Here is a 144,179-nt window from a genome sequence, read left to right as displayed (position 1 = left end):
CTTCAATCTATAGCTGATCCTGCAAATGAGCTGACCATACCACCCTCTCAGGCATTCTCACATTGGTAACTCCACCATTCATTTTACTCTCTAATTACCTCTGTTATCAATATTTGAAAAAGTTGAGTTTTCCCTCTTACTTGTGAAGCTTGACAGTTGAAATGAGCACTTTTAACTCTCCATAAGTCAGTATGGTGTTTTGCAATACAGATAACTGAGCTACAAGTATAAGCCTTGCAAGTTCAAACAAATCACATGATTCAGATAACTATTGAAGTATTATTTAAAGTAACTTATTAGTATTCAAAGATACTGCAGTGATACAGGCCATGCATATTACAAGTTCTGAGCAGCAAAGTTCCTTTTCTTTACTTGTTTTCCTCCTCTATTCTCGTTTTGCCCACTGTGTTACAAGGTAAAGGCAAGCACATATAGTGTGTTATACAAGCAGCTTTTGTGCATTTTTTCTATTCCATAAAACTAATGCATATATTGAAAGTAACATTGTGAGAACACTATAAACATAATCAGGAAAAAACCTACACATATTATTTATAGGAAGGTATAGAAAACTATGTGACTCCACTCAGATTCCAGAAAGAACATTTTTTAAAAAATGATTCTAAGAAGTGGTTCATAGACTGTGTCAATTGTGAAAGGGTCCAAGCATTTTAAAAAAACAGCCCTGGCTGGTGTAGCTCAGTGGATTGAGCACCAGCCTGTGAAGCAAAGTGTTGCCGGTTTGATTCCCAGTCAGGGCACATGCCTGGGTTGCAGACCAGGTCCCCAGTGGGGGACACATGAGAGGCAACCACACACTGGTGTTTCTCTCCCTCTCTTTCTCCTTCTTTTCCCCTGTGTCTAAAGATAAATAAATAAAATATTTTAAAAAACCAGTAAAGAATTCCTAATCTAGATCAAGTAGACGTTTTCTAAAGTAAAAATTACCAAAACCAACTCAGGAAATGAAAGAATAGAATAGATCAGTAATTATAAGAAAAACGGAAAGGTCATGGGAGATTTACACACACATATGCATACTTCATCACCTTTACCACTATCAAAGACCTGTGCTGAAAATTCTGCTACCAAACAAACTTTTAAGGAACAAGTTGTGTCTTTATTTAAATCCTTGAACATTTACAAAAAGGAAGAAAATATAAACAAAAGAAACGTCCCCAATTCATTCTACAAATCAAGTGAAATAACCCTGATGTAAAAACAAAGGAAAATATGTATACACAAGAAAACCACCAAAGCAATATTCATTATAAATATGTAGAGAATTCCTAAATGAAATAATAACAAAGCAAATTTCCTCTAGTATATAGCAAGAAGGAAGGAGAGAAGAAATATGCATTTGAGAAGGTTTGCAAATTGACACACAGAAGTTGAAGCTTTAATTTTTTCAAAGTTGGAAGGCACCTTCAACCTTCAAGAAGGAGGCCTGAGATTGGGGGAACATGCCATTTGAAGGTCATGGAGGCAGTTTAAAATAATTGTGGCAAAGAGTGGGATTATTAGGATTGCTAGGTAATGTTGAGCGTCTGTTTCAAATGGGATATTGCTGCCCTCCAGCAAAATTTTCCTCAGCAGAGTTTTTCTGCTTGATTACAGGACGTTGACAGTTGTGATTTTGCAGATGGGGCAAAGAGAGAAAGAGTCTAATAAAATAATAACTCTTTAAGTTAAAAAAGATGAAAAGGGAAGAGCAGAGGAATTCAGTCAATCTAGAGATCCTGCTGATGGAACAGAATGGTCTCATTTAGAGAAAGTAATAAAAAGGATGATTGCACATTTTATTATGGAATACTATGCAACAATTAAAAATAATGAAACAGATATTCATGCAATGAAATGTAAAGCTCCACAACACAGACTGTTGAATATTTTGAATAAAACCAAGATGTGTGTGTATATGTGTGTTCTACCAAATGATGCACAGACAGGAAGGTTTACCATCATTTACTTATGTTTGTTCTATATTTTTATAATTTGAATTGTCTACATTTAGTATACATTTAATTTCTAAAATATTTTTAAAAATAAGGTTATTTTCACGTTGGACAGAAGGGTGTACATATCTCTTCTTCATGTAGAGATACTGCCATACACTTTCCTGTTTGCTCTCATCCAATTTTTTTAATGGTAGTATCTTTTTTTTTTTTACAAAAGGGAATTACATTGTGCATACTGTTTTTAATCAGCTTTTTTTAACCTTTTCTACCGCATTAAATATTCCCCTAGTATCATTTTTAGTGGCTAAATAAAGCCTTGTTGTTAAATATTTATGTTTTGTTCACCTCTTGTTTCTACCAAAACACTTCCATAAAAATCTTGTAGCTATAATTTTGCAAACATATATGACTTTTTCTTAGCGTGAATCCCCTGAAGTAAAAATGCTGGTTTAAAGACGTTATGCAAAATTATGAGGCATTCAGTAGAAATGGCCATACTGCCTTCCAGAAAGATTTTTAAAATTTACACCCTCACCTACAGCATATCCCAGTGCCTCCTTTCATGCCATTTTCCAGCCCCGAGATTATGATTTTTTAATCTAGTTTTTAATAACATGTCCTCAAATCTAGATTTATCATGAAACGAAAGATTTTTCTATCCTAACTCTATATTAAATTATTTTCAAAATCAAATAGCATGGTAATAATGACCTGAAAGCAGTTTGATTCTGTAGGATGTAGAAATCAGGACAATATTTATGTACCTCCTACAGACCTTTTCCCTAAGCTTCCCTTCTTTACCGATCAGTTACATGAAAGGATTGAGAATTAGGTTTTGAGGGTCTGATTCTAACTGCCTCCAATGAGTAAATTAAAATTTAAATATAACTTAAAAAACTGTGCACTGGACCTTTGTGCCACGAAAGAAGGTCAAGTTCAAGCCCCTTATTTGAAAAGACCTCTCCCTGAGAGATTACAAAAGAAAGCCTATTAACATTACAACTTTCTCTTCCCTTTTTCTCATCGTTCATTTTAAAGCAAAACCAATACTGAGTGAAGGCTTAAACTGCAGAAAACAGTCATGGCTTACGCTGTATTGATATGGCATCAAAGTTGAATATGCTTCCACTGAAATCACTGGGCACAATTACTAATGGAAAATCTTGACCAGTTATTTATCCAACAAAGCCTAGCTATCTTATTTTCTAAACAATACTGGAAAAGACCTATTACCTATTGCTACTTAGGCATTTTGTGTTTTTATTTTCAAACAAGAAGTTCAGAGTTTGGTACGCCTGAAGTTTGGTTACTAAACATTCTGTTATTCCTATAAAAAGACAGTGGTAAGTTTTCAAACAGGAATGCTGCTTGAAATGCTTCAACACTTGACTTCAAGACTGCGACGTGGTCCAAAATTTAAAAATGATTTCTTGTGGAAAGGAAAGCAGATACGTGCTTGCTGTTTCTACCGTTGCTATATACATGCAAATAAAATAATAATTGACTGAGATAAAGATGAAGATGATAGTTGCAAATGATTTTATTGTGTAGACAAAGCCATATTCAAATTAATTATAATGACAGTAACTTTTATTGTTCATTCTCATATAAAAATTGCAAAAATGCTACAATGCTGAAAAAAGAGTAGTAGAGGGAGATCAAAGAAGATCAAAAACAATTGGTGTCTTAACAGTTATCAAAGGAAATCACACAGCTCTGAAGACATCCAATACTTATTTACTTCACTAAAACGCATACAGATGAAGTCAGAAGACAGAAAAAATAAAAGATACCACAGTGAAACACTCTTTTTCTCTGTAGTTTCACCCAGGATCTTTTCAAGCACGTGAAGGCCTGCATATATTATTTACAAAATAATTACAAACCTTAAAACTAACCTTTGGATGTATCTACTACTTACTTAGCCACTGACCTATTCCTTTTTTTCATTGCCAAGCTCTGATTCTAAAAGGTCCATATTAACCATGTCTACTGCATTCACCCTCAGCCCAGCTTTTTTGTAATATATCAGCTCTATCAAAATATTAACTTGGTAGTTTCAGCCGAGTTACCACATTAGAGTAATGATGCCCTTTGAGAAAAGAGGTGTTAGACCATGGGAAAATTCACAAAAGATGGGTGCTGAAACCTGGTTACAAATTTCTTGGAACGCCTTACATGCCTCAAGGTTGTAAAGGGTTCACATTTGGGAGATGAAAGAGGAATTCATGAAGGGGATAACTTGAAAGAGGATTGTTCTTGAGTCCAGGTCACACAGGAGATGGAGAGACCCCACAGCTACCCCCTTCCCCAAACCTAATAAGGGAAAGGAGCTTCAGTGAGACCCCTTAGGCTGCTACTTGACACACGTTCCATGCAGAGGATCTTTGCTTAATTCCAATATGAGAAGCTACAGGAGCCTGGGCAGCACCATGGGCGAAGGCATTGCTGTTCTGGGAGGTAATTGCACTTCTTCCCGACAACAGGTAAAAGGTGCATGAATCCCAGAAGAGGTGAATCAAACTGGAATAAATATTCTGCTGAAGAGGACCCCAGAGAGTCTGCAGGGAGCCAGGGAAGCGGACTGGCAGAAAACCAGAGGCTGCAGGGGGTGTGGCTGCCAAAAGAGACAGGACCACATCAAGGGAGTTTCAGCCAGAGAGGCCCAGCAGAGGAAACTCTAAAAAACCTAACAAAGAGGCTGTGAGAGAAAGTGTCAGTTGTAAATAAGTGCCTGCCTGGCACAGAGAGAGTATCAACATCTTAAAATGGTACCTGTTCAGGGGGTCTTCTGCCTCTCTTTCTCCCTCTGCCTCTCTTCACCAGCCCCACGTGGGTCCCGCACTGCAATTACCAAGCTGGAGGAAGAGGAATGAGGAAAGGAATCAGGTTGGATCTACATCACAACTGCATACTCTGATTTCTGATAGGAAATTGCAGCTGAAAGTGACCAGAAGGTGTCTGCATATATGAGACAAACCAGAAGGGTCAATGAGCCTCTCCAGGTTTTCAGCCAGGAGCGAGGGGAAGCTACTGCCTGAGCAGGTTGAAAGGGCATGTGGGAAACAAACAAATTGTTTATTGTAATTTCATCCCATGAGTCCCAAATGCTCCATTGCTCTTTGAGATCATTTGCTCATAAATTGTCAATGATCTCAAAAAGGTAACAGAATACAGTAAGAAAATGAATGGATTTGTACCATTCATTTGAATGATCCAAAATGAATGGAAATGAGACCTGAAATTGAATTCTGAATTCACAGTTTAAGAGATCAGTGGTCTTGGCTAAGTCATCTAACCTCTTTGAACCTCATTTTTTAATCTATAAATTTAACATGTAAAATTTTTTTTCCTGTTCTTAATGCTCTTTGTCTCATTTGGGTTCTCTAGAAATAGATCATGAGACAAGGACTCTAGTGCAACTGGGAGGTAATCCCAGGAAACTTGGTAGAGAAACAAGAAAGTGAGACAGAAGAGGAAGCCAATCAATTGTGTGTTAACAAGCTGGGGACCACTGCGGCAACAGGAGTTCAATCCCTCTGCAGAACCAGGGAGACTGTGTAGCCCAACACTTTCCAGTAGAAAATGCAATGAAAGGCAAACGAGTAGCTTTAAGTTTTCTAGTAGCCACATTAAAAAAGGTAAAAAGAAACGGGTGATGTTAATTTCAACAATTTTTCAACCCACTAAATCCAAAATGTTACATTTCAATGTGTAAACATTTCTTAAGAAATATTTACATTTTTTGACAAAGTCTTCAAAATCAGGTGTTTTTTAAAAATATGTATAGGACAATTCAATTTGGGAACTCAACTGTCATCATTAAATGTTCATTCAGATTATGTAAAATTTACAGTTGGAAAAGTAGATTTGTAGAGTCAAGTTTTTCCAAATATGATGAAAGGTTTTCCAATAACGGAAGAGCATCATTTTTAAGTCAATGAAAATAAAATCAAATTGATGATCCCATTCCTCAGTCACACCAGCTACCTTGTATATGCTCAATGGCCAACACACGATGGCTGCAGTACTGGACAGCACGGATATTGAACATGCCTCCGAGTTGTCCCACCTGAGAGACAAAGAAGCTGAGGCCTTTACCCACCTCATGGGCTCTCATTGGTTAACGGCTGCTCCTGGGGCTGTTGACAGCTGTGCTCACGACTGTGCTTGCTTACCACCAGAACAAAGCTTCTTGCAGAGAGGTGCAGGTGTTCACAGAAAGAAGCCTTCTGCATGTAGAGGTGAGCACCAAGGGGATGTGGGCAGAGCCCTGACGGTGTCTGCTGCACTATAAAACCTCCATTTTGTCATATATTGTCATTTTAATCAAGTCTCCTCTTGATTTCTTGGAAGAATGTGACAAATCAATGATTCGTGTCAAGTATTTCTCACAGTCAACTCTCCCCTTCCGTTGCCATTGATGGTGCTCCCTGTGCCAGAGGCCCTGCCTGGTCTAGCGTTGTTTGCCACATTCTCAGCAGTTCCCGTGCAGCGCGTGTGCAGCAATTCAGGCATGAAGGTGGACCCTGCGTGTTTTGGGAGCTACAGTATGTGTTATGTGGCCATCCCCATCCTCGTTTCTAGAGCCAAATCTGATTTTAGGTAGCAATAACTTAAGATCTAATTTAATATATTAGAACTTGACATTTAAATATTGCTACACCTAGTTCTGCTAAAAGCTTGATCCTGAGACGCTCGTTCCCATGAGACTCATTCAAACTTGATGGTTTGAATGTTTGATTCTCAGGTTTCTTCCCAGGAGCCCCAGCTTGGCTACTGTCTCTATTTCCTAACCTCAGGCAGAATGCAGTCCAGCCAGCTGACTTCCTGGTGCCGTACCTGCCTGCCCTGGGGACCTGTACATGCCTTAAGTTTTTGTCTTCTTGCCCTTTACTCCTCAGTGCTCTTGGGCCTCTGTTGCCCAATGCATTCTGGGTGGCGTAAGGCTAAACCCTCTGGAAACTATGTTATGCGTGCCATACTGACTGTCCTCCCTTCTTCTTCCTCCTGGCCTACGCCACCTAACTGGCAGGATCTTATTCCAGGTTCCTGCTTCTATCACCCTATCCCATAATACTGCTCTTAACCAGGTCACATAATAGCACAACCCCCAAATAGGACAGCATTTGCCTTTGAGCCTATTAACTACTCTCATTCCTCTTTCTTTCTAATCTATTCTGCACTATGATGTCAGATTCATTTCTTAAAATTCTGCCCATGACATGCCAAGATTTGCTAAAGAAAATCCATAACTACCCTAGATAGAATCCCATGTCAAGGAGACAGAAGAATACAGGACAATATTCCTGACTTAGGTAGTTTTCAGGCAAATTTGAGAGGCAAGATTCATATGTATGACAGAATTAGGAAATAGTTTAGAACAGAGACTGGCAAACATCATCTGTTTCAAAGGTCAGAAAGTTAACAATTCAGTTCATTCATTGTGGGCTCTATGTCCTTTGTTGCAACTACTCAACTGTCTTTGTATCATAAAAGCAGTTACAGACAATACATAAATAAAAGGCCATGGCTGTGTCCCAATACAAATTTACTGGGACACTGAAAAGGACACTAAAATTGGCATTACATAATTTTTCCATGCTGTAAAATATTCATTTTTTTATTTCTTTCAGCCATTATTAGCGAGCAGACCATACACAAATAGGCAGTGAGCAGAATGTGTTTAGTTGTCATAGTTTCCCAACCCAGGGTAAAGAGCATAATTCAGTTGGTACTTGGGTGGTTCAGTCCTGGTAAGGTAAAAGTTTAACGAAGAGAAAAAAGCACTGAGATTTCCGTATCAAAAAGTTAAAACAAACTGAATCTAGGAGACAGTAAAAAATTTGAATGATGAAGGAAAGAAAGAATATATTTCCACACAGCAAAGCAAAATCCAAGAGAAATGAGTTGAGCATGGTACTAAATTACAAACTACATGCAGACGTCATCATTTTCTTCTAATGTGCTTTCTCTGTTCCAAAGTCTAGTCCAGGATACCACACAGTATTTAGTTTGTATGTCATTTCAGTCTCCTCCAATCTGTGGATGTTCTTTAGTTTATCATTGTTTTTCTTGACCTTGACATTGTCAATGAGGACTGGTTAGATATTTTGTAAAATATTCCACGATATTGATTTTGTAGGTTCTCATGATCAGACTGAGGTTATGCATTAATGGGAATGATACCACAGAAGTGGGGTGCCTGCCTCAGTGCGTGATATTGGGGTACATGTCTTATACTGGTGACAGTGAGCTTGATCACTCAGTTAAGGCCGTAGCTACTATGTCTAAAAGTTAACCCTTTTCCCTGTGTAAATAATAAATATTTTGGACTTGATATTTGATGGCTATGCAAATAACCCTTTTTTCTCTTTAAATTATTGCCCACTAATTTTAGCATTCATTGGTGGATTCCACCTACAGCAATTTTTATATTTTTTATTTTTTACTTTATTAAAGATTTTATTTATTTGTCTTTGGAGAAGAAGAGAAGGAGAGAGGGAGAAAAATATCAATGTATAGTTGCCTCTCATGCATCCCCCACTGGGAACTGGCCTGCAACCCAGGCATGTGCCCTGACTGGGAATAGAACCGTGGTTATTAAGTTCACAGGCCCGTACTCAGTTCACTGAGCCACACCAGCCAGGCAATTTTTATTAATGCTCTAGTGATGATTTGCTATTTCCTTATTTCCTTTTATATCTATTAATTGCAATTCTTCTGTAAGGAAAAGTTGTCCCTTCTTCACCATTTATTTATTTAATCATTTATTTATGTCGGTTTATACTTCTAAGTATTTATCTTACTGTTTCATAATCCAATATTTTATTCTGTTGCTAAATGATTTCCAGTTTTGCCCATTGAGAGCTCTTTCAGGTTGGCTCCTGTGTCTTTTCAACATGCCCCATCCTTGTTTCCTTATTTTGGGGAACTAAGGTCCTCCATGCTCATCGATTATCTGTGCCCCAGCCTTTGAATCAATCTCTTCTCCAGACTACATTTAGCTTTAAATTTAGGGTCCCCTATAAAGCATCCTATCTGTTCCTTGTCACCTTCCCTCAACAGTTCCTCTTCAGAAACGCAGGACTCTTTCAGCCAGACATCCTTCTCACCCTCGGCTACCCAAATCCCTAACTGAACACAGCTGCAACTAACAAATTCAGCCCTATGAATTTCAGACCTTCATCCCTCCAACTGAAATGTTTTCCCCCACCTGCAGTAGGCCCAAATCCCACCCCATTTTCTCAAGTCAGGGCAAGTCACAGCTTTTCCTTGAATCTTTTCCCAAACTCTCAGCCTACATTTATCATTTGCTTTTTATAAATACCATGCATGGTTTTTATTCCTTCAGTTAATTTAGGGTTTGAATTATATTCTTTGAATTTTTTTCTATTTCTTTCATATTAGTCATTCCCCAATAACACTGTAGCTCCTTTAAGTCAAGGGTCAGATCTCATACCCTGGTATGCTCAGTAGTTAGAAATATCTAAATACCTAATAGACATTTAATAAATGTATGTCAGTTTAACATTCATATCAACAAATCAACTACTAGGGTGAGTCATCAAAGAAATAGTTGAACACTGGGAAGATTCCAGGAGCTATCTTATCTAAGCAGGAATGCTAAAAACTACTTCTTAAGATACAAAGTTAGGATAGCTGTGCAAATTGCTTATGGCTTTGATGGTATTCCAAGAAAATGTAACCCTGAGCCAAGGCAATACTTATTTCTCACCAGGAAATAATTCACCAGGATACTTATGGCTCATCTATTAATAAGTAAATCACAGTGATATTTTATACACTTCCTAGCTTTGTTTTAGAACAACTATCTGATCTATTTTTATTTTTATTTTTATTTTTTTGCATTTTAAAAATTTAATTGTTGTTCAAGTACAGTTTTCTCTCTTTTACTCCCATCCCAGTCCACCACCCAGTGATCTATTTTTATTTTTAAAATCAACTGCCTTTTACAGAATTATTAACACATAAAGCCAAAGATTTTCAAAGGATAAAGGAGAGTATTGATAGAATTCATTGATTTTTTCAATGAAGAAAATATTGATAAACAGAAAGAAAATAATCCCATAATCCCAATAGCCAGAAATAGTTAACAGTTTTTCCAGCTTTATTGAGATATAATTGACACATTGAAATTTTATTGTATACATACTATATGTACTAGGTGTGCCCAGAAAAAGTCCAACCATTGTTAATATAATGAAAATGAGCTGTGCAACACTGATGTAACCTAGCAGCCAAGGAGGGTGGAGTGGAATGTACGTGTGTGAACAATGATGACTTCACTGTACTAGTAAGTGGGGGTGGTAGACGCCATTGAGTGAGTATATGTACTGTGTGGCCATTGCATTCAAAATGACTGAGCAAGTAGAACAACAAATCTGCATCAAATTTTGTGTTAAGCTTGGACATTCCTCTCCAGAAACAAGTGAAATAATTCAGAAGGTCACAGCTGTGGGCAACCGGTGATTGGCAGCTTCATCACAATGTACACTCTCATGCATCACTTTCATGCAGAGTCTTTTTGGCAAAACATCAAATCAGCCAGGTGACTCAGCCACCTTATAGCCCAGATTTGGAGGCCTGTGACTCCTGGCTCTTCCCCAAACTAACATCACCCTTGAAAGGCAAGAGATATCAGAGTATCAATGAGATTCAGGAAAATACAACAGGACAGCTGATGGTGATGGGGAGTATTGTGCAAGGTCCCAAGATACCTACTTTGAAGGGGACTGAGGCATCATTGTCTTATGTGCAATGTTTTTGGCATCTTCCTCAGTAAATGCCTCAATTTTTCATATGGCATGACTGCATACTTTTTGGACAGACCTCCGTGTGTGTCTGTGTGTGTGTATTATGTTTGTGTAATCATTTCATACAAATTGTGTTCTAACTTACTTTTGTCACTTAATATTTCATATTTCTCATATCATTACTTTCTACATTATTCCTTTGAGACAGTAAATGGAATTTTATAGACTAAAATATATTATTATTTATTGAATTAGATGTCTATTTTTGGACATTAAGGTGTTTCCAATTTCCCCCCAATAAATGCCATGCCACAATGAATATTCTTATGTTTGTGAACATAAATTTTCTTAGCATAAATTTCTGAAAGTGAATATCTCTATATGAATTGCTATACACAGTTTAGGGTTTTTATTTCTGTGTTTTAAAGGCTGTTGCCCAAATGTTGTGCCAATTTACTATGAATCACTGGTAGTCAAAACAACTTTCAAACAATCATTTTACATTTTTAACGGAACCATGCTCACCTCTAGAAATAATGAAATAAATCTACATTTTCTGGGGTTTTTTAACAGGAGTCTCCTTTACCCTGCAACTTTGATCAGTTTTTAAATATGGTGCTTCCTGATATAAAATATGCAAAACAACACACATTATTTAGGGTGAGTCGCAAAGAAAGTACAAGATCATTTGAAAATGAATACATCCAAGAGAACATAGCAATAGTTAAAAAAATTAATTAGTGTCTGATTTAACAAATACCTTATTAGGAACAATTTTTTTAAAGTACATTCTCTTGCTTCCTTTGATATCATTAATATATTTGCATGAAAGATAAATTTTGCACTTTTATTTCAGATTCACCACTTCTTCTAAAAAAGAATCAGGCTCAGCCAACACTTGTGTGTGTATAAACAGTTGAGAGTTCGTTGCCACATGTAAAGTAAGAAGTTTCCCAGGACATATGAGTGTACTTATTTGTACACTCCCCTCTGCAAAAAAAAACTGAGACAAGTATATTTGTATCTTAAATGACAACCATACAAGTTAAATAATATAATTAAAGTTAAAAACAGACTAATAGGGCCAGGAAAATGCATTACATAACAGCTCTGTTTGAACTGCAAGTTTGGTTTCCTGAGTTGTTCTCTCCCGTCTGAGACATAAGTCTTTGTTGTCAGTACACAGACCAGATTTACTTCATGCAAAACATTCAATGAAAATTCAGTAATTTCTAATTATTGATATTCATTTCAAGGCGCAAATGAACACAAGTACTTAAAGAGGTAACTGCTACATACTTTTCTTTTTCATTTCTGTAGATAAAAATCAGAAGAGCAATGCAGGCTAAGATTACTTTCAAACAATTGAACAGTTTTAGAAGTAAGTCCCCTTTCCCCTTCAAAGATTTGAAAGGTAGAGGATAAAATCAACACATTTTTTTCTTCTCACCTAACATCAATCAGGGGTGACTAAATCTTTACAAGGCTGCTTTAAATTGAATAGTCCTTTAAGTGAATGCTGTATTCTTAAAGATTCTTACACTAATACTGTATTCTTAAAGTATAAAGCAATGAAGTTGGCATCTAGGAAAAAAAGAAACACTCTATTGATCTCCAAATAGATATTTAAAAAGCCAAAATTCACATAAGCAGTTTGTTCGGCAGTGGCAATAGTGAAAGAAAATGCTGTCATTAAATAGGACTGTGCCTACCAGGGTGCAGGGATCACACTGGATTGCATTTTGCTATTTGCGATAATACTTACATTTTTTGCAAATCAATATATATATCAGCAAGATAAGCAACATTGCATCTTTAACAAAGAAATAGTGGGTAAAAGAACTGACAAGTGATCAGCAAGGTCAGGTCTACTTTGGTCAAGAACATCACAATATTTGTAAGTCATATATGAGATTGCTTGAGGGCTTACAGGACTACTGAGCAAGTCTCCTAGAAAGATGCCTCCCAGTGTAAGTTCTGGGAGGGTGGCTTTGATTATGTGGGTTGCACTGTGGAAGCTCCCGATAAAGTGGGGGCAAAAACATGCACCTATACATGCATAACGTTTTATTCTTATTGTAATGTTCCAAATTCTAAAAATGAATGCTTTTCAACTGGCTTGAGTTGTCTCTATGATACAAGTAAATTACCTATTTTTCTAGCTTAAAATATTGGAAGAGCTTTTTTTTGTACATTAACAGTATGCATTGAAAAAGTGATATATTGTTTTTCAGAAACCATAGTCATTAGAAACTTTTGAAGTAGAGAAGAGATTCATGTAAATTAGCATTGTACAACTCAGTAATTTTGAGAGCTTTAGTTCCTCCTTAATAGAAAATGTTTGAAGTTTTCCTGTGTAGTGAAAGGGTGTGACTGGATACAATGACTCTTATTTGGAGCTTTAAATTAAATCTCAGAAACATCTTCACTGAGATTCAGGGACTGGATAGCCCATCTTTCACTCCATCTCAATCTGTATAGTAATGTCGTGATTTGATTAATGTGTGTTTTCTTTGTTTAACTCACTTATCTCATTCCTGGTCTTACAGAGGTGCTGTGAACTGCTTACGTGTGTTTAAGCCTCTGGCCAGGAAGCACTTCCCTGGTGCTCACTGTGCCAAGGGAAGAGGAAATGCCTCCGAAAGGGTCCTCCACTCTGAGACCTACAGCCAGACATCATCGGGGAACTTGTTAAAAAATCAGAATATGGGTCCCCACCCTGGACCTACAGAATCGGACTCTGCATTTTATTTTTATTGAATTTATTGGGGTGACATTGGTTTACAAAACCATGCCGGGTTCAAGTGTACAACTCAATCAAACACCATCTGCACATGGCCCATCACTCCAAGCAAAGTCTCTTTCTGTCTGCTATGCCTTTGCCCACCTCCACCTATCGGTACCCACCTTTCCCTCTGGTTATCTCCACCCGTGACTCTTTGTCTATGTGTTATATATACAAGGCCTGTCCAGAAAGTATCCAGCCACGCCCTATGAGACATAGAGACATTTATTGAGGAAGATACAAGAAACATTATACACAGGACAATGGTGCTTCAGTCCCCTTCAAAGCAAACACCTTGAAACCTCCCACAGTTCTCCCAATCACCATCAGCTGCCCCGTTATATTTTCTTGAATCTCATTGACAGTCTGAAATCTCTTCCCTTTCAAATGTGATTTTACTTTTGGGAAAAGCCGGAAGTTGCCAAGCACCAAACCTGAACTATAGTGGGGGCTGTAGTCACCTGGGTGATTTGATTTTTCACAAAAATAACTCTGCATGAGATGTGATGCATGAGAGGGTGCATTGTTGTCATGAAGCTACCAACCCCCAGTTGCCCATAGCTGCGGCTTTCTGAATCCTGAAGAGTTTCTTGGGGGTGGGGGCGGGGTGTTCAAGCTTGACACAAAACTTAATGCATAATTGTTGCTCTACTCACTCAGTCATTTTTAATGCAATGGCCATGCAGTATACATGCTCACTCAACAATGTCTACCACCTTCATTGACTGGTACAGTGAAGTCATCATTGTTCATGCATGAGCATTCCAGTCCACTCTCCTTGGCTGCCAGATTAAACTGATGCTGTATAAACCGTTCTCATTATATTAACAATGGTTGGACTTTATCCAATTATTTATACATATATAAATAACTATAAATATCTATAATTGTATATATACATATATACACACGTATATTTGTTTTGCTTAATCCTGCCACCTTCTTTCATCTAGTCCCCAACCCTCCTCCCCTCTGACAGCTGTCAGTCTGCCCCATGCACCCATGCCTTTGTTTCTGTTGTGGTTTATCAGTTTATTTTATTCATTAGATTCCACATATAAGTGAGATCATATAGTATTTGTCTTCCTCTGACTGGCTTGTTTCATTTAGCATAAAATCTCCAGGTCTATCCATGGAATCTGCATTTTAACAAGTTCCCCAAGAGATACGAAGGCAAATTACAGGTTAAAAAGCATTGGCCTACAGTACATTTAACCTTTCTTATTCAGGGATTCTCCTTGCTGGAGATTCCTCCATTTAGAATGAGGTGTAGCTCTCTGAATGGCCCATTTTCAGACGGACATGAAATAAAGGTAACATTTTAAATTTATATTAATTTACTCTCTATGTATATGACCTCCTTCATATCTGAAGACATTCACTCTCAGAGTAGGGGAATTCATTTTCTAAAAGCAAGATTGTAAAGGGAGAGTTCATGTTCAACCTACAACATCCAAAATAACAGTTTTTATTTTGCAAAAGATAAAAGACTCAGAAGTCAAGTTTTGTTAGGGAGAAAACAATTTTCTACCATCCCTAACTTTCTCCTGTTATCATACTGCGAAGCAGGTAGATGGAGATCATAAGTTTTCTCGTAGAACAGGAAAAATATTTATTTCACCTATTACCTAAGCCATAAATTGTTTTCCCTTATTAGTTTTATTTTGAAATAATTGTATATTTAGAGAAGATCTGCACTGTAGTTCAGTGAGCTTTCATATACCCTTTACCCAGCTTTGCATAATGTTAACATTTTACATAACCTTGATACAATGGCTGACATTAAGAAACTAACATTGGTACAATACTCAAGACTTTAAATGGATTTCCCCAGTTTCTTTACTGTTTTCTTTCTTTTTCAGGGTCCAATCCATGAAACCACATTGACTCTAGTGAGTTAGTCTCCTTCAAGCTATGATGATTGTTGGTCTTTCTTTATCTTTCATCATCTTAATAGTCTTGAAAAGAATTGGGTATTTTGTAGAATGTCCCTCAATTTGATTTTAGGATACGTCTTTCTCATGATTAGACTAAATTGATAGGTTTTTGGGGAGACTATCAAAGAAGTGGTATTAAGCTATGAATGTTCATCCTCAGTTCATAAAGATAAGCTGTGGAGGAAATAAAAGGCAGAGGTTTGCTTCTTTGGTCCAAAGAGGTGGTAGGAAGACACAGGAGACAGAAGTAGGGCAAGCAGGTAAGATGGTATTTGGGTTCTAGTTTTCAATATTTTCTCCACACACATCTTTTTGGGGGATAACCTTCAAGGGAAGGACAGCTTTATAACATCTAGATAAATAAAGAGTGACCAGAGACCACTGGGTTAGTGGCTCATTTTCCTAGATTCAGGCTGTAAGCAGAGTGTCCTGGAAAATGTTTAATAACTGGCATTGGGGAGCTGGGGGTAAGGCAGGGTGGAGCCGCGATTCATAATGTTTGCTCATTTCCCTGGTGGAAATGCTCCTACCTTGGCTGGATTGAAGCTATCAACGTAACTTTGCTAAACGGAGTTAGAAAGAACTGCATGGAGGTGCATTATTATATAGTTCTTTTACCACACACATATAATAAACTTAAATAATAGTAAAATATGATGAAATAAATAGGAAGTGATGACTTCAAGTATTAATTATCTTTGCATTTAATATAATTTGTTTAGATATTTATTTAATTTTTAACACTGGCTGTGTTTAATAACTGAAGCTCAACATTTCTTAAAAATTAACAATTGGCTAAATTATGAGCTCTCTGCAGCCCTCCACTGTGTCTAGGGGATTCTGACCACTTGGCTGAGCAGCACCACATCCCGAATGGCTCAGAAGTGATGAATGGCAGGAAGCCGGTGGCCGAAGGTGGGTAGATAGGCAGGACTTAGAAAGTATTCCTGTCTCCTCACGGCCTTTGTGTGAAAGGCAGTGAGGAAAGTCCTCACTTTCCCAGTGGGACTGCTGGTGAGCCAGCTGACTTCTAGGAACAGGTAAAGAGGCCATGGGGGATGGAACTTTGATACCAGGGAAAATGCCCAGGGCTATGGCAATAAGAGTGAGGGCCGCCCAACATCATCCCAAGAGATCAAATGGGACCTGATTAGATTTCAGTGGTCCCAATTGCAGGGATGTGAATCCAGCCCCTCTGAAGGGGAGATCACTGGCTGTCCAGAAGATAGTGCATGATCCAAGGATGCTATGAAGATGAAATAAGACCCCCTTCAGATACCCCTATGTTACCTTGGGAAAGAAAAGGAAGAGGACAGTAGAGAATCTGGGAACGAGAAAGTCATCTTAAACAATGCTACACAAAATATGGCCCATAGACCAGTGCCAGTCCACAAACTGTTACGGGTCTGAGATGAGATAAATATAGGTAAGAGTTTGAGTTGACATTTTATTGTAAATGGGCATTGCCATGATATCCTAGCACGTAACCAGTGGCCTTGCCTTGTTGAATGGGATATAGAGCAGTTCAGGTGTGTTGAACTACCATGGTGTGTTGCTTGGGGCACAAGATGTACACTGGTCATAAGCAGGAAGGCCATGTATTGATTTATGATTGATTGGAAAGTCAATCAGTTTGAGAAAAATTAATCTAAAAGACTTTGAAACCACCACCTATTTTTAATAGTTTGAATCAGAGATTGTGGAAGCATGTTCCTTGGACCTATCAGGATCACCTGGGAACTCCTTAGAAATGCAAACTGTAAGTCCCCACCTGATACACCCAATCAGAAACCCTTAAGGCGGGCCCATCAATCTGTTTAAATGTGTCCTCTAGGTGATTCTGCTGCCTGTTTAAGAACCACCAGTAAGAATCTTTAAAGTGAAAGAATTATCTTCAAGCTGGAAGAAAATAAAATACTAGAAAGTGCAAATCATCCCCACTAGAATGCAGAGCTGGAGTCTGTGAATATAGACCAGGTAGCGAAAAAGGAAGAAAACAATCTTTCTTTGCAAATCTGGGTGATACGTAAGTGAGTGAGGCCAAGAGACAAAAGCTGAATACTTTGAGTGGATGATCAGTTTTGATTTTTCTCTACATTTCTAAGCATATCTAATTTCCCAGCACATATCAGCATGTATTTTTTTTGCCCCCTACCAAAACAGGGCCACAATAATAGGTACAGAAGACTATTTCTAGCTTTATTCTCACCACCCAGTTGCTGGATTTCTGGCTGTCCTCCCATTCCCTATAATCACTGCAATTAATAGTTCAGGAGGCACTTCTTGGCTATTTTGTGTCATTTGTCTTTATATAATGTTCCCCGATGCAAGGTTGATATGGCTTTGGCTTAGAATCTGGCCAACCTGGACATCAGCCATATCACAGCTAAGAAATTTTCTCTGCTGCCCATCAGAGCCCACTCAGGGCTCACAGGATCTTCAAAGGCAGTCTCTCTCAAACTAACGTGCAGACACTCACCTGAAGCTCTTGCTGTCCTGCAGGTGTGATCCTGCAGGTCCTGGGTAGGCCCGAAGAGCTGCGCTTCAAACAAGCTCCCAGGTCACGCTGATGTTGTTAGTCCACAGACAGTATTTTGAGAAGGAAGGTTTAAAGCAGTGGTTTTTCTGCTCTCACCATGTGTTCCCCCAGGTCTTAAACACAGGTAAAGGAGCATAGTTATGGGGTGACTGTCTTGGTTTGACAAGGATTGTCCTGAACATCCTGTGCCCTGGACAAACCCAGCAGCCCCAAACCACTCTGAACAGCTCTGATCTTGTTTCTCCCAGATTCGGTCCCCAACTGGCCTTTGTGTAGTTGTTCCTTGACTCTTCCTTCTTTTAATATAAATGTTCTCCCCTGAGGCTCTTCATTTCTCCTCCACTCCATGCCCTCTCCTTTGGAAGAACTGTCTCCACCAGCCCCAGAGACAGCTGCAATTTGCAGCCCGTGTAGTTAGTTAGCCGTGTTTATGAAGAGCTGTCTATTTAACTTGCTTTGGAAGGTTCCACTGAATGTTTTCCCACAGCTGGTCCAGATTAAGAGGCCTCTCTGAGATTGGTTAGGCCCATATTTGATCGTTCACTCGTGTGCTTTCATATAAACATATTCATTCCACCTGGTCTCTGCAGACCAAGCACGTCTCCCCAGTACCTGGGAGCAATGCCTTCTTTGCTTTGCTTCTTAGGTAATGATGTGGATATTATCTGAAACTAGGAAAAAATCAAAATCTTCAACTCTGGAGCTTGGAAAATGCACTGTGTTTTCCAATATTTACAATTGTTCTTTCTATGGTGAAGCCATACATTTTTTGTAGGCACAATTTCATGCCTCATCATCCCACAAATATAGTTCTGATTATGTTCACCCACAAATAAAACCTTCAATAACACCAAATTTACATGAGAATGATTTCAAAACTCCCCATGTTTGTACAAAGCCATGGATCTCAAAACCTCACTATGCATTAGAGTCACTCAGAGGATTGCTAACGCCCAGACTGCTGGCCCTGCTGCTGCATCTCGGATTCCGTAGGCCTGGGTAGGGGCCCACAAGCTTGCATTACTAACTAGTTCCAAGGTAATACTGATGCTGCTTGTCCGTGAACCACTTTGAGAACCCCTGGCCTACTAGACCCATTCCATGTAGCCTCAGGTCACATCCCTACCACCTATAGTACATGTTTTCAAAGACAGCCCTATATTCCTTGTTCATATGTATGCTTTCTTAATCTGTGCCTTTGCTTTGTTTCATTCATTTATTCACTCATTTTCTTAGTCTGCTCAGACGGCTCTAACAAAATACCGTAGGCCATGTGGTTTAAATAACAGACATTTATTTTCTCACAGTTCTGGAGGCTGGGAAATCCAAGATCAAGGTCCCAGTCATTTCAGTTCTTGGCCCTCTTCTTGGCTTGCCAACGGCCACCTTCCCACTGTATCTTCACCTGGAGGAGAGAGTAAGTGCTGGTGTCTCTTCCTCTCCTTGGAAGGACACTAATTCCAACATGGGGTTCCACCTTCCTCACTTCATCTGGACCTAATTACCCCCCAAAGGTCTACTTACCGCCTAAGGCCGCCACATTGAGGACCGGGTCTTCCACAGATGAAGGGTACAGACATTCAATCCATAATACTCATGGATTCATTCATTCAATGGTTCATTATTTCATTAAACTTTTTCCCCAGCTTTATTGAGGCACAATTGACAAATAATAAAAACTATGAATATTCAAGATTTACATTGCTTGATTTTTTTATATACTTCATCAAACATTTTTCAAAGACTAACAGAACTGGCTTTGTCAAGTGCCCTCAGAAAGTTTATGACATGAAGGAAGAGAGAAAAAAATATATCCTTTTCATTTACAGATTGGCTTCATGTTTTTTAAAGAGCTTCCATGTTCAAGTTCCCCTTTGATCTTCTCCTGAGCCCTGAAAAACCGACAGGGCAGAGAGCACTTTATACATTTCACTGATGAAGAGATTGAAGGCCAGGAAGAAGTAGTTGATCAAGGTAATGCCAACTCAGGTCTTTTCAGTTTCAGGTCAGTGTTTTTTTTCTTTCAGTCATACGACTTCAGTCTTGGCTCACTGTATCCCCACTTGTCCAGCTGTTCAAATCATATCCCTTCTTTAAAACCCAATCCAACACTACCTCCTCCATAAAGCCTCCCCTGATAATCCTGGTTAAAATAAATTTTCCTTCTTATAAACTAATGTATATTTTATTTTGTCTACTGGCATTTTCAAAAAAATATAACCACCCTTTCTAGACCCCAATCTCCTTGAGAATAGAATCAGTAATTTGCTCTCCTTTTGATCTCCCACACCACTAATTACTTAACTCATAGTAGATGTTCATCAAAGCACTGAGAACTGAAAAAAGGAATAAAGATGGAGAGATAAAAATTTCACCTATTCTGAGTCAATGATTATATTCATATGATAATCAATAAAGAATATAATGAAGATGAAAACAGAGTTGTCTATTATTTCTTTGTCTATTATTATTTCCATAAATAAACAGGGGTGGGGAGAACTGACATTAATTAAAGTGATTGTTGGCTCCCAGATGTTTTATGTTATGATACTTTGCCTTAATAACCTAATAGAGAACTACTGTTCCCCTCATTTTTAAGTGGAGATACTGAAGCCCAGAATTGTTTAGAAACTTGTTCAACTTCAGAAATTGATGGCATATTTAGAGAGGAGACCAAACCCTACTCCATTTAACTTCATTTGGCAGCCTGAACACATGAAATCACCTCCAATTGTACCATGAAAATAAATTGTCCAGCATTTATTTACATAAGAAATTAGTTCATCATATAGTAATAATCTTGAGAATATCATTTACAGAAATAATCTTGAGATCACCTTTAATAACATAGTCTCTCACTTTATTATTGATTTGTTGTTGATCTGTCATTTCCTGGATGAATCTTTTGATCCGTTTTTCCAAAAGGAAAAAGGAATTTCACCATTACGGTACTCTTCCCTTGTTCTTCACGTGACCAGTCATCACTAATTGTGAAATGCTAGCCTGTTACTTAGATACTAAATGTTATCTTAACAAGTGGTATTGTGTTAGAACAAGGCTATTAGAAAAAAAAGTGTGAAATGTTGGGGCTACATTCTGAAACAAAGTGGGGGTGGGGGTGGATTAACCCAGAGATGTTTTCATGAACAACTTCAAAGGGAATAATAACTTTAGCAAAAATGGAAAACTCAGGCTTTAAAGCAATTTGTTAGACATTTACCATAGTATAGAGCTGAGAATTACTAGGGAATTTAATCAAAGGACATTATCAGTGAATGTCACAGAATGTTGATAGAGGCAGATAAGAGACAGACAGCTTCAAAGAAATGGCTAACTCATGTAGGAGGGTTCACGTGTTGGTTCACGCAGCTGAAGTCCTGTAAGAGCAGAGGCCTGTAACATTCTGAAAACCACACAGACACATCAAAGGTGACGGTTCTCACACTGTATGAAATGCCAATTAATATCCTTTACACTTTCAGGTATTGCAGTGTTCTACATGGTAAACACTCATCAGTTTAATTGGCAGGAGTTTTTACCAAAGTTGTATTATTTCATTAGGCATTAAGACAGCTAACAATAGATCTTGGCACCTTAACCAGCTTTTTTTTTGGTACAATTTCAATGAAACTATTTTAAGTAATAAGAATATTCTACCAAATTCTTCCAAACTCAATTGATTGTTAGGTACAAGAAAGTTCGAAAGCTCATTTTTAGGCCTTCTAAGGCATTTGATTCAGAAAAACCAACTTACAACAAACATCCTCTTCCTTAAACAGCTTTCTATCGTTACTTAGCTTGTCAGATCAGGGAGCTGGTAAAACATCATGCTTCCAGAGAAGGGTGAAAATTGGGGAAGCAGATAAGTGCTTTTTCTAATTTAGTGTTGATAATACTGATGTAACAGGTTTCTATGGGCATTTTCCATCACTAACATATATGTCCTCAGAGACGTTGCACGAGCAGAGACCAACCTTCTTGACAATAAAACCATAAGGAAATTCACAGTTTACGAAAGTGATTCCTTATCACAAGTTCTAAGACATAAGATTATTGGATCAAAAGGTATGAACCTTTATCATCCAATATCTGACTGATGTTACCAAAGTATTTTCAGAAAGTGTTATATAGATTTATATATCAGCAGTTATGTAAAAAGAAGCCATTTTTAAATGCACCCTTACTTATATTAAATTCTCTTTTGCTTTGTCTTCCAGATCGTCAATTTGTTCTTCAACTTTTCTAATTTGTTGTTATACTCACTATTCGGTTTTTAATTTCTATCAGTTTATTTCTCAGTCATGGAATTTTCATTTGATTTTTACCATAGTTTCCATTAATCTGCTGAAATTATCTTCTCATCTAAAGTCAGGTATACTCTTACACCTGGATCTCCTGCAGGTTGTCTTTGGGTCACTTGTTCTTGTCTACTGGTGTATCTCATAATTTTATTGAATGTCAGACCTTGTATATAAAATGTTGTAAAGACAATCTGAGCCTTTGGATGATCATGACCCTTTCAAGAGATGTTTTACTTTAGCTTTTTTTTTTATTTCTTTTTTTATTTTTTGAGAGAGGGGAAGGGAAGGAGAAAGAGAGGGAGAGAAACATCAATGTGTGGTTGCCTCTCACATGGCCCCGACTGGGGACCGGGCCCCCAACCCAGTCATATGCCCTGACTGGGAATTGAACCGTGACCCTTTGGTTCGCAGCCCAGGCTCAAGGCACTGAGCTACACCAGCTAGGGCTTTACTTGAGCTTTTGACAGGCATTTAGAAAAGTAAGATCTCTCTTGGACTTATTGCTCTCTGGGTTCATGGCCTCTCAAGTGTTCCCCAACTGGAAGCCCTCTGAATCCTTTGAACAAATATTTGCTAGATATTTTATCCAGCTTTTCTCTCTGCTTTTGGAGGATGAGTTGATTTAAATGAAAATAATCTATAACAGCTGGAGTATAAGTGATTGACACAATTTTAAAATAATGAATTCAACCTAAATATAACTTATTTTTGTTTTAATGTATATTCACTTGATTATTAATAAGGCTAAATGTTTGCAAATGTGTTATATTTCATCTTCTGTGAAATGTGATTTTAGTCTTATCTCATATATTGGTTAAGTGTGATTCTATTCTTATTAGTTTTCAGTTGCAGTGTTATTATGGGTTTTTATAAGCTTCTGTGTAATAATTGTAGTAACCTTTCTATTATTATACCCAAATAATTGTACTTGGGCTACTGTTTGTTTATTTTATTGTTGTTTCAATATAATCAAATCTATTTTATCTTTCATTGCACCTTGCAATTAGTTGCAGTATTTTATTTTATATTTTTAAAGATTTTATTTATATATTTTTAGAGACAGGAGGAGGGATGGAGAAAGAGAGGGAGAAAAACATCAATGTGGTTGCCTCTCACTCTCCCTCCCCGGACTGGGGACCTGACCTGCAACCCAGGTATGTGCCCTGACTGGGAATCGAACCGGCAACACTTTGTTTCACAGGCTGGCACTCAGTCCACTGAACCACAATGGCCAAGGCTAGTTATAGTATTTTCAGCTTATAAAAACAAGTCCCTTTAGACCTCCTATCATTTGAATTTTGCTATTTACATGTGTATGATGAGTGTATATTGATTTTTAAAACTGTTAATCAGTCCATGTATTACAAAATATTTTCCTTCTCCATTATGTCCTGCTATTATCAAATATTTAATTCCTATATAAAATATAATTTATTTGATCACATATTTGCCCCATTCATCTATTTGGTGCCAGTATCACATGGTTTTAATTATTGTAGCTTTATAATGTATTTTATCTTTGATAACACTAGTCTCTCCACATTACCCTTCTTTCTCCATAGTGACTTTTGCTTGCTACTCTTCTTCATGTTCTCTTCCAGATTTATGTCAAAATCAAGTTCCCCTCACCATTACCTCAAAATGTGAAAAACAAAAGAGAAATTGATACTAGATTTCCATTCAATCTACATGCTGGAAAAAAGTAACATTAAATTGTTATGTTATCTTTTAAAGCAAGAGGCAGTCTTTTGATTATTTAACTTAATATTTTTATAACTTTCAAAAAGATTTTTAGGAGAACTTCAGCTATATTAAAATAAGCAAAATAAATAATAATTAAACAGACTTCTGATTATTTAATTTAATATTTTTAGCTCCCCAAAACTTTTGTTTAGATAGGTCACATACATCTGTTTAAAATCAATTATAGCCCCGGCTGGTGTTGCTCAGTGGATTGAGCATGGGCCTTCAAACCTGAGGGTCACTGGTTCAATTCCCAGTCAGGGCACATGCCTGGGTTGTGGGCCAGGTCCTTGGTGGGGGGCGCAAAAGAGGCAACCACACATTGATGTTTCTCTCCCTCCCTTTCTCTTCCCCTCTCTCTAAAAATAAAATAAATAAAATCTTTTAAAAAATAAATAAAATAAAATCAGTTATAGAGCTAATATATTTTCTTGCTCTTCTAAAATAAATCTGTTTTAAATAAATCTGTTGAGTTAGTGATTACTAGTTATTTAGAAATACTACTTACTAATTTATATAAATATTCACATGACTCTAATATTTTACTAATTTATTAAGTCTTCAAATTTCCATTGACATCTTTGGATTTTCAAACTATAATATTTTTTCCACACACAATGGTAATGTTCTTTTTTTACTCTTCTTTCTTTAATATATTTTATTACATTCATCAGGGCTTTTAAAATAACATTTAATAACATTATTATGACAAAACCATTATACCAACTTCTTTTCCCACACCTGTTTTTAAACATATACATTTCTAGTATTTTTACATTAATTTTAAGGTTGACTATTAGTTTAAAATATTTATCATCATGTTGAGGAAATATATTATTTTTTAACCATTTGATTAAACAGGTATTGAATTTTATCCAATGCTCTTAAAAATAATCCATTAAAATAACGTGTTCTTATTTAACCTACTGATATTACATATTTCATTTGTATAGTTTCTAATTTTACAAACTTTTGCATCGCTTAGTATATATGACTTTATTTGTCTCTGGTATATTTTATTGCATTTAAAGTATAGCATGCATAAATTATTATTTTAATTTAGAGTTACCTAAAGCATGATCTTTCAGTACCATTGTCCCTTCACTAATATTAATTACAATGTTAATTATTATAAAGTATTTCCTTTGCCTTACTTTTTTGACAAAAATTTCTCTTTTTTAATATTCATACTGCTTTATTTAATTTAGATGTGTGAGCAGATTAAGCTGGAAAAAACTTTGCCATTTTAAAACATATTTCTGTTGTTTTTCTTTAAGTATGACTTGTAAGAACTACCAAATCAGAAAGATTTTTATCTTAATTTAATATGAAGATCTTTTCATTTAAACAAGGAAATTAAAGCCCTTTACACTTGTCATAATTTTAAAAAAATTTTTAATGTATTTTATTGATTTATTTTTAGAGAGAGGGGAAGGGAAGGAGAAAGAGTGGGAGAGAAATATCAATGTGTGGTTGCCTCTCGTGAGTCCCCTGCTGGGAACTGGCCTGCAACCCAGGCATGTGCCCTGACTGGGAATCGAACCGCGATACTCTGATTCGCAGGCCCGCGCTCAATCCACTGAGCTACGCCAGCCAGGGCTAAAAATTTTTTTAATGTATTTTATTGATTATGCTATTACAGTTGTCCCATCCCCCCCTTCACTCCCCTCCACCCACATTCCCCACCTTTAGTTCATGTCCATGGATCATACATAAAAGTTATTTGGTTTCTACATTTCCTATACTATTCTTAACCTCCTCCTGTCTATTTTCTACCTACCATTTATGCTACTTATTCTCTGTACCTTTTCCCCTTCTCTCTCCTCCTCCCACTCGCCTGTTGCTAACCCTCCATGTGATCTCCATTTCTGTGATTCTGTTCCTCTTCTAGTGGTTTGCTTAGATTGTTTTTGGTTGTTGCTTTTGGGTTTTTTTTTTTTTTATTTTTTTTTTTGGAAGAAAAAGAGGAGGGAGGAAGCGGTCTGGACCGTGGTTGTTGTTCCGGCCGCTCGCCCACCGGGTTTTTGATGTTCAGTTGTTAATAGCTGTGAGTTTGTTGTCATTTTACTGTTCATAGTTTTAATCTTTTAAAAGCTTAATTGTAATTATTTCATGCTTTATTCTTTTCAATAGTTCCTTATGGTCTCCTTATCATTCGAATGACCTAGGTTTTGTTTATTTTTATCTTCTATAATTATTTATAAAATATATATGTTGTTTCCAATCTAACCAGTGACTACATTAAAATGTTTACAAGTATCTTTAATTGTGTTCTTATCTAATGATTTAAAAATAAAGCAACAACTTCTACTGCTTTTGTTTTCTCCATTTCCTCTTTCCCCATTATGAACATTAGTTACAGACTCTTCCTTTAAAAATTTAAAAACCTCTTTTCCAGGGTTATTTTATGGAAAGCATTGCTTCCTTAGTTAAAAAAAAATCTAACTACCATCATCAATTCTTAATTCGCTTCGATTATCACTAGACTTCATTAATTTATTACTTTGTCTTTACCTTTAATGCTTAGCACTAATCTTTTTTCCAGAAATTTTCTATTCTTGAGTTTTTATATTGTCCCACCTCTCAGTGATCTGGAAGAGATCTCTGAAATGTTTGCAGAAAATATTCTTCATGTCACACGTTTTGGCATCTTGAATATTTTATTATATTCTTCTGTTGCTTTTACACATAAATCAACAATTAGGTACGCCTAAAACTTGCAAATCTAACTTGTCTCTCATAAAATTATGTAGAAATTTACCTGTGGTCTTAAAAAGGTTCTTGTTTGATATAAAAATATATAAAGGCAATCTACAAAAGTAATATATATTTTTTCCTCACCTATTTGCAAGATTTGTTTGTCCTAGAAAATTTAAATTTCCCCAGCTTATGATGAGGCATTTATTATTACTCCTTAATTTTGTTCAAAAGAAAACTTATAATGTTGATGCAAGTTTTTCCTCATCAAGTTTTCCTCTATTATAACTTTAATGTTTACTTCTGATTCATAGGCTTTATATTCAGGGAAACACCAATTCTTTTATTCATAAATTCAAGAAATGTTTATTTAATACCAATAGAATATACCATGTGTTAAGCACTCTGTTAGGGATAGGGTTATAATAATAAATGTTTATTGCTCTCAAGGAGCTTATATTTTAAGTTAGAACTCCATAATTTGTATTTCCTATTTCCTCTTATCTTTTTAACTTTTACTCATTTCCTTTGGATGTTTAAACTATTTATGAACTTCTTGCATCCCTTATTTTTATTTCTGCAAAACAAAAATTTCACCTACTGAATTTTTTATTTAGTCACAATCTATTCTTATTTTTACCTGTTCTTGTTTAATTAAAAACAATATAGTCTGTCCTACTATATTGTTATAATTGCATTTCTAAGAAACCTCACATTATCAAAAGATTGTTATAAAAACACTTCTTTCAAGAAGAAAATGGACTAGCAGCTAAAAAGTTTCAAATACACAATAAGATTATTTTTACTACAGTAATACCAATAACAAATGTTTTTATATCTCTAAGTGTTTTTAACTCAAATTACACTAGTAAATTAGTCTGTCAAAACTGGTTAATACAATCCTCAACATTCTTGATCAGGTAATGTAAGACTTACAATGGAAAGTAAGACCAGATCTTAGACAAAGAGTTTCTAGGACCATAAAATAAATTATATTGCAGTTTGCAACTATCCAAGGTAAAGAAAAGACTATAACACCAATTGAGCAACCAACAAGCCATTCAAACAAATTTATTACAAATACTTCTATGGAATAACTTCATTTCTACATGATTAACTTTAGTTCTAAATGTGCCATTATGTTAAAGCTAATAATAGCCAGTACGATGTACATGATGTACCTCAATATATCGGTGATGTTATTTCCAATTCCATCTATAAAACCATAGGAGGCAAGAGAAATGACTGAAATCTTACACAGAAACAACCAGAGTTTCTGGTGCACTTCATGTATTAGGATATGCTCATTGTTCCATCCTCTCAAACTGAATGACACCCAAGTGGAAAAGCACCCATGACTTCCATGTGTTTCCACAAAATTTCCCTTTTCCTGCAGACTTGCAGAGTCACCTTCTGGCACTTACAACAAGAGCAAAGACAAAACCAGGGAAGAACAAAGGAGAATATTTTTGTGTTGCTTATATGTTTCCAGTCCTGGTGCACGAGGCCCAAGTAGCCATCAAAGGGAAGTCTTTTATGTGTGAGTGTTAAAATGAAGGAATGCAATTTTGGCCAGGATTAACTTTCATTCTGCTAAGGCTAAGAAGTGCCCGAGGTAGGTCAGGGCCAGCAACACAATAGGCCACAGGAGCATGTTAGAGAACAAATTAGAATTGATGAAGCAGGTCTTTCATCCCTTTTTATATCTAGAATATGCTTATTTCCTATGTTTTTACTGTTGATGTATAAAATTTTGTTTCAGGTGGTTCTAAAGCTTTTTAAAAACTAATTTAGTAGAAGAGTGTTCATATACTGCAACTCATTTGGTGTCTTCCCAGAAGTCCCCCAAATTGGAATCTTAAAATATGCACATTGGGATGAAAACACAGCTTAAAAACAGTTTTGTTAAATGTCTGTTTTTTTAATCCAATGAATGATTTTAAAAATTAGCTTCATTGTTTTTTAATTTACCATCTGTTAACTCAATAAATATGAGTTCTTAAAGTTAACCTAATTGTCTTGGAATTTGCTGTTTTTGAAGCTGATTAAAGTTATTTAAGTGAATTTTATTTTACATTCAGACTAGGACAAAGCCTTACTGCGTTTGGATAGATCTTGGTTAATAATTTACAAATAAATGTGCCCATTTTTAAAATGGACTAATTTTCTTTTCATGGTTTTTAATATATATCAGTCAACTCGTAAATAGGCAGAGAGGCTGATGCTGGAAAACTAGAGGAATACTATATCAATACACCAAGACTTACAGCCATTAAAAACTGTTAACATGTAGAAAATTCACATCAACTCTGTCTCTCGCTTAATAAATAAAAATAGAGTAAATATTTACTGGAATGCAATTTCTTTCATTCTACATCATCATGGATAAAAGGAACTAAGTTCTTTAAAATATTGTCCTGGCTCTGGTCACAGTGTATGGGACTAACAGTGGTCTCTGGTCCCAAGTGGGCCAATCAGAATCTTCCCTGAGGATTGTGAAAGACAGAAGGTCTTTCTCTGGGTGGCTTGACCAGAACATGTGGCCCAAGAGAAACTGGCAACCATGGTCTGCTATGTAACTGTGGGGTGAGGGGTGCTGGGCTGCTTTGAAGAAGAAGAAAGACAAAGATGGACATATGGAAAGAGAAGGTTGGTGGATTCCTTATAGCACCTTAAATACTTCTTCAACTCTTGGGGCCCCATTACACTGACTGTGAATTCCATGAAAAGTCCCAGTGTGCTTTTCCCTTTTTTCTTAAGCTCACAGTCAGTCAACTTCTGTCACACACAAGTCAAAATAACTTCAACTACTGCACAAGAGGAAAATGCCCTGGTTATGATGATTGTTTAATCAGGGATTTCTGGGCTTAGTTCCTCCCTGCTTTTCTTCAGATGAGAACTTTTTAATATTAATATATAATTTACATATTTTTTAGTTATTGTTTTTATGGTTTATCTATGAAACCTTTGCTTCCCTCCAAATTATTTAGTAGAAAGCTTTTCCTCTAAAAGCTTTAAGGTATTAGCTTCTACATTTAGATCTAAAATCCACTGCAAATTAATTTAGAATATGGTGTGAGGTAGGGATCAAGGTTTTTTAAAAAATTTTTATATGATATCTAGTTATTCTATAATTATTTATTGAAAATACTTTCTTTTGCACACTGGGTTGCTATGGTGGTGAAAATGGGAAGGGGGATGAAAAGACTATCTAAAACTAAATTCATGACAACACTAAAATGAATAGGTAGCCCTGGCCTGTGTGGCTCAGTTGGATGGAACTATTGTCCTGTAAACTGAAGGGTTGTGGGTTCAATTTGGGGGGCACATGAAGGTCACATGGCTAAGTTGCAGGCATTTGGTTATCCTCTTTGTAATATAGCTGTTGGCTCCTTCACATCTAAGTATTTCTTTAATCCTCACCCAAGGACATTTTTTAAATTGTTTTTAGAGAGAGGGAAACACTGGTAGTTTTAATTATTTTTTTCAAAATATATAGTAGTGGATGAAAATGTTTTGCCTAATAGACATCCAATTTCCTTATTTCTGGAATAATTATCCCCCAATTTATCTTGGAGAACCGTACCTCCCCGACTCCCAGCCTACATGATTTGTGTAGGGCAGCTACACTCCCAAATCTGAGGCGGGCATTTGACCTAAAGCTGGTGAATTAAAGAACCACAGTTCTTGACCAGAGTGATGACTGCAGGTAAGGGTACCTGATACACTTTCACCCAGTCACAGTCCTGTGACCTTATCTGAGCAGCTAGAGCTCATTATGCCTAAAGCAGTCCTTACACCGTATTTTTTCCAGTTTGTGTGCATGTTTGGATAGAGGTGGAGGAATAAAAGTAAAATAAAACTGAAAAAAACTTTTTATTTCTGAGTTGGATGTCTACCCTTTACAACCCAAGTTCTCCGAAATCTCATCTTATTTCTACCAAATCTGAATGTATAGACATGGAGCCGGAAATCTACATTTTTATATAGATTTTATTTATTTATTTTTAGAGAGAAGAAGAGAAGGAGGGAAACATCAGTGTGTGGTTGCTCCTCGAACACTCCGTACTGGGGACCTGGCCCACAACCCAGGCATTCGCCCAGATTGGGAACTGCACTGGTGAGCTTTTGCTTTGCAATCTGGTGCTCAATCCATTGGGCCAGACCAGCCAGGGCTGAAATCTGTATTTTTAATAAGCATTCCATTTAATTCCTATTCACATTAAAGTATGAGATCTACTGATTCAACTTCCTTATTTTATGGCTGAGGAAACTGAGACTAATAAAGACTAGGCATCTTTCCCAAGATCATTCAGCAATATGCATTTATTCCAGGTGTGTGAGAATTAAGAGTGAGAAGAACAAAGATCCCTTCCTTTGTGGATATCACCAACTGGCTTGTTAGTTACAGAATCAGAACTAAAATGCAGTTCCTCTATTTTCTTCCTGGTGACTTGATTTCACCAAGGGTTATGCTCCAATACTCTTTTCCCCTACTCTAATACATTTTTGGTCTAAAATGTACACTTGTATTAAAGGCACAGATTCTACATTTGGGCAGCATTCATAGCATATAAAAATAGGAGATGCTTTACCAATTTTAAGGTAAACGATACTGCTGTGTATGGTCTCTTACTTGCTAACATTTCCACCAAAGCAGCAGAGGACAGAAAGCAGAGAAGAAAACAAATACAGTATCCACCCTTCTGCTCCAAGTCTCAGGTAACCAGAAGGTCTTTGAAGGCTTGTTTTTGTTAAAAAGTCATCCAAGATGCTTCATTCAATTCCATTGTCTGTGTAACTGTTTTAATAGAAAACTAATTTCTTCCAAAATCTTTCAGTAAAAAATAAATATTCCAGAAATAGAGGCTATAATTATTCTCTGGCTTTGTGTACTCTTGGCACACCAGCAAGATACCCAGGAGGTACTTTTTTCTGCCCCATTTACATTCCAGTCAATTCATTTTCTATTCTTATTTAGATCCCAGGATTTCTTTTCCATTAGAATACTAATGACAACAATAATATTAACAACAACAAAAAAAACGTTGTTAGTCTTTACTGAGTATTGTCTGTATTGAAGCACTGTGCATCTGTTAACTCCAGGAGGTGGGTACAACTATTATGCCCATAATATGGATGAATAAATCGAGGCAGACAATCAGGAGAGTTGTTCAAGGTCAAGCAGGCAGTAACTAGTTGAATGAGGATTATAAATCAGGCAGTCTGACACCCAAGGTTTCTGAAATTCACTTAAAATAGTACAATTTGCCCATGCTGCTCTTTTGTATTCAAAATCCATGGGACATGTAAAATGGGTGAATTTTATTGTACATAAATTATACCTCAAGAAAGTTGAATAAAAAATTACAATTTGTAGAGCCAAGTTGTTAAGAATTTAAAGACTCGCTTTTTCATTAAACGAGTGGCTTTAAGAACATGGATGTGCCCATGGGAACATAGCCTACAAGAAACTAGTCAGCAGCATACCCTTTGAAAGAATACCCAGTGTTTTTATCACTTTAGGGGAGTTCTTTTTTTGAGAGTGTGGGATGTTCTTACAGATCATAGACTGTGGAGTGGCTGGCAAGTATGGTTTCAAAGCGAGAGAGGAACTGAGAATTGTTGAGTGAACTCATTTTTTTAAATTGAAAAAAATTAATCCTGTCAAGACAGTCTTAGGACAGTGACTATACAATAGTCTAATAGGCAGTAACGGAGTGTGGCCTTCACTAGAAACATCCATGAACTATACCAATGGGTCTAGTGCAGGGTGACAAAAAAGCCTGAGGGTTCGGCGGTTTAGGGTCTGGTACAAGGACTATCTGGTTAGCCAACATTCCTCATGGCAGGGTCAGTAAGCTTAGTCTTAGACAATAGGTATTCTGACGCAGTACGGATCTTTTTGTCCTGCACTGAATGATTTATGAATTTTTAAAAACCAGTATTGACCATAGATACAGAAATTTATATTAATCAATATAAGATCATTGTGTTCGTGAAAAATAAACAATGTAGCAAAGGAAGCATATGGCATAAGGGGCACTGGAAAATGTGCTCTCCCTTCTAAAATATGAGCTTTCTTCTCTTTCATTCATTAGCTCTGCAAATGTTTATCAGGCCCCGCTTAGATACTAAATGGAGGGTTGTGCACTATAAACCAGGCAGTGTTGCTTCTCCTAATCCCTCAGATGGTTACAGATTATCAACTATAGTAGCCTCCCACATTAATTTTTTCTGCCCACTTTACCACCAGAGTGTTTTCTAAAGAGATTTGATGGTGTTACTTCCATCCTTACCATCTTTAATGACTTTCTATCTATATGAGATAGGGACTTGAGACTCCTAATGTTCTGTCACATAGGAGACATTGACTGACACCCCTTAACCTCAGTTCGACCACTAGACATATCCCCTCATATGTGTACTTTAAAATATAAGTTTTCAACACTTAATTTTTTTTTATGTAAGCTGAATTCCTAGCTTCTTTTTAGAAACTGAAGAACTGGACTTTGGCATTGACTGTTCCATTTAAACAGAGAATATATTCTGCAGATTGCCACTGTTCTGACCACTGCTTATAATCTCGTCTTGGTTTGCTATGCTCCCTCATATCCATGCTTGGTCCAAGGTATGCATAACAGTTTGCAATCCCTGATGGACGGGTTCATGTCTAAACTCCAGAGCATGTCTGCATGGTCCTTCACAATTTGGAACTGTTTGGTTTCATTCTTCACAAAGACTCCATGTTCCAGACACTCTGAATTCTGTGTAGTTCCCTACACAACAAGCTTTGTCCTCCTTGGGGCCTTTACTCATGCTGGTCTCTCTGCTTGACATGTCTTCCCTCCATCTTCCTTTCCTGCCTAGAGGAGCCTTGCTTTTCCTCCAGACTTAATTCAATCCTCTAAAGAACTTTCCCCAAATCTTGCCAGAGGGTGATTGGCTTCTTCCGGTGTTCTCACAGCACTTTGTGCTTCTGTTAGAGTGCTGTGACTTTTCTACTTGTTCAATAGGAAAATGTGTTTCTTTAAGAGAACTCTTAATCATCCCCATATCCCAGGTTCTTAATAGAGTGCCTGGCATCTAGTAGATAGATATGAATATTTATTGAATGAACAAAAAGATGGATAAGTGAATGAATGAATGAATGATTCCAAGAGAATTTCTGTTACGATTTTAAGTTTTAAAATAAGAGAACTACTCAAAAGCAAATCTCAAATTTTGATAATGATCATGACATCTTCAGGTTACAGTTCTTAAAAGTTCCTGTTCATTGTACCCTTTCCAGAACAGCAAGTCTTGAGAAAATTAAATATATATAATATTAGTAAATACATAAAGGGTGACTTAAAGTTGATAGAGCACCATATCGTGGGGGGGTGATATGGGTGGGATCGTAGTGCTGGAGTCGAAGAGAGAATAGATGGGGAAAGAAGTCACAACATACCTCCATACAAGGCTGGTGGCCTCTCTGGCAATGTTTACCTGGAAGAATGGAACATCTGGGCCACAAAGCGGCAGGAAACGATCATTTCACTGCAGGCTACTGGGTGCAGAAGGGTCAGTATGAGTATGGGAGACCTCGGAGCTGTGTATCCTAACTCTGTGCTAGGCTACACTATCTGGCCTCCTTGTGATGGTTCCGTGGAGCCAGGCAACTAGTCCTGGTCAACAGTTGTGAGTCCAAATAACATGATTCACTTATGGCCATAACACTTAAATGCCAGCATGAGACACTTCAGATTGATCTTTCTTTTTGCCATAGCCCCATGAAACTTTCAAGATGGCAACTGTTCCGTCAGCCTGGGACCCTGAATAAGGAGACATGGAAGAGACCTGCTGATGCGCAATGGACTCATAGTATGACCAAGAAAACAACTTTTGCCATATGGGCCACTAAAACTTGGAATTGTTTTTACTCTGGCATAACACAGCCTATCTGGATTAGCAAAACAGGTTTTCTCTGTTTTGCTGCAAATGGAAGAAAAAGACTAAGGGTTGAAAGTTCTAGGAAGATCCATTCTGTGTAACTTTAAAAAATGTAATAAAGGTACAAATATGGAATAAACTGCTTAGGATTTTATTGGTTCATTCACCAATATACGTTGAATTCCACTGTGTGTTAAGTATTCTGTAGCTAAAATCCCTATCTTTATGGAGGTAGGTGGTGAGTTCCCCTTCACCCAAGATGTTTGTGTTGATGGCCCCGGAAGTTCTGATTAATTAACTTGAAAAATACCCTCCAACCCAGAGCTTCATGGATGTTTATTTCCTCTGGTCTAAAATAGAAAAAAAACATCTATTTTCTCAAGCATTCCTTTGATTCAAATCATTTGTTGATCTATTGAGTTGCCTTTTCATAATTGAATGTCAATTTTCCAGCAAATAAGTTCCTTGAAGACCAATACTGTTTTATCTCTCCTTTTCTCATACTATTTAATAGGCAATATTTTACTATTCTTCTACTCTCTACTATTCTTCGAGGAAAATAATCAGCTTTTGACAGTAGCTATTTTTACTTGATATGTTTCACATTTACTTGTTTTTCAACTATTTGTTAGATTTGGACTTCTTAAAAAAAATCGAGGAACACAAATGTACTACCCTAATACCTTCCAGATAAAATGCATTTCTATTTTCCTGAAAAAAAAAAAGTCTTAGCTCTGTTTTGAAATTGTCGCCAATTAAGCTACATTTCATTAACAGCTTAATTCAGTAGCTATTTGACATACTCCTACTATGTGCCAGGGGGTAAGATTTACACAAGTTTAGCAAGATATGTTACTTAATACACCTTACACATCATTACATAATTCCATAATAGAGCCTATGGTGGGGGAGGGGACAAATTCAAAAGGTTGGGGCAAAAATGTTCCTTCAGCTTAATGCAGGGGAGCATATCACACCTTAAATTCTGGGGGCTCAGTGGACAACTTGGGGGAGTAGAAGAGTATGTCAGATTGTGAAAAGGAGAAAAAAATCCCTTTTTTTTGTATTTCAGTTTCTGTTAAGGTTCATTTCAGGCTTTTAGAAGCGGAGAATCAGCTGCCTGCTCCAAGAAATTGCTAATAAGCAGTAATTAAAGACTGAGAATTTATTTATTCTTTCCATTCCAAACCTGATGTCACCCCCAGATGGAGATACTGGTACTGGTTAAGCAATCCAGCGTTTTGGTAAATTAAGGCAGGATTTGGTGTCTCCTGGGTCCTGGGAAGAAAGTGGTCCAGGAAAGAAAACTTTTGTTTTATTTTGTTTTGCACATTGCAATCATTTATACCTTCTTGCTTGGTTTTACAGAACCGGGAGTTGAGATGGGCACCTGCGTCTTAAAAAATGAGGGTTAGTTCTCTAAAAAAAAAAACTTTTTATATTCTTAGGTCTTTGGAATTGTCTCTCTAAAACGGCAACTGAAAAGGACGGATGCATTCCAGTGAATTCAGTGCCCATTGATAGAAAAAAACAGGCGGATCAGAAAGCAGAGCAAATACATGCACTAGTCTTTTCTTTATTTAGAAAACCCACACCAAAATACAGCACCGTTGACGTGTTTGTTACCAGCGCTTGAAAGTTGAGTCAACCACTGTGCAAAAAATAAAATAAGACCGCACGGATATCAGGATTTTCCCAGGGTGCTTTATTCATAGACATTTGACAGAGAGGACCTAACAGAGCATTTAGGAAAAACAATTCTCAGCCCACAGCCACTTTCCAGGAACTTCACTGCAAACTGTGCTCCCAGGCTGGCGGGATGGAGATCTTAGCAATCTCTCTCCTGCTTCCATAGTTTCCTTCTCTCTAAATACAATTATTTATGGGGACTTAATGAGAGAGCAAGCCTTGTGTGAAAAGAACTCAAGAAAGTGCAGCTTCTAAAAATACACCTAGGCGGCCCTGCAATTCTTATTGTTACAACTGACGTTTTGCAGTTCAAGCCATGAACCTAACAACTACACACACACACACACACACTCACTCACACACGAAGGGAAAAAGTGATGACTGTTTTTTCTTTCTGCAATCCCTTGAGTAAACAGTAGTAATTTTTTGTTCTCATACTCAAAGCAAATTTCCCAAAGACCACACAACGTAAAAACAAAGGACCTGTTAGCTTCCCTGGTGTTGGTGGGGATTCTGGCAAGAGGATGGGGGCAAAGTTGAATTTCAGTTTCGCCTCAGCTGGGGTCCTGAACTTCCAGTCACCCCTGATCTTGCAGAGGTTTCTGGAGTTTCAGCCCCCTGTGGGTGGGAACCGTTCCCTCGGCCCTAGTCACTGGCCCCCTTTGCTTCCAGCTTTTTGGAGAAATTGGACCTCAGCTTAGGCGTCTTTTTCCAGAGAGTAGCAAAGTAGTACAGTGGCCGACGAGAGGACAAACAGTAAACAAATGGACAGGGGCCCGGCGTGGGGGGCTGCCAGGGGTCCACTCCTCCTCCTTCCGCCACGTGCTCTTCAGTTCGGGTGCAACGCTCCTGTACAGGGTGCGGAGAGGGGCGAGGGTGGGGTGAAGGGAGATAGATGGACAGAACGGGCTACAGGGGAAGGAGGCCCTCTAGGAAAGATCGTCTCCACCGAGCATTGACGAAAGAAAAAAACTGGCCCGCATGCCCCTAGTGGGGAGCGATCCATCCCACGCAGGCTGGGTTTGGGAGGGGGAGCGGCGAGACCTCTCACCTGACTTCCTCCTCCGCTGGCACACACCGCAATCACCCCTTGCTCCCCCTCTCAAAAAAAAAAAAAAAAAAAGCCGAGCCAAACAACGAACAACAAGAGGAAGCCGCAGGCGGCAAAAGGAGGGGTGCGGGAGGTGGGGGCCCCGGAGAGGTGAGGGGGTAGGGTTGGCGGGCATCGAGAACTGCGCCGCACACCCCCAAGCGCACTCCAAGGCGCCCACACTTACCCCTCGCGGCGGAGGGTCCGGTCTTCGGCGCCAATCCCGGTACGCGCCCCTCGCCCGCCCCCGTCCCTCCAGCCCGCCGCCCCCCGACACCCCAGCCGGCGCGCTGGGAGGGAGCCTACGCGCGGCGCGCGGCGGCGGCGGCGGCTCGGGCTCGGCTCGGCTCGGGCTCCAGCGCGCCTAGTGGTGCCGGCGGCCGCCGAGGCTCCACCGCCAGGGGGAGAAGCCGGGGCGGGCGCAGGGGAGGCGGGCAGGGCCCTCGCCGCCCCGCCGGCCATCCCGCGCCGCAGAAGCTCCGAAGCGGGCGGCGACGCAGGGTCCGCGGAGCCCCGGGGCACAGCGCGCCCGGCCGGAGGAGCCGCAGCTGGATGCGCGCCGCGGGCGGCTGCGGGCTCCCGTGGGGGGCGCCCGGCCGCTCCGGTGCGCCTCCTGACTGCGGGCGCGGCGACCGCGGGGCCGAGAGCAGCTCCCGCCGGCCCCTTCCCCCTCCCGCCCCCGCCCCCTCCCCCCCCCGTTAACATCTCCTCCCTCCCCCCTTCCCTTCCTTCCCTCGGCCCCGCGCGCTCGCTAGCTCGCTCCTCGCCTCTCTCTCCCCTTTAAACGCCCACTTCGGATGGGGAAAGAAGACAACTTGAAGTCAAGTTGCAATTAACTTCCGCGGCAGCCGCAGCTCCGGCGGCGGCGGCACGAGAGGCACCAGCCGCCGCCTCGGAAGTCCGACGCCGCCGCGCCCGCCGTGGGAGCCGTTCCCGGGCTCCGGCCCGCAGCCGACAGCCACCGCCGCTCCCCGCGCCCATGCCTGAGTGAGTTCTGCTCCTTTGCTCTCCCCCCTCTCACTCTTGCTGTTTTATCTCCGTCTCTCTCCTTTTTTCGGAATCGATCCAAACTTCTCTCCAACACCCACTCCCGGCGCCCCGCGTTGGGGCTGCTCGGCTCCCCTCCCGTGGGTGCCCGTGGGCAGGGGTCTGCGGACCCCCTTGCCGCGCGAGCGCAGCGGGATCCGGAGGGGTGGGCCGGTGGAGTGAGGGAGAGCACGCGGGATGGGGGACTCGAAGATGCCATTCGTTCCCTCTCAGGGTGTGGACACACTAACACACCTGCCCGGCAGACCCTGACTGAACAAACTCCTTCAGGTCGTCAGCGTGACCCCTTTTGGAAGAGAAAAGGGGAGGCGAAGAGACCGGAGGGAGCGTGCAGGCAAAGGGAGAGCCTCTCTGTGCGTCCCGGAGCCGGGCTGGCAGGAAGGTGCCCCGCGGAGTCGCCGGGGGAGTGGAAACGTTCCCCCGCGGGACCGCGAGCGAGCTCAGCATCCTCGCCCGGTCCTTCTCCGCCCGCCTCCGCCCCCGCCCGTGCGGCAGGTTGGGAGCGGCTGCGGACGGGGACCTGAGAAGTTTTGGCAACTTCTCCAGCCCGGGAACCACTCGGGCGCCGGGAGTTTGAAAGCCGCGAAACACCGCGTTTCCAGCCCTTGCTGGCTGTAGTGAGACGGGTCCCGAAGGGGCTACCGGATTGAATTTGAGTTTGGAGATGGGGTGGAGGCCGGGAGAGGTGCTGCCCTCTTTGCAAGGACGGAGACGTCACGGGAGTGGCCTTGGGGGTCTCCTCCCTGCGGCCCCGACCCGAGCCGGGCGGCCTTCTCCGAGCGCTCCTTGCCGAGGCTCTCGGGCGGCGGAGCATCGGTTTGGGCAAGCGCCGGGGGAGGGACAGTGCAGGCAGGTGGCAGGTCCGAGCGGTGACACGCACGTACCAGGGAAATTCACTGAGCAGGACTCTCGAGATGATTGCCGAAGACCGAGAGGGACTTAGGGCTCTTGCTGGAGGTTTTGGCCCGGACCTCCACTGGGGCGTTGCAAATTTCACTTACAAGTGTCAACCACAGCATAGCCTCTCAAACTGTCCTAGTTGGCAACTTTGACCTCTGTGCCCCTCCTCGGTGAACTTTTTCAGCGGCATTCCGGACTTCCAGGCACATGTTTTAAGATTTGGACTCCGCGTGGTTGTAAAAGACACAGGGAAAACAGAACGGCGTCCAGTTTTCAGGGCAGAACCTTTCTGCCCAGACTGGGTTCCATGCTTGCATCCTTGGAGGCCATGCCACCTGACTTTACCAAGAGGACAGAGGAGGGGGTAAGAGTGAGTAAAACGCGGCTGCTCAGTGTCAGCGTTTGTCCACAGCAGTCCCTAAACTCTGCAGTGTCTGTGCTGCTGATGGAGTCCCTCATCCCGCCGAAACTTTATTGAAATTTACGCCCTAACTGAAGTGGATTTTTCTGAGGTGTCAAGAATGTAAGATTTATTCTATAGTCAAATGTGTTTGGGGAAAAAAAATCCGCAGGCTTTAAAACTGGAGAAAACCAAGGTTGAAGTGTTTTCTCAACAAACCTTTAATCTGCTATGTGGTACTAGTGCTATGATTTAGCAGCAGTTTTTTATTTCTATTGCATATTATTTTAGTAGAACAGTAGTACATTCATATACTGGCTGCCCCAGTCTGCTGGCAAACATTAGCATTCAAGCTTACATTTTTGACAAATGTGCAGACAGGAATAGCATGAATAGGCATCTTAAATATTAACAACCTAAGCATCTGTTGTGAAACAAATTTAATATATTTACTCTGTTTTTCTCACATTGTTAGAAGAGGTTATAATAAGTGCATAATTTCAACTTTAGTTTGCAGAAGTGACTGGCTGTATCTTTGACTACCTCTAGGAGTGTTTAACACAATCACCAGACATAAATACTTTAATTAACATGGTTAGGCACATTATTAAATATACCTTAAACAGCGTGCATACTATGTAACAGTAGTAGAGTATGTATAGTATTTGTGCACGTTTTAAATGACTGTGCATTTTATAAACACACCAAGCATCTTTACTCTTCATCTCCATTTGACACTTATTACTTAATATTTTTTTCTAATGGAAACAATATTTTAAGTGTAGAGTTGTTCAGTCATATGTAATACATAATGTGTAAACAGTAGCTATAAAATACAAGGCACTGGAAAATTTGAGTATGGCTACATGTAAGGTGACTGTACAAGAGAAATAAAAATTACTGCTCAATTTTGTATTCCTTTATGAATAATGAATACAAATAATGGATAAATTTCCCTCCTAAAGTACTAGTGCTTTGACATGTATGTGTGGGGGGGGTCAGAGGGAAGAAGGAGAAGGGGCAAAAAAGAGATAAAGAAAACCTAAAGAACTTCCCAAAGTCTGAATAGTTATTTCCAGAATCAATGCATTCCTCCTTTTCCCACAAGCTGAAATATGTAATAAATAATAGTTCTTTGTATGTAAAAGTATTCAAAAGGAATGCTTTTTGTTCAGCTGTTGTTTAAATTAATATATTCATGGTTGATACTCTACAAAAGTAGTTCTTTAGTCCCCCAGCATCTTAAAGAAAAACAACAGCAAAATGAATAATGGCGTATTTCTGCAAAGAAGTCTGTTGCCAGCTATATGAACCTGCGACTGAATAAGATATGATATGCTGAGTGATGGTTAAGAAGAACTACATGACATTAGCAAAGACTGAACTATCTGGAGGAGATTTTGAATTATTTTTCCATGTGACAGGTTGTGGATTGTAAATTAGGCCTAAAAGGTCAGGCAACAGGCACCTGCTCCTCATTATTGTAAAAATCTTGTGGTTACAAACACTATTAAGCTAAACACCACATGGATATACAGTAGGGACTCTATAAAGCACTCCAGTGGTTTTTCATCTGCGCTGTAAATTTCCAAAAGGCCCATACATAGATACGCCTTTTACACACACCCATCATTTCTTTCAAGATGTGTGATCCTGGTTGACTCTTACATTAGTAGGTGAGATTGATGAAGTATATAAAATAAATACATGTCACTCAATCAATTTTCAGACCATGCTAGAAATGTTGTAGTCAAATGCCACAATACTTTTAAACCTCTCTTTTTCCTTTATAATTCATTGCTTAATTATCAAAATGTGTTCATGTTTTAACTAGAGAGACCTCTCCAAATTGACTTGTATACTTTTTCAGTCCAGTTCCCATTTTAAATGATGCCATGAAATAATTTGCTCAGTACTTGTATATGATGAGAAAATTAGTTACTATATACTGTCATAGCTTTGTGGTATATAGAAAATGGGAAGAAAACCACATATTATATGAACACTATTAGAAAGGGTATTGCTATTTGATCTCCAAACTTGCCACTCTTTTCAGGAGAGCTCAGTAATGTTTCTGTTAGAATTAAGGAGTGTGATTGGATTTTTATGAATGGCTTACCTTTAGATATTTCAGAGGGCAGAACAAGCATACATGCTGAATGGACCTAAGTAGCAGGAGGTTGCAGAGAAGTGAAGGTGCCAGTTGCTTTTTATTAGCAAAGAAGGAAGATTTTGAGTTAATTCTGTACCTCAGATGATTTAATTCTATATTTAAATTTGTTCTCTTCCTTTTTTTGTTTTTTTGTACAGTTATTGCTTATTCTGTTAAGTATTCAGTTTTAGCATTTGTGATCAGATTACAGAACAGTCACTACTCTTGCTTTTCAAATTGATTTGCTTTTCAAACTCCCAAACTCTGGGATGATTTTAACAAATCGGTTTACGTTTTGACAGAACAGAGTTAAGTTAATTAATAGATCAGCCACGAAGAATCATCCACGGTAGGGTGTATTTTCTGGTAAAATGAAAGTTATGTTCTAGCGTGATGAGCACCAGGCTTCAGTAATCTGTTCCTTGTGTGGAATGAGCACTTCCTACTTCGAGCTAGCAGGCACCTACTGTTTATTTACGCTGCATTAAACTGACAACTCAGCAATCAAAGGAAAAATATTACTTACCTTCCTGAAGTAAATACCAGTTTATAGGTTAGTGCACGTATTTATATTCCTGTCACCACTAAATAACGGCTCTGTCTCCATTTTAATATCTACCTGTGCTATAACCCAGGGCTCAGTCTCTTCCTGGTTGGGGGGAATAGGGGTCGAGAGCAGTTTTTCTTACCTCTCCCAGTGGCAAAACCTTGAAGAAGAGTAATTTCATGTCCATCCTGTGGCAACCAGGTGGAAGAAATGTTACTTTACATACCTCCACTACAAGATCAACCCCCCCAAAGAATCTGCATGCCACTTAAAATAATAATCTTAGAACAACCTCAGGACAAATACGTTCAAACACATTCAAGTGTATGTATTCTGAATTAACTTTCTACAGAGTTCCAAAGAGGTTACTTAAACTCTTTGATTACTTAGACAATAACTTTGACAAGGTATCTTCCCTTCCAAGTCTTGGATGGAATGGTTCAGTTTTTTAATGGAGATCTAAGTATAAAATGGGGCTCATTGATTGTGTGATACTGTTGGCTTTCCTCTGAAAATATTCTTGCCTCCTTTCTTGTTAGTATATCAGCCTTAAGATAAGGGTGGTTTCATCTTTCTTACCATACTAAGTATATTTGTTGTTTTTTTTTAATTTAAATTAAAAGCCCTTTCTCTTCAAAATTCCTGGAAACATCCAGACACTGTTGAAGTTGAATTATGACACTTATGGTTAACTTGAGAAAATGCTTATTTTCACTGACATTCTAGAAGTAGCTCTTACGCTCATCTTCCACACACAGTTGTCAATCTCTAATCACATCTTCCATTGACAGCAGAGCAGAATGTGGTCTTAATCCAGCATATAAATCAAATTTGTTACACAAGCCTCTTCTGCTTCACTATGCCAAAGAAAGAATTTCTACTATGGTAATTTATATATCGTTCCTAAGTGCTATTCTCAATGGTAAGTCTATTTAAACTTGATGTCTTCATAGAGTGTGATCAACACATTAACACACATTATTGAGTACTTTTGAACTTACGCCAATGGTACCTTTTGCTGTTTATTTCTTTAAAGTCTTTTTTAAGATCAGATATTTCATTTCAGAGTAAATAGATACAGATTGTGTGTATATATATTCAGGGTGAGATTTAGTAGCGTAGCAGTTCTCCAGCATATTGGCCTATTTTTATTCTTTCAAGTTATTCTGTATCACTTCCACTGTTGTTGCCGTCTGAGGGTTGGTGTAATAGAAATTCTATCACCTCTTTCAATGGACTTGCAAGGATGTGTAACTCATTTTATGTGGCGATCTAGTTTAGTAATGAGGGGTGAAAAGTAGTTAACTGGTACCCCGGCATTTATGTCCCTAGATTCTCCTGAAACTTACTCAGTCCAGTTATTTGACATTTGGTAGTGAATTGTCTTGTAATCAAAAATTAAGAGTTGGTTCAGTTTCCAGTGGAGGAAGGGTCTTGCTGGATAAAACATTTAACTGTGCAATATTTTACATGCTCATCACTTACTTTATAACCTAACCCGCTTATTGTTGCGCAACTTTGAGCACCTCAGGGTGTAGGTCTCCCAAATGAAACTGAATGCTTGCAGAAGAAGCGGATGTCAGGCTGCACCTGGTTGTGCCTTTACAAGAATGTCTGCGGACCTGCACTGGCCTCCCTCCTCAGCACCCCTCCCCCCCAGGTGTGCAGGAAGTGGAGGGCGTTGTACAGGGTGAAGTGGGTGGACTCTACCCAGAGCTATGACCTGATTTGTGACGCACCCTCAGAACTGCAGTAATGGTCCAGCTGCTTCACGGGCAACTAGTAACCATCTCATTTGGGGATGCTTCTGCCTTGCTAGCATTGCCAGAGAGAACTTCGTCATTGTCACCTCATCCGAGACTACTTTTTGAGAGCTCTCCTGTAGGGCTAGATTCAGAGAGCAGCTTCTGATATTTGGAGGGTAAGTGCCAGAAATGTTCCTATCAATTCCATATGGAGAATCGGGGCTACGGCCACATGGAGAGACCGGCATTTAGTGTCCGGGGGGGAGGTCTCTGTGTTGGGATGTTGCTTTTTCTCAGCTGGAGATGATTTGAGACCATATCCCAACAAAAATTCTTCAGTGGGCATTCTTTTGGGGGGACAGAATATGGTAGGAAGCTCCCATGGGAAGGTATCAGACCATTTTTCCTTGGGATATTTAAAGAAAAGGGAATTCTTGAGATGCAGTTTTCCAGGAAGCCAGGCGTATAGTGAACTTGATTGCTAGAGGTTCTTTTCTAGTCTTACTCATTGGTTTCTGTAATGCCGTTAAGAGCACATAAATGAGAATTTAGCCTTTTAATGTTTATAATGTTAATAAGGACTTTAAGGCAAAAGAGATTTCGTGTTATAAATATTTTATTGTAATAATTATTATAAATAAAATAGAATGCAGTGTACACAGATATCTTTTGAAATGGAGGTAGTCTTGAATTTGAACATAGTATTACCCATAATTAGCTGTTTGATATTGAATGCAATTGAGTTTTCCTGTCCCAGTGAACCAGACAATCGAAGTCACTGGGGATTAACAACAACATGGCTATGTGATTTGGAATAAAGCTAACCTTTCTCCAAGTATTTAATCAGTGAGCAAGGTGCTAAACTAATCCAAATATTTCCCATGGTGTGTTTACCAATTGACATGATACCTGGATATCCAGTTTAACATTAGGCAGGTTTCTGCAGACGAGAGGAGGATGTAACAATATTTTAATAGGTATACTTTATAAAACAAATCTTAGAGGTGGGCTCTTTTGGGTGGTTTAAAAAAAAACCTGAAAGACAATTTAGAACATTATCTTAAAGGCAAAAAAAAAATGACAGCCTTACTTTGTATGCAGCCATTGTATTTTAATGATACTGTATGCTTATTAGTGTTATTAGAGCAGTAGACAGTTAATTACAGCCTTTTCTGAGACATGTTAACTGTATATTAACAGTCATGTAAAAAAAAGAATGATGTATATGCTTGCAGACAAGCTGCTGCTTGCTAGACTCTTAAAAATATTCTGTTAGAATGTACGGAATCACATTTTGGTCTAGAATCATCAAAATGCTTTCTACTAAAACAAGTTAATTTTAGAACTTTTCACTGGGATATAAAAATTTTTTTTACTGTATTTTTCCCTCCTCTGCAGTTAGCATTGGCTTGATTGCTTTTTGCCAGGAGCATGAGAAACCGTTGTCCCTCAGCAGTTTTAGCCTCCCCACGTTGCTTTTGGAGACACCCCCATTTTCTGGTTTTCTCTTGGCTTCGACCAGCTTCAGCCAGTAAAAAGCATATTGAGTTGATGGCACCTCTTAATACTTCTTTTTTGTGGAATCGTTTTAGTCGCTCTTCCTTTATCCAAGTTGTGGTCTCTTAAAATGCTCCCCAGACCTGATACTTCAGATGCATTTGAGAAATTCATCACAGTGGTAGTTCTAATAAGACTATTTCATTTTCCAAATTTCAAACCTGAGTTTTTGCTTTGGTGTTGGGCATGACAGAACAGTGGGTGAGTAAGGAGGGGAGTTTGAGGCTAGACCTAGTTTTACCTACACAAGTCTATCAAATTGGTTAACTCTTCGAATTCCCTTGGGTAACTTAGATATGTATACCTTGTAATTATGTAGTACAGCACTTAAAAATTCACTAGTATTCCCACTTTATGATTGTTTAGGTGCTGCTTATATATATATATATATATATTTCTATAAAATATTAAACTACAGGGAAGAAATTTTGTGTCTGTGATGTAATAAAAAAGTTCACTATTAGCACTCTGTGCCTTGCATAGTGAGCACTCATTAAAGATTTGCTAAGTTAATAAAACAGTGAATTTTGTTTGTGCAACAATAATAATTTAATGGCAATAAAAGACTTTTCTCTCTGATTTTCTGTTTTTACTGAGGTTATCTGAATACTTCATCTGCACGTGCCCCGGCTTTCTGGATAATTGAATGTTTTTCCTCTTTAACTATGTGCTCTGTCATTTTTTGATGGTAGCACTGGGGTCTGTTTTGTCCTCATTGTCTGACCTCGAGGGTTAGGTGAGATATCCCTGTTCATGTTCATGGTCCTTTGGGGTTTGGTTGTGGTGGCAAACCATAGTCAAGTCAATACGGAGCGCTCCCCCAGGTCCTTGCAGTTACTGGGCCACTGTGGAATGGTGTTTCTGATATTCTGGGACCAAAAATACTGTTTGCCAGTGGCCCAAAGCTGAATAAAGACGTCTGCCTATTCTTTCCTACAATAATGATTTTTTTCAGGGTCCCATTGGAAAAAAAATATACCAGCCATGATTACTGCCTAAAAAGATATTTTTCATTGTAACTATATATGTTGTATTTTTAAGTGTTTTAAGATTGAGAGCATTTATATTAGTGAAGATTTCATTCCATTCCTTGAAATCAATACTAGTGTTCCAATGGAGTTGTATTGGATGCATCTAAAACATTCTGAACATTTCTCAGCATCCTATGAGGGTGATCTAAAAAACACACAGATGCAGCTATCTGCAAGACAGCCCCATTGAGTTACAGAAAGGAAAGTGTTCTTCAGCTGTACACTGCTGTGTGACCTGTTACGTTAACCACACACATTCTGTCTCTTTAAGAACAGTCTCCTCTATTTGCCCTATTAATTGTTGATATGTTGCCATCCGCAAGACAAAAATTAGAGCTGTAATTAAATAATCATGTGATGCTCCTTAGTGCCAGTGAGAGCAAACTCATTTTTCCAGGCCCTGATGGTCACTGATTATTGTATTACTACTGGCTTGCTTTTTTTTTTCCATGATTCTCTATCTGTAGATTACCTAACTACTGTCCTTTTCAAAATTAAAGAAGGTAGAAAACATTCAGCCAGTTAATTGGCTGGATGTCCTCAGGGATGTAAGGTAGACATCCCCCCCTTTTTTTTTTGCTTTTGGTCACCTGGTAGGTTCTTTGGGGAGACTACATCAGTGGTGTGGTTGCCTGCCATTTAATTTACACTGGTGTTTTGGCTGGGATGGAGGCATATGGGGGATGCCAGGAGAATTACAAAAGGAGCTGGGTATTAAAATTCAGAAATGATTAAAATTGAAATAAAAGGATGCTGCTTCTTTGCCAGTACTCTGGCAGTCATAATGACACGTAGAGATTAGTTTCCACCTTCATCTTTGCCTTCTTTCTCATTTCCTCTTGTTTATTGTTGACACATTTTTCTCATGTCTGTCTCCCGTCTGTGTATCTTTGTGCACCATTATGCAGTCCTACCTCTCTCTCTTTCCTTAAGCTTGGAGAAGCCTACTTAACCTTATTATAACAATAACAGAATAGGTTATTAATATTTAATATGCACATGATTAAAATTTCTCTCCCCTTAAACATAGGTCAGCTGTATTATTATTAACCAGCATGTAATTTTTCATTTAAAATATTCTTAGTCTGCCCTTGCTCTTTCTGAAATGTGGCTACTTTAGTAGTGATTTAATACATAATGTTTAAAAAAAACTGTGGTCGGCTAGTGAGAAAAGAACTTACCAGTCATGGATAATCAATTATGCATGAATTCGAATGTAACAGATGGAATCTGGTGAGTTAAAGTTTCTCTTTGCCTTAGTGGTTTTTTTTCCTATTTGTTTGTTTGACACCTGTCTCATATATAGATAAACATCTCATGCAGCATGTGGGAAATTTCCTTATATCTTTATATTCTGTTTAAAGTGAACTTGATTCTTTTTTTCCAAAACAATCTTTAAATTAAATTCAAGGGCAAAGAATTTTTTATGTGGTCTTAAAGATGATCATATATTCTTTTCCATCCCTTTATAGATTCTGAACCTGATCCTGCTTGCCTTATGAAGGTTCATTCAGCTAGCTAGTTGAGAAGGCGCAAGCCCTAAATCCAGGTTCTCTGCTTTTTCCTCCACTACTTTTCCCTCTGTGTCATTTATCCACTTTTGTGGGAATTGATTAATAATCGAGGTGCGACACTAACTCTGGGTTTTGTAGAATTTCTAATGAAAATTGTGATAGACTAGTTTTAAATTGTGTAACATTCTCTTGCATGACATGCAAATAGTATCTGTGAACATGGATCATGTTATGCTATATACATATGACATCTACGTTTCTCGTACCTGGATGTTGGCTAAACAGTCGGGTTTCCCAGACCTGTGGAGAATGCCCCAAGGTATGGTTTATATTGGAACCTGCAGCATATGCCAGCCACGAAGACGCCTTTACACTTGCAGGGTGGTAGATTCTTAGTGACAAAACCCCCTTGTGCAAAGCAAAACTAAAAAGTTATTTTCGACAACCTCATTATCTTCATGGAGATACAAGTTTAATTTTAATTAAAGATAGTGTGAATATGTAGTGGGGTTTTTTTTCAGTTGTAGAAGTAATACACAATGATGGGTACTGTCCATCTTTAAAGCAGTGCAGTCTTAAAACAGTTACAAGCTGGTCTCCATCAAAATTTGTCATAAATGTGCTGATTGTTTTTCTCCAAGTATATTTATATATGTTTAAAAAATACACATGAAAATAGTCTTTACAGAACAAATAAACATAAATGATTAAAAATAGCCTCAAGGCTCACTTGTTCTATTTTTGAAGTTATGCGGTAGCATTATTTGTCAACTTTTTGCTTCATATCAGCTGGAAATTTGCATATATATTTATAGTTCATGTTATTTAATAAATTAAATCCCCTAATAAACACACTAATAAATAAGGAGACACCTGCAAAATAAGTAACTGGATATGTCTAGTTACAGCTATATTGTGGAACTATTTTTAGGATTTTATTTTTGCTTTAATACATGATATGTAATTTTACATATTAATATTCTTTAATCATGCACTGAAAAAATATATATGTATGAACTTCAATAATATATAACATACTTGAACTTTCAATACATTAAAAACTTCATCATTCATATAGAAGTCTTTAATATTAAATAGATGTGAAGTCAATAAGAAGAGATGATAGGAGACATAATACAGGACAATATATTATAGAAAAAGATTATATAAATCATTGCAGGGAGAAATAAATACTTTAATCCTAACTATTATATGTAAAAAGTGACTGAAAATTAAATTTTAAAGGTCTTTTGGGTTTTTTATAAGAAAAATTATATATATTTTTAAAAACAGAATCTAAAGTCTTTATACAGAGACATTTTATAAATTAACTGCATCTTTATAATTGTTACATGTCTGTGGCTGTACTGTTAAGTGTTCAACACTGTTAAGTACTGTTTAGTTGGAAGGGTCTGCTGTTTCATGAGTATAGTTAATTTTTACTCATTTGAAAAACATCCCAAAGAGAACTTTTGGACTTAACATATTCTGACATGTTTGTTTTTGTTTATGCTTCTTTGTCTTCTTTTGCAAAAATATAATATTATAGAATAATATCTGAAAACAATGATTTTTTTTTGGACCATAGGACCATCAAATTACCTACTTTGGGTGGGATCTTGGTCTCTAATTACCAATCCTTGTTAATTATCCTTGGGTCAGGTATTCATCATATGAATGAATTGTCTAGCGTAGACCGGACTGTGGCTGTTGGCGGGTAAGGACAAAGCAGGGGAAGGTTGCTGGGGAGGATGGGGCTGTTCAGTATGTGTAGCTCATTGTTTTTCTACTTGGCATGATAATTGCATGATTAGATATATCTGCCAGACTTAGGAATAGGTGAAAGATCAGTTTGCTGAGTTTTGGGGAGGATGTAAAGATAGATAACAGAAAGAATACCATCTTGACCATTCTTAAGTGTACAATTCAGTGGCTTTAATTATATTTACATGGTTGTGCAACTGTTAACACAATCGGCTCCCAAATCTTTTCCATCATCCCAAATAGAATGTGTGTTATTTCCAAATTAACTTCTCCCTTGCTTCAACAAATTTCCAGCATTATGATGGGATTCAGTCCCCATCCGGGTGTGATAATAGTCATTCCTGGTGGTGGCATTCCTTTTTGATGGACAACTCCTGTCCGGTGCCTCGTGGTGATGGGCATGGCAGTACAGTACCTGAAACTGCCTTTGGCTAATAGTCCCTCCACAGAGATCTGGACCAGGATTCAAGTCCAGTCCTCCCTCCAATTAAGCCAGGGAAGAATAGCAGTACCATTCACATCACCAAGATTTGGTTATGTTTTGGCTAGAAAGGTTGATTGGGAATGGTTGCTGTTTGACATCATTGGACTGCGATGACTTGTCATTGTTTTTTTTTTTTTTTGGCAGGGACAGTGTGAATACTTCAGTTCTGCTTATTTCCAGACTGGAAATAAGTTGCATAGATTTGTACCATTCAAGGAAAATCTCACTCAAGGTTGAAGTTTTCTGGGAGGAAAATCATGCTCAACTATGTTGACAAAAGACATAGAGGAAACTGGGATGTTCTGGCTCCAGGAAATAATAGACTGGTTTTAGAACTTTACTTCCCTGTGTAATTTTGTGGTTAGTCACTTATGTCTATGATGATAAATCATATACCTGTACAGGATTGCTGGCACCCTAGTAAATCTCCAGCAAGTGCCAAAATGCTAATTTATCATGGTTCTTCAAACAGTATACCTTGAATGGTCAAATCAACGATCTAATGGATTGTCACCCTCCTTTTTTTTGTTTGTTTGAACTTGGCTTGCTTGTACATACATTCCTTAAATTTTGGGTGAGTGCCGGTTCCTAGCACAGCCTTAACTTTTCCAAGTGACCTCAGGATTGGGTTAAAAACTTCCCGTGAAGATGTCCTAAAAGGTATATTTGATTTCTTGTCTTTACCATACTCCTTAACCCAGTAGATGCCAAACATTGCCATCATCTGGGAGCTCAAAACAAGGGGATGCCTGGCCATGGCAGTGGGGTGCAGCATGGATGTCTGGATTATTGAAGGAGCTCCTGGGCGATGTCAATATAAGCACATTTGGGGAGCCACTGAGCTAACTTCTGACCCTGGCAGCTGGCTTTACTAAGATTGCAAGAATCTTCCGAAGGTTTCTTGGAAACACTCACTCAAGAAAATAGTTCTTGGGTTCCTTTCACTGTGGTGGCAGGCACTGTGAGAGACACCAGAAATACACACATAAATACACCCTCAAGGTGCTGCAGTTTGGAGGGGCAGACATGTAAATAGGGGATGTCACACTGAAGGATGGCGGTAGGATAGCATATGGAGGATATCATGAACCGCTTCGAGGAGGCTTTTGAACTCCAAACTGCAGACTAAGGGTATGGCAGGAGGGGAGTCCCCAGGTGAGAAGGGAGAGGAAGGGCACTCCAGAAGCAATTCAGGGGAAGAATGCTGCAGACCAAAAATGCGGGTATTTGAGTGGTCGTTTCTACACTAGAAGACTTAACATCATGGGAATCCCTCCCTCCCCCTCCCCAATTTTTGGATCTAAATCTAGATAGAGATACCAAAATTTTGATGTAATTATTACCATTGTGTCTTGTTAAGGTTATGATTCATATAGACATCTATGAAAGGAAAGGTAGCTTTCAAAATTTTTTGCCTAATAAATTCTTGCTGAAATAAAACTGTAATATTTCTGGGTAAAAGGCCCAGATAGTCTGTCAGGTTCTAAAAGCCAACCCAAGTTCTTCTTTTCTCTTATCTGTCTTTCCCCAAAGCAGCATCTACATTGGCCTCTCCTTGCGCAGCTTTCCTAATGACCTTAGTCTATTAAAACCACACCACAAATTACCAGTGGGTATTTTTACATCCACCCCAATGTAATTAGGAAACAACTTTTGATCACTATCAGTCTAGCTATTATGGAAACTGCATTTATTAGGGGAAAAAACAAAAAGAAAAAACTCAAAGCCCCGTATTTAGAGTTGATTATCACTGCTCCTTTATCTCCCCTGAAACATATTCAAGCTTTTTGCTATTATTTTCTGCAGTATACCATTATTTGTTTGGTATCTGGATGCCCTCCCAGTTTGAGTAGATACCTACATTAAAGCTTCCAAAAGAGCCATTTCTAATGGCAACTATGCTTATTTAATGTGGGGGGTGGGAGTGAGGATGGGGAATGACTCTGAGGTTTTTAACATCACCTATGAGCTTTTTAAATGCTTACGGAAAGTAGCGTTTGGGGTAAATGCATATTATTCCAGATGTACCACAGAACCCTTTCAAATACAGACATGTCTAGAAAGTCGTCTTTGCATGCAACTTTATAGATCTTTGGGCTAATTCTAAAATGGAAAATGACTTCAATTTGTGCATTATTAGAATGTCTAAAAGCCATTCACCACCTTTAAGACTCCTGGCCAGGCCCTGGATTTACTTAGTCATCCTTTAGAAAGTTCACTCCATAAGTGCTATGCAATAGAACTTTCTGCAGCAGTGGAAGTATTCTGTAATCTACACTACCCAAAACCCACAGGGGGCTATTAAGCACTTGAAACGTGACCGAGAAACTCAGCTGTAAATTTTATTTAATTTCAATTCAAATTTAAATGATATAGCCACCCTCCTCCAATACCTCCTTTGCACTTCTACAATTCTCTAAAAGGAATTGTCATTGCAGTTAGCAGTGGGAGTTGGTTGCAAGTGACACTGAACTTTCTGTTCTCATTTATTTGAATAAATATTCATAATGTAAACATTGCAAGGACAGGATATGAATTCCTGATAATATGGCAGTGAGCAAGATGCATCATGTCTGTCCACATAGGGCTTTCAGTCTAGTGTGGGAGACACTTATTAAACCAACAATGATCCAGTTTGTTATTTGATTAAGACTGTGATGACTTACAAAAGAGAAATGCAGGAGGCTATGAGAGTGTAAAATGAGGGCTTTACTTGTAAGATGAGTCAAAAAGTTTAATCAGAGTTTCGTTTATTCACTAAAACAAGAAAAGCCTGAGACACCTTCCCCTTCCCCAAGTTCAAGGCTGGGTCAAGCTGGCTGCAGGGCCCATGGCTCTCAGAGTAGGGCAGCTAAGTGTGCCTTGCCATGACCTCCGAAGATGTGGGGGCTGTCTGGTTAAGCTGCATGCATGCACATACTGCAAACTTCTGAACTTGAGCAAGTAGATTCTGTCCTAAACTATGCAGTTGTGATGATGTCAGTCACAGATAAGATGTGAGAAGAAGGGTGCAAATGTTTACAGGATATTGCATTTCCTCTCTGCTATGTGTTTTGACAAAGTTGTTTGGGCTCCAGCCCCAGCTTTTTCCTCTCTGTTCTTACACATTTGTATTTGGTATATTCAAGAAATGATGTGGAAATCAGTCCTGACATCCCAGACAGACAAAATGAGACACATGACAGCAAAACATATGGCTCAAATAGGCATCCTTATATGGCCAAGATAGACCATATTCCCAGAAACTCATATATGGAAAACACCACCTGCAGCTAAAGCCAAAATAACAAAGAGTTGACATGACAGAAAGAGCAATATGCTACGTAAATTGTGCTGCTTTAAAAGTGCAGAGAGATAGCCAACTGTATTTGAATTTAAAAAGATGGGGAAAAAATGTCCTTAGAAAGTGCTATGGTGGTAAGCATTGCTTTGCTAACACAGTCACTGGCGGAGTTACCATATCTTAAAAGCGTTCAAATTCTAAATGCTTTCTCTGTTTATTACAAATGTATGTGCTATTCAGAACTCTGAATGTGTTTTAATGCTTTCGGATATCTGCCTGCATATTTATCTTAATACGGTGCCATCTGAAACATGCAGTAGTCCTTTCATTATTAACTTGAAAAAATCTTGTGTATCTGTTACAATATTTTATCTTTGCTACCCCTTTTTTTTGTAGCCAATCTGAATGCCTTCTCATGCGATAAAAAATTGATGCACTTTGTTTTAACTGTATCCACATGTTAAATAGTTCATGTATTTGACTTGCAGTATTTCATGTTCCTGAGGTTTACTATTTTGATATATTGATTTATAAAGTTTATTTTGTTTTAACTTTTTCCAATACTTGCTTGAATCTTTATTGCCAAATAGTAGTTGCCTGTGTAGAAGAATGTCTTTCCCCTTTGATAGTTTATCTCACACATGCTCAGGAAGGTGGCATTTTTCTAATTACCTTTCTTTTCTTTTTTCTTTTAACCTGGGTTTACACCAACCAATGCTCAGTTGCTACAATGAGTGTTTTTGAGGGATAATTTATAGCCATTAAGTTTATCATTGTACTATTTGAGTTGGAGGGCACAACCTCTGTATCACTTAATGTTATTTCTTATATAGCTGTATAATAAAGCAAGAGCTTGAGGGGATATTAGTATGTATGTGTGATTTATAGTCATAATTGCACTATATCATTATTTGTTGTAATAATGTCATTATTAGATGTCTTTATCCTTGTTTATTCTGTTTATCATATTTTCCAAGGCCATGTTCATCCTTATTACTTACTTTTTATGTTTTGTGTTAGAGAATTAGTTTGTAATTACTGGATGGAAGATATTATTCAGATTTAAAGATTATTATTTTAGTTCCCACATTTCCTTGACATTTGCCAGATCATTAGGAGGCTAAAGCAATCAAGAACTTTTTTGTCTTGTTTATTGTATAAATGATGGGATAAACATATTTTAGTATTTATTCTAATGTGTCTTAATACTGATATTTTCAGTGTCTCTTTCTTAACTCTCCTCTTTGCACAAACTTTGTTTTTCCTGTTTTAAACACATTCAACTTCAGGTGAACTTGTATGGATACTTTTTTTTGCAGTCTATAATTTTTCTTAATATTTTTATGTCACTATTTTTATACAGTTGTGCAGCATGACACAAGAATGCACTGTCCCTACTGAAACCAGGCAGGTTTCAGGAAAATATGTCATTACCAGTTCAGGGCAACTGTTAAAATATACATCTTAGAAATTCCTAACAACCTATCATGTAGCAAAAATCATTGTCATTATAGATATAATTGATTGCTATCTCTTTTAAATATGTCCTTATTATATTATATACTCGAATTAAGGTATTCTTCTCCATATTTCCCTACATGTCAACTTTTAAAAATGTAATCTCATTTGGGTTATTTCCTGGTTTGTGATGCTGTGTTTTATTATCACATGTTCCTCCTTTTGCTCCAGGCTTGGGTTTATATGTGTCAAGATTCATGGTTGCCTTCCTTTATTTTGACTAACCTTTTGGTTTGTGGGTGAAACTTGGGTGCCATTAGAGTGATAGATTTTCATTGTGTGTCTCCTAAACTTGTCCTCCCCAGGAGGCCATTATTTCCTATACTTTATCTTCTGCTTCACCTTCTGCTTTTCTTAGATTTCCAATGTAAACAGTGTCTCTAAGTGTGTATTGGTAGCTTTAAAGAGCTCAATTTGCATATTTCCCTCTTATCTCAGTACTTGTGCTAACTTGTTGCTTTTTTATGTGTGACAAAATGTTTATCTGACTGATTTTTCTCTTTTCCCTACTAGTGTTTTCTGAAAAATAATCCTTATATTTTTGTTTTTGTGTAATGATTAACTACCTATAGGGACTGAGCGCTCAAACGTAAGCGATAAACACTGCATCTCTATGTTGAGTGAGACTGTCATGTTCATTTTTATGGAAATTACATTTAATAGACTATCTAAGTACGAGGATCATACGTGTGTGCTAATGACCATTTATCTAACTGGGCAACTCACCCTAGACTGCAGAAGTACTTATTGCAACCATAGATGTATTTTGCGCACGTCCCCCCCCCCCCCCCCCCCGCCCAACTTCGTCTTTCGCCCGGTGTGTAATTAGTTTAAGAATTGTGGCACCTTTTCCTTTTTAATAACAAGTGAGGTGTGTTTTAAGTGACCCAAATTTTGTTTAACTCGGCCACTATAAGCCACGTTATTTCTTCCTCCAACGTGCTTTCTGCCTCAGAAGCGAGGGAGTTTTGAACCTACCTCTGACTTGCACAGAAAGCTCTCACTCAGGCTGTTTTAACGTTGGCCCTAGAAATACTTTAGGATTCATCCTCTTTGAGGATAAATATTCGCGAGAGCGTTCTAAGCATCTTGGCCTTTATTCCTCTGCAAACGCTTCTGCACCCGCTGCGCTGCCCGAGAGTGCTCTCCCTTCCGATCGTCCCCTGCAGCCACTTCCTGAAGTCCCCCTACCTCCGCGCTCTCGGCCTGTCACCTGCGTGTCCGGTCCCTCTCCCCGCCTCGCCGGTTCCTGGGGTGCCCGCCTGGGACGCTCCCGACAGATTCCTTTTTGTGGCTTTTGCGGCGTGTGGGTGGTTGGTTGGCTTTTCCCCTGGCCCTCGCCCCCTCCTCCCCCCCACTTTCACCCCCCAGCCAGGCCCCTCCTCCCGCCCGGCTCCCTCGCGCACACCTGCCCCAGCCGCCCGCGCGGCGCGCTCCCCTCCCCGCCGCGGCCGCCGCCGGCGGAGCCCCCTCCTCCCCTCGCGCCCGCCCTGGCGCGCCTGGCGGCGGCCGGCGCTAGCCCTCGCGCGGCGCCCTGTTATTCTGGGTATTGTGTGTAATAAATGTCGGGCCGCCTCACTCTAATCAAGCTCATTACAAATTCTTGCGCGCCCGGGGCCGGAAATTGTGCGCTCCCTCCCTCCCCTTCCCTCGCTCATTCACTAGTTACTTGTCTTTCTGCTTTTTAACTCGCCGCCCCCGCCCCCTCCCCGGATCCCGGCCCTCCAGCCCGGGTTTTAATCCCCATCCCTTTTCCGCCTTCTCCTTGCACCCTGCCCCCCCCGCCGCCGCCTTCCTCCTCCACTCCGCACCCCCTTCTTCCTCCTCTCCCTCCCCCCTCCTCCGCTGCCGCCGCCGCCGCCACTTTCTCGCTCGCTCCCGCTCCCCGGACGCGGCGGAGGAGCCGGCCCCGCTGGGGAAGGGCTCGGGGCGGCGGCGGGCGGCCGGGAGGAGGCTGCGTGCTCGGGGCTGGGGCTGCGAGCGGGGTGATTTTGTATTAAAATGAGGAGGAGGAAGAAGAGGCAGCCACAGCGGCGGCGGCGGCAGCAGCAGCAGCGGCGGCGGCAGCAGCAGCGGCGGCGGAGAGGGCTGCAGCCCGGGCGGACGCGCGGAGCCGAGCTGGGCACGGCGGCGGCGACAGCGGCCGGGATGAGTCAACTCATAATTTAATGGGGGCAGAGACGGCAGCGAGGGGGAGAGCGAGAGAGCGAGGGAGAGCAACAGCCCCGTCCGGGGACTCGCACTCACACGCACACACACCGACGCGCGCACACACACACCTCTCCCTGTGCCACCCAGCAACAACCGGCCTCGTCACAACAACAACAGCCGCGGCCGCCCTCTAGACTGCCCGGGGACCGAGCAGAAAGCCGGGGCGACTCCAGAGGACGCTTCCCACCCCCCTCTTCCGTTTTGGGAAACTCCTCATCAGTTTTGCTGGGGTTTCTGGGTTTCTTTGCCCCCAAGTCCTAGTGCCATTGTGGTGCTCGTTGTTTACCTCGGACTCGGGCTGAGTGAGAGCCCGGAGACTTTTTTGGGGGGAGGGGGCGGGGAGTTAGTGGCTGCTGAGGCGGTGGAGGTGGCCGGGGGTGCCTTCCGATTCTCTCCCCCTCCCCCGTGCCCTTCCCCCCTCCCTGCCTCCACTCGCTCGGCTCCCCTGACACTTGCAGCCCCGCGTCCATGGGCACTGAGAGTGTCCTCGGGGCTGTTGTCAGCGAGGGCCGAGTCAAAAGTGGCATCTTAGTGCCTTTCTGGGGCTTTTCTCGCGACCTCCTGCCCCCCACCCTCGCTGTTCCCCGGTAGAATCCCTTGTTGAGGGCGCGAGGCTGTGGGAAGAAAGTTTAAGGTTTGTTAATATTAGTCGCGATTGTTGGGGAGGGCGGCGGGGGCGATGGGAAGGGAGGCGTAGGTGGCCTTCCCCTCGCTGCGTTCCGCGGGGTCATTGGAGAATAATATCGCAAGTGACAGCCCGAGCAGACTTTCTCTGCTCGCACCGAGAAACCCCCGCGAGCTGGGGGGAGGGGGGAGGAAAGCGAGGGGACCTTTTTCCCCTTTCTGGAGACCTTGTCCGCAGTGATTTTTTTTCTTCTTTTCTTTTTAAGAGAATCCTCTGTCACCACCTCGCCTCCCCAGCTCCACCACAGTCTACAGCTCATAACGGGTTTTGCTTTGTTTTTACGATTCTTCCCCCAACGAATCACTTGTCAGATCAATTTTATCTTCGCCCTCCTCCCTACTTCCCACTCTCCCCTCCTCCCTCATCGAAAACCCCGTTCTCTGAGGTTAGACATTTTACAAACCATATATGTTGATGTTGTTTTTCGAATTGTGATTTTTAACACTTCCCCCACCCCCCATGGCTACTCTTCTAGACGTTTATTTCTGCCCTTCCCCCGCTTAGGGGGGCGGGGGTAGGGGAAGAGAAAATAATACAATTTCAGGGGAAGTCGCCTTCAGGTCTGCTGCTTTTTTTTTTTTTTAATTAAAAAAAAAAAAGGACAGAAAACAGTCTTGAACTTCTCTTCAAGAACCCGGGCTGCAAAGGAAATCTCCTTTGTTTTTGTTATTTATATGCTGTCAAGTTTTGAAGTGGTGAGTTTCAGGTCGGTTTTGCTAATTTCACTCAGTAAAACTGCAGTGTTTCTGTTTCTAGATAGTACTTTGCTTCTTTGTCTCTTTAAAAGGTCACAGTGAAAGCTTGGCCTGGATCGTGCCGGCCATATGGAATGGATAAGGGCACAATCTCTTAAAATGTGATTATGGGGTTCTGTCGGGGCGAGGGAGGCCATCTAGCAAGGAATTCGTTGAAAAAGATCCCATACTGAAAAAAAAAAATAGCTTCTTGAAACCGGAATTTCATGCTTTTCTTTTTCTTTTAAAGGGAAATAATTGCTGTGTCTGAGTTCACTGTTTTATACAGTAATTATCACATATGGACTTAGTTTATGGACAGGGAAATGGGATTTTGAAAAAGTAGCCTGGTTATTGTGTGCCAACCAGACATTACACGAAAATGGATTTAAAAATGTGTAACTCAAAAGAAACTCTTGGGCTTGGCATCTGTGGAGGCTGTAGTTAGTTCCTGGGCTGTCAGTGCAGCTGGCCTAGTGAAGACTGCTCTTTGCAATTCCAAACTGAGGTTTGGTGAACTTTATTTTAGCCTTGGGCACAGAGTTTAAATGAGTAAATTGGGTGTTTTATGTGCATGTAATTTTGCTTTATAATGTAAAGCTTTTTACAAGATGAGTGAGTGTTTAATAGATGCTTATAGGTGGGGACTGGAAGGACAATTTTGCATGACCTATATGATGTTTTGGTTGTCAATACATCAACTAAATGATCAGTTTTTTTGCTGTATAGTTCATAATGCTACTAAGCCTCATGACTACTCAATATATTTTGTAGCATTAACTTTGATGCTGTTGTCTACTTTTTTCTTTTCTAAACTGCCCCCATGGGTTAAGTATTTTCTTTTCAAATCAGAGGTTTTAAAATTCATTTTCTGCTCTAGGGCAAGGCACCCAATTTCCAAAAAAGCAGCTCTGTCTTTTAATCCACGTGTTAACATTATAAAGAGTGTTTTGAATAAGTTAATAATCATTGCTCTCTAATTTTGGCTTTAGTTTTAATACAATGGAAAAGAGTAATCTTGATAAAAAGTGGTTAAAAGAGGCACATTTATTGTTAATGAACCTCATAACCAAAAACAGATGGGACCTCGATCAACGGTAAACCTTTAGTTCTCAGTGTGCCACCCTGGAGTACAAGGATAAATAGCCATTATTTCTCAAACTTTAGAGTTCTTCAATTGGCATTCTTAAGGTTGCCTTTAAGCCTACAGATTACCATGGTGCCCTCCTCCTCATTCACTTCTTGATTATAATGGACAAAGTAATCTGTGGTTAAACAGAAGAAAAATATGCATATAGAAAAGCCGTGCTGGTATAAGCTGGCTTTCAATAAATCAGATCTAAATAGCTCCTCCAATATAATAATTTTTTTAAAGTGCGAGAGATGTCATTACTAGACACCTGGAAGAAAGTAGTGATTATCATATTCTATCTGATTTTCCTACATAGGGCCCCCTCCCCCTTAGTGTTGATAAGCTCAATACTTCAAGTATTGTGAAAGTTCATAAAATAATTCCACTTACCCTTTCTTATCAATGCTACTTAAAACTGTATTTCAGAAGTGCGTTGGATGTTGTACTCAGTGCTCTATCGTAAACCATGTGAACATTGACGTCCATTGTGTAACTGAAAATAATGATCAATTTTTGAAGTTAATCAAGATGTTGACTTCACTGCATACTGAAATTATTTTTGAAAACTGACAGTTGTGTTTTACCAAAATCAAGATGATTTTAGTTCTTGAATCTAATGCTTATGTTACAAAGTATTTTCAAGATTTTTGCTATTTAAATTAACAGCATTTTATAACTAATGTTCTCCTAAAATATTAACTCTAAAAAATGTGAGTTCTGATGCCTCAGTACCTGAGATATTTGAAGAACTCACTGATATCCATTTGTTTAGGGGTGAAATGATCCCGTCATACATTTGAGCCAAGACTTGATTAGACATTTAGCCAGTCACATACCTCTTGAAACTTTGTTAATAGAAAACTTTTTGTACAAATTAACCTGTAAAGTCAATGGGGGAGTTTAAGAATTAGAAGTTTGCTACTTTTTTCTGAGGTGGTATATGTATATAAATCTATTTTGTTCTTATAAAAATTAAGCTATATGTCCTCTATATATCACATATAATGAATGTTTTGAACCATGTTAATTTTTTTCCTTGATTAAAATGCTGATGTTCTGTAATGAGTTTCTAATTTTTAAAAATTGGGACTCCATAACGTAATTTATTGTCTTTCCAGCTATACTTGTGGTGACTGTTGTTTTAATAGTAAGTCCATTTCCCCCTACTTAGTTTGTTTGGTAGGTGACAAATTACCCTTCATTCATGTGTGTTGGTACAGTTTTCACAAATTATTCTGTTGTCTTGAATGGATCTGTGATGCTGCTATCTAGAAACAGAGTTAACATCTGCATTGTATTATATATCTAGCTGAAAAATCTTACAAATACCTTACATTTGTGAAGAGAGATATCTAGAGGTAAAGTGTTTGTGTGTTATATGTGTATAAATACAGAGAGAGAGAGACTCCCACCCAACCAATTCTAACGTCGTCGTCTTTTTAAATTCTGGCAGGTGATCTTTAGAGGGTAACTGAGTATGGATCATTTGAACGAGGCAACTCAGGGGAAAGAACATTCAGAAATGTCTAACAATGTGAGTGATCCGAAGGGTCCACCAGCCAAGATTGCCCGCCTGGAGCAGAACGGAAGCCCACTAGGAAGAGGAAGGCTTGGAAGTACAGGTGGAAAAATGCAAGGAGTGCCTTTAAAACACTCGGGCCATCTGATGAAAACCAACCTTAGGAAAGGTAAATGCTTTCCAGCCAAATCCTAGAAAGCTGTGAGCCCTGTGTCTGCCCGCCCAAGGCCACTTTCTGTGGGGGTGGAGAGGCAGAACATGTCTGTGGATGTTCTTTTCCTTGATTCTCTTTCTGATCTGAAATTTGTTACATCTCTGGCTGCAGTGTCAGTTTGAAAGTGGAGGCTCTGTGAGTGGAACATCTCACTCTACTCCTATAGACTGGAATCACTGGACACTTAGGATAACATAGATTGAGTTCTGTATGATGGTCTTTAGCTACGCGAGGCTTCCGCTGAGTAGGTGTTACTGTAGCAGAGGATACATGTGTATATAGGTGGCTATTGCTTAAACTCACCCCTATTGAGAATAAGACACTTAAATTGTTTCAGTACTGCTCTAGCTTTTTCATAAGATTACTAGTTGTAAAAGGCAGTTTCAGAGGTAATAGAAATCTTACATGACATGATGTATAAAAGTTTTATGTCATTTTGTGGCTTGTTTTCTTAAGGTCAAATGTATTTATTTAGCAAGGAAAAAACCTGATGATTCTAGTTTTTGATTTTTGCCATAATTGGGTATTTTTGATAAAGGAAGCTCAGATTTAGACAAGTTTATAAGGGGAGGAGGTGTAACCGTGACTCCTTTCTATCAATTTTATATTAAATTGATGCAGTTTAACAACTTTGTGTTCCACACAGTGTGTGCGTGTAAAGCAGTGTGTGTGGGGGTTATAATGTGTCTTCATAATGGTCTTTATTTTGACTCTGAATAAATGTGGATAGGATTCAGATTCTCCTTACATTTGCCAGGCAAAGGATAAAAATGCCATCTTTTAGCAACCAAGAATATTAAGTAGATCAAGTTAGAAGGCAGAGGAATTTCATTGTGTTTGATGCATAACATTTATCATACAATCATTTATTTTTTCCTTGGTTTGGCGAAAACAAAGAATATATTGATCCTGAAATGAACAGACACAGCAGTCCGTATTGTTAGATCTTTATCTATTAAAAATGGAAAAACAGCACTTCAGCAAATTCTTTGGCCTCTACTCATGATTACCCTATTTATTGATTGTTTGCCAAGAATGTATGCATCTTAAGAAAGCCAGGGTAAGAGCATTAAAAATATAATTTATTACAGCTTTTCAAACAGAGTGCATTAATATTGTAACTGTGAAGCACTGGGGCTCTATAAAAAAGACTTTCTGACGCCTGCACACATATAAGTTCCATAAATTCCTAAATAGGAGATTTCAGCTGTCTCTGGTATTATGTGATATTTGCACAGCAAACTTTAATGCCAGGACAGTTTTAGACAAGGATTCTACAGACTTCACTGCTCCTTATGGCAGACGTGCTGTTTACACAGGCTCATAAACCTTCAGCAAAAGCTTCTAAGACTGCCTCCAGGTTTAAATCATGTGGTATTTTTAGCATTCAGCAGTGACCAGTGCACTCCCCTTTTAATGCTGGAAGGTTATGAAGTTGCTGTAGTTGGAAGTCTCGCCAAACACTCGCTCAAATAACCAGACAGTTCAGAGAAGGCTCCTCCTGTTCAGCATTACTCCCAATATCAGGAGGGCAACGGTGACAGTTTGCTGGCAGATTTAACAGCTAGATTTGTCATCATGTGATACTATTGTCACTTTATTAATAGGCACTGTAATTATCTGCAGTGTATCTCTAAGTAAAGCAAAAAATATATATCCAATATATTTCAATAGTGAAAAACCTAGTTATTTCATAGGCCTGAAGGACAGTGTGTAGTAGAATAAGTCAGTACCGTCCTATAAGAGGAAAAATCAATGCGTATGTTTTTGTTGAACGAACCCAACTCTTGGAAGACATTAGGACGGGGAGGAGAAACCAAAGTGCAGTAATTTCACTTCCTGCTCAAATGATTTTTTTTTTCTTAAAGCATTGTATGGATAGTGACTTATTTTCAAAATGCAGTTTAATTGTAGAAGGGTCTCTGCCTTTAGTTTCAAACAACTAAATTACTAAAGCCTTTTAATGGTTTTTTTAATCTTATTTTTTGTGCATGGTTTCTGTTGGACAGGTGCTGGATAAAAATTATGGCTCAGACGAGAAAGCACTACTTAAGAAAAAGGGGTTGGATGTTTTTGTTTATTTATTTAGGAAATTTTGCCAAAATAACTTCAAGCCAAGAAAGAAACCACCAGTTCGTATATTGCTATTTTTGCTGGGGTCTCCCCAAATCTTCTGCTGATCCCTGACAGGTGCTCCCTCTGGTACAAATCAGCTGAATGAATGACAAGATTATTGGCAAGCTCTATGGCTTGTTTTTCGTGCCTAGCCTGTGGGGTACCTCTGAAGGAGTTAGTGAGCTTTTCTAAGTAAACCTAAAGGGTTTTTTTGTTGTTGTTGTTGTTTTGTTGGAGCTAGAATCTCTTGTAAACAGGTCGCTAAACCTTTGGTGAAGAAGGCACTTGTAGAAAATGTAGCCGTTTTACTGCCAGCTTTTGTTCGCAGAATGGAGCATTTTTAAAGGGCATCTCTGGTGCCAGTAGAAAAATCCTGATTTTTCCTCGCCCTGGTTCACATATACTAGACATGTTCAGAAGTTGGTAGGATTCTGTGAGTGCAGAGGGCAGGGCTTATACAGAGGCATTATTATTATAGGACTAACTGAGGATCCTGGGTGCCCTGTTTGAGTAACCTTTGTCATCATTTATGCTAAAGATGATACCCTCCTGGCAGTTTGCCACAGAGCAGTTCAGATGCATCTGCTTTTAACCCTTTTCCGTTTACCATTGGAAGTCTGACAGTGCACTGCATAGACACCTTGAGCACTACAGTATTTGTGATTTCGGTTTCTAGAAGCCTCGTTCTAACACTAGTGTGGCCTGCACTTATTAATCATCTGACTACTGAGTTATTACATTGGATTAAAGTAAATAAAGAGAGAAATCTATGCAGATTCCTTTATACTAATATGTCCTGATGAGGCCAGTTTCCTTTTATCTCTTATTTTTATCTCATTTGCTATAACAAAGATTGTTTGTTTTAAGGGCATATAGTTTCTGTGATTTTTTTTTGTAGTCAAGTAGTTTAAATGAATAGCCATAAATATCTTATTTATCTACATTAGGCATATATTGAAGTTATATATTTCATGTATTTGAGCATCAGTTTGGTTAAGTTTTTGCATTTCTTCTATAAAAGCAGTAAAATTTTTAAAGAGGAAGAAAAATGCTAATAATCTTATGAGGATAATTTGTTTCGGCACAAACAGGGTGAGTTTAGTGTTAACAAAAGCTTATAGGAGGCATGAAGTTGGTTCTTCTGAAGACAACTGTAGTGAGTTACGTTTGCACACTATACCATCACAACAGGTCAGACGAGAGACCTCTCACGTCAGCATTATGATTTGATCAGAAAGGTAATTCTGCATTAACTAATTTTAATTAAAGCAGAGCCCCACTTACTCTGTAGGACCGAGTTCACATTCTCTTTAAACATTTCTCTTACAACTTTCAAAGGGAAAAGATTGTGTATGTTTGTGCGTGCCTGCCTGTGTTTCTGTGTCCTGTCTGCCTTGGAAACAGTCTCTCCCCTTCCCTCACTGTGGTGGAGATTTATTTTCATGGCTTAGTTTTTCCTCCCACAGACTGTATTTCTGAAGATTGTTGGTGTGCATGTCTTTTTCTCTGTCTCTCTGATAGGAACCATGCTACCCGTTTTTTGTGTGGTGGAACATTATGAAAACGCCATTGAATATGATTGCAAGGAGGAGCATGCGGAATTTGTGTTGGTGAGAAAGGATATGCTTTTCAACCAGCTGATAGAAATGGCATTGCTGTCTCTGGGTTATTCGCATAGCTCTGCTGCCCAGGCCAAAGGTAAATGATGCATACGTGGGGCTGGAAACATTGCTTGGCATCCTTTGTTTACCTTGCAGAGAAAGCAATGAATATTTTTGTGCAAAGAACTGCAGCCTGTGCATTACATTGGTTCCTTATAAACTGTGGCTTTAAAAAATTGGCTTAATTCAGTTTGGTTTAGTTAACACACATTTTGCTCATGTGGAATGTCGAGGTAGATTTTTTTTTTAAATTACTTCAGCTGAATCATTAGTATGCTTATTGACCTTAATAATCTGCTCCACTGAGGACCCACAAGGAAGTGAGGAGCGTATTTGAGCAGATGGACTGTTGAGAGTCAATTTGCATTTATGACTGAATATCTAGTTCTGTTTCTTTTATTCTGTTTCTGATGGTTTTATGGGCTGTAAAGTATTTTTCAATGCTGATTCCCTTTGCAGTAGAGAACCTTATCTAAATTGTAGTCATTTAGAACTGGTTCAGCTATGTCTTATTAGAACTTCCTGTAAGTTAGGAAAATGTGGCCTATGCATAGTTTTTATTGATGGGGTTTGATTTCCAAAATAATAAACAACTCTACAGTCATTTACATAATTTCACAATTTGGAAAGCTAAGCTGTGAATCTTTTCATTGACCTGCCTTTTAGAGGGAAGGGAATCATTCAGACAGAAATAACAACGTTGCTTGTGGTGGGGGCCATGGAAAAAATAAAAAAAACCTGCCAGATTAATTATCTGAAGGGTAAACTATTTAGTGACATAGTCTCTTTATCTGGAATAGGGCTAATCCAGGTTGGAAAGTGGAATCCAGTTCCACTGTCTTACGTGACGGATGCCCCCGATGCTACGGTAGCAGATATGCTTCAAGATGTGTATCATGTGGTCACACTGAAAATTCAGCTACACAGGTGAGTCAGGACAGCGTTCCAGGGGAGAGCGTTCTACTTACCTGATCTGTCAAAATAGAGCATCTCTGGTCAACCTTCCATTTTTATTTCCTCTGTGTTTCAGAAGGGTTAATTAAAATGGATTTGTTTCTTTACTCCTCCTTCTTTATTTTCCTAACTTCAGTGTAGAATTTAAAGGCACCCCCCCAAAAAAAATCTGTACATTTGTGCAGGTTATCAAAAGATAAGACTTTTTGTATTTAGTCAATTAAATGATGCATTACAAGAAGGCATTTTACATAAAGTTTACTTAAGAGAAAAATATTTTTGCATATCATGAGCAGTGCCATCTGTGTACATTTTGTGAAAGAATGCCTTATTCAGTATTGCTGTGATCCTATTTATTTATATATTTTATTTGCCATTTTACTTCGTCTGAACAGAGTCACAAAAGGAAAATGGTTAATACATTAATGCTTTTCCCGATGGCTGGTGAGAAAGCAGTACACCTTAAATTGTCTTCCCAAGCGCATCAGAGCAGGAAGGTAGAAGTAACATGAAAAAATAGCCACCACAGGCAGCTGATGTATAATTCATGCATCGATACAGCAGATGTGTTGTATAAAGTAATTAACTAATCGGAACAATCAGGAGACCGAGAGCAATCTCCAGATGCATCTGTTTGATGCGCAAAATGAAATCTGTCTGTCTTAAAGGAATGTTTTGCAGCGGGATGCAATCTTGTAATAATCCTCTTTCTAATCTATGTCTCAAATAGTTGCCCCAAACTCGAAGACTTGCCTCCTGAACAGTGGTCGCACACCACAGTGAGGAATGCTCTGAAGGACTTACTGAAAGATATGAATCAGAGTTCGTTGGCCAAGGAGTGCCCCCTTTCACAGGTACTAAGAATAGCATGTAATAAGCAATAAGACATCATGAGCAGCCCTGATTTGAGATTCGATGGGGCTCCATAGTCTAAAGCAACTGGTATCTGAAGCAAGAATCTGCCAGAAATACAAAGTGGCTTGACCACTGGTGACTTCTAAAAATACGCCTGATTCATTTTGAACAGAGCCTTTACACTTTTTCTCCCTTGGGAAAAAAGAGCGAAGGAAAAGCAGCTCAGCAGAAGACTGTGCTGGCTTGTCTGTTGATTCCTTTTCTGAGTGTCCCGAGCACGGGAACTACATCCTCCTGAGTGCCCTTATTTAAGGAAGAGGGAAGGCGGTATCATTTCCAGGAGCTTTTGGTGAATGGGTATTGTAAGTGCTAGGGTGGAAAACTGCCTCACGCTGCCTGAATAAAGTAGGAGTTCAATGTTCAAATACTTTATAAAAAATGACAAAGAACATTTAGTAAAAATAATTATAAAAGAATAGAAATCTCTTTCCTGCAACTAAAGGTTGAGTAGTTACTGCTTGGATTTTCTCACCAGTTTTGGGGCAGTGGTTTACCATTATTTTTCCCCTCTGAGATGTCTGTCGTACCATCAGGGATTTTTGAAATGAGACAAAGATTTATTACTACTGTGCTTGATTTTTAGAATGAATTTTGATGGAGAGCTAGTAAAACTGCCGATAGAGACTGCCCCGTTCTAAATGTAAAACTGAACATCAATTTCTGATAGTGCTTAGCTAATTTTAAATACAAAAAACCCAAGGATGCTACGAACCTGCTTGTGCTGGGCTACCTGTGTGGTCACTGCATAAATGTGCACTGAAGCCATCCCTCAGCGCCCTAGTGCAGTGTAAGGTCATCCGTGATACAGTATAATTGAAGTGCCGATCTAACTAGATTTTTAAGTTTTTCTTCTAATGCAAGTTTAAAATGTAATTCTGCATGTTAGTTTGCCAGTCATTTGAACTTGAGCTGTGTGACTCGGATGTAAACATTTATGCAGTTGCCTAGTCTTAAATGTGTTTCTGGTGCTTATGAAGGTACTGGGTACCTTTAGAAGGAAGCTTGTGGGCGTTCGTGCTACTGTTTCATGGAAACTCCACACGTTTCAGGTTCATCAGCTTTACTTTGCTGTTTGTTAGCAGTTACAGGAATGAAGCAAATGAATTAAGTTAATAGTTAATGGTGGCTGTCTATGTTCTTTTAAGGTGAGCTATAGCCACAGGTAAAATAATTCTCTGTGTTGTGAAGTGTCAGTATCTTGAAATTCAAAGGAAACTCTTTTTGTCATTTTAGCTCATCTCCTTTCCTTCCTCTCTCCCCCTTGGAGTAGAAAGGATGTGAATTTATACCCATCTAAATAAAGTCATTTAAATTAATTATAAACACAGTTAAATCAATAGGATGATATAATGAAGCAGGTGACTCTTGCCTCTGGGACTTTGGGTTTTGCAGACAATTCCAGATAATATGTCACTTGGTGACTAGCATTTGAAAATTTGAAATGTCCTAGAAATAAACTTTGTTTTATTCAGAGTTAAAGCATGTAGAAACACCCACGATAGGAATCTCATGTATCGTCGTGTTACCAAGTGTCCAATTGATTTTCGAAGGAAATTCAGGCAAAGATTAAATGCATTTACTGTGAGCTGGAGGAGAGGAGGCTAGTACAAGTATTTATCGATATAGGCAGTGAGAACTAATTGTTAAATAACATCAGCATTCAGCCAGTAAACTCCACCTTACTGTAGCTTATAAATATAATTGTAAATTTACTTAATGTTATCATGGGGAATGAATTGAATACAGGCAATTATAACGTTAAACCGAATGACAAAATGAAATTCGGGAATTGGTTTTGGAGTCATTCGTTGGTGCGTTTCTGTAGAGAAGCCCTTAAAAGAACCTGCGTCCATGTGTGTCTGGAGACTTCGCTGTAATCATTCAGTGGTGACACTAGACTGTAACTTTAGTGTCAGTTGTAATTATGGTCCTCATTTCCATAAAAAAGTCTTTTGAAAAAAAATGTGCATTGTTTAGTGGTGGCAGCAAATATTAGAAATTAATTCAATATTTAATACTAACAAAAGGGTAACCTATTCTCTAAATGAGAGACATATTCTGCTACATCATCTTCTGTTCTTTTTCAAGAATAAATTTTATGATCTGATTGATATCGATTCAGAATGCTTTAATAATGAACTATTTTCCAATTTTATTTATTTTCTGTCGTAAGTTACTAGTTAAAAGATGAGAAGTGAAGGCTCTCTAAGGCCTAAACACAAAATATATGCTGAGCTTAGCAAAACTACTCTTTTCTTTTTCCTGTAGCTAAGATTTGGTGATGAAGATGCTATGGTAAAAAAACGTCTGGTAAAAAAAAAAAAAGACAATGAATATTGTCTCAGTCTTGGGCAAAATGCTGCCTAACACTAAGAAATCCTAAGACCTTTTTAACAACCCCTGTGGAGTTTTGATTCATTTACTTAAGAATTTTCGGCATACAATTCAGTTCACATTTTGCTGTACATTAAGAGTTTTGTTTAATACAGTAAAGTACCCTAGTAGTGACTTGTGGCTGCAGGATCCCCAGTATTATGTTTAGCAGAATGTCTGCCCTGTGGACAGTGGACTCCCTTTCCAGAGTAGAGCCCCAGAAGGAATGAGAATGGAGAGCCAGCAGGAATTTGCCCTGTGGTGTCTGACAAGCCCTGCCTCCAGCGCTCTTGGGATGAGTGTCCCAACACTTACTAAGCGGATGCCCAGTTTGGACTCGGAATTGTAGAACTACATGTTACTTCCCCAGACTCCTCCTTGGACACATGAAATAGAGATGAAAGTCAAAATGCTGGTTAGTGACTGACCCAAACATCCCTTTCCCAATGACAAATTTTAAAGTAAGCGCTGATTTTAAAATGAACTCTTACGTTTTGGTGCAGTAATGTTTTCTTTGGTAACATTCGCAACATTTTCTCCGGCTGTGGAAGTTCCATAAATGTGCATGTGGTCTGATTTATAACTCATCACTTTATTTCTGGTACGGCTTTCCTGTCATAAATCTGCCCAAGTAGATTGACATCTATTTATTAAGTTTTGGCACCACACGTTTGTTTATTTTTGTAAAACATTCTAGGACATAAGAAACGCCTAGCTTGTTACAGATCGGAGGTTGGGTGTTGTTTTGGTACCCTTGCTTTTTTCAGTGGAAAGTTGGATGTTGTATCTGAATGGCAGGTAGTAGAAAGAATGAGGTCTGTCTTGAGGACAAGAAAGCCTGTCCTGTCCATATTCTGAGAGTATGGATTTGGGAAGTAAATTGGGAGTTAAAAAAATAAACATGTCACTTACAAAAAAAAAAACATTTCCTTTTCAATTTAGTTTTCCCTGAAGTTTTAGAAATTAAATACTGGATAAACATACATACATTCAATACAAGGACAGATTCATCTTGTTGTGCAAGTCAGTTATTTCTTCTGCCAGCCCAGTGCTTCTGTTTGGATGTGTTTAGGTCGGATTTTCCTGAGACATTTAAATCCAGTCTGCGTGTTTTCCCCACCCATTCCCACCATACACACATGCACTCACACTCACATGTCACAGCTTTCACATGTTTAAGGCATTGGGTCGTTTTCTGTTTCATTGTTTTTTATTTCTCACCTGGGGAAAAATAACTCCGAGCCCAAGTCCTACATAAAGTAAGTGTGAATTGTCATTTTTGTTTTCAAGTAGCAAAAGCTATATACAATGAACTTATATCTGAACCTTCCATTTAGGAGTAATATTGAGAAAAATGATTTTTTGGTTCTCCTTTTTCTGCCAGCATGGCAGGATCTAATATATGTTAGATTTTTTTATTAGGTATTGGCAAAACAGTAAACTGTCTTGCCCTCCTCAAGCTTAGCATTTAAATATGCCAAGTCTCTGAAATTTGACAATCGTTTCCTTAGGCATTTAATAAACCTCTGTGTTCAATCGATGTTCAGTCTACATTAGAAATAACACTGGAGCAACAATTTAGAAAGCCCTATCCATTATATATATATTTTTAACTTCACTTCGTGTAATTTTTTTTCATAATTTTTGGATTGAAATGACATTCTAAAAGCGTTTTAGCAAACATTGATAATCCCATTCTCTCAAAGGTGAATGCGGTATTGGTGTTCATTTGTGTATTTCACGTGCAAGCCTAACCTATAACATTTATGCACATATTTACATATTCAAAAATATTTATTAACAGTCTTCCCTGTGACAGGAGACTCCTATTTCCAACGTGGTAATAAGGATGATACATCTTAATAGTTGAAGTAGAAATATTTAACTTTAATTTGGTGCTTTTGAAGTATTGAGAGCACTTGTACCCTCTGTGTTGTACTCCCATTTTCAGTGAAGGAACCTGAGGCATAGACTGTTCAATTGAGCCCCCAGGGCTGCATTGCTAGTAGAGGAGCAAGAATTCACACCTGCAGCCTGTAGGCCTAACAGGTATCCTTCTCGGTCACATTTTTAAAAGTACCCTTTTAAAAAGCCCTTTTCAAATTAATTTGATGTGTTTTATAGAATACTTTGACTTCTTGGAAGTACTTATAACTATCTACAGTTTTCCAGGTATGTTTATTCTCCCTATTGAAATTTTCCTTTAACATGCATTTTTATATCTTTGATTTTTGATGCGTGTACATTGACTAGCTTTAAAAGTACCATTGTCTCGTGCCTCTAATTTTGAGCATGATAGGGTGATTTAGGCCACAGGAACTGACTTCTGGAATAATCTAGTATTTGGAAGGTTCTAGAAGGTTTGAACATACCAACTCTGACAGTCGCTTCTCTCCCCCATCCTCACATCCGTCTAGATGAGCAGGTATAATTGAGCTAAGAGCCCTTGGTTTTGAACCCCAGGACAATGTTAGGCAGTTCACTGAAAACAGTGGGCGGTTCTGGGGTGTATTTGAAAGTACAGACCTTGGCCGTCTGCTGCCCTGACACGATGGATGAGCTCCACGTAACACTTGAAGTTTTCCTGTGGGAGGTGTGCTCGTAGGATTTGTCCTCGCCCCTTCCTGATATATTACAAATCTTGTTGTTAATTACCATGTATTTTGGGGAATATCTGTATTCTTTCCTTTTTAAAAATTACAAAACCTTTCCCAGCCAGTCCTTACCCTACTGACCATGGGAATCTTAGCTTATGAATACCTGCTTTGCCAGGCACTGAAGCACTTGATAGTAATTGGGTTTTATTACCATTTTCAGCAATTGTATTAATGGCAAGGTCCATAGCGGAAATGGTAAACCAGTCTTACATGGGTAATTGTGTGAATTGCTAAACTTAGACCAAATAATTTTTTTCTGCCTCCTTTTTTAAACCAGTTATTACTTCATTCTAGTTCCTCATTTCAAACAGTGAGCTGTCTGCTGGGTGTTAATATTATAATACATAGATTCTACCATAGAAGTGTCCTCTGAATTGCAAATTTTACTTTTTGAATCTCATTTTTAGCTGGTTTAGATACATAAAGATTTTACTGTAGCTTGATGTTAGTTCTCTGTAACCTTTCAGAAATATTAATCAAAGAAAGCTGAACTTAATAAAGCATCTAACTTCAAGTGGATTGATCTCAAATATTTTATGGCCACTATATTTTCACAATAGTACAGCATAAAAGAGTTTAAGCCATGCCAATTTAGGGAAGCTTAACCATGTGTAAGTACTTCATTTTTACATAATAGATTTTTACCTATGCTTTCTTTTAGATCTTGAACGGGTTTCTTTTGACCTCAAAATCACTAATGCAAGAAAAATTACCATATCATGAGAGCATTTCCCCTATCTTTTTCTGTTTTGTAGAATAATAAATAGTCCCAAGGCTTTAGGAGCAGACATGGCCTGGGTGAAAGCCTATTAAATGCCATTTTCTAATTGTATTTTTTTTTAAAGTTAACCAGTACATGCTATTTACTCTGGTTTTCCTGCTAAAACAGAGCTAGCTTTAGAGTGCTTTTTGAGGTTCTTTTTTCTCAATTATGACAAACTTCCAGTTGGGCTCTATCTGGACTTGCTTTTTAAACCTGCTGTATTTCATGTCAGACTTGGGCCCCGTGCAGACTCATAAACAAACACACAAACAACCCCTAAGTTCAGAATAATCCAGACAGACAGATACACCCAATTCTTTTTTCCTCTTTAGCTGGAAACTGCTTGATCATAACAGGCTCTGAGCATAAAAGACATGAGAGAGCCTTCACCATAACCGGGGAGAGCCTCAGCCGGGCTGTGCAGCTCGTCCCCAATTGAAGTAAGAAACGGGCTGGCTGTGGGGACTTTTAAATCTAGACTTAAAAGTTATTTGTTCTGTTTAGAATTTTTGAAATGATTCTATTAGGAATTGTATGTACTTGAGTTTTAATTTTAACTCATAATGATTGTAAAGCACCCTGGCTGCTTGCATGAAGGGCACAACAGAAATATAAGATCGCATTGTGTTCTAATATGCAGTATTATTGTGGGTGCCGGAGCTTCATCATGGACAATTCACGAGGTGGCAGAATTCCTCCTTGTAGATAGAGAAGGAAGCTGACTTTCTCCAATAGTTTTTTTCTTTCTCTTATTCTTACTCTAAAACTTTATCTTTAGTTATCCTCTTGACGTTTTAAAAAAATACTCATAGTACAATATTTGCCCTTGAAAGTGCTAATCTAATTTAGTCAGAGGGGTTAAAGATGCAAACCAGATGATAGGTTGAAAGTTAAAGAGTAAAGCTTTGATCGTTAGCATTATCTGCAGTTACATTCTTATCTAGATAACAAGACAGGGCACCTCATCACTGGGTACCACTGACCGCCCTGGACTCGTCCCATTTCACTGTCAACTCAGCATTTATTCCCAGGCGATTCAAAAATACGGAGCTCACCGAAACAGGGATTAACTGCTTGCACTTCAGAAAGTGTTTCCTAAAGTGCATGAAAACTCCTGGGTTATGTTAACATAGGGACAGAGCTTGACTTTGTTTACTTTTTATTTCTGAATGCAACCATTTCTTGAAGTGATACCTTTTTTCAGCAACTTCATTCTGTCACTTTGTATTTGAGTCTTTGTGTGCCATCACTCTTTGCCGTCACTTTGATTAGTGAGCTAGTAGCATTTGTCGCGTGAGGGTCAGAATGTGAGCTGTCATTACCTGCTCTGTGACCTTGGGCCAGTGACTGTCCGTGCCTCAGTCTTCTCATCTGTACAGTGGGAGGACAATAATACCAATTTTCGGGTTTTTAGAATTACATGAATTAATACTTGTGCAGCATTTAGAAAAGTACTCAAAACTAAAGTATATAGCTAATTTTAGTTATTTTTCTGAGATCTGAGATGGAGAGCTTGAAATCACATCTGTGGGTTGCTATGTGATCTAAGAAACTTTGCTGCTACATAGAAACTTTTAATGGAAACAATGAAGAACTTCCCATTTTTTAAAATTAGAGGACCTTGTTGTAACGTATGCACACTTTTACAAGACCCTTTTAGCATTGTCTTTAGAATCATTAATATGTTCAGATGTTTTTTAAAATGGAAGCGGGGAGAAGACTCAAGTGTTATGCTTTAAATAAGCACATTGGCAAGGTAAGCAAATATGATCCCTTAGACTGGACAGTGTCAAAGAAGGTAAAGATGTCTCATGGGACTGTCGTCTGCATGTGAGTTTTTCCCAGTGCTTTTTCCCAAAACCTCCCTCACCCCACTCTCCATACTGAAGGTCCTATTCTCCCTTTATGCACCCACCATAGTGCTTCCTGCATTGTTCTGAAATTATCTGTGGACTCACCAGGCCCCCTGTGCACACTGTGATTGTCTGTGGTAACGGCGTGAAGTTTCACTCACCACCACAGTCATAAGTGCTGTCACACAGTAGGACCTCAGGAATGTGTGTGTAAAACTGAAATATCCTCATCGGATTTTCACCATGTTAATTTCATGAACCCATAATTTTTGTCAGTAGTTTTGTTAGTAGTATTTTATAGATAATCTTATCTGTAGTATCCTATGTGATAATATTTTTCCTATTAAACTTAATTTTGAGTTTTTCATTTACCTGACAGCAAATTCATTCTGAATTTTTTTCTAAGAAAACCTACCCACGTTCCAAGCTGTTTCATATTTTGACTTAAATTGTAATATTCTTAAATATCTGTATAAAACTTCTATGTTTATAAGCAGAACAATAGTCTTAGGGGTACAAGGGACCCAGAAATTTAACAAAAGCAATAAAAAGACTTTATTATCCCTGGCTGGTCTAGCTCAGTGGATTGAGCACAGGCCTGCGAACCAAACAACTGCAATTTAATTCCTAATCAGGGCACATGCCTGGGTTGCAGGCCAGTTCTCAGTAGGGGACACACGAGAAGCAACCATACATTGATATTTCTCTCCCTTTGTCCTTCTCTTCACCTCTAAAGATAAATAAATAAAATCTTTAAAAAAGACTTCATTATGCATCACTATTAAGCACAGTCTTTACCAACGTATTTCTACACACATTTAAAATTTTTCAAAATTGAACATGTATTTCAGTGTGGCTAATACTTTTCATTTTGTCTCAGGTTTGTTACATTTGAGATCCACATTTTCTCTTACTGAATCTCAAATGTCTTTTTAGTTAATAAAATCTCTCGACTAATATTTTTTAGTTCCGTTTGTCCATTTCTCATATTTAAAAATAAAGAGGGAAAATTTCAATGACAGTCAAATGGCTTATAGATGAAGATGCTGCTACTGCCAGCACAGAAATGCCCACTGCCAGCACCACGCCACGTGAGCTCTCGAAGGCCATTCCTCTGTTGATGCTCTCAAGTCCACGTTTGGCCTTGGAGACTCTGTTTTAGGCTGTAAACATACGATGTGTATAAGTGGGCTATATAAAGGTCCAGAATCACCTGAATTTAGAGGAAGCTGCAAGTGTAGATAACCGTTCGGCATTCCACAGTGGCCTCGGGGACTTGGTTGGTCCACCCCCTGCACGAGCGCCAGCGCAGCCTAGAGCACACGCCTCCAGTAACAGACGGGGCTCATTAATTCATGATGTCCAACCAGCGCAACACATTTTTACCATTTCACCACAACTCCTAAAGAGGCGATTGCCAGCACATGGCATTTTCCTAAACTGAAGCATTTTCATGATTTTGAGAGGGATGAGTCAGATTAATTTGATTTTTCTGTGTGTCACCTAATCCAGAGGTAACACTGATTTATATTTATCTAGCGGACATGGGATGTCTTGCGATGAATAGCTACAAATAAAACACAGAAGTCCAGGACGTGACTTAGCCCTTAGCCTCCTGTAAAATCTTGGATCAGATGTGAATCAGGGCCACAGCGGTGGGATGGGCTTTCATGGGTTTGTGAAGACCCAAAAGTTACGTCACTTTTGGACACATATGGAGAGAGCTTCCCTAGTTTTCGTGATTCTCAGAGTTCTGTTGGCCCAATCGAAAGCTAAAAGCCAGACTGTCTTCTCCCCAGTTTTTAGGCAGTGTGGTTTAAAATCTAAAAGTTTCACATGATGAAGAAATTTAAAGTCTGTGAAGAGTTACAGAGGGTAGGTTCTAGTGTTTCTTTGGGAAAAACGGATTTTTCAAACTACTTTAGTTGTTTTTTTTAAAAACTCTGGCTTAGTCCTGGCTGGTGTAGCTCAGTGGACTGAGCACGGGCCTGTGAAGCAAAGGGTCACTGGTTCAGTTCCCAGTCAGGGCACATGCCTGGGTTGCAGGCCAGGTCCCCAGTGGGGGACACATGGGAGGCAACCACACATTGATGTTTCTTTCTCCTTCCCTTCCCCTCTCTCTAAAAATAAATAAATAAAAACCAAAACTCTGGCTTAAAGCTTTTCAATATGCTCTATTTAGGACCCCTGGAACTTAACACAAATTTGATCACTTTTCTGTTATTTCTAAGCACAGATACTAGAAAATTTGATCTCCAAAGAAAAAGGGAGATTTACCTACCCAAGCGCCATCAGAGTAAAAGAAAGCCTTCTCCAAATATGCAAGTTAATACGGATTCAGAATTTTAGGGAATGATTTTTGTTATAAAATCAAATTCATTGAATTTAGATTTATCTGATAGAAAACTTGTGAAAATCCTTTTTGAAGTAGCATAATATTTAACTTAGTGATGAGTGTGTTTTTAATAACCATATTATAAGCAAGATACCAAGGGACTTTAACCATGTAGAAATAAACCATAGGTTGGATATGTTTGCACAGTGAGTGCCTGAGAATGGATGACGTGTATTACAATTGAATCTTTAGTCACAAAAGGAGACCTTATAGGACCTCTGTTTGGGAAGACACATAGACTTCATAGAATCTGAAAGCTGTTAGAAGGGATCTTAGAGAATTTCTATTTCAGTTCTCTTCATATTGCAGGTGAACAAATATAAGGCTCTATGTGCAATTAATTTGAAATATTATATGCCCTTAGTAATAATACACCTCTTAGCAAATATTTTCTAATTTAAGCTCTTTACTAACATTCAGTGAGTTTGAATAAGAAAGTTCCAGTATAATAAGAAAGATCTGGATAGGTACTTACACAAAAGAACTGAATAGAGGATCTGCAGAAAAGGTATTTATCTGGGTCTTAGTAAAATTACTTTATGTGGAAAAGCCATATGAACTGTGAACCAACATTTTCTTTAAAAATTATGAATTGGATATTTAAGTTATTAAATTTCTGTGTTTGAAGTGATTGCATTTCATCTTTCGGAGATGTGCTAAGAAAATTAAACAGAATTGGATGTGTTCTCTTTGTGCTTCCTTTTGTATTCCTTTAGAGCCTTGTGTCGAGTTTCCATTTTCAGTGCATTTTAGTGTAACCCCTGTAAACTTACTGTGTGTGAGGGTGCCACTTTCAGGCACTGGATTGATTAAGAAGGCAAGAGCCATAACTGTGACAATTGGAGTTTAAGTAAAATTTAGAAATGATTAGTTTCTTCTCAACAAATTGAGATTCTGAATATGCCCCAGTTGTATCTCCCGAGAGAATAGCTTAGAAAGCAGTAGAGGACCCAGAGGGAAAGATTTGGGGAACACAAGTTGACATGCACAAACAGAACATTACACTTAGAAATCTTGCCATTTGCTTCTCATAAATTGAAGCCCATTTCCTTTTCCTCCTACCCCCAAGTACCAGATGGGACTACCTGTTAATTTTCAATAAATTTGTTCCATGTCACCATCTCATAGGATGCCTTTTAGAGCTTGTTTGTAGTGTTTACTGCCCTTTGGGATTAAAGGAAAACCCCACTTCCTGAAAATCCCTGTTAAAATTGCATTTAAATGTGGAATTGATTCTATTTGATCTGAAATTAAAGTTTGACCTTTGAGTTTCCCACATACATACAGAACAACCTGCTGTAAAAATGCACGGCTCAGGCAGACAGGATGCAGATAAAAGGGAGGGACATCGGAGTATATGAAGTTGCACTTCCCAAAAAATAAAAATGTAAAAGAATAGAGAGCCAGCCGTTTGACAGATTGTTCAGTAAATGCTCATTTTATTGAAAATTATAAAAAGGTGCTTAATGCCTCCATGCCATTAATACAATACATAAAAAGGTAACTGTCAAGATCAGTGTTCCAGTTCTGAGCTTGAGGCATCACTCTACATCGACTTAGAAGTTAAAGGTCTCTGTATGTGTCTGTTTGCACGTGCAGACATTTATCTCAGAAAACAATTATTTTAGACTTTATGCTGAAGACATTAGCAGTGATGTCCTTTCATTTAAAGCATGGATATAACATACATGCGTACATGCATATATACACACCTATGTGTATATGTGTGTGTCTATATATATATATATATATATATATATATACACACATATACATACATCAGACAAGGTAGAACCATGAAAATCACCTTATAGAATTAAACCTGTGCAAGATTATTTCTCCTGCTGCCTCTCTAGAGTATTCCAATTCAAAACATACATTCCTTCCTACAAAAAAAGATATTCAGATTCCTTAGTTGAAATTAATTAGCATTCAGAAACCAGATAGCATGTTTTTGGGTATTCATGAGATCTCTGTTTGAAAAAAATGTTTTTAACTTGTAGAAATGTGTTGCAACACACAGATGGGAAGAAAAAGAAAAAAAATCTCTTTAGCAAGCACTGTGTGTAAAAGGAATATTACATTTTGCACGCTCCTGATTGCTCTGTGTAAACAGTTTTTGACATCTGTCTTTATAGTTTTCGAGGAGAGGAAGACTTTGTTAAAAGAATCATTTTTATACAGCAGTCACCATTTCAGTCTTGCTTTACCTGTATTATGAAAGCAGATGGTCTGCATGTCTTTTGAATATTTATAACTATCAAAAACAATCTCTTGCTATTCACCCTTAGGCTTATGAGATGTCAGGACTGTTCTGGTTGAAAAAAAATCATCTTGGGTGTTTACAGAAAGAGGATTACATTAAGCCGAAATGACTATACATTTTCCAGTTTAATATTTGTCCATCAGCTGTTTAATCGTATTTAGATAATTGTGTAAATAAGATGCTGTCGCCTTTGCCCTCTCTGCTGATGGAGCCGGAAAGCCTTAAATGTGGGCGAACCCCCCGTTTTGGAGATCCTCTCGCTACCTTCTCCCACCTCAGTTAAACCATAGGTAGGTCTTTCGTAAGTTTTGATCATGATATCACAGTCCTGTTTTAAAAAAAATACAGTGCACAAAAAAGCCAGTGTGAAGATCACATGCGATGCTAGGGAGCTGCTGGCTTCCGGTAGAGGCTGTTTAGTTTATTAGAGTATATTGTAATATGCAAATATGGTCCCGCACGCCAATTACCCTTAAAGATGACATAGCTCTCTCTTTCTTCTCCGTGAGCATGCAGAGCTTGGAGGGTATTTTGGAAAACTTTTGGTATAGTGGGGGTTAACTGTTTTTTGACTGGAAGCTGAGCAATCAGAGATAACAGATTTTGCTGTGGTTGGTTGATTTGGCAGAAAAGCATGAACAGTTTTGGTTTAAATGATTGAATAACCTGATTAGCATTGTTTTGGGGTGGGTTTTTTGTTGTTGTTAAAGGCACAACAAAGCAGTTTTAAGGGTGATCAGATCACTGCTTTTCCCCAAGTGATGAACCTCTTTTTTCAGAAGGCAAAACCTCTTTGTTGGCTACTGAGATGACCAAGCAGACAAATAAACCTATTTTCCTTTAGTTTCTGAATGTGTTACAAATATATACCTACAGTGTACATCCCATTCTAGCAGGGGTTTGAAAGAATATAACATTTTGGGAGAGAATTATGTAACCTCCACTGATTCCTTGTGGGTTTTGTTTTGGTTTTTCAAATTTAGAGACCCGCAGTATTTTAGAGCAAAGGTTCACAGTGTTCTAACTATGTCTAAGTCAGGCTTTAGAAAAATTCCACCCTTACCTTTTCACAATTAGAAAGGTTATAAATAATGTATTTGGCTGGAAAGGAAGCTCAGCCTGTGGCAGATGGTATCATTCTAGAGAGCCGGGCTTTCTGTGAGGATGGCATTCTTTCAGGTCGGAACTTCAGCAGACTCCCAGAAAGAACCCAGGCTCCTCCTAGGGAGTAGACATGTGCTTTATGGATCTTAGAAAAGCTTACAACTTGGCTCCTAGGACGAGAGTCTCGTGTCACACTGGGGTTATGAGATCCACAGCCAATTTCTGCCGACTTTCAAATTCTGTTTCCCAGCACAGAAAGCTGTGGCCTGTTCATTGGCCGGTGTCGTATGTGGCATCTGAACTTGGGATTTAAACCGACTGTTGTCAGCTCAGTTCCTTTCTTCCCTGAACGTTGATGTTTCACACAGACTGGCCACTAAACAGGAAAACTTGCGATAACAGTCGTGTCTTTCTCAAAGTGCGTTAGAGAGCTTGTATAAATAGACATGGAGAGAGAACTGGAATGACATAACCACCGAGTACTTCCTAGACATCTGTGTGGATGCATTTTGAAAAACCTGGGGAGAGATCTCTTGCAAATTAATGAACAAAGGTCCTTTCAATTATGAGCTGTATTGTGACGGCCAGAAGTGATGATTTAAAAATAATCATTTAACAATGCAGCTGCCATTACCTCTGCCCTTTAAGAACAACAACAAAAAAAAAGAGAGAGAGAGAGAGAGGAGGGTTTTCTGGTAGTCTGCAGTAGGGCTTATTTCTTTGCCCTTTTAGTGATCAGCTAATAGGTCCCCAGCCCTGTGATGAATGCACGCTATTGGGAGATAAGAACCAAGGCTCTAGTAGAGAGCCTTCAGCAAGACAAGTACTATCGTGGTACTAACATGTGGGATATTGGGGAAGTCAGAACAGGCAGAAGCAGAGATGCCTGACTTATATCCGCAGGGGTGAACAGCTGTTAGCTAGAAGTGGGAGAGGGCACTGGTCCCTCCTCCCAGTCAGGGAAGTGGTGTGTTTTCCTGATGTCAGCTACGAGGTGCAGGCCAACTTTAGAAGATGCCACCCAATTTGAATATTGCAGCAAATGAAAGTACTATTTTCCTTGGTGTCTTCCCATGACTTGTAACTTAAATTTAGTTAACAGTCTTCTTCATAAGAAAATGTATTTGACTTAAAGTTGTGTCATTTGCAGTTTTACCTGATACCTGTTATTTACAGCATAGTCTTTTGACTGATCTCAGATGTGATCCATCATACAATAAAACCCCAATGAGGAGGCAGTGGCAGAGGGTCTTCATAGTAGTTCACATCACTTAAGTCCGTGCTCGCTACATTCCAGGCATGGTGCTAGTTGTATTGATGCATTCTTTTGCTTGTTGTCTGTCTAAGGGGAGATAGTATGTCTCTTCAAGTCATTGCTTTTTGTTAGTCATTTGCCCAGTGCTTGGCACATAATAGGAGTTCAATAAATACATAGTGAGTGAATGAAAAAAAAATGCCAGAATGAAGGGAGTCTCAGAACAACCCCATGGATGGAGTGCTACTCTCATTTAGTATGGGGAAATGTGATCGTCCATATGACCAGGGTCACACTACCGGTGCGCAGCATGTCTTGGACTTGAATGCAGATTTAGTTAATTGTGTGTTTCATCAGGTGAATAGTTAGTGTGTGTTTAATACGTGCCAGGCCTTGGGCTGGAAGATCACATGCAACCCAGATCTGCGTGAACTCAACAGCCTATTGTAATCTTTTTAAAGCAATGTCTCCGTTTGATATACAAGAATCCCAAGCCTCTCTCCTTAAACACATGGAATTTAGTATACCCTTTTTACATCCCTACCACCTATGAAAATATCATCGATCTTGATTTTCTGTCATTTATATTCAGTATTATCAAAACAGTAGGTGTTTCTTTATGATTTTCCGAATTGAAGAAACAATACTGAATATGATCTTTCAAATGCCACCAGCCCCACAAGGGTGTGACATCTCTCTCCCTGGCCCTTGAACCTCACTAGTCTAGTCAGGTGCCATGCCTGAGACTTCAATAAGGATTTTACCACGAGAAGAAAAACAGCATCTTGCAGTGGCTGCATGTGAAATTTACTGCTTGTTGTGCCAATATAAAGTGAAGTGACCCCAAGTTACCTGAATCATAGAATATTTCCCAGCCCTGCCAAAGCACAGAAAGACCGAGAATCTAAAAAGCTGCTTTGGCATACATCATAACCTGTGGATTAGCCTTTCGATTTATGTCTTGCTTAGGCTAACGTTTACATTAATCAGAGTTCCCTGAGCACCCACCACTGGAAGAGTAGAACGTATCTAGAAAGTCACGTGAGGACAGAGCCTACCAGTTTAGGGTTAAACAAGGGCAGAGGGAAGCTTTGATGATCGTGCACATATGGATATTATTTTCCACATATGGATAGTAATGAACTACATCACACTTTACATATGGACTCTAGTTGTATAAAAATATTTCAGACTTTTTTCACACACTGTGTATTCTTCCATACACACACACACACATACACACACTTATATATTTTTATATTGCACTGTCGGTATACTGAATCACAGTAAATTGAAATGGTCTGTTTACATATTATCCTACGAGTCTGTCAACTTCCCATAGGCAGAGGCTATGTCTTGTCTGCACTAGCACCAGCCAAAGCACATAGTAGGTGTGCATGCAACCAAGAGCAAATTTCCCAGAGAAAACTATTGGCAAACTCAAGTAGATTGGATGTTTTTCAAAAACCTCAACAAAATTTAGATATTTCAAATATTTCTGAAAATTACGATACAAACTACATCTACAGGGTCTATGTACTATTATATTAACATTTAAGAAACTGCCAGAATGTCTAGGTATAAGAGTAATAATTTTTACAAAATTGAACCAAAGTGGGAGAACATCAACTGTCGTCCATTTTCAGAATCACCATTATCCATCAGCGATCTCAATAGTTTTATTAGTGTCTGACTTTATTGATCCATTATTACAATAGAATAAAGGTGATTGAAGCTGACGGATTGTTAACTGGATCAGGTAATCTTCTGGCTTTGGTTTTGGCAACCTCACTAAGTATCTTTTTGTACCCTGGACTGAGGAAGGCTCTTAGTAAAATTGCAAGCTACTAGATTAATGGCAGGGCATCATGAGCCCATTAAGAATGCCTTTTTAGAGAAATAAAATGAGAAAAGGACTATAAAATAGAAAGTGTCAAAAAAAAAAAGGATGTCCCAATTCTTCTTCAGAAGGATAGCCATGTTTCACATAAATAACGCAACTGGAGCTGATCCTTCACCGCAGGTTCTTTACTGATCCCTCAGATACACGTGTCACAGGGATGTCGTTTGGGTTACAAAATTAACACTGGTAACGGATGTTAGGAGAATCGGTAATAACCAAAAGGGCTTTAAATGAAAAGTAGCTTAAAGAAGACATCAAAATACTTTTTGTCCCCAAACTGGCTTTTCTGGTTGCTCACTGCTCCTGAACAGCCTGCCCTCTGTGAACTCTTTCACCACAGACCAGCTGGAGTCTGAACTGCAAGTTCTCATGTTTCCACACATAGGAAGCAGTGGGGGATGGGTTGGCACATCGGAGTCTTCATTATTCCTGAGACTCATTTGGAAATTAATTTAGCTGCTACTACTAGAGAATATGGGTGCTGTGGTTAAAAATAACTGAATTAAGCCACTGAAATTACCATAACTAAAATCTGCCGAGAAGAAGACCCTTTGTTGAAAATGAGTTTAAAAAAACTCCTACTAATACATCAGAATCAATTTTTGTCCTCATTTTTGTGTTAAACTGTTGTCTGTTTTGTGGATGAACATAAGTGACAGAGTAGGTCATTTTCTTTTTTGCGGTGTCTTTGAGAAATTTAGTAAGCATGAAATGTATATATTTAAATTTTTTATGGTTAGTTTGAAATGCAAAACTCAAGCTATACTGTAGATGAAGCCAGCAATAGAATTGCAGGCGGGTTTTTATTCTGATAGAGGATCTCTGTCAGTAGTTCATTTTCTCCTCAAATGTGGTCCGTCAGCCTTTGAACAGCGTTAAAGTAGTTGATGCACCTCCAGTTGAAAAATTGAACACTATATTTTTTGGACTATGAGATGCACCCCTCAAATTTGAGGGAAAAGGGGGGTGCATTTTATAGTCAGAATGTAATGTACTTGGCTCACTGTTGGAGGGGGTGGTGGTGGAGCAGGGTCACAGGATATTAAATATTTTACCACATTTTTTTGCTTCAAAATTTTTTTTCCTGTTTTCCTCCTCTAAAACCTAGGTGCATTTTATGGTCCGGTGTGTCTTATAGTCCTAAAAATAGGGTCATAGCAGTTGAAAGTGCAAGTGGTGTTTCCCAAACTTTAATGCACACTCCAAGACCCTGGGGATCTTAGTTAAAATGCAGGTGCTGATTGGCTAGGTCTGGAGTGGGCTGAGGATGATGCATTTGTAGTAAGCTTCTGGGTGGTGCTGATATTGGTCCCTGGGCCATACTTTGAAAAGCAAGGATGTAGAACAGTCACTAAAACTCTTAAGTTGCCTTTCTTTATGAATGAATGATCATGATGTTATCTTTATATAATTGGGTTTATTGGGGGTCAGTGAAACTTTGTCAGACTAGGAAGAGATGACATTGATGGGGATTCCATAAATACTAGAGCAAAGCCCCTGGGTTTGATAGCTTCATACTGGTCTCAGTAGGTGGTTGCTTTCTACTTAAATAAGCATTTGATGACCTACTTAATGGATTTTACGAAGTTGAGCCTTTGGGTTAAGTGTGAAACAAAAATGTATCAGTATTCAGTTGATTTAAAAAAATAACAGTTTCCACAATTGAAACCATTTCTGCATTCCATCTTGTTCCACTATGTATCACAAATGTTTCCCCCCCCTCTTCTGCAGAGTATGATTTCTTCCATTGTGAACAGCACTTACTATGCAAATGTCTCAGCAGCGAAATGTCAAGAATTTGGAAGGTGGTACAAACATTTCAAGAAGACAAAAGATATGATGGGTAAGCAAAAACTGTTGCAGCGGTGGCTACATACCATTATGTGTCATTTGGGGGTTTATCAAAGTCACATCTAAAACCAGGTCTTTTGATTGCCCAATTAGAGATCAATTTAGAATGTTTCTTTGAGGGTGGGGTGTGGGTATGAGTATAATGAGATAATTAAATTCAATAAATGTTTGTGTTTAAATCAGCCAAACTGACTTGGTTGTCAGACATGCAGGAAACCCGGGCGTGGGGAGGGGAGCTGTCATTTTGTAACATCTCAGTGAAGACCTAACCAGGCCTTGAATAACTAATATTAGCTGTGATTTCTCTCAGAGACAAATCATGCTTTATGTTCTTTGTTTTTGCTCAAGAGAAAGAGAAAGTGTCTATTTTTACACCCCATTTTTAAGGAAATGAAATTGCATTACTAGTTTCCACAATTGAGATTAAGGATTTTTTATATAATTAATCTGCAGCCCTGCATATAAGTGTTTTAGTGAGCGTACTGCTTGACCATCCCTATGGGAAAAAATCATTGCATCATTTCAGAACTTTACATTCCAATGTAGCACACTGTCTTAACATACAAATTCAGGTCAGTATTTGTTACTCAGGAAATACTGTGAAGTTCTACACTGTAAAGTGACAGACAGAAGTCGTGTGTTGTGCCTAAGCATTTAGATGATGACATTTCTGTCCCTATTGAGGTTGTTAGTATTTGCAAAAGCAAAACTGTGATTAAGGTTCATGTTTTAATTTCCAGTAATGTTTTCCTTCACATACTTGCACCCTCCAAATAAGGTATTTTAAAATAACACAGGAATGGGCTATTTAATATGCATCGTATTATGCCCTGTTTTAGTTCTGTTTCTGTTCACTTCTGTTGCATTCATTTAATAACCACAACAATCATAACTGTTCCTAAAAATTTTAGGGGACAAAAGAACCTGAATTTTGAGCATTGTTTCAGCTTTTAATATTTGAAGCGAAACCATCCATCTACCCAGATTCTTTACCTTTTATAGCTTATAGCTGTAATGAAGACAATGCATCATTTTTGGAATAATTGCTTGAATTACTGTTCCCTGTGAATGGCCCACCTGGGCTGATATCACTGGTAGATACGAAAGGTTTTTCCCCCCAATTCTTAGTTACGTTTTGCATATATCAGTGATTATAGCAATATGATAAGTTCCTCTAAATAGAAAACCTAAGTGTTTGATGAAAAGAGAAATGGTGATTAGAATTCATCCAGACTCTATACATAGAAAGTATAGTGTGCTATTTGGAAAGACTTACCTACTTCCATTTAGCATCATGCTCAGCTTTTCTAGTCAGGAGCACCAAACAAGTGTCCTCCATACAGCAGCAGAGCATTTGACATGCTTAGCGTTGACCCTCAGCCAGTGCACATGAGAGATCTCTCCCAGGGAGAAGGATTCATCTTGGATGGATGGTAATAAATTGCAAAATCATGTCAGTATCACCATTGTACCAGAACAACTCTCCGTCCCTTCCTTGAAAGATTATCTTTAGCATCTGGTGATAGCCACAGCTTCTTCAAGAAACATTTGGGTCTTAGCAACACTGGGTAGACTGGCTTGCAATACAATAAATCATCTGCCTAGTTCTAAGAAATATTTGCAGGTATACCTGCTGCCTATGATGGTTAGAATTAAATGAAGCAAACTGTATAGGATACTCAGTTCAGTGTTCGATATGCACTCAGTTATTATTACTTATCATTATGAACACTCATTATTTATCATATTGATTACTTCTTTATATTCAGGTCTGGGTAAGAACTGAATGTTGATAACATTTATGCCATCTTTTTTCCTTTCAAATCTTTCGACTGGAGCAATAACAGTTAATATAGATCACAAGAAAATAATTGCGTATCTCTTTCTTTAGTTGCATATCATGTCTTTTCTTAGCTCAGTTTATTCTTTCTAGATGCTCTTAAGCAAATGGTATACTTGCAGAAACTATCTTAAAGTAAACACTGCTTATAAGCATTCCTGGAGTAACAAAAATGAATAGCAGTTAGACCCCAAAAGTAGTTACATAGAATTGATTTCACGCCTTAAGTTTAAACCACATTGTAAAATTAGATTGGAAGCATTGCCCCACTTTTGAAGTTTGTGGAATTTTGCAAAAGAGGAAAGTAAAAGCACAGCAGGGCGAGTTCTGTCTTGAAATTTTCTTAGTTTAATTGGATCTTTGATGTGCCTTATGCCGACTCTCTGTTTAGGACATGATCAGAAGTGTTTATCAGTGCCCCTCCTTGTTGACTTAACATAATTTTACTTTTTATTCGTTTTAGTCGAAATGGATAGTCTTTCTGAACTATCCCAGCAAGGAGCCAACCACGTCAACTTTGGCCAGCAGCCGGTCCCAGGGAACACAGCCGAGCAGCCTCCGTCCCCCGCGCAGCTCTCCCACGGCAGCCAGACCTCTGTCCGGACCCCTCTTCCGAATCTGCACCCTGGGCTTGTGTCGACGCCCATCAGCCCTCAATTGGTCAACCAGCAGCTGGTGATGGCTCAGCTGCTGAACCAGCAGTATGCAGTGAACAGACTTTTAGCCCAGCAGTCCTTAAACCAACAATACTTGAACCACCCTCCCCCTGTCAGTAGATCTATGAATAAGCCTTTGGAGCAACAGGTTTCCACCAACACAGAGGTGTCTTCCGAAATCTACCAGTGGGTACGTGATGAACTGAAACGAGCAGGAATCTCCCAGGCAGTGTTTGCACGTGTGGCTTTTAACAGAACTCAGGTCAGTTTTGTTTTATTTGTTAATGGTTCTTTTTCTTTTTCTCACCTTCTTCAGTCCTATCTATACTCATGTTTATTCTTTTTCTTTGTACTAACATTTTATTCTCTTCATGCGGTCATACTATTATCTGTTCCTGGAGTTGCCTAAATTTTATCACTCCTTCCCCTATCATGTACCTCCTGTACCAAGAGGAAGCTATGTACAAATTGATCTTGATTCAGGGGCCTTGAAAGAATAAATTAACTATGAAAATTATTTCAAACTGGCCTTACCCGTGCTTTTACATGATGGAATCATAGACAGTAGTGGCAGGTTGAGAAAAGTTTCATGACTTGGTCAAGGCCACTGGCAGGACTCCAGGCTTCTAGCCTGCGATCCCTCCCATGTTACCATCAGTATCAGTCAGGAGTTTAGAAATGTGCTCTATTGAAGTTCCTCTACAACTTAAAAAAAAAAAAAACAACTTGGGACTCATTAGCAGTTTCTGCAATTTAATGTTAAGCAGTCATTTCGAAAAATAATACGTGACTTATTACCAAAAAGTGTTTCTTCGCTTTGTCCTTTTCCCACTTCGCATTATTGTCAGTGTCCTCCCCAGCCTCATTAGGAGGCCCTGTGGTAGGTTCAGCCTGCTGGGTGTGGCCTACTCACCTTGGCTTCCGTATGTATGTCCCTTGCGTCTATACCTTTGTCCTCCTGGGCAAATGCCTGCAAAGATGGTGTCATCATGGGAGACATTTCAGATGAACAAGGGGGAAAGGGTGATAGAAGAGAAGAGAGTCTGAAGATTAAAAAATCCTAAACACAAACTGATTCTATTAAGCTATGACTGAGAGGATTTTTAATTTCTTTTTTTGGAAACTCGTCTGATATATATGGTGTTTATTTTTGGCCTGGGCACACACAAAAAAAGAGCATGTAACTTTGATAAGAATGAGGACATTGTGTCCTTTCAACTTTCTTGCTCTGTTTTTTTTCTCTTGTCAATTTTTGGGGAGGGTGACTAATACTTTCCTCTCATATATAAATTACATTATTTATTACATGATTATAAGAATAAAATTCTGGTACAAAAATAATCTAGTATTAATTCCTTGTTGGCAGAGTTTCCATACCTAGGAGAATCCCAGCTGCAACTTATTTTTGGCTTGCCTTAACTGGATTGAAAGTCAGGATGTTTGACAAAGCCTTTAACTCAGTGTTTATTTTCAATTTCTTTATCTGTTTTTTGTACATCTTTTGGTTTCAAAAGGGTGATTATGGAAGGTTATGTCTCAGGCTGAAATTGCATGGTTTTACCTAGTTCTGTATTTTTACAACTTAAAAAAATGTGTTTATTTTTAGCTGGTAAATTTAATATGATACCTATATTCAATTGGGTGGTAATTATTTTTAAAAATGAAATGAATTAATGAGTGAAAAAGTCAACCGTCTGGCTAGATATTCCTGCTTATGGCAACTTTATTTTTGTAAATAGCAGTAACACCTAGTAGTTCTCAGCATTGAGCAAAAATTACATATAGGGTTGTTCAGTTGAATTAAAAGCTCACAGACAAAGACAACATGGACAGACACACAGGTGCCATATGCAGATTTACTGATAAGCTGTTACAAAATTGAGCAAACTGTTAACTTCTTAAAGCATGGAGGGAAGTCTATTTTATATGATGAAAGATGACAAGGGAGTCCAGCTGAGGGGGACCAGGGAGGAGTCCCCAGCCCTCTGCAGTCTGTCTGCGCTTGGGTTGTATTGCCCCAGCCTTTACTCTGAAGAGTTGATCATTCATTCTGCCTTTGGCTCTTCTGTTGACAAATTCCACAGATATTTGTAGGATTTGTTACTGGGAGGGGAAAAAAGCAGAATTCTCTTTTCATGCCGTGTTAATCTCTTTGAAAAGATAGTCATCTCTGTGGTTAACATCAAAAACAGTGCCTTTATTTTTCTGAGAGTCAGAGGAGAAGGAAAGCCTGGTACAGCTTGATAACCCGCGCCTGCCTCTCCAGTAATAATAGCCAGTGTAGAAAAAGTCATCCCCCAAATATTCTGAGCTCTGGATGGTAGAGGGGGCTGGTTTTGTACCTTTACGTGGTATTGGTAATTGATACTCCTCAGTTGGAGTGGTTGTGGGGCGTATTCGAAGCTGTCTGATTGACCTAAGAGTAATTCTCCTTGCACACTGAAATGTCCACTTTCTGGGAACTGGATTTTGAACAGGAAAGCAAGCATGCACGTATTTTTGGTGTCACACTTAAAAACCACACACATGCACGCGCGTGCGCACACACAGCTGCATTTAATGATTATACATTCATATAAATGCATGTAGTGTGTTTATTTCGAAGTGTATGCATTTCAATAAAAGCAGGTGCAGAGTGAGGGTGTATGGTGTGAGTGTGGAGTACGAAAATACACATGCTAATGCATATGTATAGACGCGCTCCACAGAGTTAAATCACACATTACACATTGTGTGCACTTATTACAATGTGCAGTTCCAACTCCAGGTTTAAAAAATTGATGTAAAATATGTACCTACAAATGCAAAGGTACATGATAACGATCAGATAAATATGATGGCACCCTCTACATTGTATGTTAAAATATTAGTATAATGGATAATGCTCTTATGACTTGAGAAAATGTTTGTCATTGACAGCTCTGTACAAGTTTAACTCTTAATTGGAGAATTTTCTCATCATCTTAATTGGATCTCCTAAATTAAATCATACCCCTCTCTTATGACTTGCACACATAACTTATTTCTTTAAGTCTACCTTTTTTGAAAATTTATAGTGATATTTATATAATTACTTGTTTGGAGGACTTTTTCTGCTTTTGAATTGAGGGGCATACGCTCTTTAATTGCTGCTGAGGACACCAGCTTTTAGCATACATCACTCGTTCAGCTATTCCTACTCGATGTCTTTTTAATAGAAACCTATGGCTAAAAAAAAATTGCCAAAGATGCTAGATTTATACTTTTCCGTCGACTTCTCTGCCGTCTCAAGCTTGTGATAGAAGAAAGTATATTTTTTTAGTGCCTTTTTAAAAATAAAACCCAGAGTTTAGCTCGGATCCCCATCCTGTAGCTTTTTCCCTTTTTCTCCCCCCCCTTGTCTTTGGCACACTTCTATTTTCCAGTAAAATAAAGAATGAAGATGGATTATTCAAAACTGATAACAGTAATGGACCATCATGCAATGTTTTATTGAATTTGAGTTCTGCAAATTATGTGGTGGAGAGAAATTTTCCTGCTTAAGTATAAGGGAGATTGCTACTGTGTTTCTATAATTCTTCACAGTGTAATTTAAGAAAGGACTACTATCCATATCACTATTGAATAAAAGGTAGAAAGGTGCTATTACCCCAACGTGACAGCTCTCGTTTAGCCTCCCCAATGACAGAGATGAATGTGTCTGCTTATAACTTACTTGGCGAAAGTCCAGCATGGTAGGTGGAGCTTGAAAATGGCCTTCCACCTGGACATGTGATTAAAAATTCACCAGCCCACAGAGGCAGGTATAGCCTTGAACAACATTCACCATATTTTCTTTGTAGTAGGGTTTTTTTTTATAAATCAAATCGTATTTTTCTTTTGAGGGCTTTGGAGTTCCATGAAACCGATAAAATCTATCTGAATCAGTGATTACATTCAAAGAGGAGACGAGCAGGAGGCCAGACAGGGTTTTTGTTCAGACTGGCGGTCTCTCTCACTTAGCTGCTGTTTTGAAGAATTCTTCGTTAGCATTTGGAAGTGCTGAGGATATTTGTTGAAGGTTTCTTTTATTGTACAATTACTAAGGAATTTTATTTGTAAAAACTGTAAGCTTTTCGGAATGTAAAAAAGGTTTAGGAATTCATCAGGAAGTTCACTGTTTAATTGAAAAACATTAGAATTTGCAATTAACCACCATGTAATGACAGTGCAGAACCATTTTATATTTTCATATGGAGAGAACATAGGAAATTATTCGAAGATGTGAAGTCCCAATGAAAAGCAGCTTCTCATTTCCAATAAAATTAATATTCATGAGGTGTTGATAACTTACCACATAACATACAGATTCTCAGGTTCTTTTCAGAAACAAAGAATGGCTAACTTTTTGCTTACATTTCTTTCAACAAATTTATTGAGCACCTATGGTGCACAGTATTGACAATATACTTTAGTTCTGGTGTTTCAGTATATTCTGAGATAGCAAATAAGGTCCATGATGTTATTTTTTTAGCATGAAGAAGAATTTTTGGTAAGAGATCCCTCTTACTGTCCTCCATAGAGGATTACAAGTGACCTTAACCTAACCTGGCAAGTCTGAACTGTATTTTCCAGTGTGGGAAAATGGAAAATGGGGCCACATACATCCTGAATCCATAAATGCAGCTATTTGGATCACAGCAACCTGAACGGGACCAAACATCGATTCCCACATCCGGATTCTAATAGCAGTCATTGTGCATCCAGAATTAGTCTCAAGTGACATGACTTTTTTTTTTTTTTTTTTTTGTAATTAACACATTCTAATCAAAACATTTTCTAACAATATTTTCGAGCGTTTCCACCAGGGGGCACTCCCCTCATTGAAAGCCTGGGTCCAAAAAAAAAAAAGGGAAAAAACCCAAAGGTTTCTAAAACACCTGAGATGTCTACACTGGCTGCTTTACAGCTGTGACTGTTTCAGGATTTGAAATATCACTTTAGACCTTTAATATATTACAGGTTGAAAAACTGCACTTGTTCTAGTCAAATAATTAAGTGGAAATCAAATGTTTTGCCCCTGAAACACTTGTACAAGCTCAAATGGGAAGTCATGCCAACATCACCCTGTGGGTAGCGAAATTTCTAAATTCTCTTTTGAGTGACCTGCTGTCTTCTACTTCAGCCTTACAGGAGCGACTTGGTCTCATGTTGGCAAGATTTGATAGAGAATATTATTATGTATTTCTTCCGGTGTTTGTGTGTCTCACTAGAGCTCCCTGCTGTCAGGGGGAACATTTTTAATAGATGTCATCTTATTTTTTGAGGTTTATAAATGTCTAATTTCAAACTTCCCAGTCCTCAGTGTTTGAGATCCCTTTTGACCTAATCTATTTTTTTTTAATTACTTGACACTCACTGTAGATAAATATCTCACAAAATGCCACACAAACTTTTCATTGAAGGACAGCTCACTTTGAGTAAATCAATAGTTACCATTTTAAGCACCCATGGACAGTCAGTACACCTTATCCTTAACTTTCTATCACCAGTTTGCAGTCTTTCCTTTTGTGGTCTGACTGTACATCATTTATCCACTTAGTAAATGTCTGTTGAGCACATGGAGTCGGCATTGTGCTGGGATAACACAAATGAATGTTAGAATATTTTACTCAAGGAATTTATAATATTCTGTTTATTAACTGGTTCATTTCTATCTCCATTTCTTAATAGTTAATATAGATTACTTTGCCAAGTGCATCTTTTAATATATAACATTTGGTAGAGAAGAGTGGAGAGCATGGATTATTTTTTACACCTATTTTCAAGCATTTTTTTTTTGAGATCTGTGTTTTTTGGTTTCAATATGACACATCAACACAGTCAATCTAATTAGTTGGCCTTTTGCAAATTAAATAGGATGATTGACTGCCTGTTTGATTGAATTGTAGTTAAATTGACTGGATGTTTGCTCTTGTATAAACTCAGTTGCAACATTACTTGTCAGTATTATGAATGAAAGGAAGCATACCCTTCACTCTTCAGTTACATGTCTTACGGTGAAACTAAAAGTTTGGGACCAGTTTCCAGACTCTGGTTGCATATACTAAATGAGAGATTCAAATTTACCCGCAAGCCCCTCTGAGCCTATTGGAGATTCTTCTTAAATAGCGGACTACAAATCATTTTTTAAAAGTGGACAGCACTTTTATCCTGTCTGCACCTAACTCTTGTATTTGGCGATATGGGACATGATCCCTAAGGAACAAAAGTAGGTTCGCTGCATCTCCAGGAAACCATGAAAACACCCAAATGTTACAGTCTTGGGGCTTAATTATTTTGACATGACATTTTGCCTCCCCTTCCCCAAATGTACCCTTTCACCTTTTCCACAATTCTGCTGGAAAGTGAAATTTGCAAGTTATTCAGAAATCTTGACAACAGTTTATTCTGAGCTGTATTGTATTGAACGGATATTCTGGCTAAATGTAGAAAACAAACATGCCTTGGCTTTCCAGGAATTATTTCATGTACAAGATTGAAGAGGTAAAGCTGCTCTGTGCCTATCCAATGGATAGAAAAAAATGTTCTAGTCCCTCTATTTTCATACAATCCCTTAAATAAAATTGGGGGAAACCATCCATTTTTTAAAGCAATCTTCAGAAAAAGAAAGAAAGAAGATCTCTTACTGGGGAGAGACACACCCTAAAGAAGTTCAGGAATGGTGTGTCAAGTTCTTCTATTCCCATTAAATATTTTTATTGCTCAAGAAAGTTGATATTTATAGAATTGGATTATTCTTTTCCTTGGCATGCTTTCATGGATTTCTGAAATCTGGAAAGGGGGTTATGCATTTTGAATTTAATCTGTGGTTTCTGAAGTTCAAAATTTCAATCTGTAACCCAGAGGTATGGTGTAGCAAGACAGTACTTAAAATCATTGGGGTTGTCAGTATAGTTTCCTTAAAGTGGTAAATAGAAAGAATCACTTTTCATCGACTCTAATATTTGGAAATTAAGGAATAACCTAAATTCCTGTGAATAACCTATATTCCTAATGCCTGTGAAAACATAACATAAATCTTAGATGATGCTTTCATCACAATCTTTTTTTCTAATACACTGCGGTTCATTTTCTAGTATTTTCTCGGGAAGTTCTGTGTCTCTGGAAATAGCTTTGTATCTTTACATATTGGGCTGCTGGCATCCCACTGCCTTTGTTTAGGCAGCTTGAGAACTATACAGTTCAGTGCTGTTGTATTATGAGCATTTCATTTATCCTTAACTTCCCTCGATCGTCTCTCTGTGAAAGATTTCATGGCAAGTTAAGCTACTCAAAGGAAGGAGACCAATTAGGAAGTTTCAGTTTATGTTATATGTAAAGCAGATGCTTAATAAAATTAAGAATACAATTGAAGCTCTCTTCTCTACCACTTCAGTTGTAACTAATGTATTTCTATGCAGAATTAATGCTTCTGACTGTTCATTTTCTGAACGGAGTGGGGAAGGAAGGGGAAGGATCACTGCTGGCTGGGCAGAGCCTGGGAGCAGAGCCGGCTCACTCACCCTGTGCTTTTCATTCCCTGCAGGGCTTGCTTTCAGAAATTCTCAGAAAGGAAGAGGACCCCAAGACTGCATCCCAGTCTTTGCTGGTAAACCTTCGGGCTATGCAGAATTTCTTGCAGTTACCAGAAGCTGAAAGAGATCGCATTTACCAGGATGAAAGGGAAAGGAGCTTGAACGCCGCCTCGGCCATGGGCCCGGCCCCCCTGATAAGCACACCGCCCAGCCGCCCTCCCCAGGTGAAGTCTGCATTTCCTTCTTCAGCTTTAAAAAAGTGTCTGATGAAGAATCTCAGTAGGAAACTAGAAAGGTAGATGGCCATATGTAGAAAAAAATACAAAACAAAAATTTATAAGAGTTGCTTGGGGGAGAATTTGGTCCCAAATCATTAATTATGGTATAAAAAAAAACGAGCTACTAATTAGGGGAAGAAAGAAAATTGCTTTGTATTGCTGCTGCTTTGGGGTTCTTTGGGGGTGAGAAATTGTCTTTAAATGGGATATTTGTCTCTACTACTATTGAGTAAAGAAGTATTTTAAACTGGAAAGGGAAAAAAGTAATAAAGTCAGTTTTTATCCCTGCAAGTTTTAGAACCGCCATTTGAATAGTAAATAAATACAAATAAATAAATAATTCTATTTGTATTTATGCTTTCCCATACGAACTGCAGCTGGTGCCAATTACACATCATCTCGTTTGTAATCTTTCATAATTAAGTTTAATACAATCCTTGAAGGCAGCTTGAAATGGAGCTGATAAAGAATTCCATACGTATTCCCAGAAATGGGCACATTATCCAAATTTTTACACTTTTGGAGAAGGACCCATGTCACCTCCCAGGTGATTCTGTGTATGTGTATCTGGACTATTACTGCTGCCTCCTTTTTTAAACCAAGTTTAACATGTAGCCTCATAACTTTTAGAATTTAAGAAGTTAATATTTGGTACAAACAGGTAAAAGTTTGATAGTGGATTAGACTTCTAATCCACAAGCAAATATATTTCTTTACATGTGTAATTTGTACAACTCTTAAAAATAACGTCAGCTAAAACTGGATAAAAGTTAAATATGGAATATAAATTTAAAGTATTTATGTAACATCATGTCATAATGAAATTATATCTTGATGTTAATTTTTCATTAATAGTAAAAATAGTAATACATTTCCAAGAATAGGATTATAGAAAAAGCTCATTCAGCACTAAAAATGAAACTGCTACAGATACTCCATGAATAAGGAATAGATGTTATATTTAGCCCCTAGTTGAGGGCCTTAAACTGTTTATTGTAATGCTTTGAAATGATTATTTTTAGCAGTGTCTCAGAAGTCCATTTTCTCCCCTTTTTTAATGAAAATCAAGTGGGTCTTGATGTCTATAGGAGCAGACTGTAAGAAGGTCATTACTGTAACTGTGAATGAGAAACTCATGTTTCTCTAGCAGAAAAGAATGGCATGTATACACACGCACACACACACACATTTACCTGCCCACACATACTCACAGGTTACTGAATTTGATCTGTGAAGCTTCCTGTACAATATTTATTAAGAAAAAAAAAAGAAACTCTACATATAGATATATAAGTTATTATAAGAGTGACTGAACAACAAATGCTGTACTTTGGACTTGGTTTAATAATTAGTGTTGGTGTTTAGAGTAATACACACACCATCATTAGTCAACTTTGCTCCTGTCACCATCACCAGAAGGCCTCTGGGCAGAGAGTTATCTTCCTGCAACACTTAATCTGCAATATCGACAAAAGAATAGCTTACTTAAGACCAGTATGGACTTTAGCATTGAGCTTCTCCTTTCCTTAAAAATTTATCCAAATATTTGACTTAGTGATTAAGACAGCTATTGTTTTTAATTTTTCTAGGATTTTAAAGCTTCTGCTTTTCAAACATGATTCTGCTCTTCTTAGTCATCAATTCTTTCTTTTTTTAATTTTATTTACTTACTGTCAGAGTGGGGAGTGGAGAGAGGAGAGGGAGAGAAACATTGGTGTATGAGAGAAACATCCATTGGTTGCTGCCCCTGTGCCCTGAACTCGGGACCTGGCCCACACTCCAGGCATGGGCCCTGACTGGGGATGAACCAGCTGCTTTTGGTTTGTGTTTCAATGCCCAGACCACTGAGCCACACCAGTCAGGGCTGTCAAGTTTTTTTCTTCAGGCAAAGTAACATTAATTCTTAAGGGATTAAGAATTAATCCCTTAACATACTCTTGAGTAGTTTTCTTATATGTATACATACACTCATACATCTGATATATAGTCATAGACATATAAATGACATATATCAGATGGGGGGTGTATTATATATATCTAAAGGATGAATCTGCTCATAATTTGGGGTAGAAAAATATTTGTTTTGGCTTGAATTATTAATCAATTGGGCCATCCTTAGGCTCTGTTTGTTCTCAAGAAGGGTTGAGACCAAGCCTTTAGCTAGAATATTCAGACAATGATGAACATATAAAGTATGTAAATACTACAGAATCTTAGTGAAATTATTTCAGAGAAAAAAAAACATTGTTTCATTAATGTGATATTATTGGCCATCTTACCAAATTCTGAAATGATTATCTGATGCATGTGTATGATTTTATTTCACTGCTATAATATAAATCTTTACAGTATCGTATGTGCCCCACTGAGAATCCCTTTGCATTATTTAATATAATAATAGAGCTTACAACCATTCACCTTTTACCCTTTAATAATGATTCAATGAATTAAATTTTAAGAGATTTTTAATGGATTAAAAGCATTATCAATGTTGAACAAGTACTCTAGACTTGGGAAAATGTGTCATGAAGCTGTTGAACTAGTCCCGCTTTGCAGCAGTTGAAATCTGATGCTCAAACGGGAACCAGTGCACCACATGTAAGGTTTTACTATGCTTATTGCAAACGACGAAAATAGAAGGCAGGAGGGTGGAGGATGAAACCACAAATTCAGAAACAGGCTGCAGAATTTTGTCCTTTTTAATTTCATATTTTACCAGAGAGGAGTCTATGTGAAATCACTGTGCATTTCATTTCCCCAAAAATGAAGAGACTTGAAATAGAGTGAGACAAGTAGTGGCCTTAGGTTAAAACCCAACCCTGACTACTTTCCAGAGAACTGCATATTGCAGGCCAAGGTCCCTCGTGACTCACTGAGGAGCCCACCCATCTTTAGGCCTGAGAGATTGGATTCTCTCCCAGCTCCTTCTGCAGAGTTCAGGCCACACTGAAGCAGATTTGCATGTTCCTCCTTCATACGAGACTGAGGACCTAAACTACTGAGGGACTCAAATTCTCAGTCATCTTCAACAAGGGACTCCTTGGTTCTAGTCAAGCTCCAGGTTTTATTCTTAGGAATACCTCCCCTGAATAAAGCCATCCTAGCCTCAGGAGTCACCAAAGGTCTGGGCTGGTCCTGTCTAGGTTAGGTGCACCTTGTATACACCTGTCCTCCTGCTTCCGTAGGGGCAGCCTTGCTGTGAGCCACTTATCACTGGGGCAGTCCTGTCTGTTTACTGACTGCATATTTTCACAACTTTACATGCTCATTCAGGAAATAAGATTACCTTGCACTTGGTAATGGTTCACAGTTTTCTCTGCACCTTGATGTACACTAATTCATTGTATCCTCAGACCAATCTTTTTGTAGGAGAAAAATGCGAAAACCAAAGGTAAGATTTAGTCTCAGTTTTCCAGCCCCCTTTTAATTGTACCGCTCTTCCCCCGACCTCAAGCCACTTGCTCAAAATATAAACTAACATTACAGAAAAGGGAAAATGAAACTTGGGGACTTTTTCTGTTTGTCATAGAGGATGGGAAGTGTCATTGTTTGGTTAGGAAGAGGACATTACAAGAACGTTCTCCCGATGGAATGCATTGAGTGCGTGGCAGATGGTCCGTGGGTATTTGGGAGACTGTGGACGACATTGTCCCTTCACTTGGGTTGTATGGAAATGTCTGGGAGAACCCAGTCCCTCCGAAACGCCCAGGTCTTAGAGGTGTCTTTTCTGACTCTGCTTAGCAAATTTTCCAGACGAGTTTATTAGAGGAATTTTATGAATAATAATTAATTATTATTTTCTGGGAATTCTCTGTTCCATAGAACACATCAGTTTTAAGTTAATTTCTATTTAGGTGTGTGCTTATTCTAGTCTTATTTGTGTGTTTTAACATGTGTGACTTTGGCAGGTAAATTAGCCTATAATTATAACTTTTACATTAGTTTCATAATTCTTTTTTTCATTTATTTTTATAACTCCTTATGTTATTATTTAATTTCTTCTAAAGAAAGATGTGGTATTTAATGCTTTAGGAAATGTACAAAGTTCATATAAGAAATACATCATTATTTTAACCTGGCAGCTGCACCCTTCTGTCTCTTTACAAGTTCTTCTATAATATAATGAACTGTAGGTCCAGTTATGGGCAGGAGCTAAATATGTGATGAAAGTTTCATTTGTTATGAATTCTTGACCAGCATTATTTTAAGATCTTATTTACGTGCTTGTAAAATGTTTCCTATAAAAGTCATCTCTTAAAAGCTAGAGGATTTGGAAAATAATTAACACAGTTTCTACAGTCATCATACTCCAGACAGTGTTAACGGAGTAAAATTTGATAATATGGACTATATTACATCACCAATAAGAATGCCTTAAAATAGTGTATTTCTTATATAGCAGCACTAAGAAATAACAGTTTGTATACCTTAAACAATAAATTTGGACTCCATTTGTAAAATGAATGATAGTCACTTATTAGGAAGTATTAATATTAATAAACTAGATTTAGCAAAGGGCCACCAAAAAAGCAGGTCCAGCATGTCTTTGAAAACAGGGATTTTTCCAAGGAAACAAGTCCCCTATAACACAACTGCAGTATAGTCGCAGTGGATTCTAAGATAAGCATCAGCATCAGACAGACTCCGGCTTAGCTTCCAGTCTTGCCCATGGACAGATTCCTTAAAACCTCTTTGTTTTAAGAGCATTTTCTCTATTTTTAAATAGAGCGTTAATAGCACCTACTCTGGGCTACTGTGCAGGTTAGGGTTAGTGTACATTAATATCATGCCCACCACATAATAAGCAACTAATAAATGTTAGTGTTTATTATTGTCATCATTACTAATAAAACTACATCAAATTTTGTATGTGTGCATGCACACACGTGTGTGCTGGGAATAACATAATCTCCTGTGAGGTCCATTGCAGAAATCATTTAGTGGAGTGTGCATGTAATATGTAGTACATATGTAGTATGTATGGGTCATTTTGTGGTATGATTCGATGCATACCGCAGTACATGAAGGCACAAAATAGAATTCTCATGGGAAATGTACATTCCAGTGCATAACTTCAGTGAAATAAAAGGCAGGTCTTAGTGCTGCACCCTGTGCCCACGTGGGCAGGTAACAGAGTAGAAGCTCCAATTCCTAACTGCTTCCCCGGCGCCTCTGTAATGACGGAGTGGCCCACCCTACCTTGATAAAAGCTGTTCGGAAAGCAGCTGCCTTTATTTCACCTCCTGTGCTATTTGCGGAGAAGAGCTGAAGAGTGGTTTGTTTTGCCTGGAATGAACTACTTTATGAATTTTAATGTGTGATATAATATTAAAAGCTAAACCAGGATTAAAGATTTTTTTTTGTACTAAGCTAAAATAGTACTTAGTCGAGTGAGGTATATAAAAGATTTTTGTTTCCATTTTTACCTGGGGAAAAATTCAGCTTTCATATTTTTGAGAAGCTGGCCAAGTCAGTTCCCCTTAAGCAATAGCTTGTGTTTATGGGGGAGGGATGTGATTTCAGAATTCTAATAGCTTATCTATGATAAGATACGGATCTGAGCCAACAGGATGGAAATGGAGAACTTTTCTATATCTTTTTAAAATGAGTAATAGTTTCCTTATATTTTTAAAAGTCATTGCTATCACTTTCTTCTTAAAATTTTTAATGTTTCACATGTACTTATTTCCCACTTTTATTTTGTGTTGGCTATTAGGAAACAGTTGATTTTTTTTTCAGGATTTAAAATTCTTGCTTTTTAATCCAAGTTGTAACTGCTCTAAAAAGTGTTAAACCTAAAAGAAAGTTTTGGAAACTAAACCACAGTGGTGAGACAAATGATTATAGCATACCTGGAGGATAAATTCTTAAACGTAATTTTTACAAAAAAATGCAAATTATTTAAAAACATGAAACACCAAGTTTCCAGAGCCTGCTCTCTCTCAACTATCATTACAAAGCAGGCTGCTGCCACGGAACTCTTTCTTCCAGTGCACTGGACTTCACGCCCCCATTTCCATAACATTCCATTTTCAAAGCGATTGAAATGGTTTTTCTTTTCTCTTTCATTTAGGCAGTGAGAAAAAATAGGTATTAAAAGGGACCCCGTGGGGTGATCAAATCTATCCTTCTGCCTCAAAGCAAGACCACCCCAGAGCAAAGTTGTGAATCCCACCAAAGCAACTTTGTAGGCAATTTATGGTAATGCATTAACTCTTCTGGCTCCTAAAAGTGGCGTTTAGCAGATTATTGCTCCAAAGCCCTGTGTATGTTCTTAGTGGCCCCCAGTCCTTAATACCTCTGAGAGTGCCCTTGCTTACTGAAGTCACAGGGCTGGAAGAGGGACTGCGGAAAGCTGGCCTGCTCCCGGCCTCTAGTTTCTAGTGTAGGAGAGGCAATGAGGCTCAGCCAGTCGGTCACTTGTCCCGCCTCACCTTTTGCGCCCTCACTTTGGACCTGTGGCCCAACCATTTCACGGCATTATCCTTTCAGCCTTAGGTAGTCTCAAGGTGGAAGAATCTAGCTGCCAAGACAAGCCAGAGGTGAGTTGTTTTGCTAACTGGCTGGAAGTTCAAAGGATTCAGAAGGCAGGTTTTAAAGGGGCTCATGTTTACTAAGTGCAGAGAACTGAATAGCTGCTACCTCTGTCCTACTCTTGATGCCAAATGTTTTGGGACAGGGTAGAATAAACCTGGAAGGCTTGCAGTATGAATAGGAGGATATTATCATTTAATGGCAAAAAAATCATCCATTTGTTCTGAAATGCACTTCATTTTCTAGTGTTGTAGTATATGTGAGAACTGGTCCAAGATGCTAAATTTCTAAAGAACAAAAACTTGGGTTCTATAAAGGACCCTAAGAAATTAGGTCCTTAATGAACCACTTTGCCGGGGAAGCACACGGCCCTACATCTGTGATAATTTTCATTCACGTCTTAGTCAATTCCCCAGTAAAAAAAAGCAGTGACATGGTTCATAGGTGAATTTACCAGAGCAGCCAATGTAATTGCATAATAAGTATTAAAATTTGGTGTTTTAAAGATTAATAATAGTATTAATAAATGTTGAGGATGTGATTTAATTTTTTCCCCTAACATTTTGTGGCATTTTTCTTCCAATGTATGCTTATCATCATGGCCAAAGGCTTATCATCACCAATTTTTCAGTCAGGATCATACATTTTGAACATGTTTTTAAAGCCACTGATGATATATTTTGTGTAACTTAGCAGCAGCATTCTGTCAAATGTTGTGAAACATTTTCTTGTAGTCTGGTTCCACAATTCAAAAGAAATAGTTATATCCAGAGGTGCCAGAAAGAGATGAAATAATTACACAGAACAGCTTGGACATTCACGTGTAAAACCCAACCCGCCTTTATGATAATTAAGCAAGGCACTCTACCTGTTTCATGGATAAAAGATTTAAATATGCAGCTCCGCAAATGGCTTTGTTCTGGAAGCTTTTAAAAGTGAAACATGAGGAAAAAGGCATAAAGAAAGGTCCAACATTGAAAAGGCATAGTATGTAATATCTATTAGTGATGCAGTTGTCTGTTAGACACCAGGCACCCAGAGAAGATACAGCTCTGTGCAGTATGGTCGTAATTGTGAGTTTCCTTTGTTAGAATTGAATGAAAAGTAATTGGGAAACAATTAGTTTGGGGTTTTCAAGTCTTAGAAACTATTTCGTTTTCCAGAAAACTTACTTTATGGCATTGTAATTCCTGGTTGTCAGCTGGCAGCTGCTGTCATATTACAGATGCACTCACCTGTGACAATGTGACTTCCTTAACTTACGCAATCTGATCTCAGGGCAGTGACGAATGTTGAACGACTGCACTGCTGACCGCCCTGATCATAAAAGGAGCAGTGATACCTGGTTGGGATGCTGAGCCCAAGAAGCTTCAGAGCAGTTTGACCAAGGAAAAATGACAGTCATGTTCAACATGTTTTGTAGGTGAAAACAGCTACTATTGCCACTGAGAGGAATGGCAAACCAGAGAACAATACCATGAACATTAATGCTTCCATTTATGATGAGATTCAGCAGGAAATGAAGCGCGCTAAAGTGTCCCAAGCACTGTTTGCAAAGGTTGCAGCAACCAAAAGCCAGGTAAGAGCGCCTTGATTAGGCATGGAGAATGTTTATCTGCGACGCCTGTGAAAATTTCATTCAAAGGGGTGTCTGTTTGCAGTGTGAATTTGCATCACCGAGAGCTCATAGTCTCCAGAAATATTTACAGAGCTCTGGGATGAAACAAAATGTTCAGATTCCACTGATAGACGCATGGTTTTGCTTCCTCCAACAGCCGTTCTCCAGACCAGGGATTTCTTAGTAAATCCCTGAGTCTGTTTAGAATTGTTTTCAGTAGAAGAATAATGTAATGTATAGGAAGTTTCTCAGTCTGGTCTACTGTAGTGGAACAAATAGCTTTGAGTTACTATTGTTTGATTATTACTCAGGTGACCTTCATTTCTTTCCTAAAATACTAGAAACATTATAGTTTATTCTGTTCCATCTCCAACATCTACAACTGCTAGGCACACTTATTAAGACAAACTGGCATACACACATAGACCCTTGCATATGAATGATTTTAGTTTTTCTATAGATATATGACACAGATTGAATTACAGTTAGAAAAAACTGTCCATCTCTGTTGAATTATGAATGAATAGAATTGAATTGGAAAAGTTACAGATCCCTACAAAGCAAGATAAAGACATAACAAAGGATAGATAATGCAGTTCTTTATCAGTATAATTGTCATATATGGATAATTTATATGTATCAGAAGCCGAGTCATCTACATGCACGAACTCACAATTATCTATAAACCCTTGTTCAAAGCAAGATTGCTTCTTAAAGGACCAGAAGAACACTAAACTCTCTTTCCCTTTGCAAAAAAGATTTGGTAACACTATCAAGGTGAGAATTTAGAGGCAGTGGAAGGGCTCTGGTAAGTTTTTAACAACTTCAGATTTTAAACAAACATACTTTTATTATCACTAATGAACCCTCCTTTATCAAATAGCTGAATGCTATCAACTTCTGATAACAATAGACAATGCTGAGAGTATTTAGAGTATAAAACTCTTTGTAGCTTTTCCTCCAGTTTTACTCTGTCCGCGTTAATAGTGGTCCTTGATCAGAGTTTGGTTTTAGAAAATGTTGTTCTCGTTTAAGTTACAGACTGGGTGAACTACTTCAGGGATATCTTGGAAATGCTACATAAAAATGATTAAACTCAAGCTGTGGACTGTAAAAATTACAGCTTTCTAGGCCACATGCCTGCCTACCCTTCAATCACTGTCACAGTGATAATTTCTACAATGACATGTTTCTTTTATTGTGAGATTCTAAACATCGAGTGCTGTTGAAACATTCAGCGGAATTGTTTATGTTAGTGCTGCGCTCCGCATGTCGTGCACCAGACCACCGCACTCTCTCGTGGAATGTAAAACTCTGTCATGAATCATGGCTTGTATATCGGAAATTACTGTAATTTTGATTGGAAATTACAGGGCTCTTGAAATGTTTCTAATTATGATAGAATGTTAGAGCCGCTTCAAACCTGTGTGCTCCTTCAGATATCTTCATTTACATGCCAAGACTCAGGCATTAAGGAGAAATGTCCTGGTCTCACGTTACCCCTCACCCACCCGCCCTGCACATTTTTGTTTGGGCTCTTTCGTCTAATTATGATGAGGATCCCATATTTAAATATATATAATCTTGCTTTTCTTTCTGATCCTACATCTTTTCTGACCTATCCAATTAAATTATCAAGAATAACAGGCTAGGTTCCCACAATGCCAAACACTCCCCAAATCTGCGAAATACATAGAGAAACTTCACATGGATTATCATAAGAAAGGTCAGACTCAAAACAACAAAAGTGAATGTTAAAACATTTGATAACTGTCATTTATTACTTGCTATATGTCATTTACTTTAATCTGGCCCCCACTCCCTCAGTTTCCTTTCTGCCTTTTTCATCTCATGGCACACAGAAACGCACTGCTAAAATTCTGCAGCCCACCAAAAAAAAATTTGTGTGCTGATTTGACAAAAAGGTATAATTTTGATTGATTTACAAAACACAATAACAACAGTAATGACCTACCTTCTTTGCTCAAAAGTGACTTTCTTAAAAAATCAGGTGCCTCTACTCATAACTAAGGACTTCGGGGACCAAGAATTAACCGATGAGACACAAACTTATTATGCATTGTGACCAATAAGATGCAGCTTTGTTATATGACCTATGCATTTATGGCTCAAGAGAGAGCATTCACACTGACGGCTGTTGTTGTGTTGGCTGTTGTCATTTTTTTCATTTGACAGTCTAAGGGAAAAGAGGTCAGTGCCCTTGACTAAATATTCAGGTATTGCAGGCTTTAAAAATTCTTGTGACCCACCCGTTAAAAATCACTGGTCTGTGTCCTAACTCCCTGTGGTTAGCAGTGCCTTTGCTATACCTTCATTCTTTCTTCCCTTCTTCACGTGACATCCCCAACCTCCCTGCCTGGGCCGAGGTACTGGTTTCGGAACCGGTCAGACAGCGGCAGCAGTGGGTTGATGAGCTCGTGTGGGTGATGTTCTGGGGAGGGTTGTCCTTGCCTTTGTACCCCTGCCCCACAAAGCTTCCCATGAGTCTTGTTCCTTGATGCCTATTGGCAGCTGCTGTGCGTCCGCCGTGAAGGTGTGTCCCGAACCCCAGAGCTGTTAGCTGGTCTCTTCACTGCTGGTACAAAGAGAACCTAAGGGGTCGAGCAGACTGCCAGCTTCATTCCATCAGATAGTTATTCCTAACTACTAATTTGCGGTCACTTCCTAACACCATTTCTGTAGTTTTCTCTTAGTTGTACAGGTTAGTTGTTAGCACTACCCTGTTTGTGAGAATATGTAGTAAGACCGAGGATTACTTAAAAAGAAGACAGTAGAAAAATGGTATGTGTGTATCACCGAGGGGGGGGGGGCTGACTCAACAAGGGAGGGTGTTCATTTATTTACCTGGTGTTCTCCTGCTGTGATTTTGGGGAAGGAAACAAATACAAATTTGTGTTGCAAACAAATACAAAAATATCTTCAGATCAGACTGACCTTTTTCATGGTCCAGATTCCCAACTTCTGTTTACGTCTTAAAGATAGTGTGCAGCAGGTTGTCGGGGTGAGGCAGATGCCTCCGAAATTGGAGCCCGTGGGGACTGTGGGAAGCAGGAAGCCCCTGCCCCGTCTCTCTCAGCCTGTGCTTCTGCGTCTCGCTCTAATCCTCAGGGTGACTTGGCATTCATCACCTTTTTGTGTGTGCTAAACCCCATCGTACGTCCTGTATTACCTGCACTCAATTCTCAGAGTAACCCTGTGAGCTAGTGTCATTTTCCTCATTGTACACCTGAGACTCACCTGACTAATAAATAGGAGAGGCAACCCCCAGTTCTCTGCACCTGCCCTACTAGTCCAGTGTCTCCTCAGGGTTCCAGGAAGCATCAGTACTGGAGTTTCGCGGCTCCAGGCAAGAAATTGGGGATATTGGACTAATAGTGGAAATGGTGGGGGCTTTCCTTTCTTCACTGACATACTCTTGGGATGAGTTCTTACCAACATTGGGCCCCTGGAGCCTGTGCCTTTTCATGCCCGATGGGTAAGCAGAGGGGAGACGTGTTAGAGAATGGGGGAGGCTGTGGGCCAGGCGGCGTCACGGATACTGTAATACTGGGAAATCATTTAACCTCTCCTGAGCCTAAGATCCTTTTAACATGGGAGGAGGTTATATGCTATCCTGTATGCAGCAGAGCGTTTAAGTCATATTGCACTGTGCACAAATGGAAAATGTCTTCTAACGTGCTAGTAAGCAAGAGGCTGAGCTCATGACACAGAGACATGTTTACTATCCCTTCGTGTGTCTCAAATACCTTTCATTTTAAAAGGTGAAGCTCTAGGTAGATGCCCCGAGTGACAGGCAGCACACTTACTTTAAAGTTGCCGCAGTCCCAGAATGTGACAGAACCAGACACATCATGGTGGTGCTGTGCAGTGACTGATGCACAAGGTATTCTTGTAAAAGAAACCAACTCTGTGGATTCCACCATTGCACAGGTATTATGTTATCTCTCCGATGAGTAACAGAAATGAGATTGTTTTTAACTCTAATAGAAATGTCTGAATAAAATATGCAGGTACGACCTGAAGGTAGGCTATTTCTGTGCTTGGGTAGGAAAGCTGGCTAATGCAAACTTTAAAAAGATGATATGCTTTCACCATAATGTGAGTAGCTACAAATGAATACACTTTATATTCTGGGTATTCATATAAGCAGCAGTTTTTTTCAAGTGAATCATATTGGAATTTTATCAAACATTTAGTCTGATAACATCCAAATAATTATGAGAGCAGAATTCGCTAATTTTACTGTTTAAAAAAAATAGTTGATTTGGGTAATAACCATTACGGTATCAAGGTTCAGTTACTGTTCATTGGTTATAGTGTTTTCATATGGGAGATGGAAATGGAATTTTTTCCTTAATGGTGGCAGATGTTGAAATCTAATTTTATTCCACGGCAAACCCCCTGAGAGCGCTGAGACTTAAGGTGTATGTCCAGCAAGGGGACATTAGCAGCGCTGCAGGCCTTGCCTTGTACGTCGAATTGTTACATTGATTTTCATGTTGCGGAGGGGGGGCTTGCAGATACAGTAACACAGGGAGAGAGAGTGAAGGGCTTTCACTGAGGGACACTGCATCGCCACTTATGTTTAGAAAACGATTTCTCGCCTGTGCTTTATTGAACGGGGTATGTCTTTCAGGTAAAGCGAGTAGATGATGAAAATTCTATTTGACTGAACGTGCTTTCAGTATAATCTTTTGCAATCTCTACCTACCAGTCCTGGAGAGGTGGAGGACTCTGGCTGCTACAGCTTTGGCTGGTTGATAGGTATGGTTTTTCACAGTAAAAAAAAAGAAGACAGAGATACTCTGTGGAGACAGCACAGCCACAAAAAGAGGCCGAATAATCCAAAGCCTTTTGCTTTCTTCCATCCTTTCAGACATTTTTATCTTTGAGATTGAAGGCCTTCGAGATGAGAGAGAGAAAGGGCAGCACAGGAAAGAGAAAAGAAGAAAGCTTCAGTGCCCCTTGGGTTCATAGGTGGAAAAATCACATCGTTTTGACCTTTGGATTGGGAAATTCTTAGATAGTGATTAGAATTCTTCCATACATTAAGACAAAATATGTCATAAAATGGGCTAGAAATAGGACTAAAATGTAGTTTTCATGGCCAGGAATAGGAATCTGTAGAAACACAATCCAGGAAAAAACCATGGAACCACGACTGCATTCTGTATTCCAGCATGCAAGTGAAGGCATCTCTTATTTTGTTAGAATTATATTACACTTCAGGGAAACTGCGCCTTGAAGCTCCACGCTGATTCATTCTTTTGGAATGCTCACGCGACAGACTTTGCTGCAACACGATTTCACCTGCGTGGCCTCCCGCTGAAGACCCAGGAGGCCCCTGAAGATCGGAGAGTCACGGTTCCTGTTATTTCTGGCGCCGCACCCTTTTTCAGCAGTCTGTGGGAGGGGCCGTGCATTGCATCCTCCCTCACGGCACCGCCGTGGGTGCGGGCAGTGGTCCTTAGCCACGGTCTGTGGAGAGAGCTGCTTCTTGACACGTTCTCCATCTAGTGCTTTGTTTTCTTTACTTTTATGGAGGTTTACTGGGTAGAGGAGACCCTGGGGAGATACAGCCTAGGTTTCTGTGGATGGTCTTCCTGGAGGAGGAAGGGCCGAGAGGAGTACTTGTGGGACAGTGAGGAGAGGGAGTAAGACAACCCAGAGGGTAGCTGCCCATCTCAGCCTCCTCCTGCCCATGTCTAGTTTAACACTTTGTTGGTGGCCTCTTGCATTCTTGAGTACGTAGTCCTGCAGAGTTCTGTGTTAGTAGCCGATCTCCAAACATCTCTTGTGTCTAAATCCATATTAGGTCTACATGTATGAAAACATAATCCATCTTTATATCTCTAGTTGATCGTTAAACAGGACTGTTGACATGAATGGCTTTAATATATAAATGTTGACATAACTCTAATGGCTTAAAGGTATGTGATTATATATTAGATGATGTTTTAAGAGTTAGTTAAGTTTGTGGATCTGAATATGCACCCTTTTCACATTTCTACCTTATAAAAACAAGCATATGTTTTAGTAAGTCTAGGGTTTGATCCAAGAGGTCCAGAATTAATCAAATAGAACACTTACTTGCTCATTATATTTTTGGCTAAAAAATCATGTAATCATATGTTTTTTTCCCCAGACACTTATCTATTTAAACAAGTTGAACAGAAGATTTCTGGTTATCTTATTGCAATGCAAGTTTCACTCTTTTCCCCTAAATTAAAAATTAATTAACTGTAGTCATGTATATACATTTTTCTCATTGACCCAGTTAATAAGTTCCTTGTCACAAATATAGTCATAATTCATTAAGCCCAGTTTCTCCATTTTCAGAAAATGTCATAAGAAAACCGTACACAAGATTTGAAAAGAATCGATTTATGAATATTGGGCCAACTCTACAAAGAGGGTCATGATGTGAGAAAGTCCAGGGAAGGCCGCTCAGGAGCGGTCTGCTGTGAGGCGGGGCTGTGTGTGTGTATGTATGTGCGTGTGTGCGCTAAAGCCCGAGTGCACCCACCAGCTGTGTGTGTGTGTGTAGACCCTGCTGTACTCTGCGGCCACTTTTGGCTCTGAAATGTTAGTGTGAGTTGAAAAGTGTGGACTAAGAATATTCTATGAAAGTTCCTCTTTTTGGAAGCTCCTCTGTTACTCAGCTTTGACAGCTGAAGAGTTAATGCTTCAAGACAGGGGAGCTTGTCTGCAAAAATGAGAGTAGGGACCAGACCAGTGGGGTTTAACTCATACGAGGAATTAATCTTAACACGCAGTGCCATTCATTTAAGCTTAGCACATAACTGTAACACTAATGTAATCCTTTAACAGAGTGCGAAGTCAAAAGACAGAGTGTTTCCTCAGAAGTCTCAACAGTTGTCTTTTATGTTTTCGGTAGTAAAGGTAGGTTTTATTTTAGCTTTATCTGCTTTTTCCTCATATGAGAAATGAAAATAAAGGCCCTGTGAAATGAATGAGCTATGAAAATGCATTTATGCAAAATGACAATAGAAAAATAGCTCTGGAAGAAATTGCACCATTAAAATTTTACATCAATGAAAGGTGTTAAGAGAGGGGTAGAAAAACTTATGCTGGTAATACAAATCTACTGTAGAATTTTTTTTGCCCTGCTGAAAGAATGCCTTTAGTATCTTAAAAGTAACCTTTGAGAGTGTTCATTTTTTAAAGCATGGTTGTTACGCTTTTACACATGCAGTTCTTTTGCATGCAAAATGATAAAACTAAACCATCGACCACCCATTTAAAAATACATATATGTACTTTAGAAATTAGAAATAGAGCCATTCTATAATTATCATTAAATACCTTATAAAAAGGTAAGCTGCAAACACCTTGTGGAGTTGCCACACCATTGTTAAATTGATGAAGTTGTCTGTTTTCTGGGTCTTAATCTACTTCTGTTACATGTTCATAGAGAATCTATGCTCCTTTAATTTCTCGATTCAACAATTCCGGTTGTCTTTGTGTATTTTTAAAAAATAATTCCCTTTTCAACCAGTGTGCTTGAGGAACTGAGTTTAAGCACACGGCTTCATAAACTGCCAGGCTCCTCGGCCGCCTCGGTGCCTCTGATTCCGTAAATCAGATCATAGACAGCATGCTGTCATATAATAAGGTGTCTGATCCTTATTACCAGTTTGTTGATGCACAGACTCCTTCAAATTGACCATTGCAACACATGGTTTCCCCTGAAACTAGCTGTGATAATTAGCGTGGTTCTAATGAGACAGAATGTCACTGATCTTGTGCTGAACTGTCGAGTATCAACGCTACGGATGGGAACTGTCAGAGCCTGCCATCTGTGACAGCGCTTGGCATATTCCGGTGGCAAGGTAGAGCATGCTCAGTAGAGTATTTTCAAACAAATGGCCCTTTTCTTGACGAGGGTTCTGTGTTCTGTTCAACTGGAAGAATGTTTGCCCCAACTTTGGCTCACACCAAATCCATTTTGAGATCCAAATGCAAATAAATATTTAAATCTCTGTTACGTGTTACATAAGAGAGGTATCTTTTGTTTAGCAGGTGAATTTTAAGTGACTTTGCTTGTCTCTCTTTTTTTTCTCCTGCCTCTACCAATTGCCCCATATTGTCAGTTAACAGTAGCACAGTCATTTAAGATGCTTTCTCCCAATTTTAAAATTGCCTTGTTTGAAAGAGATGTGTTGGGGAGTTGGGATGGCCCATGGTGATAAAGTGCTCTGGTTTAGCAGAGAGAAGGAGAAATGAGAGAAATAGTTCCGAATGTGTTTCGGAACACACAAGTTGAATAGACGGATTAGAATGGACAGGGCAGTTAGATCTGTAGACACCAGAGAGGACGAGAGGTTTTCTGCTGGAGTAAAAAGTCCAGCGCTGCTTATCATTCCAAAATATGCTTTGTTGCTTTTTATTTCCTCCTCTCTGGCAGACCACACAGGGCTTGTTCTGAAGAACATTTTCACTAATCTGATCAGGCAGCCAAATACGCCGGGAAAACTGCTTTAATGATCCCACTAATTACCTCAAGTCAATATGAACTGTATTATTAGACTGAGGGAAAATATTCCATTAGGTCTCCCCCTTGGGAGTTTCTCCGCTTTGTGATGTCACCGAAGCCTTCACCCTCTCGCTTGTAATTAATTTTATTTACACACGCAGGCACGCACAAGGTCACACCTGCACAACCGGCACTGGCCAGGGAGCTTGTGGCACTCCGGCTTAATCAGATCTGTCATAATTACCATTCTGCATGTTTCTGACACACGCTGTGAAATATTTCAATTTAACTGCCGCTACCAGCACAACCAGATGTAGTGCGAGTGTGGCTGCATTGGAAATATTATTCCTCAGGATAAACTCTCTCCTCCTCCTCTTTGCTCCCCCCGCCCCCGCCTCACAGCTAATGTGGCACAGAAGCTGATGTATCCTGTAAATCTTGAATGCAGCGCTAGATTGATAACAGGCGATTAGACAGTTTAACCACAAACAGCTTGTTCATTTTTCACAAATGAAAACCACATGTAGTGTAACTAAAATTTCAGGCCCCTTTTTTTTTCCTAAAGACTTGGGGTATGCATGTTTGTATGTTGAAAATGTGCTTAAATAAAAATAAAATTCAGGGAGAGGAACTGTCCAGAAAAAAATGGAGAAGTTGCGTAGTTTTTTCCAGGTGACGTCTATCAAAACCTTCATCCAGTCCCGTTTTTCCACTTTTGCCAAAACTTGAATTTGTAGTCTCCATTTGGGCTTTTCATTTTTTTGGTAAGGTTCTTTTTAACAGTAAGGATTAGATCCCTTTGAGCCATGCCTTTTTATTTTCTCAGTGTTAAACCACTTATTTGAACATAAATTCTGAAAGAATTGCTACAGTTGAGTGTTTGTGTATTTTTACACGTTTCCCTTCTTTTTTTTAAAGAGAAAGTTATTAGTTTAGGCTTATTGGTCATATCCCAGATAATCCAACACCAAAAATGGACTCACTCAGAAAATGTATTTCAGAGAGATGTTTGTGCATTTCCAGAACCATTTTGAAAAGTGGGGTTGAAAGTCCGTGGCCTGTGTTTCTGTTGAAATATTACAGATAACCGGACAGAATGTGCAGTCAGGGAAAGTAACTGTAGACCACCAGTCTCAGAAGGATCTGGCCACACGAAAGTGAAAAGTATTGGAGCCGTAGGAAGGCAAAGACACTCGTGGAAAGCTAAAATTAAGAGAAAGAGATAAAAGCAGTGGTGTTTTAGAATCATATCTCTACAGAAGGTTCACAACAATCCACTTTAGAGAACATTTAAAACATAGATGTAGCCTAGTGAAATGTCTTTTAATACCAAATAAAATACACTCTTTCTTTTTATCTTTGTTTTACTGCTCCAGTTATGAACCTCATCCAGAAGCTGCTAGGATTCCGTGGTGATTCCTATTATCTAATATAAGAGACACCATTTCCTAGAGAATAGTGGAATTTTTTGGTCCCTTTGTTCTCTTTATCCATTTTCCCTTTTATTTATTTTCTCAAATTAAAAAATTTTTTCCAATTTTTTTCACTCTAACTTTCTTCCCTCTTACCCTGGCCATTTTCTGTGTTGTTTTTTGTTTGCTTCATAATCTCTTTCAACTTTGAAGTCGAACATTTTTCTGCCTTCTTGTACTTTCTTCTACCTGAATATCACTTTAGAGGGAAAAGAGCCGTGTGTGCCTTTTCCCTCTAAAGAAGAAAGAAGTTCTTCCATCTTTCCTCTAAAGATGGAAGAAGTTAGAATCCTTCTTCCATCTCAGCTGCTAAGCTGTTCCCACGGCTAATACCAGATCATTAGGTCAGTTTCTTCACCCAGTCTTCCTCTGCCTGCGCAGTCATTTTGCAAGATTCAGTTCTCGTGGAAGGTTTGTTTCAATCCCCACATCACCGACCTGTCACAACAGTATTTTCTGTGCAGTACAGATAACCCCTCAGAGTCCTATATAACACAGAGGTGAAGGCACCCACTGCTCATTAGTGAGATCAGCCCACCACTAGTGTAGTCACCTGCATTTTAGGGTTCCCAAGAAGAGGCTTGGTATATGTAGCATAGTTGCATGGGACTAAGTCCAAGAAATAAGAAGAGTGGAGGTTAAAAAATACAGCCAGTGACTTCATTGCTACTGCCCTTGCTTTAATAGCCCTGAAATTATTGTCCAGCTACTTCAAACTGCGTTAGCGGTAAGCCAGCATGCAAATTGAGTCCCATTTTCTAATCACCGGTGGAGTTCCGCCACTTCCAGGAACCTGGATTGTTTCTTTGCAAGGGACAAATTTCATTTAGAACCTGAAAAATCATCCCTAGGTTTCCATGTTTACAAACTTTAGTTTGTGTGTACGGGAGGATTTTTTTTTGCACCCACCATACCTGTTGACGCAAATCGGAACAAGAAAGAGAGCAAAGAGTTGCCATTCAGGGATGCTGGGGTACAGATGGAGTTTGAGAGTATTCAATGTTTTGGGTTTGAGGGAAAAGCATGTCTTTCCATTAAATTTCATTAGGCTACAATAATCCCATTGTCAAGGAAAGTATTTTAGTTTTGTTTATGGACCCCACTCAGCCCCTCTCTAATAAAAGGACAGTTGTCATGCACCTGTCAGCAAGTCACAGCTGAAATGTAGTTAACGGACTTTGTCCTGCCCCAGCTCGGTCAGCCTTCCCCAGCCATTCTGCAGTTTCTCTTGCTCCCTGCACTCAGATCCTCATGAAAAGGTTCAGGAAGGAGAATTGGATCCTTTTCATACTGTGCTCCGTTTTCTCTAATGCACGCACTGCATTTTTCATGATCATTGTTGAGATCATCAATATCATGTACAGCGTGGTTCACGTTTTTATTCTGATCTGAAAGCAGAAAGAAGGGCGTGGTTCCTGTCTACATCAGATAGAAATAGGGTACATTCGCAGACTCGCAGATGTTTATGTAATACCTGGTACGACAAATTCATCCTCCAAAGCATTGAGGGTTGCCAAGAGTGGCGGACCCCATTCCCCTGCTGCCCCATTGTGTAGCCCCAGGCAAGCTGCTTAAGCTCGCAGGCTTTGAACTTCCCCTTCAGGAAGGTAAAATAGGTTGGGTCAGATTATGTCTAATGTCCCTCGCAGTTCTTGGTTCTGTGAGTTCATTGCACACAAATACACAAGTGAGAAAGAGGATGCTATTTTGATCAAAGGTACTGCCAACAGGTTTGTTAGTCTGAGAAAAAGTCACAGAGGAGGTCAGGTTTTGAATACTGGAAGGGCTCAGTTCAAGGGGACAGAGTGCTGTTTTGGGGTTTGTGGCCAAAGAGGATTACTTACGAGTGGCATATACTGAGGGAAATGGATTGTTTGGAATCCATGTATGGACTCCACCTTATATACTTGAGATGAACCCAAGACTGATATAGTCTTATCTGAGCCTTGCTATTAGAAAACTGGAAGATCTCCCTCTCCTAATCGGAGACCTGGCAGAGTCAGTTCAGTGCAGAGAGGGGACGAGCTCAGTTTAGTTGAGAATGGACTGGCTTAGCATGTGGCGAGGTAGTGTGGTTGCCAGCATGAGACAACTTGAAGTTTACTTTGAGGAGTTTCCTCCTTAATCATGTCTTTTTGGTTTTCTGACCGATGCCTGAAAATCTTTAACTTCTCTCTCTCTCTCTCTCTCTCTCTCTCTCTCTCTCTCTCTCGGATTGATGTAAGTTGTTGTGAGGAGAAGAGCACATTGTAGAGGGAAAAATGTACTTGGTCCATGAGAGGTCACAGGTTCCGTTAGTGGCAATAGGGAGTGAACAAGGAAAAAGAGTTAGAGAATGACAGCTGATCTGAGGGAGTATCTTGAGCCCACATTTGCAAATTCATAAAGTGGTACCTGCAGCATTTAATGGCTGCTGAGGGGTCCCCACCCCCAAATGTCTCCTTTAAATGTTTACCCATTTTACTTATGGTACCAACAGGAGTGCTACTTGTCGTGGGTGCTACTTAGCTGGCTCATTGATGGAGTATTTGGTGGTTTAAATGAAATGCAGATTAGGTAAAAATAAATTACTTTCAATAAGGTCAAGAAAGTGAAAGCTGTAAATAAAATACACATTTACAAACAGACAAATGGCATTAGGAAACCCAGCTCAGTCCATGCCAAGCTGTTACTGTCTAAATTGCCTTCTTTCTTCCTGGCGTGCAATTAATTTTTGCTTGTGTGTTTGGAGATTGGGGGAAGGGTAATAGCCTAATGGGTAATAATTTTATTTTAGTATTTTGATTAAAGAGACTGAATAACTTGGACCCTGGATAACCATAAGGTCTAAAGCCTTATCCATCAAGCTTAATTTCTAGAGAGAAAGTTTTATTTATATTTCTGAAAAAAACTCAGCATTGAGCTACATACAAAGACGTGATGGTTATGTGCTCAGTTACTTTCTACTTGTATCCCCCCTTTACCATCTTTTCTACTTTTTTCTTCTCTTTCTTAAGTCCTGTATTTGATTAGCTACCTTCTGACCTGCCCTCAAATCTTGAAGGCAAATACTTCATAACCATATGCTCTTTGAAAGTGGTGATGAGGACCAAAACCATTATTTGATCACTTGCTGGTTTCCTGGGGTCTGCATAGCCGCCTCCCCTGCCCCCCCAGCAGCATGCCCTAACCCCGGTCCATTCCTTCCCGTGCCTCCATCCTCACTCTGCCCAGCTGTGCCTCCATCCTCTCTCTGCCAAGCTGCCATTCCCCTTCTGTTTGAGAATCCAGGTGTCTTTGGAAAAACTTGTTAGTGTTCCTCTCCTGGCAAATAGACATTTCTCAGAGGAGACACAGCTTAACTTATTTATCTTCATAGTTACTTCAGTGATAGGAAGTTAACTAAGTTAGAATATTGAGGCTTTATTGAGAGGTCGTAAACCTACTTTGTGAGTTTGTAACAGGACCGGGAAAAAACAGTGAGGTATACATGTGCTAGTGTTAGTGTCAGTCAAAACAGTTGAAGCTGGAAAACTGTTGTTGTATGAATGAAATCTCATCCTGAACTGAAGTATATAAATCAGATAAAAAAAACAGCCCTCTCCTCATTTTGATTGACTTAAAAGTTGGGTCAGGGCGGGGCCTTCTCATCAGCACCCTGACCTGCGCTGACACAACCCTGGCACTGCTCACCCCATGGCTGGGAACCACCGGACTAGCGAGCAGCTGCTTCCCTCCAGCACGGCTCTAAGAGAATGATCCTTTTGTGGCAAACAAACAAAAAAAAAGATTTTATTTTATGAATCAATAAATACCAAAATTTTCTAGTCTAGTAAGAGCTTATATAAGAAAGTTCTAGAAAAAGTTCAAAATATGTGTGTGTGTGTATATATATATATATTTAGTATATACGTATATTTTATGTATATGTGCATATATACATACATATATATGTAAAGGGGAGCACCCTATCCAGGAGTTCTTAAGCTGTGTCCCTCCTTCCACTGTGGGGTCCTTGAACTTGGATAGAAAAATTTTATCCATCCAAGTCATACCTTGTTTACTCATTAAGGTATTACTGAAATTTGAAATTTTATAATTATGAATATGGCAACAAATCACAATCGTATCAGCAATACCTATGACTCTATCACCAATAACATTCACAAATATTTTCATGTTATTACAGTTTTTCAATGTTATTTATGCTTATTGCTCTACAATTATAGTAGTCATTAGATCTGTTGCTAGATCTTATTTAGTGTGTTAATAAAGAAGCACATATATTACTGTCAGACATTTTTGATAACCGTATTCCATATTTTTTCATATTACGCATTTTATTTCAAGCGCATGCAAACATTGTTCTGAAAAAGCGTTGGGCAAGGGCCGTGCTGGGTTGCCAGAGGGTCCATGATGCAGGAGAGAGGAGATCGCTGATTGAGTAGCGTTTGTGTAGGAAAAAATATCTGTATGTTTTTTTAATGCAGTAGCTGAGGAATTCTTGAATTTGCCTGGGAAACATTTATCATTTACTACTTTTTTTAGTGTGCTTATTTTTTTACATTATTTTATTGTTGTTCAAGTACAGTTGTCTGAATTTACTCCCCACCTCCCTCCCCTGATTGTCATTTTTCAAGTGCCCTTCACTCCCAGCGCATGTAAGCAGGGGTTATGAGCACTGCAGTAACATTTAAAACAATAATGATGAAACCTGAAACCTGATGGGCAACCTTTTCCACATTCTGGTGCCACACATGGTTCAGCAGTTGAATATGAGAGTCACTTTCCCTTCGACTAGAAATTTTTGCCAGCTGAACGACACCTTTAATAACAACTTACACCTGAGCTTTACACCTGAAGTCCTACCTCACTGCATAGAAAGTGTTGGGAGAAATGACTCCCCATTTTGTCTGTCCCCAAATTTCCTCTTCTCTTGCGCAGTAGGTGGCACATAGTGGCATTTAGTAATTATTTGTGGAAGGATGGAATGCTTCGGAAGCACATTTTGCCTGTGTACAATTTTGCCCTCCCAAAGCCTGCACATTCCTGAGCGAATCCAGGTGGGAGGAGTGAAGGCTCTGAGCTCAGAAAGACACAGGTCTGGTCAGACTTGTTCTCCTGAGCAAGTCCTGTTCTCCATTCCCCCCCTGCCTGGAGCTGGCTGGGAGCCTGCTTTCCCCAGGTATAAAACAGGAGCAGTGGCTGTGAGGAGTTGAGGCAGCCTGTGCAAGAGAGCCTCAGACCCTCTCATCTCGTATCATTGGTAATGTTATAACCTGGGCATTGTCACTGGGACCCACACATTTCCAGAAATATTTATGCTTGCTTTTTTAATACGTCTTTATAAATCATAAGATTTGCATCCCTCAAGGAAGCCAAATTCTGATTAGTCAGTTTTCATAACGGATAAAATAATGTAGGTTTTGACCACAAAACAGTTATTATTTTATCAGCAAAATCATAAGCAACTTGGGATCCCATAATGAACCCGCGCGTTTGATTGTTCTTCTTGGGATATAAGTCCCATAACTTTTGCAATGCTCACTTGCCTGCCCCTTGTTGGAAACATTTTTTGTTATCTCTCCTAGAATATAGAAGGAAGATTTAACATTTTAATTCCCAGATCCTAATATGCACAGTGGGGAGTATAGCTCATTTTAGGAAATATCTGCAGTTTTGAAAGGCTTTATATAAGTCATTTAAGATGCAATGGCAGAAATATTTGTTTAAAATAACATGGTAGCAAATTATTTTTATTAGTAAACTATCAGATAAATTGTCCCCTAAAATTATTTTATAAGTTTATATTTTTACTTTGTTTTTTCATTGGACATACGGATATTCATCAGTTTTTTTCATATTGAGCTTCATAATTTTGAATAGAAAAACAAATTTTAATAGTAACTTTAGGATGCAGCATGGTAAGAAATTTGCTACATAACATTGTAGCATAAGAGCACATCTGTATTTGTGTTGAGCAATTTGGAAAAAGTTGAAGTTTTTTCATTAGGCTGCTTCTTTAAATAATCCAATATATTTTTGCCTTTGACAGAAGCATTTGGTAGTGCTTCCCCACCTCCTTAACCTACTGTGAGCTCAGTTGGAATCTTAGTTCTCTGAAATGCAACAGCAGCATTATGAATATGAGTTGCTGGACTTTGCTACCATACACAATGCCCTCAGGAATTACAGAGGAGTGTACAGCTTTCTTGCTGCTAACTAACTGGTCCAGATTGTGCCATTTTTATATCTTTCACTGTCCCCCTAACTCACTGTCACTTGAATGTGTTTCAAGGAATCTTTTGCTATAGTACTTTTGGACTATAAGATGCACCCTCCAAATTTGGGAGGAATAATGGTTGTTAATGCTGCTGAGTTCTGTTCACATTTACATTGGCGAAATATTACGTTATTTATGTTATTAACTACCTCACCGTATTTTTTGCTTCAAAATTCTTTCCTATTTTCCTCCGAAACCTGGGTGTGTCTTATGGTCCCAAAATATGGTAATTTCACTCAGTCATTGAAATATGAGCCTCAGAGGTCTCCAAGCCTCTTGGGTGAAGGAAAGTGAAGAGTGTGCCACTCAAAGGGCCATTTGTGTTGAGATTTGTTTATGATAAATGTAACTCAGATCACACAGAGTCGGGTGGACTGAAATGGGAAAAAAAACCCATCAGCAATAATTAGTTCATGGAAGAAATGCCAAGGGCCTGAACTAGATCAGTGGGGATGGAAAAGAAGGAAAAAACTCAGGAGAAGTTCTGAAAGGGTGGATTTGACAGGAACTGATCATTGTTCACTTATGGAGAAAACAGACAAGGAAAATCAGATTTTTAATTGAAACTGTTTGCTACTTTTTAAAGTGAAGGATTAGTACATAGCCACTAAAGAAAAAAGTCAAAAAATACATTTATGCATAAAAATACCCATAATTGCAGTTAACTAGAGGTAGCTTGATTTGTGTTTATGTATATGCATGTATATACATACATCTCAAAGATGGCTAAGGGGATATAAGTAAGCTTAATTAAATCGGTATATTTCCCTATCAGGAAGTTCCACAGGCTAAATTAGGCATGTATACTCATATATGTGGTGTATGCATCCATGTCTTGGATTCATTAGCATGGTGTCCGTACCTTTGAATTCCCTGTTGAGGTGTATTTAAATTATATTTCACTTTTGCTATCACAAATAATGTTAATGTGAACATTATTTATAGGTAAATATGTATGTACATATTTAATGATCATTTTGTTAGGATGAATTCTCAGATGTTCAATTATTGGATCAAAAAGGCATTTGTGTTCTAGAGGTACTTGCTAGACATTTTTACAGTCAACATTTTCACATTGCCCTTCAGAAAGATTATAACAATTTATACTTCAAATAACCGCCTTTCAGCACAGGTGACTAGGTGGGTGGTGATGCTGTTAATTGAGTTAAACTACTTATAGAAGAGGAGAACCTAGTTTGTGGGAGGAAAATACTGGGTTCAAGTTGGGATGTGGTAACTGAATTATTTTTATTAACTCGGTAGATAGTCAAATTCCTTTGGATTAACTGTGTGCTAATGAAATAAAAAAATAATAATAGCTGACAGTCATCAATGTGTGCCAAGCCCCTTGCATGAATTATCTCAATTCTCACCACTCTGTATTGACTGGTGGTAAAATCACCCCAGTTATATTGAGGAGAAAATTGAGATCTAGAGAACTTGAGCAACTTGAACAAGGTTACAGGGGCTAGTAAGTAGTATGCTAGGGAGTCAAATTAATACTCAGGCTTTCTAAAGAAATAGATCTTAGAAATACAGTGTATAGATTAGATGAGATCAGAGCAATTAAGCTGTATTCTCAGGAAAGTACAGTAAAAAGCAGTAGCAGAAGAGCCGTAGGCAAAGGCAATTCTAAAGTGACTGGTCTGCCTATTTTTTCTAGCACACTGCTAATTCATCTCACTCTTTTATTTTTTCACTTTCCTCCCTACTTTAAATATTACCTGTTCTTTAAAGCCAACCTAATACCACTCTTTACCAGTAAGGACTGCTTTGACCACCCTAATACTTCTCTTCTTCCTTCTTCTCGGGTTCCACTTAAAGTCTGCCCATCACTGACCTTTCTCACATAATACCTTGCACTAATAGGTATTTTTTTTTAATGTCAAATCTTCCCGAATACACTGTGAGCCAGTTAGGGCAAGGGCTTTCAGTTAGGCTCATCAGCCCTTTTTGTAGTTAGCGTGGACTGATTGTAATTTTATTTCATTTGTACCAGCTGCAGTCCTGTGAGTTTAAAACTGTTACTATCTGCATTTTGTAGAGGAGGATCTAAGGCTCAGAAAGGACATTTACTCAGGTTCACATATGTACATGCCTATACTGAGGCGATTGAACATGACTTGAAGGACAATTAGTATTTGGATGGGCAGAAAAAAAGAGAGAAAGGGCTTTGCTGTTAGAACAGGGGAATGGAGAATGGAACTCAGGAAGTGTTGGGTAACAGCTAATGAGTGTCCAGGGAGTCAGAACATGAGTGTGCAACCTTCACTGCAGCTCTAGGGACTGTGGACTTTGTGTCCAGAATGCGAAGCCTTCAAAGGTCATTTTGAGCAGCAGTTTGAAAGAGGTGATTTCATGCCAGCGTCCTTTTCCCACGGGTATCTCCAAGTTGGTAAGGGGACCCAAGAAAGCTTCATCAGACCTGTATATTTATTTACTCCTCAGGAAGTTCCAGAGACTAAATTAGATACCATATTTATGTGCCTTTTGTAGGCATCACAGCTCCGTATGATAACGCTTGTTCTCACATTCTTTATCAAAGCTCTAGTCGTCATTGGTGTACTTTTTTCCCCCGTAAGAGAGGAAAAGGAATGATTACTTAAAAAATCTTTTGTTCAGAAATCAAAATGTCGTCCATGGGGAGTGACTTTAAAATGTCGGAGGCCTAAGAATAGAAATCAAGGAAAAGGTGCTCCAGGACTGACTAGTCAGTGGTGAGCAGAGAAGGCAAAGGAGCCCGTGATTGTGCTAGAAGAATAGGAGCCCAGGCTAACTCTGATGGAAGGACCGTGGCATGAACCTCGGGGGTACTGAATTTCTAATGACCCTAGCTTTGAAGAACCAGGACAGAATAAAAACTTCAGATTTTAGGACAGCGTGTAGACATGTGTTAAACAAGAGCCAAGTCATAACACTGAAATTTATGTAATGTCAAAAATGTATCTGAGTTTGAGAGGGAAAAAAACCGAAGCAATTCTTTTGTAAGACTCTTGATTCAACTTAGACATATAAGCCAAAATAATTAGTCTTGTTTAAGCTTTGAAGAAACCATCTTGAAAGTAGGCTTGAAGCGTATGAAAAAAAGAAACTTTTAAATTAGATGTTTTTTAAATTGAATGTTTTGAAAATAAAAATGAGGCTTTTGGGGGGGGAGTTTTCTATTTCAGTCAGATTAAGATATTTTCCTCTTGCTGGCTAGTTTCATATGTTGTTGAGGACTTCATAGTTGTATCTGCATTCCTCCTTCATTCCCCTTCTCAGATTCTCCCTCCTAAAAATACTCTTTAAAATGTGAGATCTCTTTGCCTGACAACTTTTTTAAGTGAGAACCATTTTTATCTACTCTGGCCAGATTATCATTGATAATCTTGTTATGGGCCAGTTTATAGCAAAAACAAACAAACAAACAAACAAACCACCATATTTATGTGTGACTTAAAGTCAGGGGTTATGAGAAAATGATAAAGAAAAAAAACAAAAGACAAATGGTTTTTTGCCTAGCATTTAAGCAAAATTGAAAGGTAAATAAATATGATTTACTAATGATTCTGAATATTCCTTCTAAATTCACTAAATTTTAAAGGGAAATTTCACCCAGATTGTATGTTTCTTTTTTTTTTTCTAATAACCTCCAGAAACTCTGCTAGATGTGTTTGACCTCTTAAAGGCAAAATGGCAAAAATTTACTCAAACGAGAAGTGTGTGGATGGTCCTTTTATGTCCTTTTATTACCACAATATGGAAACCCACAGACTTCTGGCTAAAATACAGAGTCCCTTACATAAACTGTAAAGTCTGAAGCAAGTTGTAAAACAGACATAGTTTAGGAGTTAAAAAAATAGTATTCATTTAAAAGAGTATCTTGATTGGCTTTTTCTTTTCTTTTTAGCAAATGCAACTACCAGATACCACACCTTGAAAATAAATATATTTAGTGATACACACACACACACACACACCCTTTAAATACATTTCTTTTCAAACCCATCTTTGAATAAAGTGGATGTTAATGTGCTACTTTTAGAATGGAAAATGCATTTACTGGTATGTCTTCCTTCAGATTTATTTCCTGTGTTTTCTTTACTAAGACCATCGTTAACATAGCACACAAAGTTACTCACAAGACCTGCTGAAATTCTCTTCACAATACGCAGGGTAGATGTTATTAAGTGGGGGAGAAAGATTAATGTATTACCTACTAATTCCACGGAGGAGAACATGTATCTTTATTAATGTTAATGGGTTGGTCTCTCATTACGTTATAGAATAATCCACTTTAGCAAAGGTTTTCCTTCTAAAGAACTTCATAACATTTAAAGGTTAATATGTTAGGTAAAGAACAATATCTTAAGATAAGCGTTTTTATTACAGGACATGATGGGATGGGTTTTATTAAATTACATGATGATTTGAATGGGGAAGAAGAAAAAGCGCATCGCTTCTTGCCCTCAACTTTAATGCCTTTAATCAAATAATGACCTTCTGGAAAATAGTTAATTTTAAGCATTCGGAAAGATCAATACCACTTTGCCACCAAAAAATGGCCTAGACGATGAAATTTGATGTATTTAAAGTATCGTTTCACCCTTTTAACCTAGTAAATAATTTAAAATGCTTTCAGTATTGCTTTGCCACTGTTTTATTTCTCACTGTTCAAAGTGTTACAGTTGTTCTCGAAAAAACGTTGAAGTTCGTGTGCGAAGCCTCCAGGCCTTGGACCTGGAAGTGGGGCTGTTCCTCCATTAGGCCCGAGTGTCTGTGGCAGGGTCCCCGAAGAAGTCGTGTATTTTAATGCTGTGTTTGAGGCAGGGTGTGTAGAACATAGAGAGGGTGGAAGTGGAACCCTTCTGGAACGTTAAAGGGGTGGCTTACTACATCATTAGTCACTTTCTGTCTTTTGTGGCATCTTTAAACATTCTTTCTAAAGGCGAAAGAATCAGTGACTCTGACAATTAGAACCTACCCCACCTCTCCAGCTTACAGAACACTGATATGAAATTAGCCTTGAGTGCTGACAGCTTTGTAAATAAAAAAAAAATTGCCCTATATTAGCATGTTTGTGGGCAGATTAAAACTGTCTTCATTAGCATAAGTAACACTTACAGATTCTTTTTAAAAGTAGAAAATTATTTGCTGGATGATAATTTGCTAGCTTTATAGTTACTTGTTGTTCAGAATGTACTCATTCAAAATGCCTAGCGCAGTTTAGTCTATAATACTGAAATTTTTTTGTGCTAGAAGTACTATTTAATGGATTATGTACTTAATCCTTGTTCCTACTACTTGCTAAAATGTAATTCATGCTTCCCACTAAAATGTTTGTATCAAATACCTCCCTATTTAGATTGATTTCTTTTAATATCATATATTATTATACTGTGTGCCCCAGAGATTGGAACGAAATACTTCTGCAAATAACACGTAAAAGATGGAGGGATAAATACAGACTATAAAATGTTTTGCTTTTTACAACTCAAATTACCATTCTATTTTTTTAAATGTATTTTTCCTTCTTAGTTGTAGCAAGAATTATTTGTCATTCTCTTTTTCTTATAGCTCTTGGGTTTAAAATGCATATGTATATAATGATCATATATACATATCTGTATATTACATTAAATGACTTTTTCCCTCAGAGAATACAGAAGTCTGTTTTCCCCTGGAAAACTAACTGTGTTACATGCTCCCCAGCTTTGTCATAGCCCCGGCTCTGAAAGGTTGCTCTTTTTATGTGTGAGACCGTATAGGTACAATAAATTCATTTGTGAAATGAGGTTACTTTCCTGACTAAATTAAAATCCTGTGCGCCCCTTATGCGTTAGAATGTTAGAAGTGAATTGACTTGAATTAACTGTTCTATAAAGAGTACAGTGGAAATCAGAGATTGAGTCTGGTTGGAAATTAGCAGCTGAGAGATGGAGGTGCCAGGATTTTTATTTAAATGTGGTACAACAAGATTCTGTCGGTAAAGCACGTCATTAGAATATTGAGTTTAGAACTGCTAATTTTTCCTTTAAAATGAGCATACAGTCGTGTGTTTCATGGACCATAATAAATTGCCATTGTGTTGCCATCGAGTTTGTTTTGCTTTTTGTCAGTATTGGTTTGGCAGTCATTCTGCATTTTTTTCTTTTCCTCTCCCCTCCCCCCCATCTTATAGTTCTTTAATAGGTCCCTAACCCAAACCAGTCAAAAGAATGTTACTTATTTCATGCAGTCTTAGCTTTAGCATCTTCTGCACCCTTTTCTTGCTCGAGGTGGCAAGACCTTTGCAGATGGTTCTTGGTTACTCTAAAGTACACAGCGGTATTTCCTTTGTGGCAGATGGATTTAAGACTTTTAGTTCTCAATAAATGTAGGTTTACAATACATAACTTTACAGGATTTGTGTTGTATGTAACAGGTTTGAACATATTATCTCAGAATTCATCTGCATGGCATTTTCAGCTTATTCAGGGTCCATGCCAGTTTTTTTAAGTAATAGGGGGAGCGCTGTGATGGATAGCAACAGCTCAAGGCGTGATTTTGAATAGAAACAAAGGGTTTCGAACAGAAGGTGTCAAATTAAACTTTGTCAGTTTGGAAAGTAGTAACATCCTGAAAGTTTTACTAATTTATTTACATGTGGCCACTGTTTATATTTTGCCCTCTTTATATGCAGTGTGATATTGCTTGGCAAATTTACTACATTTAAAGTTTAGGTTGTTCCTTGTACCATTTCAGTTTTCTGAGAATGGATTGGGGTCATTATTTTAAGGTCTGTTAGTCTTCTGTCTTTTCTGCTGTTCAGAAGAGTTGTCACTGATTTCAATTTTGAGAGTAGTCCCCTACTCCCACCTATCATCTTACGGTATTTCAGATCTCAAAGACCTCTCTTAAAAAGGTGATTATGTTCACATTTTTCATTCTTTGTCTCCTCTACCAAGTAAATCTATAAATTTATCATTAAAAAAACCAATACAGTATTGGGGAATCATTATTTTTTATTTGTTAAATATTAACAGATATTCTGACAGGTTCAGTTTCTTCTCAAATTTATAGGCTCGAACAAAATCACTTATGGAAAAGTCACCTAGAAGAAGGCATTGAGGAATTAGAAATTATGTGGCTTTTTTAGTCACTTTTTGCAAAACATAGATTAAATTACTGTCATCATTAATAGAATCTCAGTCAGTGGGATTTGAGGTAGTCAGAATATTCCGTTATTTGGACAGTATTAGAAAAATTAATCTTACTTTTGCTGGTGAAAATTGGGGATGGGCCAATTTATTTCTCTGCTGACAGAACCAGAGTGTTAAAATATGTTTTCCATTGCTTTGTAAGAGATACGCACATGAGGAAAAGCAACACCCCCCTCCCCCCGCCTTTTTGTTTTTTTGGAATATCCTTGTAGAACTAACAGTTCCCAGCTGCACCGTTAAATATTTTTCTAAGAAGCATCTGATTTCAGTCTCTTGAAATCGTGTTTCTTGAAAGGCTAGCAGAGACATGCTTCAAACTTATAATTCATCAAATTATTTTTAGATAAGGAATTAGAAGTATTATTTAAGGGCAGAGGTTAATAGCAAACTACTGGAAATGTTATGTTAGTCATGGGCAATTAATAAAAATAAGGATCTATCTCATAAGTATAGAGGCATGGAAGTGACAATATGAGCAAAATATTTGTTGAATGAGTCAGGGCTCTTTTTCTGAAATATTTGTTAAACCAGCGTGAATGTGATTGTTTAGGAATTAGCTATCATTATTAGCCATTTTAAAAGAACTAATGATTTTCTTTTCCAAAGAACATCTGTGATCCACATGTTTTTTCACATATATCCAAGTGCTAACTGAACTCTGCGTTAAAAAGTTTCTAAAGCAAGCTTTTCTTACATGAATTGTTCTTAATTTAACTTTTAGCAATTTTTAGTTACAAGCATTAGTTTCTAAAAAATTTTTTTCTTAGATGCTCAATGTTTAGCACTTAACTGCAATGATATAAGACTAAGTAAAAAAAAAAAAACTTTTCTGTTTGAACCTTCTGACATCTCTTGAAAGAGAAATAAAATTGTACTGCATGCTGCATTTAGGCAGGGGGCCTGCCGTTTATCTCAGCCAAAGGCTGCAGACCTGGGTGGGGGTGAGGGGCAGCGGCCATGACACAGTTAAGGTTCAAGCCTACAGGAGGGTGTGTCTACAACCTTCACAGCATCACAGCTTAGAGCGAAATAAAGACATAACTTAGACGTAGGAAAATGTGAAGTATTCTCATGGCTTGTTAGATAACAAGTATTTACCAGTAAGAGCTAAATAACCACATCCAGGCAACTCCTGTGGCTAGTTCTAAAAGTCAGGTAACAAGGAAACTGTACTTTATCCATTCACATCCAGATCATTTAGTGGAAATTTTCCAGAAGCTCCTTTGTCTTAGGCTGAGTTCCCTAAAGCAGCACCTAGGATGGGGAATCACATGCCCTGGATTTGGTGAGGGACGTGGAAGGAGAAAGGAGGATAGGATAGGGTCCGGTAAGAATGTGGTCTCAGGTAAAGTCTGTATTCGTGGCAGGGGTAGGGCCATCTCTAGAAAGTAAATCAATCGAAGGGTAGATGAGTTGCCACTTTGGAGTTAGGGGGCAGAGACTTTGTACCACTGGGTCAGCCAGCCGTAGCCACCTTGGGTGAGGGGCCAGGAAAGACATGGAGTCACAGCTGTCCCGGCATCTCTGGGTGAGATGGCCCCAAGACAGTTCTCCAGAGAAGAGCATGGCTGGAACCTCTTAACAGGCAGCACAGCCGCTGGTGGCAGTGGCCTTGGCTGGTGAAGAGGGTCTGGATAGGGTGCTCCCCTTCCTGTCCACTCCATTCCTTAGTGTCCATCATGGCAGCCAAGATGAAGAAGGTTTCAGATGGTGATTAGAAAATGTTAGACAATGTACTCTGTTAGACTGCTCAGTTTTTGAAAGATGATCTGAGGATCAACAGTTCAACTTTAGGAGGTATTAGTAAGGTTCAGATTTTAGCATTCATTGGGCATTTCGTTCTTTATTCAGGAAATCTGATAAAATTGCTGCTTGACCAATCATAGTGTACACTGCAGTAGGCAGCAAAACAGACCCCAAGGTGTCTTGAGAATCCTTCTTATGCCCAGTCTAATCATCATGCTTTATTTTGGACAAAGTTCTTGCTCACACAGTTGCACACGTCCCTTCTCTCTTTCATACTGAAACTCACTCATACATGCACACACACAAATATTTACAGTTTCCTTTCTGATACAAAAATTATGAACTTTGGAAGCCCTTTTAGAAAAATTTATTCTAAAAGTCTGTCCTGTCTCTTCTTAAATACCTTCAGGACCTCAGGTGGCCACTCCTCAGACAGGAGAGGGGGCAGGACTGAAGCACATTCAACTGTGCTTTTTTCCTGTTTCACACATCACAGAGTCCGTGGTATATGTGTCTTGCCCCTGGAGTCTGAAAAATATGACCCTCCTTTAAGATGCAAATCTGAACATTTATTGGAAGCAGAGCCTGTCTCCTCAACGGCCACAACTGTTCTCTTAACAGGTTTGAAAAAAAATGTTAAAGCAGATTGGAGTGTTTTAAGCTTATGAAAAAAAAAGTTCACTTCGCAGGGTTTTTTCTTTTTAAGCTCTTAATGGGAATTGTCAGGCCTCGCCCTGCCCACCTCAAAGGCACGAACTGACCTATCACTCCCTTGTCTCTAAGGGGTGGTTGTGTGAGCTGTTACGTTGGAAAGAAGATCCCTCTCCAGAAAACAGGACCTTGTGGGAGAACCTCTCCATGATCCGAAGATTCCTCAGTCTTCCTCAGCCAGAACGTGATGCCATATATGAACAGGAGAGCAATGCGGTGCATCACCATGGCGACAGGCCGCCCCATATCATCCACGTTCCAGCAGAACAGATTCAGGTTCGTTTACCTTGGCCAATTCAATATAGCACTAGGTAAATAGAGCTTTAAACTTAGCAGGGATATTAGCGTTTCTCTTCTTCCCAGCAGTCTAAACACGGGCTTTTCAGCAAGAGATAGCAATACACTGCCGTCTTGCTCAGGGGGATGAAAGGAAAATTAACACTTTCTCCAACATGTGTTTTGTGTTCCTCTCCTCTCCCCACCCCCAAAGTGGCAGGAACCCCTTTTTACACTTCTTGTTCAGCAAGCACGTCTTTGTTAAAATTGGGTTGTTTTGGGTATAAGAGCTTACATTCTTAAAAATCAGAATTTAAACACTCCACCTTTACTTTTTAAAACGAATACCTACACTGCCCCCAAGGAAAGGAATTACCACTGTTTTCTGTAGAGGAATTTTGTAGAATTACAATTTCATACCCTGGTTTCTGTCCCAAAGGAGGAGGGGAGGGAAACCTAACTGCATTCTTGATTCCGACTCCTTGGCCCTTCCTGCCCCTTATGGTTACCTCCCTGCACCCTCCTGGAAGACAGGTTAGAGGTGAGTCACGTCCGCTTGTCTCTCCTTTAGAACCCCTCTCCCACCACCCTTAAGAAAGGAGAGTCTAGAGGCCTGCTGCCCCCTGTACCATGGCTTGGTGCTGCTCCTCAGCTGAGCGGGCACCAGTTACCTTTGCCAGCAAAAAATGGACACAGAGAAGGGCACACTGGCTTAAAGACCTGCTCTCTGGTGAAGATATGCACTGTGAAAGGACATACTGAACATGCCAGTAGACAGAGATCACTGTGCCAACAGAATCAGCCTTGTACTAGCTTGTCCTGTCGTGGGACGTGTCTCCGATCATCCACTGAGGAGACTCCCCTATGGATTTAGATATGAAAGCCCTGGGATCAAGTAGTTATTAGTACCCTTATGGCCTCGATTGCTTAGGAAGTGTGTTGAAATTGAACTTGAGCTTTATAATTTATTAGCTTTCCCCTTTAAGGGAAAAATGTCATTGCCTTCCAGAGCCCTAAAATTCTACTACCTTTGGTGAATCACCTTCATTATTTCTGGGTTTTGCTGTAAAAAAAAACACATATATAGCTAAAAACAATAATAGGGTTATCCATCCACTAGGAAAAAAATCTTTGAGTGTGTATTAAAGATAAATTGAAAAAGAGAATCCCTTAGGATATCAAGCACTAAAATAATCTTGAAAGCCTGATAAACTTAATGTTTAGCAAAAACAAAAAAGAGAAAGATATACATAAAGTAATAAAAATAGGGCTTGTTTGAAAATGTAAATCGTTTTAAATAAAATTGCTTCTTAGGGGGGTAAAAGGTAATGCTTAGGTGCAGTATGAATATTCTGATATTTTGCTGCTTACTCGGGACGATTTGCTCTGCTGATGAGAGTTACGGGCAGAGACTACAGGTACATGCATGTGCCACACATTTGTTCCATGTAATTGTGTATGGAAATGACGGCACATGTACGGATACTATGAAAGTGTCTGTGTACACTAAATTTAAATCCTAGTCACATCCGAGTTTACTGTAGACAAAACAGTACTCCAGCCATTGTGTGGTGGATTGAACCTTCATTTTTCGGTAAGAAAAATCTTGCACTGTCAGCTTAGTGCAATTCAGAGCTGTCTGGTAGCAAATTCACAAATGGGAGAGTCTCACAAATCCTTTGGACTCATAAGAGATAATGCTGAAGAAGAGCAGAGGACTATCTATATTACTTGTAATTTAAAGAAAACTTTGTTTTTGCTTCACGATTCATCCATCCTATGACAGGGGGCAGAACACACATTTCTTTCATAATTCCATACCTCACTTTTCTGAAATGCCTTTGAAATCCGTCTCCATCTTCCTTTTAAAAAAGTGTTAATCATTTACATCATAATCCCCTTTGCTACATTGGAGTTTGATGGGTGGCCTGGTGAAGTTCATAGCTCTCATTTCAGAGGAGCCTCCCCCCCCCACCTCCAAGATGGAAGCCCTAGTAGACCGCCCCCAACCAGATTCCTTTCTTCCTTCCCAATTCTCATCATTTTGGGGTTTTTTTCCCCCTTTAATGCTATGGGCCATTTAGCTGGCCTGCCTTTTGAGCCCAAGTCTTTTGTCTCCATCAAATTAGCTAGCCAGCCGTGGGATCCCTAAGCATGTGCTTGGTCGTTGTAGCCAGCTGCGTGCACGCCTGGGAGAACGCAGAGCTCTGACTGTCTGCCTGTTCCTTTCCAGCAGCAGCCCCAGCCCCAGCCGCAGCAGCCGGCCCCACCGCCCCCGCAGCCCCAGGCACAGCAGCCAGCAGGCCCCCGGCTGCCCCCGCGGCAGCCCACGGTGGCCGCGCCGGCCGAGGCTGAGGACGACAGCCGCCAGAAGACCCGGCCACGAACAAAGATTTCCGTGGAAGCCCTCGGAATCCTCCAGAGTTTCATCCAAGACGTAGGCCTGTACCCGGACGAAGAGGCCATCCAGACTCTGTCTGCCCAGCTGGACCTGCCCAAGTACACCATCATCAAGTTCTTTCAGAACCAGCGGTATTATCTCAAGCACCACGGCAAACTGAAGGACAACTCCGGCTTAGAGGTGGATGTGGCCGAGTACAAAGAAGAGGAGTTGCTTAAGGATTTAGAAGAGAGTGTCCAAGATAAAAACGCTAACACCCTTTTCTCGGTGAAACTGGAAGATGAGCTAGCAGTGGAAGGGAACACAGACGTTAACGCGGACTTGAAAGACTGAGATAGAAAGTATTATTTTCATTCAACAGTGCCACTGGTATTTACCAACAAAATGAAAATCCACCTGTATTTGCTCACAAAACCTTTGTTGTTCATGGTTTGGCCAACGACTCTTCAGAAAGTTGCACAAACAGGAAAGTGGAGAAAGGATAATACAGACTGCACTAAATAATTTTACTCTGTTTTACAAACTGCTTGGCAGCCCCCGGTGAAGCATTGAGGATTGTTTGGTATTAAAAATTCAAATTTGCGTTCACGGGATGCACCGAGGTGTGTACCCCGTTAGCATGATACCAGTGATTTTTTAAAATAATTATTATTATTCTGGAGCCTCAAACAAGCATTATAACTTCTGTGATTATCATTTCCTTCCTTTAATTATTTCTGTAACACTCCACACTGATCTTTGGAAACTTGCCCCTTATTTTAAAAAGAAAAAAAAAAAGAGTTTGTTACTCTATTGTATGTTACAAAAGAACTATAGACTGTGGAATGCAGTTTAAAGATGACATATGCCAACAAATGCCTTGTAGTATATGGCACTGCCGTAATTCAAATTTGTGTTTATTTTAGAAATAAAAGTTCACTGTCATTTTTTTTCATTCTCATTGTTACATGATTTTTTTTTAAAAAATGAAAAAAATGTGAAACACAATTTAGTCCTCATTATTTATTTGTAGATCCTGCAGCATCCTGTTGTAATTAATTTTTTGGAAGTTTCCGTTAAATGTAATATTGCTTCTCTTGTTACCATACTGATTCTTTTCTATTTATAAATGTATTTTGATGGGCAGTAAAACAAAGTGTCTTAAAAGTTTTAAATAGAGAAAATGTGCTTTACACAGTTGCCTATAAAAAGTGCTCTATGTTATCCAAGCAATTCATACTATAAGCTTCACTCTTATTGTTGTATGCAATTTTTACTATCATGCAAATAAGCTTAGGTAAATAAAACTAATAGATCACCTTAGAAGATTATGCAATTAATGTGAAAATAATTGATGTTTGCAATGTGTCTTCCTTTGGTTTACAATCAATTTTAAAGCTACATCTGTATAAAATTTCTGTATAAAGGTGTATTTCTTTTTTTTTATGAGTTCATGGCTATGAAAACACCAGCTATTTTGTTGCAGCTGGCTGTTTTTATAAGTGTACCACAATTTTCTTTATGCAGAAATGTTCTGATTAGGAGTGGTTATTGACTGTAACTACGCAATTAAAATTGTTTGTATGGTATGACATGGTAGGGTTTGTCTGCTTATGTGAAGTCACCTTCAAGAGTCCAAGACGGCCCTCCCAGTTAGGTGCATGGTACTACCTTCTTGATATTTCACTGATTTTATAAAAGGCAATTGAAAAGTCACTCACTAAATTCAAGTCACAAACACATGCTCATTTTTTAAGTGTAACTAGGGAAGAGGCTAAACTATTTTAGGTTAACATTTTGCTTAATAAACAGATAGCAGGATGGTCTAAAGACTCGCCAAAAAAAAACAACAAACCATAAATCCAGTCTCTGGCAGTTATGTACTGAGGATGGATTCATCTGCATTTACTTCACAATACTTCAGTTATGGCAACACTTTTTTAAAGCTCTAACGCACAGATATTTTTAAAGGCCACTAATAGTAACATTAAAATAAGCATGGAAAAATGGACCCTCTGTATAAAAACTCCTTAATAAGCAGTGTATTTTTCTAAAGTTATAAATGGAGTATAAGTTAACTCATTTGGTTGTGTATGTCATAACTATAAGAACCACATGAAGAAAACAAGAATAACACACCTGGAATTTAAACACAGTTTTCAAGATAGAAAATTAGTTGTGCTAATGGTCATAGGATTGAGGCCAGGGTTGCAGTTTTTGATATTTTTTATAATTACTTTATATTTTGCTTCCTGTTTTGAAAGGGTTCCTAGATGTTGGTTAATAGGTGTGTCTGGGTTCCTTAAAACCTGGTTCTGAAACGGCCCCTTCTTCTCCAGCCATCGCCCTGGGCCCTGATAAGCTTGTGGGCAGGCAACTGGGCTGCTTTAGTGCTGAACTTTTACGTAGGAAGCTGAAATGGTATCATTGAAAACTCCCCATTCACTTTTAAAAAGTACTGTTTACTTTTGAAGTGCGGCTGAACTACTCTGAAAGCAGCTGGCTTCCTGCAAACTTAAAAATTGAAAAAGTTTTTAATTTACTTAAGTGAGAAAACTTTTAAACATTCTTGTTCACGAGACTTGAGAAAAGCATTTGAATAAAAGGAGCTTGAATTAAAATAGAGGTTAGATTTCATGTATTAAAAAACAAATAGAAACTAGTATGCCATGAAGTTTTTAAGAAAACTATCTTCCTCTTTCTCTTCTCTGAGTTTAAGGAAAAACATAGAGCAGAGAGAATATTTTCTTAACTAGCCCAACACTTAAGGTGTCAGAGGTATGAAATTTAATATTTTAATGGGAGGAAAGAATGGGTTGCAAAATAAGATTTTCCCATTCCCAATAATCTAACTTTTGAAATGACATTCTCAGTGAATTGGTGAGTGTGTATAAGAAATCAACAATATTAACAAAATTCTTACTTAGGTCCTTTAACTTAAGCACCATAATTTTGCTAATATGGTATATTAAACCAAAAAAAAAAAAAGCACATGACAGTAAACAGTGATGAGTAGTGTGTAAAACTGTTTTCAGGAAAGATGGCACATTTTCGAAAAGATCTGTCTGGGTGACCTTCCACATGGCTCCTCCCATGTCATTACTGTGCGTAGCAGTCCTCTTGTTGCCCATGGAACAAGCTTCATTGTGTCCAAGTTTATCAGAGACTTTTTAAAAGCGGGGCATGGTAGAGCGCTTCGTGCTGTTAAGACCTTAGCAGAGTCAGGTAGTTTACGGGTAATATTCAACCTTGTACATCTGAATCTGTCATGGATTCCTTCCCTCAGCACTTTGCCACTAATTTGTATTACACTCTGTGGCCATATAATACTTGCACATTATGCAAAAAATAATGTTGATAGTATCTCCTTGGCACAAAATATGCAGAGTTGACACATAACCTTTGAAAACCAAGGTAACTAATATGTGTATGTGCCCTAGTTGTGTGGCGCTTGGTTACAAAGTCTGTACATATTGTATATAAAATGTGTATAGATGAACATTTAGTCCTAATGAGCTTAAACAAAGTGTTTTTTTCCAAGTAGTGATTATCTGTATCTGTGCTTATCTAAAATATATAGCTTGAGTAGAAAACATTTTCAGATGGTTCAAGATCGAGTAAAAAATGACAATCCCATACATTCCATTATTAAATTCTGCCCTAGTCCCTGTTGTGATCAGCTGATATTAAGGTCTTTGATTGTCACAATAATACCAAGAAATGAGGTATTCTGAACTGCCTGGTAATATTTTCAGAAAAGAGCAATCAAAATGTATATACCCTATTAAATAGCCTATAGAAATAGGACTATTGTGTTAAAACAAGCCAGAAATTTGCATGATAGTGTGGAAACCAATGGAGTTCCAAAAATATTAATTATATCTAAAATATGAGAAGATATTGATGCTATAATTTATAAATAAATATTTTTTACTTTTTAAGGGGGTATATTATGAATTCGGTGTTTCTTCTGAGGCAATCCTTTCAATGTAAATACTACTTGCATGTCCTTTGACAAAGGCCAAGCTACAATCTATTAGCATACACGTTTTTGATAAAATATAAAGTACCCTTATTAAAGAAATGTGGAAGGTGTATGTCCATAATACTATACCTGTTTACAATACCAAATGTTAAATAAAAATAGTTTGGAATCACTGTTTAAAAGGTGAGCAACATTTTTCAGCTTTTCTTACATTACCCTACTTATGTGGATCATATATATTTCTAAATATAACTTTATCCAAATACTTCTACAACAACTCCATTATGGCTTCTTGCTTATACCAAGGTTGTATATTAAGTCACTTTCTTCCATCTACTGTTTTCAGCTGCTACTAGTCCTACCGAGATCAAAGGCCTATGAGCCGGGCCCTGTTCTCTGTGATGAGGTGGTTGAGGAGGGAATGCACTAGAGTAGTAGGTTGCATTTGTTGCCTTGCAAAATAAACACTCGGCAAGGAAACCCTAAAGTGACCTATTTTGCACTAAGTTAAATGTTAGGCATTATTTCTTCACTGCCCGTTGAATTTGCTATTATCAAATATTTGCTTCTCATGGTATCCACATAAGCCTTCAGTCCGGTGACAGTCCCTAATTCATGCCCTTAGGCCCACAAAAGAAATGATGTTCCACATGCTGCTCTGATTTGCCACTCGGAACAGAACCCACAGGACCTGTTAGGCAAGGTTCAGATATTTAAATGCATCCATGAATTTGCTGAGGCTGTAGCAGGGGGATGCAAAATGAGCACGTGTCCGGAGCACAGCCTGTTCAACGGCATCTTAATGTGGGGATGGGTTTCAACTACTCCACCTTTGTTTCCGATTTTAATTTCCAAATATTTGTTTTACCACCTCATACAAAGTCTTCCTACTTTCTGAGGCCCCTTCCTAACATCCTCCTCAAATATGCTTAAAGTGGTAACTGCAACAGCATGTGTTGAATGCTTCATGTTACAAGGCAGGGCCACAAACACACCTCCATTCCGCTGTGAGGTGTGTCAGGAAGGCACTGAGATTCCCACTTCAGAAACGAGACAAGGAAGCTCAGGGTAACTGACTTGTTCTGCCACCTGGCAGCAGTGCTCTTAAAACCAAGTCTTCTGTCTACAAATGTCTGTCTCTACTTTCTCCTTTAAAAAAGCTTTCCGAAATGTAGAAAATATAGGAGAAATTCACTGCAATTCAGAATTTTCAGAAATAGCACATGCATTTTGCTACTATAAAAAGTTCATTACTAAAGTCATTGAAATCAAGTGTATGAAATATTAACCCCAAAACCATCCTTGTGTAAGATCCATATCACCAAATTTTTTAAAAAAAGCTACACTTTATTATAGGAATTTTCAAATGCACATGAAAAACTAGAGAGAAGAGAATAATGAACTCCCAAGAATTCATTACCCAGTTCGAAATATTTTTCTGTTAATAAATACTTTGCAAAACTAGTTAAAATTAAGATGGAACTTTTATGAAAATACACAAACTGTTCAATGGCATAATCTTACCTTTTACAAAGTACTGAACTTTCTGATTTCTAGAAAAAAACTAGCAACACTTGAAGTTTTTCCTAGTACCCTCTGAGAATTTTCAAAAAGCCAACTTTAGAAGGAGAACCCATAAGAATTCCACAAATATTTGTAATGTAAAAAAGACAAACCAGCCTCTCTTTATTTATAAACAATACATGCTTTCATATCATTGTTTAAACTAAAGTACATAATTTTCAGTTATGCATAATAAAATATGTAATTAAGCAACATTCCATGGTGGATTAAAGAATTAAAAGCTTCAGGTGCAGAAAAGAATTTGTTGGCATTTTTCTTTTTCAAAGTGGTATTCTGAGGTGTTACTTTTCATTTTCCTTTGACATCTTATACAAAAATAAATAGACAGAAACAGGTGAGATGCTGAGATGAAGAATTGGCTCCACTACAATAAACCTGAAAAATAGAGCTAGGCAGAATATTTGCAACATGCCCACGAAGGCTGAATCAAAAAGGACAGAAATCTTTTTAACTGGGGTTGGAGGGAGGGAAACTCAAAACGAGCGTGTGCTTCAAGAAATAGGAATTGCAAATAGTTAACTGCATTCAGTAATGCTCATATTTTAAACTATGCTAAACCACACTCCAACTGGTGAAGTCCAGTAAACTTACTATATTTTTTCAGTGAAGAATTATATTTAATAATTCTGTACTAGAAATTTCAAAGTTCATAGAGGTATTTGCAAGTATTTCTTGTCAGTCTATAGCTTTTTTTTTTTTCATTTTCTTAACAGTGTCCTTTAAAGAATAGAAAGAAATTCTTGATTTTGGGGAAGTCCAGTTTAACATGGTTTTTTGTCTAAAGGTCTGTTTTCAGTGCTGTGCCTAAGTAATATACACTCAGTCCAAGGTCACAAAATTTTTCTGTCTTTTCTTTTGGAAGTTTTATAGTTTTAGAATTTATATTTAAATCCATGATTCATTTTGAGTTATTTTATGTATGTGGTACAGTGTATCAAGGTATAGAGCAAAATGTTTTTTCTTTTTTCTATTTTTTGCATATATATTTCCAATTCTTCCAGCATTATTTAAGACATTTCTGCCTCCATTGAACTGCCTTTGCATCTTTACCAAAAACCAATTGACTTTATGTATGTGTGTGCGACACTCTGTTGGTGTGTTGCTCTTTCCACCAAGACCACACCATCTTAATTACTGTACTTCATAAGTCTACAGGTAACATACATCTTCTAACTTCATCATTCTTCCTCCAAGTTGTTTTGTTGCTTCTGAGTCTTTTCATCTCCCTGTGAATTTTAGACTCGGCTCATCATTTTGTACAAAAAATCTGCTGGATTTTGATTGGGATTGCTTAAACTGCATAAATCATTTGAGGAAGAAATGGCATTTGAACAATACTGAGTCCAGTTCATGAACACACGTTATCTCTTTTATTTAGGTCTTCTTTCATTTCTCTTAGCAATGTTTTATAGTTTTCTGTGTACAGGTCTAACACCTGTGAGTCACATTTATCCCTAAAGTATTTCATACTTTTGATTCCATTGCATTTTTTTAAATTTTTGATTTCCGATTGTTTTCTCGAATTATGACTGATTTTTTTTGTATATTGATCTTTCATCCTGCAACCTAGCCTAAACTCACAATAGTTCTAGTAGTTTTATAAAAATTCTACAGAGACAACCATGTCATCTACAAATAGTTTTATTTCTTCTTTAAATGTAAATGTGTTTTCTAGAATGTCCAGTACAATGTTAAATAGAAATGGTGAGAGCAGATATCCTTGCCTTGTTCCTGAACTTACATGTTAGCACTGTTCTAAATCCTTTACCATACAAATTTATTTCATCTAAATACCACCACAGAAGGGAGGTGCATTATTTTGATTTCATTGTTGGCAGTTGAACTAGGCACAGAGGGTATATGTAACTGACCTCAGTGGATATATCTCCCAATAACTCTTTGATGTCTCAAAATGCAGCCATAGTTTTTGCCTTGGCATGCATTGCTTTATCCTTAATTGCCACAAGGGTCAAGAAAGGGAAGTGTGCTAAAGAACAAGACAAAAGTAAGCAGAGAAGGGAACCCAAGAAAGAACAGGGACACAGGAAGAGAAGGATGATGTTGGGAGGAAATGGGAAGTCTGCCTGGTAAGTGAGATCACTCAAAGGGGAAGCATGCCTTCTACATATTTTTCTATGATGAGTAAAAACAAGAAAAAAAAAGAAGACCACATAGCAAACTGACCTCTTTAAGACCTTGGAAACACTACCTATTTTTAAGTTTGGTGATTCCAGTAAGTGCCCTAATTTGGAAAAAGAAAATATTTCTATATATAACAGTAAAAAGGGACCAAATGTACTTAGATCAGAGATTGGCAAACTATTCATCGGCCAAATCTAGTCTGCTACCTGTGTTGTAAATAAAGTTCTGTTGGAACACAGTCATGCCCATTCATTTACTTATTCTCTATGGCTGCTTTTTGGTGCAACAACAGAATTAGAGTGGATGTGAAAGAGACTGTCTGGTAACCACATCTGAAATAGTCACCCTCTGGCACCTTTACAGGAAATGTTTGTCAACCCCTGCCCTAGACCATTAGGCTGAGCCTTGGTTTGTGAAGGTAGAGAACCAAAGCAGTTTCCTGGATAAGTTGTGTCAAAGCAAAATAATCATTTCAGTATTTTTCAGGAGAGTCTGAGCATATATTAACCAGAAAACTCTTTCATTCATAATCCCATGTTTCATTTGATGTATGTGAAGAACCTAATTTGTTTATTCTGCTAATTACCTCATGGCCTACACAAGAGCCTAAGACCAGAGACCCTACACCCTGTTGCTCACTAGTAACTATTCTATAAAGTTAGAAAATTATTGACTAGAAACTTCATCCCTTCTTGATAAACTCAAGAAGTGTTAATATTCTTGGCAAAATTGTTTTTGCACTAATTGCCGTATCCATCTGCTCTGTGAGATTGATTAGACTGAGAGAACATTTGTTCTCTACTAAAATCAATGCTTCCTGGCCCAGCAGAAAGCTAGATCTGTCTTATTTCCATCCTGAGAGGACTCACCACTGACAACTGTAAGCTTTTCCTTTGAGGACTGGAGATTAAATTGGCACTTGGTTTGATAGCCCTTTAGAAAATGATTCTATCTAGAGAGAGTTCTATTGAAGTGAACTAAGGCCACAGGGATTTTAATGATTCCTTTATAGATAATGAACCTGCACTATTTCAGAAAGGCCATTTCCGTAGACCCAGTGGTTGGATGCCAAACCCTGGAGAAAAGTTTGACCACTGGAGAGCCCAGGAGGAACAAATGGCCCTCCCCTCATCTGTCTTAACTCTTAAGCTCTTGAAACCTGCAGAGACTGAGTAGCACTGTCCCTGTGCCTAAGGGAAAGCAGATGCATAGCCTAATTCTGTCTGGATTAGACCCAGTATTTTATTTAAATTAATCAATTTATTTATTTCTAAACATACACTTATCACAACAGCCTCTGAGTTAAAAAAAAAAAGAAAATGGGGAAAACATAAGAAAGAAAAACTTGTAATAAACATTTATCCCAAATATAGCAATAAGCTTTTGCTATTACAGTTCTCCTCGTGGACCTTATTGCAACACCATATTGGACAAGTATCCCCAAACCTGCATATGTGTCATACAGTGTCCTATATGAAATAAGCACCTATATGCACCTATAAATTCCTATATGAAATAAGCACCTCAATTTTACAGATCAGGGATGAAAAGATACCCTTCTCTGCAAACCCACAAAATGAATCTGAAGAGAATTTTATTCAACAAAATTTGATACTCTCTTTACTTTCGCCCAGGTAGTGTGTGTGTTTAAAATTACCATGGCAACAGAGGTAAACTAGAGTAGTAGTCCCTCTATGCTTGTCTCTCCATAGGAATCTCGTACTTATGTAAGGCTGAGTTTCCACTCAACCAGAGGCAGTTGAGGAAAATTTAAAAAACACCACAATGAACTTCCCCAGTTTGGTAAGATAAGCAATCCAATTAAAAAATGGGCAAATGACCTGAACAGACACTTGTCCAAGGAGGACATACAGAGGGCCCCTAGGCACATGAAAAAATGCTCAACATCACTAGCCATTAGGGAGATGCAAATTAAAACCACAATGAGATACAACTTCACACCAGTAAGGATGGCCATCATTAATAAATCAACAAACAAGTGCTACAAGGTTGTGGACAAAAGGGAACCCTAGTACACTATTGGTGGGAACGCAGACTGATACAGTCACTGTGGAAAACAGTATGGAATTTACTCAGAAAACTAAAAGTGGAACTGCTTTTTGACCCAGCAATTCCACTTCTGGGATTGTATCCTAAGAACCTTGAAACACCAATCCAAAAGAGCCTATGCACCCTAATGTTCATAGCAGCTTTATTTACAATAGCCAAGTGCTGGAAACAACATAAGTGCCCATCAGTAAATGAGTGAATAAAAAAACTGTGGTACATTTACACAATGGAATAGTACACAGCAGAAAGAAAGGAGGAACTCATACCTTTCACAACAGCATGGATGGAACTAGAGAGCATTATGCTAAATGAAATAAGGCATGGGGAGAAAAATAAATACCATAAGATCTCACCTATAAGTGGAACCTAATCAACAAAACAAACAAGTGAACAAAATAGAGATGGAGACTTGGAAATAAAGGACCAACTGACAGTGATCAGAAGGGATGGGGGAGGGGATAACAGGGCAAAGAAGGGGAAAGGCGAGCAAAGGAACATGAATAGAGGACTCGTGGGCAGGGACAATGGGGGAGGATTGACTGTGGGAGTGGTGAGTGTGGGGTAGGGGTGAGCAATGGGGAAAAAAGCAGGACAACTGTAACAAAGAACAGTAAAAAAAAGAAAAAACAATGAAGGCAATTTTTTTTTATAATACTGTATTTGTACATTTTGAAGGACTGCAACTTCTGACATTTTTGTTTTCTTACTTTTTGGTGGTAAAATATGTCTTTTGGATCATGTATTTTTTACTGTCTTTGTGTCCCTGCCCATGAGTTCTCTATTCATGTTCCTTCAAAAATCTTTGATTTTGTTTTATTTTGCATACCCATAAAATCCCAAGCCTAGGAACTTCTGAATTGAATCAGCAGTTCTCACACACTTTGGTCTCGGGACTTCTTTATAGTTGTAAAAATCACCAAGACTTCCACTTCCCGGAAAATGGAGGAGATACACTTTTCCTTAGTCCTTCTGCTAAGTACAACTAAAAACCTTGAACATTACATACAAAACAAACACTGCAAGACTCTGAAAGGTGGTAAGAGGAAAGCAGACCAGCTACGGACCTTGGGGCAGAAGAGACCACAGTGGTATGTTCCCCTAGTTTCTTTCTGGCCTCATACATCCTAAAACTTGGAGGGGAGGGAGGCAACAATCCAGAAATGTCCATTGGCATAAACAAAAGAAGCCCCCCAAAGTCTGCTCCCATTAGCCAAAAGAAAAACAAAGGGGAACCTAGCAAGGCACAACCATTTTAGAAAATGAGTGCCCTGATGCAGTCATACATCACAGAAAAAAATGTTCTTTACCTCACTGAGGGCAGCAAAATTGAGTGGTGAGCCCAGATTTCCACTCTCAAGAGACTGTAACAAGGAGCCCCAGCCTCCCCAGAGAAGGTCTAGTGGACAGCTAATTCTCTCGTCACCGACAAAGTGATCCA

At 38.7% G+C, this 144,179-nt stretch overlaps 2 protein-coding genes across 6 annotated transcripts; one reads left to right on the top strand and one right to left on the bottom strand.

Annotated features, from left to right (window-relative positions):
* Window positions 1-36,353: 36,353 nt before the first annotated feature.
* LOC119048324 (homeobox protein cut-like 1) lies at window positions 36,354-38,071 on the bottom strand. Its single transcript, XM_053669102.1, has 2 exons — window positions 37,636-38,071; window positions 36,354-37,207 (listed from the first exon to the last, which is right to left on the bottom strand). The coding sequence occupies exons 1-2, from the start codon at window positions 37,908-37,910 to the stop codon at window positions 37,051-37,053; spliced, it is 432 nt and encodes a 143-aa protein (XP_053525077.1). The 5' UTR covers window positions 37,911-38,071; the 3' UTR covers window positions 36,354-37,050.
* A 79-nt stretch (window positions 38,072-38,150) lies between these two features.
* SATB1 (SATB homeobox 1) lies at window positions 38,151-137,071 on the top strand. Of its 5 annotated transcripts, none has more exons than XM_037143972.2 (12): window positions 57,473-58,671; window positions 58,887-58,981; window positions 61,606-61,840; window positions 65,522-65,698; window positions 66,462-66,588; window positions 67,346-67,469; window positions 85,831-85,942; window positions 88,254-88,708; window positions 95,993-96,205; window positions 104,217-104,372; window positions 130,377-130,580; window positions 132,814-137,071. In XM_037143972.2, the coding sequence occupies exons 3-12, from the start codon at window positions 61,630-61,632 to the stop codon at window positions 133,312-133,314; spliced, it is 2,280 nt and encodes a 759-aa protein (XP_036999867.2). In that variant the 5' UTR covers window positions 57,473-58,671; window positions 58,887-58,981; window positions 61,606-61,629; the 3' UTR covers window positions 133,315-137,071. The 5 variants fall into 5 exon arrangements, with proteins under 5 accessions (XP_036999868.2, XP_036999870.2, XP_036999867.2 ...); XM_037143976.2 differs by having other exon boundaries at window positions 57,474-58,671; window positions 132,817-137,071; XM_037143973.2 differs by lacking the exons at window positions 57,473-58,671; window positions 58,887-58,981 and adding an exon at window positions 38,151-38,435.
* Window positions 137,072-144,179: the final 7,108 nt, after the last annotated feature.

Source organism: Artibeus jamaicensis, unplaced genomic scaffold, assembly GCF_021234435.1.
Source record: "Artibeus jamaicensis isolate MK-2021 breed Jamaican fruit bat unplaced genomic scaffold, CSHL_Jam_final contig_519, whole genome shotgun sequence".
Lineage (NCBI taxonomy): Eukaryota > Metazoa > Chordata > Mammalia > Chiroptera > Phyllostomidae > Artibeus > Artibeus jamaicensis.
The sequence above is the reverse complement of the archived record's forward strand: the minus strand, read 5'-3'. Positions and strand labels throughout refer to the sequence as shown.

What these genes read in the sequence shown, in the direction of transcription:
- LOC119048324 (XM_053669102.1), bottom strand. Translation starts at nt 37,910, where the DNA reads ATGGCCGGCGGGGCGGCGAGGGCCCTGCCCGCCTCCCCTGCGCCCGCC. An exon ending in CGGACCCTCCGCCGCGAGGG is followed by an intron (nt 37,208 to 37,635) that starts GTAAGTGTGGGC and finishes CACCCTGTACAG; the next exon opens with GAGCGTTGCACCCGAACTGA.
- SATB1 (XM_037143973.2), top strand. Translation starts at nt 61,630, where the DNA reads ATGGATCATTTGAACGAGGCAACTCAGGGGAAAGAACATTCAGAAATG. An exon ending in TGGCTTTTAACAGAACTCAG is followed by an intron (nt 88,709 to 95,992) that starts GTCAGTTTTGTT and finishes CATTCCCTGCAG; the next exon opens with GGCTTGCTTTCAGAAATTCT. An exon ending in CGCCCAGCCGCCCTCCCCAG is followed by an intron (nt 96,206 to 104,216) that starts GTGAAGTCTGCA and finishes CATGTTTTGTAG; the next exon opens with GTGAAAACAGCTACTATTGC.